Source organism: Bubalus kerabau, chromosome 1 (assembly GCF_029407905.1).
Source record: "Bubalus kerabau isolate K-KA32 ecotype Philippines breed swamp buffalo chromosome 1, PCC_UOA_SB_1v2, whole genome shotgun sequence".
In the NCBI taxonomy this organism is placed as follows: domain Eukaryota; kingdom Metazoa; phylum Chordata; class Mammalia; order Artiodactyla; family Bovidae; genus Bubalus; species Bubalus kerabau.
The window spans coordinates 57,665,729-57,805,426 of record NC_073624.1 but is presented as its reverse complement, the minus strand read 5'-3'; the positions used below and the strand labels follow the sequence as shown (position 1 = coordinate 57,805,426).

Here is a 139,698-nt window from a genome sequence, read left to right as displayed (position 1 = left end):
AGTCGTGTCCATCTCTTTACGACCCCCACGGACTGTAGCCTGCCAGGCAACTCCATCCATGGGATTTTCCAGGCAAGAATACTGGAGTGGGTTGCCATTTCCTTCTCCAGAGGATCTTCCCAACCCAGGGATCAAACGCAGGTCTCCTGAATTGCAGGCAGACTCTTTACCATCTGAGCCACCAGGGAAACTCATAACATGAATTCATACTTTTCTTATTTTTTTTAATAACAAGAGTCACAGACTATATGAGAGATTCAAATAGGTTAAAAAAAGAAGAAGAGGAAAAATGAAAAACTTAGCAAAATAGCAAAGTTCCAGGAATCTGATGGTCAGAATGGCTGAGAAGAAATAAACTAAATTTTAGGCCTTCAGGGAATTCCCTGGCATCCTGTGGTTAGGACTCTGCCATTCCACTGCAGGGGTCCCAGTTCAATCCCTGGTCAGGGAAGTAGGGTCCTACAAACTGTGTAGTGTGAGCTAAAAAATACAATTTAAACCCATCATAATGTCAAGAATGTGGTTAAATAATGTCCCAAATTACTTGTAAATCTTTAAGACATTTAGTAATTTAAGAAGTTGGTTCATGCATTGTATTAGGTAAAATTCTCTTAGAAGAGTCCTCTATTTAAAAAAAAAAATGTATGTCTTTAGCCGTTTTGGCTGGTGATACTAGGAAGCTTGATCAATTAGACAAAATTATGATTGAAGTATTCCTAATGACTTTACTCAGAATGATATTCAGAGAAACCACAATAACATAGCAGTAGTTAAACAGTGAAACACTGAACGTAAACATCTGGGACAACTAGATCCACAGTTAGTGCTGAAAAACTTATCTTTGCATAAGGCAATCACATGGATACTCTCTAAATATATTTTAAAATTTAATGATATTTGAAAACAATATTGGCATGTAAAAATGTTGCTTGAAAATAAAATTATTTTCCTTTTTATTTTTTTTGAAATTTTTAATTCTAATTTCAGAAGAAAAAGATAGTATTATAGAAAAAAATGGTAGATTTTCTTATAGTTTGTTATTGTAGGATTTTTTTTTCTAATTTCTTCCGTATATATGTATTTCTGGCCCCTAACTGTATCAGCAGAATTGTAATGTATTTTATAAAAAGAATACTTTTGGGGGGAAAATGCCTGACTATCAAATAGTATTATTTATGTCATTGGTATATCATTTATGTTATTATATGTATTTAAATCTCTTTAGTGAAACTATGTAACTTAGAACAATTCCTGGCACATAGAAAGTGCTCAATAAACATTACTTATCATCATCATTATCATCTTTTAACCTTTTTTGGGTTGAAAAGAAAGCATGCTGTTTCATTTTCACTCTTGACAGGATTTATTGTGAAAGTCGTGCGTTTTCTAAGTAAAAAAAACCCAGAAATTTATGGTAGCCAGTGTTTTCTTTTTTCCTTCTGTTAATGAAGTCAATAACTATTTTAAGAACTCATGGTAATCCTTAAGGCAATATTGCAGATTGTGACACAAAGTTGTACTTACTCCAACATTTGAAGTCAGCAGCATATGTAGAAATTTGACAAATTACTTTGATAAATCAAAGCCTTTAGGGCACCTGTCACTTGTCCTTACAGTATTTAAAAAATGGGGTCCTAAGTCATGGTGTTAAAAACTAGAAAACACATTATTTTGTTGTGATGGGTTTAGTAAAGGTTGCAATGAGCAAATAATTATATTGGAACATCAGGCAAGTGTATTGAATGGTTTGCAAGTTACTGTACGTTTTGCTGCAAATATCCATTTGTAGGCCAGTTCTTAAAGGCAAACTATGGATTCTAGCAAGAAGGGAAGGAGACCTGAGGTGCTAGATTCTTGAGACGAGAAAGTTTGACTGGTCCTTTTTAAACAATGAAAGTTTTGGAACATGAACATAACAAGAAAAATAGTAATTGTTTAAGAAATAAGGACACATTTATTATCCCTGCCTGGGTGTTAAATTCAAAGTAAAAATTGGAACTTACTATTTCTATTTCACACTGATTCCTTCTGAGCTCAACAGACCTTTTCCTCCCTCTCTGTTTCTTATCTCAGTTAATTACATCACCCTTTCACTGGAAATAAATCTTTGAGTCATCTTTGACTTTTAAGAAAGTGGCCTTTTCTCTCTTCTCTGCCAAGTCCACTTAATTTTATTTTCAATCTGGAGCTCAATGTCTTACATCACTTTTGGAAAATTTTCAGCCATTCTGTCTTACTATACTGATTTTGGCCTCTTTTTTCTGTAGGCTCTTTCTGAGAACCCAGAACGGATGCTAGTCTTCGGGTAGCACTCTGACCATCACTTCTGTATTTTCCATCCTTTTTGTCTCTATCTGTGTTATTCTGGATATTTTCTGACTTATTTTTAAGTTCTTTATTTCTCTCTCTACAAGGTTCAGTCTAGTAAAACTCCACTCATTGTGTTCTTAATTTCAGTTATTGTGTTTTCAATTTTAGAACATTTAGTGGTTCTTTTTCAATCCTGCTATATCCTTAAATAAAATATTTCCAGTTCTCTGCTGAAATTTTCAACACTGTATTTTATTTCCTGGAACTCAAGGAGCTAATTATTTTAAAGTCTGATCAGTGTCACTATCTGGAGACCATGTAATTCTGCGTCTATTTTTCTACTGGTTTTTCTGACTCTTGTTCACAGTATCTTATCTCTGCCTGTGCTTTGTTTTCTTTGATTGTATCCAAAATTATATTTGAAAATTGCTTGTAGAACTTTTTAGAAAAAATGTTTGTTTATTTTAGGCTTAAAATAATGTGTGTGTGTGTGTTTGTTTGCTTCCTTTTTCTCCAGAAAGGATTTTCATTTGCTTCTTTCAAGAGCCTGAAGGCATTAGCAATCTGGAATCTCTTTAATCCATTTGAAAGGCCTGAGATATTCTGGGCCACCCAGATGATCTGAAGTTGGGCTACAGGCAGTGTGGAGGCTCTTTTTCTTTCAATTCACTCTTGTTCCTGGAATACAGTACTTCAGGGTCCCATCCCACATACTGTGTTTTCCCCAGCATCCAACTTTTATGTCTATACCAGGTTATCAAACTACTCAGATATCAAATACTGGCTTTGTTATAATTAGCAAATGCTCCCAGGAGAAAAGTGACCCCAAATGTCAGGCTTACTTATCTGGACTTTCATCTTCGCCCAGATGGCCAGATGGTGGCCAGGTGATTTTTCACTGCCATGATGGTTCTACAATGCTTTTGAGCATACATTAAAAACATTTTTTGTTGTCTTTTCTAGTGTGGAGTTGGTCTGAACTACGTAGTCTGCCATTAATGGATGCTGAAGTCCCTTTTAATTTTATCTTTACAAGTTCTCTAGAACTAATTTATTTCCCTAGGGTTATTGTGGTATTAAATTAAACCTTAAATATCAGCAAATGTTTATTTCTCTCTTGTGTTACTAGCTGAGTGTGGGTTGGATTGAGTGGACTGGAGGCTTATTCCAGTCAGTCAGGTACCCAGGATTTATTTTTTCTCCACTTACCATTTTGTTGTTCACAATTTGGAACATATAAGCAATTTTTAAAATATACTTTTCCAGATTCTTTTCCATTATAGGTTCAGTTCAGTTCAGTTGCTCAGTCGTGTCGTACTCTTTCCAACCCCATGGACTGCAGCACACCAGGCTTCCCTGTCCATCACCAACTCCCGGAGCTTGCTCAAACTCATGTCCATCGAGTTGGTGATACCATCAACCATCTTATCCTCTGTTGTCCCTGTCTTTTCATGACTTCAACCTTTTCCAGCATCAGGCTCTTTTCTAAGGGGTTAGTTCTTCACATCAGGTGGCCAAAGTATTGGAGTTTCAGCTTCAGCATCAGTCTTTCCAATGAATAGTCAGGACTGATTTCCTTTAGGATTGACTGGTTTGATCTCCTTGCAGTCCAAGGGGCTCTCAAAAGTCTTCTCCAACACCACAGTTCAAAAGCATCAATTCTTCAGTGCTCAGCTTTAAGAAAGCTGAGAACAATTATAGGTTAAGATATTGAATACTGTTCCCTGTGCAACAATCCTTGTTGTTTATTTTATATGAGGTCATGTGTATCTCTTAACACATACTCTTAATTTATCCACCCCTCCCCCCACCCCCCTTTGGTAACTTTATTTTCTATGTCCGAGTCTATTTTTTTTGTATGTAGATTCATTTGTATAATTTTTTAGATTCTACATATAAGTGATATTATGTTTGTCTTTCTCAGTGTGACTTACTTCACTTAGTATGGGAATCTCTGATCTGTCCCTGGTGCTGCACAGGACAATATTTCATTCTTTTTTATAGTTGAGTAGTATTCCATTGTATGTATATACCACACTTGTTTATAAGATTTAATATCACTGTGAACAAAGAAGTGGGGAGGGAGAAGGAGGCACACTGGCTTTTCACTACCTTACCTGGAAATGCAGTGTTATTTCTGCTCCTAGTTTGGGTGGAGAATAAAGGAAAGCATGTGAATTACTGAGAGAGCACTAGTTGCTTCTGTTACTCAACTCTACTAGGTAGGGGTCTTGTGAACTCTCACTTGGCATATTGAAAGATTCTCCTAACCCTGAGTGCCAAAAATGCCGTGACTGTGCTACACGGTATTCTAGGAGATTGGAACTAAGTCGTAGGGAGTAAATCTTGTATGGAAAGTCTATTTGGGCCCCTTCCAGGAGAAACCACAGAGATTGATATCTTTATTAGAATCAAAAGTCATTAAAGTACAGTAGATTTTGGTCTGATTCAAACCTGGCCTTAATAGCCATGCGGACCAATCTGAAGAGCTAAGGAAGCTGAAATTTTCTTTAAATTTCATTTCTCACTGAAATTTTCTTTAAATTTCATTTCTTATGCTAGGCCCGTTCCATATGTGATCTGATTTAATTCTCATGGCCACTCAATGAGGAAATTTCAACTATTTATTCCCAAGTATTTAACTATTTATTAAAATATAAATGGTGTTTCAGAGCAGAACTTATACTCAAGAACTCTAATGGCCATATTTTAATCTTAGTTCTTTTTTAAAAGTTGAAGTATATTGATTTACAATATCATATTAATCTTAACTAAATATTAATCTTAATTCAATGTTTAATCTGTTCTCCACCTCTTCTCCTGGCTGCAGTAATTTCAGACAATGGTAATTTTTAAAGTCAGGAGAATGTCCCAGTAATTTCAGGAAGGTGTGAGCGAACTGATGGAATGAGCTCTGGTAGTTTGATCCAGATGCCAGTACAGGGCCAGGTGAAAACCCAGATGAACAGGTGAGATCCCTATTCTCACCAACTGCTGGACTGGAGTGAGATGGAAGAAAACCCCTAGGGAAAATAGGGGCCCCTCTATTTTCCCAATTTTCCCTGGTTACCCCGATAGGAAGGCTGAACCCAATGCTTACTCTGTGTGTGTGTGTGTGTGTGTGTGTGTGTGTGTGTGTGTGGTGGTGGTGGTGGTGGTGGTGGTGGTGGTGGGGAGTTTCAGAGGGTTGCCAGAAGATTGAATTTCTCTCAGACATCCAAGATATGGAAACACAAACACTGTCCAGATGCTCAGTACATGCCCTACGCAGAATAGAGGCTCAATAAACATATTCTTCAAAATCTGACGTACTTAAGGATGATTATGCTGGAGGTGATTTTCAGGTTGATTGGTCAAACATGGCAGGTTAAATGTAAGTCTACTTCCTAAGATTATAATAAAGGAATAAAAGAGCACATAAATTTTCCAGGACAAGAGAAAGGAAGAGACAACCACATTTGGGGAGTGAAATAGGGATACATCAGCCTTAACTGACTTCAGCAGAACCAAATCAGAAAAGAAGGAAGCTGTTTTGTGTTACCGAATGAGCGGAAGCTGAGACTTTGGAGGTACCAGGGACAGGTACCTCTGGAGAACAGAGTGAGTGGGTAGACTGACGTTAGAGAAAGGGAACTGAAAACACAGGGCTGGTTGAAGGTTAGAAATGCCTGATGTAGCAACCCTAGTGAAAGTGCATTTAAGGAGTAGTTATAACTGCAGAGCTCAACCACTAAACTGCCCCTCCCCACACCTAGTGCAAAATGGGAGCTTTATTTTCTGCACAGGAAATCTCTGGATTCAAGAATACTTGTCATAGCTGCATATAAATTCCAAAAGATAGAGACTTCAGTCTGTTTTGGTCACTGATGAATCTCAAGTACCTAGAACAGTGTCTGGCATTTAATAGCCACTTGGTAAATATTTTTTGAATAAATGAATGAATGAACCTCATTAAACACAGGGGTATTAATTAAAAGTTTCCATCCTAAACACTGAAAACTTTCAGCCACATTCATGCACCAAGTTTCCAAAATGCTGGTCATCAAGCTCATACCCTCTAGGCAAGAGACCTAAGGATTCACAGTGTGAGTGGTAGGAACTCACTTTCTAAGAGAAAGGCTTATAGTCATTGACAGTTGGGGGTTTCCCCATCAAAATAAGTAGACCCCTGCCCAATCCTTTCCTGTGGAGGCCACCCACCATGCCCTTCCAATGGGAATAAACATTCATTCATTCAATCTACAATTATTTATCATCTATAACCCCACTCCAGTACTCTTGCCTGGAAAATCCCATGGACAGAGGAGCCTGGTGGGCTGCAGTCCATGGGGTCGCTAAGAGTCAGACACAACTGAGCGACTTCACTTTCCCTTTTCACTTTCATGCATTGGAGAAGGAAATGGCAACCCATTCCAGTGTTCTTGCCTGGAGAATCCCAGGGACGGGGGAGTCTGGTGGGCTGCCGTCTATGGGGTTGCACAGAGTCAGACACGACTGAAGCGACTTAGCAGCAGCAGCAATGAGCATTTCAATTATTGGGCACTTATAATAGTCTGCTGCTACTGCGCTGTCACTTCAGTCGTGTCCAACTCTGTGCGACCCCATAGATGGCAACCCACCAGGCTCCCCCGTCCCTGGGATTCTCCAGGCAAGAACACTGGAGTGGGTTGCCATTTCCTTCTCCAATGCATGAAAGTGAAAAGTGAAAGTGAAGTCATTCAGTCGTGTCCGATTCTTAGCGACCCCATGGACTGCAGCCTACCAGGCTCCTCCGTCCATGGGATTTTCCAGGCAAGAGTACTGGAGTGGGGTGTCATTGCCTTCTCCAATAATGGTCTAGGCACTGCGAATAGAAGATAAGAGAACAAAATAAGTCTCTGCTCTCATAGAGCTTACATTCTAGAGGACAGACACTGCAAGTAAGCAGGTTGATAATTAAATTCAGTATATGGCATGTGAGAGGGTGATAAGTGCTAAAGACAAACATAGAACAGCGTAAGGGGACAGGGAGTGAGGGGTTGGCATATTCAGGGATGTAGTGAACTTTCAGCAGAGACCTAAAGGCAGTAAGGAAGAAGTCAGGAGCCTATTTAGGCCAAGGGTTCCAGGAATAAGAAAAAGCAAGTACGAATGCCGTGCATGAAGTGGGAATACACCTGGCATATTTAAAGAATACCAAGTCTTTTAAAGTGGTTAGGTTCCAGACATATTTCAAAGGAAGACAGAACATTTGCTGAGAAGCAGAAGACTGGGGAGGATCAGACTTGGTAGGGGGAGAAATCCAGGATCGAAAATTTTGGACATGTTTGACTTGGGAATTTTATTTGCCTATTGATGGGTCCTGGGTGTTCTTTGGAAGGAATGATGCTAAAGCTGAAACTCCAGTACTTTGGCCACCTCATGTGAAGAGTTGACTCATTGGAAAAGACTCTGATGCTGGGAGGGATTGGGGGCAGGAGGAGAAGGGGAAGACAGAGGATGAGATGGTTGGATGGCATCACCGACTCAATGGACGTGAGTTTGAGTGAACTGCGGGAGTTGGTGATGGACAGGGAGGCCTGGCGTGCTGTGATTCATGGGGTGGCAAAGTGTCGGACACGACTGAGCGACTGAACTGAACTGAACTGATTGATTGCTGAGTAGCAATACCAGTGGGCAGTAGAAGGCAGTCTGGGATTCAGGGCAGAGGTCAGAGCTGGAGCTGTACATTCATGAGTCACTGTCACATCACACGGATGGCAGTTAAAGCCACGAGACCTGGATGAGATCATCAAGACTTGCACGTGATTGAGCCCTGGGAGCAGTCCAACAGAGAGAGATGTCAGGAGATGAGGAGGAGTTAGCAGAGGATATGGAAAAGTGAGGAAGCGGGCTAGAGAAGGGGACCCAGAGAGTATGGCATCCTGCTGCTAGGTGAAGAAAGAATGGCTTGAAGGAGGGGTGATTGTTAGCATAGGGTCAGGGCACAATCAGTTGCATCAAAGCTGCTGTTAAATAAAGTAAGAGGGCTGAGAATGGGCCATTGGAATTGCGGCACGGAGGTCATTGTTTTAGTGTAGTGGTGAGGATAAAAGCCTCATAGAGTGTATTCAACAAAGGCTGGACTTTTTACTGTCTTCCTCTTACATATGAATAGACAGCCAAAGATTGCTGAGAGTTCAGGAAAGTTTCCGATACTAAAGACAGAGCTCAACCCTGATAGGGAGGAAGGTAACTGGAGGAAACCCAACATCGCAGGGAGTAGAAAAACTTTAATCTAAAAGAGAAGAAAAGTTGTGTCACTGCATGCGTGAAACAAAAATAGGTGTTTTTTTTGTTTTTGTTTTTGTTTTTGTTTAAAGGAAGAAATGTCCAGAGAAGCAGATACGGCTAGATAGAGAGAATTTTGAGTCTGGGAGGTGACTACGACTCCAGGGCTGGAAAGCTCTTCAAACACAGGAACAGGAACAGCACAAAATAACCTTTCTCTTCTTTTCCCCCCTTTCCTCCCTTCCCCTCTCTTTTCTCTCTTTCTCTCTCTGCCGTCACATGACAAAATTAAAACAATTTAGTACTGACTTTGGTGTCCTTTATTTAAGGGAAACAACCCATGGCAGAGGGGCGGTAGGGAGGGGTAGTTTAATGCTTACTAGCAGTGATGCAGTCTTCCCAGCGATTTTGGGCAAGAGAAAACTTTTACAAAATGTTAGAAGAGACAACTCAGAAACTGGGTGTGCTTGGCCAGGAGGTCGAGGATGTCTTAATAAGGCGTGCAGGTCCTATTTTCTAGAATGAGCGCTGAGTTGGAGGATTGACGGGTTAGATTTTCCCTGTCAGGTGTATCCTGCCAAGTGCAGACTGAGGTGTGATTTGCGAATGTGGGCGGCGCCATCTTGGGATCCTGACAAGTTGAGGTAACCTTCTCATGCCTAATTACAACGTCTGGATCCTGCAGTAAAGCTGAAGTCAAATAACTTAGACATACCATGGATGTGAGAGACTTTGGACACTTTCGGCCATCCTTATGATGACTTTTGTAGGATCCGGGTAAACGGGCTAGAGAGTTGCTGCCAGGTGGATCTGCTTCTCTTTTTTTCCCTCAGCTTAATCGGGTGGGGCTGGATGGAGCCACATTTCAGTCAGGCTTGTGGTCGAGCAGAACTAACCTGCCGTATGAAAACGAGGCGAAGAAGGGGAACATTTGTTGATGAAATTAACTTCGCCACAAATTTCATACAGATACAGCCTCACAGGAAAGGAGGAGTGAAGACAGATCCTGAAGCTGGTTGTGTGCTTAGTCGCTTAGTCCTGTCTGACTCTCTGCGACCGCATGGACTGCAGCCCGCCAGACTCCTCTATCCATGGGATTCTCCAGGCAAGAATACTGGAGTGGGTTGCCATGCCCTCCTCCAGGGGATCTTCCCAACCCAGGGATCGAACCCAGGTCCCCTGCATTGCAGGCGGATTCTTGACGGTCTGAGCCACCAGGGAAGCCCAAGAATACTGGAGTGGGTTGCTCTTTCCTTTTTCAGGGGAGCTTCCCAACCCAGGAATGGAACCGGGGTCTCCTGCATTGCAGGCAGATTCTTTTCTACCTGAGCTACCAGGGAAGCCCCCTGAAGTGGGTTAAAGCCACTGATGTTGTGGGTCGTGATTGTGAGGTGTAGGTACTGGAGACCTGCAGATTTCTCAACATAAGGTCTGCGAACACACAAGAAAATATGAACCAGATGGTAAGTTGTGACTTCTCTCCGAAAGTCATCTGGAGAGAAGGCTTATCTGTCATCTACAGCTGCTGTCATAGTTTCAAAGGTTTCCATGATCCAAAAGAGGTCTAAGATTGGGAATTCCCTGGCAGTCCAGTGGTCAGGACACTGGGCTTGCACTACCACGGGGCACTAGTTGGATCCCTGGCCGGGGAACTAAGATTCCGAAAGACACACAGCATGGCCAAAAAAATAAAATAAGATTTGACTAGAACTACCAGTACTAAATTGAAGGAAACCTAGTAAATTGTAGGCATTGCCTGAGATGCTCTTTGTGGAAAACTGATTCTCTAGCTTAGGCGCCTGGCGTTCTCATAGTCCCATCTTGTTTTTTCTTCATGGAACTTAATTTTCTATCATAGTTCCCATCTCCTTCCTTCATTTGGAGTCTTTGTTCTAATCCTTTTCCATACCCCCTTTCTTCTTTCTCTACTGTTTAATAGATCCACTGGGGAGCTTGGCTTGGAGTGGTGGGGCAATCAGGTAGGCAGGAACTTCTCCAATTTATTTGTCATCTTTCATACTGTTCCTAGTAGTGATTATAAAATATTGACATTAAGTAGATAAACTCATTTTGAAAGTACTTGCATGGTGTCTTTTAAAGCTACATGATGTTTGACCACGATATATACTAAAGGGTGATGAGAAACACCCCAGAAAGATGTTAACATCCTTGATTGGAATGTAACTATAAATTAATGGAAAATACTATGAAGTACTGTGAATAAATAGCCATAAAGGCTGGTTAAATATTATCACTTAAAGAACCATTAAGAAATAATGCTATTTATACAACCAAAGTGAATCCCATTTCTCTGCAGATCAAACAATTATGCACAGCAAGAGCAAGCATCTTGGCTTTCACTAATTACAGAATTTTTTTCCCACAAAATAGCTTTTTATATTTTGATAGTGCTGATTGTTTTAGAGTTGTTCCCAAGGATTCATATTCAAAGATCATCTTTCAGTCTGTCACATTTTTAAGAATGATGTAATGCTTTCTTGATTATTTCAACATAACATAAAATGGAAATTCCATGGTTTGAGGTTTGCAGATAGTTCCTTTTTAATCTTCTTTAGGAACACATTTCATAATGAGTTTTGGTCTAAAATGTGATCCTGGTTTTCATCAGAATTTCTCTCACTCTATTTTTGGCTGAAATGGGGTAAAGAGTCAAATGACTTTTGGCTCTTTTTTGTCTAGTGTTTGTGGTTTCACACAGTCTTAATATGCTTGAGGATAAGATTTCATTTTTTGTAGAGAAAGGTTTAAGGCACCAGTTGTCCAGCATATCTCTGTGAGCTGCACTCTCTCTCTGGTGAAGGATATAATATTTTATCTTTTTTAGAGAGATCAAAGACCATAGCTTTTATGGATGGATTCATTATTGTTTTAAGGATGAAACTGGTATTTAAAATATGCAGATGTTATTTTACTCCTATTTAAAACCCCAGAGATTTCTGTATTACTTGTGTATCACTTGAGAGCAAATCACCACTGATTTTATGTCTTTGAGACACAAAACTATGTACTGGCTCACACCTCTACGGGTTGGCTATTTCAGTTGGACTCAACCAGGTGGTTCTTCTACTGGTCTTCCCTGGGGTCACCCTTGTGACTGTAGTCATCTTGTGCTTGACTTGGTTTGGATGACCTAGATGGCTTTACTGGCTGTTGGTGCTAGCTGTTGCCTGTGGTGCCCTGGCTCTCTACCACATGGCCTCATATCCTCTGACTGGCTAGACCCAGCTTCATTACATGATAGACGTTATAGATATAATAGATATAATGTACTTCTTACATTATAAGAAGGAGAGAATGGAAGCAGTAGGGGCCTCTTGAGGCCAAGTCTCAGATGCCTCACAGTGTCACTTCTCCCACATTTTCTGGTTCCAGAGCCATCCCCAGTTTGAGGAGAGGGATGATAGATTTCATCCCCTGATGGAAGGAGCCTCAAAATCACATTGCAATGGGACATCCATATTGGATTGCAAGGATTATAGTGATCATCTCTGCAGGCAAACCTACCATAGCTTCTCATCTCAATTAAAATAAAAACCAAATTTTCACTATGGCTCTCAAGTCCCTACATCTTCTGACTTCCTTTTCAATTTTGTATTGTTCCACGCCTCCCTTCGTTCATTGCCCTCCTTTCTGTTACTCAAATGACGTCACCTTGTTGTTCTCCCTGTCTCAATGCTCCTTCTTCATATCTAGGCTCCTTCTTGTCATTCAGGTCTTAGTTAAATGTCACTAAAAGTATATTTTAAAAAACACTTTATTGAGGTATGACTGGCACATTAAAAAAGCTATGCTTATTTAGTGTATATAACTATAAGTTTGGGAATATATACATACCCATGAAACCATCATCAGTGTCAAGGTCATAGACACATCCATCACCACCCAAAGATTTCCTCCCATTATTATTAGTGTGTGGTGAAAACACTGGATATAAGATCTATACTTATTCAATTTTGAGTATACAGTACTGTTGGCTAGACACCATGCTGTGTAATAGATCTCCAGAATTTATCTTGCATAACTGAAATTTTGTAACATTTGACCATTACCCGCTCATATCCCTTCCTTGCTTCCTAACCCTAGTGACCACAATTCTACTCTGCTTTTGCGAGTTTGACATTTTTTTTTGGCCACATTGTGCAACACATGGGATCTTACTTCCTCAACCAGGGATTGAACCCATGCCCCTTGCAGTGGAAGAATGGATTCTTAACCACTGGCTCACCAGTGGTGGCGAGGGGAGGTCCCGAGTTTATCTGTTTTAGATTCCACATAATAGAACCCTCAGAATGTCTTAAGTTGCCTCTTCCACTTTCTTAACAACTCTTTATTATTTGTATGCTTTTATCTATTTTATTTATCACTTTCTAAATTATCTTTTTTAAAAATAAGCTTATTGCTTATTTTCCCACTGGAATTTAAGGTCTTTGGGAGTTAAGGCTTTGTCTGTCTTGTTTATTCCTATTTATTCAAGGATGAGAATGTGACTTTGTAATGGTCCTCAACCTTGGCTACACTCTAGAAGGTGTGGGGTGATGCCCAGGCTGTCCTCCAGACAACTAGAAATGCCAAAAGGATCCCATAGAGCAGCCAAAAGGAAGGACCACTGGCTAGCCTGAAAACCTCAGAGAAGAACAGGAACCAGGGCTGGGTCTTAAAGAGAAGGCAAGATTTAGAGACATGGGGCAAAGAAGAAAGCCTTCCTCTCAGAAAGGATGTAGGAGGAGCAACAGGGAAAGGAACTAGATATTGCAGAATGAGTAATGCCAGGAATCGACTTGTTAACTTGATTTGATAAGCTGTTGTTACATTGACCATTCTTCCTGAATTTTCCAGATTAGCTGATTTGAAATACTGTGTTCCATTTTCCATGTAAATCAACAACACACCTTTTAACATTTGAGCATCTAAACTCCAACTCTAAGGCAGAAGCAACACAAAATCATAGTAAAATGATGAATCATTTTTTTAGAAAAATGATGAATATTTTTTAGAAAATATTAGGTTGGTACAAAAGTAATTGTGCTCATATCTGCACAATTTTTTGCATTGTTGAAATTTGCCATTTGATATTGGAATATAGTCTAAATAAATGTGGTTATGTTATACATCATTTTAATGCACATTTCTTGCTTTTCATTTTTGCTAATGGCTTATTACTTACTGTTTATATCTATTTTAGACTAGGGAAATAATGTTAGACAAAAAGCAAATTCGAGCAGTTTTCTTGTTTGAGTTCAAAATGGGTTGTAAAGCAGCAGAGGCAATTTGCAACATCAACAGCCATTTGGCCCAGGAACTGCTAATGAACATACAATGCAGTGGTGGTTCAAGAAGTTTTGCAAAGGAGATGAGAGCCTTGAAGGTAATGAGTGCAGTGGCTGGCCGTCAGAAGTTGATGCCGACCAGCTGAGAGCCATCATCGAAGCTGATCCTCTTACAATTGAAAAGTTGCCAAAGAATCCAATGTCAGCTATTCTTCCATCATTCGACATTCGAAGCAAATTGGAAAGGTGAAAAAGCTTGATAAGTGGGTGCCTTGTGAGCTGACTGGAAATCAAAAAGTTGTCATTTTGAGGTGTCATCTTCTCTTATTCTATGCAACAATGATGAGCCATTTCTCGATTGGATTGTGACATGTAATGGAAAGTGGATTTTATACAACACAATGAGTTGGAGAAGAAGCTCCAAAGCACTTCCTAAAGCCAAACTTGCACCAAAAAAGGTCATGGTCACTGTTTGGTGGTCTGCTGCCAGTCTGATCCACTACAGTTTTCTGAATCCTAGTGAAATCATTACATCTGAGAAGTTTGCTCAGCAAATCAATCAGATGCACCGAAAACTGCAATGCCTGCAGCTGGCATTGGTCAACAGAAAGGGCCCAATTCTTCACAACAATGCAGGACCACACATCACACAATCAACTGCTTCAAAAGCTGAATGAATTGAGCTTTGAGGTTTTATTTCATCTGCCATATTCACCTGACCTCTCGCCGACTGACCACCACTTCTTCAAGCATCTTAACAACGCTTTTCAGGGAAAACGCTTCCATAACTAACAGGAGGCAGAAAATGCTTTCCAAGAGTTCACTGAATCCCAAAGCATGGATTTTTATACTACAGTAATAAACAAACTTATTTCTCACTGGCAAAAATGTGTTGATTGTAATGGTTCCTATTTTGGTTAATAATGATGTGTTTGAGCTTAGTTATAATGATTTAAAATTCACAGTCCGGTACGGGGAGGGAGGTGGGAGTGGGGTTCAGGATGGGGAACACATGTACGCCTGTGGAGGATTCATGTTGATGTGTGGCAGAACCAATACAATATTGTAAAGTAATTAGCCTCCAATTAAAATAAATACATTTAAATTTTAAAAAATAAATAAAAAAATAAAATTCACAGTCCAAAACCATAATTATGTTTGCACCAACCTAATAGCTACGAAAATATGAAAAATCTTGTCATTTAAGAAAGCAACTTTGTATCCTTAACTAGGGGCACAGGAATGATGAAAGTGATCTTTTAGGATTGTTCTGTAAGAACAGATTGGAGATTAGAGGCAAGAAAAGGAAAGAGGTAGGTACCCCAGCCATGCTGGTGTATTTATCCACATGAAGTGAATAAGGGTCATGGTGATGGGGACATAAAGTCGAGGGTGGATGTGAGAGGCATTTGGGGAAAAAAGGCAAGTCACAAGTCATGATGATGGGTCAGTAGTGTAACAGCTAGGAGGGAAGGGTGGCCTTACCCTCACGGGTTAAATTATTTTGGTGAGCATTTATATTGATCAGTTTCACAGAATTAAATTCACGTAATGCTGTGTGTTACCTGAATGACAGGGCAAAGAGCAGAGAGAAAAAGCCTGGCACCACGTTTCAAAAACCTAAATCCTTTAGTTTCTAAACTGAGATATAATTCACATACTATACATTTCACTCTTTTAAAGTGTATAATTCAGTGGCTTTTCATATATTCAAGAGGTTGTGCAATCAACATCACTGTGTAATCCAGAACATTTTTATCACCCCAGAAAGAACCCTGTACTCATTAGCAACCATTCCTCATTCCCCTCTCCCCATCTCTTGGAGACCACTAATCTCCTTTCTGTCTATGGCTTTGCCTATTGTGAACATTTCATATACATGGAATCATATAATATATGGTATTTTGTGATTGCTTTCATTTAGCATTTCTTCAAGGTTTATCCATGTTGTAGCATATGCAGGCATGCATGCTCAGTTGTTCAGTCATGTCCGACCCTCTGTGACCCCATGGACTGTAGCCCGCCAGGCTCCTGTGTTCATGGGATTATCTAGGCAAGCATACTGGAGTGGGTTGCCATTTCCTCTTCCAGGAGATTTTTCCCACTCTGGCATCAAACCTGCCTCTTCTGTGTCTCCTGCATTGGCAGGTGGATTCTTTAGCACTGAGCCACCTGGGAAGGCCGTTGTAGCAGATATCAGCACTTCATTCCTTTTTATGGCTGAATAATATTTCATTGTATGATATACCACATTTTATCTATTCATCAGTTATTTGGGTTATTTATGCTTTTGGGCTTTTATGAATAATGCCTAAACCCTGCATTTTAAGATTGCCTTTACTACATTCTACATTCATGTGCTATTTTCAGTATTTCAAGGGAACTACTGGAAACATCCCTTTGGCTCACACAGATGTTAGAATGATGCCATTAAAATGGAAGATCAGGCCACTCCTTTTCTCAAAATGCTCCAATGACTCCCTTCTCATTTGTAGTAAAAGACAATCCTGAGTACAAACTCCAAGGCTCTCTTCAGTCTGTTTTTCTAACTGTATCTCCTGGCCCCACCCTTTGTCTCCGATGCCCTGGCCTTCTAGGTGATTCTCAGCTGCACTGGGCAGGCTTTCTCTTCTGGTTCTTGCTTGCACCTCTTCTCCCAGGGATCTCAATGGATCACTGTCACCTCCTCGCTCAGACCTTTTCTGATCTCACAGTTGGAAAGAACACCCTTGGACCCCCACTGTACTTTGCATATCCCATCTCCCTTCTTGCTATATTTCCCTTAGAACTTATTCTATCTATATATTTTATTTTCTTATTTATAGTCTCTCTTCATTAAAATGCAAACTCTGTAAGAGTAAGAAATTTGATGCATTGTGTTCATCCATATATCCCCAGCACTTAGAATTCATTTGCCAGATAATAGGTGTTAAATATTTGCAGAATGAATGAGTGAATATACTAAAAATTAGGCTGCTTAGGCTATTTAAAATAACAGATTTTTTTATTGGAGGGGGGGTGGTTTGACTGGAAGGATAACCATTCAGTATGAAAGTGTGTCTAACTCCTGCTGATCGAAAGTTCTTAAGAGCATAAGTCTTTGACTATACTCATTAGTTTGATTAATGTAAAAGAAAAATACAGGCACTGTCTCTCAGATGCACCAGTTTATTTAGTAGAAAAAACTTCAGAAACCTGGGTCTCTCCTGGGGGAGGCTGTGGGGAACACAGGGAGTGCCTCATGGTGAGAAATTTGGGAACAACTACTCTAAACAACTATCTGAAAGGATGTTGGTTAATGTGGTTGGTTAATTACTGAGAAATTCCAGGAAAGAAAAACAGCTACATTTTAAACAAACGTTTATCAGCATGCACCATTTGACTGGTCTACTGTCCAAAGGTTCCTCTTGCGACTCTGTTTGGCAGCACTTGGGTAAAACGGAGGCAGCAGCAAGTGACAAAGGTTTTATTTACCTCCCGTTATTATCTGTTGACTTTTTAAAAGGCTCAGTAACGAACAGCAGCAGGGTGAAGCAATGTCATGTGAGGCCTAGGGTTCCCACCAGCCCTCTTGAGACTTTTGAGCCAGTGAGAGAGAACATCAAGGAACCTTTTTATTATATAGCTGTGTGAAATGAGGCTCCAAAAGGGGAAGTAATGTTTTTAAAGCCACACTCTAAAATAAGAGTCTGCCAAAGCAAAATGAAACTAGTACTAATTTGAGAGAATTCATCTGAGTTGTACTCTGATTACACTGGACATTTTCTGTGCACAGATTCTATACACATACTTCATCAGTAGTGTGACCTTTGAGATAGAAGTTATCTTTTCCTTTTCCTTTCAAGAGATCTGAGACTGACAGAGGCTAACTTACCCCAAACTTCAAGTAAATGGCAGAGCTAGGATTCAAATCTCCTTATTCAGATCTGTTATGAAAATCTTCGGTCTCTTTCTCTGAAGTCTTGTGTCTCCAGGTGGGAAAATCTCAGTACAGATCTCATAGTTCCTACCTCCTGACATTCACAAATAATGATGATGATGGTGATGATTTTTTTTTTTTTTTTGATGGTGATGATTATAACGCATACTTACTGTGTGTCCACGTTATTCTAGCTTCTGGGGTATGTTTTAAAAAAGCAAGAAAAATTCCTGCCCTCGTGGGGAAAGAAAGACAATCAGTATAATATAGAAACAGTTTATGTAGTTTTTCAAAGTGATCTATGTGATGGGGAAAATAAATAGAGCAAAGTAAGGGGCATGTTCAAATAGAGTGATCAGGGCAACTTCACTCAGAAGGTAATACTTAAAGGAGTTGAAGATACAGTTATCTGGAGTGAAATGTTTGATAAAGAGAGAAGAGCTACTGTAAAGGCTCTGAGGTGGGATCGTGTCCTATGGCTTTGAGAGACAGTAAGAATAGTCAGTGTGACAACCATGGTGAGAGTGGAAGCAGAGAGTGTTGGTGGGGTTGAGGTGGGTGAGGTCCGGTGGAACAGGGGCCAGATTGTGCCTCATAGGTTACAGTTAAGATATTAGTTGGCTTTTACTCTCAGTGAAATGGGGGAGTCTTGGTAGGATTTGGGAGGAGAATCAAATTTACACATTAAAAGGATCCCACTGGCTGTTGAGGAAAGTGAAAGGGGAGAAAGATGGCCACACCAGATATGTGCCTCCTTAAAAAATCTAGACAAGCGATGGTGATGGCTTAGACCAGAGTGGTAGCAAGGGAGGGAGAGAGAAATGATTGGGTTCTGGATAAGATTTGCTGAAGGATTTGAGAGAAAGAGAGGAATCAAGGATACCTGTGACCTCCCCACGAGACATCTCCCCACTGAATCTTCTAAGCATCTCTGCTGAAAGGCGGTTGAGGGTTCAAGAACCTTCACGGTATGTGTGCGTCATGTGGCAAAATATTTTTCAGTGTGAAGAGGAACCAAAATACTTAAACTATTTCATCAAAACAATCACTCTATGTAAGACACAATATTTTTAAGTCTCAAGAATCAGAAATCTAGTGCTGTTATCTCTCTATTTGATCACGGTCAGAGTTACTTCATCTTCTGAGCCTCAAGTTCTTTTTCTGTAAGATGGGGATCACTGTTCTGCTGTCTCAATTATGAGACAGTGTGAACTCTGAGCAGTGATTTGTTTGGTTAACTGCTGGACTCACACTTAGAATGGTGCTTGTGACATTGTAGGTGCTCAGCAAACTCAAATGACTAGATGGAAGAGAATGTACTCAAAGATCTTGGGGGTGGGAATTGTAAGTCTATGTTAGGTTTATTATTAAGTAAGACAACTGCCAAGACAAGCAGCTTTGGGGGAGGCCTAAATTAACAGGATAATTACTTTGCTTTGACTCAGCCTGTCACTTTTGATTGTTCATATAATGGAATGATGAGGACATCTCCTCAGAGTTTCTAGCCTCTGGTACTCATATGCCTTTTCATAAGCCAGCAGCACCTGGACAACTTATGTAAGAACAACTTTGATGAGCATCCTCTTTTTAATTAAAGACATCTGCTTTTTCTGTCCGTCTCATTAGAGAGTTTCTTTGCACCATGCATCTGATTGCGGGTGAAGCTGATAATGAAAATATACAAGGTGCATAAAGCCGAGGGGAACTGAATTCTAATCTCGTCAATGAGTTAATACATGGAAACCCTTAGAACTGTAAGAAAAAGCTCCAGAAATACTAGCCGTTCTTATTATCTGTTCGTTCATTCATTCATTCGTTCATTCATTCATTTTCCTCCTCCCTCCATCCCTCCATTTCCTCCTTCCTTCCTAACTCACTAATCCATTCATTTATGGCTGTTTTCTGACACCTATTTTGTGAAGGGTCTTGTGGTATGTGTAGGGCATATAAAGATGAATGAGATACTACCTCTACACAGTGAGATATTCACATGAAGCCAATTAGAAAACAATGCAGGAATGGCATCTGTCCAGCCCATCTTTTTCCTGACATCATATTGTTATTGTTGTTGTTCAGTCGCCCAGGAATGTCTGACTCTTTGCAACCCCGAGGACTGCAGCACGCCAGGCCTCTCTGTCCCTCATCATCTCCTGGAGTTTGCCCAAGTTCATGTCTATTGCATTGATGATGTCATCGAGCCATCTCATCCTCTGGCACCCTCTTTTCCACTGGAGGAGAGAATGGCAAACCACCCCAGTATATTTGCCATGAGAACCTCATGAACTGTATAAAAAGACTAAAATGACATTATGTTAATGTAACAAATACCTGAGTGGGTGGTCCTAAGTTCCCCAGACTTTTGAGGTCCCCCTTTCTCTTCATATAGGAATAAAATATTTCCAGCCTCCATCGCATGTGGGAAATTCAGCACCCTATGCAAAAGCTTTCTGATGATTCCTGTTTGTCAGTTCTCACTCCAGTTTCTTTCTTGCTCTTCATTTGTCATCTTGACTCCTACTTTTTTTGTGCTAGATCTGAATGGATTTACAATGAGCAACCCAAGCTGTACTACTCAAGCTTACCATGGATAAGAGATTTTTATCATGCATTTTGTGTGGATAATGGGAGATGGAGTATGTAATTTAAGCACAGAGTAGGAACCTAAGTTCATACTTGATGTCTCAATGCCCTTGAAATTATCAGCCTTTCCTGCAATTCCCCCATTAGAAATGCTCCTCTTTTCTACTTAGTTTCTTGCTCTAAATGTCACTCTGTTTTATTCCCTGTAATTTTCTCTTATAACCTCTCCTTCTGGTCCTTCTAGAGACTGGGGTAGGGGTTGGGCACAAGTATGAAAACAAGAAAACCAGAAGGAAAGTTGTGGTAGAAATCCAGGCAGCCAGTGATGATGGTGTGGACCATCAAAAGGGGGGGGGGGTGGTTAGTGAGCAAACAGATCCAGAAGCTTTTTTGAAGGTAGCGTTGTCAGGTTTGCTGATGGATTGGATATGGGGTTTTAGAGAAAAAAGGTCCAGATGGCCCCAGGATCATTGACTTGAGCAACAGGAAATGTAGAATTAGTAGAAGTAACTTATGTTTGGGCTTTCCTGGTGGCTCAAATGATAAAGAATCCACCTGCAATATGGGAGACCTGGGTTTGATCCCTGGGTTAGGAAGATCCCCTGGAGGAGGGCATGGCAACCCACTCCAGTATTCTTCCCTGGAGAATCCCCTGGACAGAGGAGCCTGGCAGACTGCAGTCCATGGGGTCACAAAGAGTCAGGCATGACTGAATGACCAAGCACACACACACAACTCATGTTTAATGCAGAATATCTGGAAAATATTTAAAATATAATTAAGAAAACAGTCATTATCCAGAGTTTCTGTTACCTAAAGATCATCATGGCTAACATTTCCCTGTATTTCCATCCAGTCAATTTTTTCTTCCTTGTTAATTGTTCTAGGTTTTTTTCCTCTGAGTGTGTATATGTTCATATATACAAAAATGTACGTGCACATATAGAGCAGTGTATATATACATACACATATATTACTTTAGCTATTCAGTTCAGTCACTCAGTTGTGTCTGACTCTTTGTGACCCCCATGGACTGCAGCACACCAGGCTTCCCTGTCCATCACCAACTCCTGGAGCTTACTCAAACTCATATCCATTGAGTCGGTGACACCATCCAACCATCTCATCCTCTGTTGTCCCCTTCTCTTCTTCTCTGTATGGAGTACATATTTATCCTGCTTTTTAAAAACTGTTCATTATATGATTGTGTCACATCTTAGTTGTGGCACACAGGATCTTCATTGTGGTGCACAGTCTCTAGCTGTGGCACACGGCTCAGTAGTTGTGGTGCATGGGCTTAGTTTCTTCATGACATGTGGGATCTTAGTTCCCCAGCGAAAGATCGTACCCATGTTCTCTGTGTTGCAAGGAAGATTCTTAACCACTGGACCACCAGGGAAGTCCCTATCCTGCTTTTAAAAAAAATCTCAACCTAATTATATCTTTGAGCTATTCACATTCAGCATTTCTCTGTCAGCAAGCAGCATAATACCACCAAACTTCTTTGTAGCATTATTTTCTGATATTCTGAATATTTTTCCCTAGGTCAATAGATGGTTTGGGAAGACATTTTTAATAGATGCATAATGTACCACAGGATAGCTGTAGCATAATGTCTTTAGCTGTTGCTCTACTGTGGATGTCATTTCCATTTTCATGCTATGAAAAATAATGCTGCAATCTTTGCATGTAAATATTTGTGTGTGACTGATGATTTCCTCACAAGAAATTGCTAAACATGGAGTCAGCAGTCAGTATTTTAAAGGTTAAAAAAAAATGACTTCTTGATAATTGATCATTTCTCAGCATTATACCTAACACATTTTGATGATAAGTTGAGAGTTTAAGGTCCCCAACGGTGAATCATTTAAACACTCACTTATTCAGTTTCTCACCAGGCTTTTAAAACTAGTGCCTACTTCTCTTCCAACTTTGATTAAACTGAAAAGGCTAACTATAATTAATCTGTGTTAATGAGCATGAAGAGCATTTGAAAGTCTTGTGGAAACTGATGATTATGAAATCTTTTCATCTACCACCGTGCCTTTTATTTCATAGGAGAAGACTTTCCTTTTCCACCAACCCTATTCCCTTCTCTGCCCCCTATTTGGCAGGGCATGGTCCTGGGCCCAGTGGTAGACATTTCTAAAACTAAGAGCCAAATCTAAAAACAACTAGCATTTTCCTAAACTTACAGCTTCTCTGGATGCTAGCCAAGAATGTCTTAGGATGATGACAAATGACTGGAACCCAGTAAAACTATTGGAGGGTTCCAGAGGTTTGGGCATGAAGCATGAGGACAAAATTAGGTCTCTGGCTAAAAGGCAGTCTTAGACTTACACAGTAAATCCTTGATGTATGGTTTGGATTCTGATTCAGCTTTGCAGGGTTGCAGCAAGTGTGGTTATATTATTCATCTGAAATACAGTTAGATTCACTTATTATTTATATTCTGTTTGGGTCTCTCCGCCCTACCCACTGCCTCCCTACTTCCATTCATACCCTTATCTTAGTTGATGTTAACTGATTATTTTTGGCATTTGAAACATTCCCATAATTCCAAGAGTCAAGGCTGTCTGAAAGGTATGTTCAGAGAAGTATCACTGCCAACCTCATCCCTGCTACCCCATTCCCCTTCCCCCATTCTTCCCATCTCATCCCACCCACTCCTCACAGAAAACAATCTCATTAGTTCCTGATTTATCTTTCCTGAATTTCTTTTGCATGGAAGCGTGTATGTTTTCTCATACACTTCTTACAGGAAAGGTAGCATACTATATACATTCTTTTGTACCTGGCTTCTTTTTCAGTTGACAGTATATCCTGGAGACCATAGTATCTGCTCATAGAAATCTTCCCCATCTTTATTTATTTATAGCAGCATAACATTTTATTGTGTGAATATGTCATAGTTTATCTGACTAATCTATATTTGAGCATTTAGATTATTCAGTATTTTGCAGTTGTAAACAATGATGCAATGGATAACTATATGAGTATTTGTATATATACTTTTTATTGTTAAGGTGTATCTTCAAGGTAGATTTGTAGAATTGGGATTGTTGGTTCAACAAATAAGTACACATGTAGTTATTGTAATGTGTTGCCAGATTTTCTCCATGAAGGGTTTTACCAGTTTGTATAGCCATCAGCATGTGTGAGGGTGCCTGCCTGTTTTTCCCACATTCTGTCAATAGAAAGTACAGTCATAATTTTTAATTTTTGTCAGTCTGATAGCTGAGGAATGGTACCTTCCCATACTCTGACTTCTGTCCCCTCAACTGAGCAAGATTGCCAAGTGAGTTCTGTTTGGCTGCATCCTCCCTGCCCTGTGGCATGGAAACTGTCTCCATGCAGAAGCTGGGCCAGTCATAAGACTCACCTCATTTCTTTCACTTTTCACAGGGATGATAATCCTGAATTCTACTATCCAATGTCTAAAAAAACCCCTTTGTTTCGTTTCGTATATTTTGTCTGCTTTTCTAGTTGTTTAAGGTAAGAGCTTAAATTCAGTCCCTGTTATCCCATCAATGGTGGTAGCATGTGAAAGTGAATAAGCTGGTCCAATATTCAACTGATAAGACTTCTAGACACAGAGAGAAAATTATCAATGATTATTGAAGCAATAGAAAAAAATATTTAGAACTGAATAGACACTTTCTCTTAACACTGAAGAAGCTGAAGAAATTATAAGCAGAGTGAATGCAACCACATCCACCCTATGAAAATTTGTAACTCTAAAAGAATAAAGGAAAAAAATGGAAAACTTCTACAAATGGAGAAAAAATAAAAGAGAAAGGGAAGCTTTCTGTATAAAAGAAAGAGAAGCCGAGTAGGAACAGGATTCTCATTGCCAGAATGCTAAAAGTTAGCAGACCAAATTTTTAGAGGATTTGAATTTGAAATCTAAAATTCTATAACCAGGCAAATTAGAATATGAGTGATAGTAAAATTTTAAGAGAATACTGTGGACAGCTTAATAGGAACAACTTTGAAAATAACGTTGATATGGATGATTTTCTTGGAAAATATAGATGAATAAAAATTGACTCAGAGAGATATAGAACAATAAAATAGACCTGTATTCATAGAAGTTGAAAATTAAATTCAGTATATACCTATTAAAAGGCACCAGGCCCAGAAGGATCTATAGGAAAGTTCCATTGAACTTCAAAGAACAGGTGAAAAAATTATAAAAAGCTTTCTCATTCATTCTAAGAGGCTACCAAATGATGTTAACAAAGCCAGACAAGCACAGAAGACCAATGAAGGTCCAGTCAGAGACAGAAATCTTGCCAATTGTTGAAAATGATGGAAAGAATTGATAACTAGTTGTAAAGTTGTTACCCAGGTAACCAAAAGGATAAAAGGAGAAGTTTAAGGTATCAGAATTGTAGCAGCTGCAGAAAGCAGTTTACATGGTAGGGTGTGAAAGAGTAAAGAAGTTAAACATATGAAAATAAAGACATATGAAGAAGGGTGTCCATGAGCTGAAACTCAGATCTCTGAAGAGAGGCTGCTGCCATACCTGTGCTGGTGTATCAGCCTTGTGGGGAGATGGAGGGATGTGGTGGTTGCTGAGGCTGCTTCTGCAAGTGTCAGAAAAACAACAAACTGGATTCAGCTGTTGCTATGAGAAGAGACTGCCCTGGCTGGGTGAAGAAGTGTTGCTAGGATACTGTACACAGGAAAAGAAAGCAGACGGCAAGATCACAGCAAGCTGTCAGGGAGCAAAAATCCCTTCTTCCTCTTCTAGCCTTGTCATCTCCTTTGTTAGTCAGAGACTAAGAAGAAGCCAGTTGGCAAAGCAGAAATGTGGTTTGTGCAGTTCCAAACCTAGCATCACAAATCAACATATAGAAGAGTGGGCTTGGAGCTGAGATTATAAAGAAAGCTGAGTGCAAAGAATTGATGCTTTTGAACTGTGGTATTGGAGAAGACTCTTGAGAGTTCTTTGGACTGCAAAGAGATCCAACCAGTCCATCCTAAAGGAGATCAGTCCTGGGTGTTCATTGGAAGGACTGATGTTGAAGCTGAAACTCCAATACTTTGGCCACCTAATGCGAAGAGCTGACTCATTTGAAAAGACCCTGATGCTGGGAAGGATTGAGGACAGGAGGAGAAGGGGAAGACAGAGGATGAGATGGTTGGATGGCATCACCAACTCAATGGACATGGGTTTGGGTGGACTCTGGGAGTTGGTGATGGACAGGGAAGCCTGGCGTGCTGCGGTTCATGGGGTTGCAAAGAGTCAGACACAACTGAGCAACTGAACTGAACTGAACTGGAGCTGAGAGAGCTCAGAGAGCACATACGCAAGGAAAATTTACACTCATCCCATATAAATGGATGAAAAAAAAACTAAAACATTAACATATTAAACCTAACAGTGTAGAAGAAAATATATCATAACAAAGTAGGACTTTTTGCAGGAATGCAAGGAAGCTCAGAAAGCTATTTATCAACAGATAGAAGTAGATAGATTCTGAAAAAGCATTTGATGAAAGTCAATGCTTGTTCCTGATAAAATTGCTTAACAAAACTAGTTAGAAAAGCATCATTGTATATAATGGTGATACATCAGAAAAATTCTTACCAAAGTCAGAAATAAGACAAGGAGGTATATTATCACTGCTCCATTTCAACATTAAATTGGAGGGCTTAAAAATACAACTTAATAAGAAAAAGAAGAAAATATTTACACTTGAGTAGAAGAAATAAAATTGTCACTTTTGGTAAAAGTCTGATGTACTATTTTTAAAAATCCAAGAAAAACATTGGAAAAGCTAGTAAGACTGATATAAAAATTCAGAAGGATACATACATGATCATATGAAAAGCTAGAAACCACGTCTTTCCTGTGTATCAGTGATGATCAATTAGAAAATATAAAACTCCTGTTTATCTTACAATAAAAGTGTAAAACACACATCAGAAACATAACAAGATTTGTAGAGAGAATAAAAACTATAAAATATATATAAATAAACCTAAAAATGTACAGAAAGTTCTATTAAAGGACACAAAAGAAGGTTTGAATAAATAGACCTAGATGGGAAGACTGAATTTCGTTAAAGTATCACTTTAATTCAGTCCCAATAGCAATTACAGATGGATGTTTTTAACAGGAAAACTAATAAACTGATATTTGAAGTTCATCTGGTTGGAAAAAATTGGGCTGGAATAAAAAATTTTTAAGAAAGAATAAGGTTCTTGCCTTGCTGCTAAGTCGCTTCAGTCGTGTCCGACTCTGTGCGACCCCATAGACAGCAGCTCACCAGGCCCTGCTGTCCCTGAGATTCTCCAGGCAAGAACACTGGAGTGGGTTGCCATTTCCTTCTCCAATGCATGAAAGTGAAAAGTGAAAGTGAAGTCATTCAGTCGTGTCCAACTCTTAGTGACCCCATGGACTGCAGCCTACCAGGCTCCTCTGTCCATGGGATTTTTCAGGCAAGAGTACTGGAGTGGGTTGCCATTGCCTTCTCCAAAGAAAACGTACTATAAGGTGATATTAATTAAAATAATTTGACACTTAATGTGAAAATAGATAATTTGATAATTGAAAGAGAAGAAAACATTTAGAAACAGAGGCATACATTTATGGAATTTATGGTAAAATTATCATTTTAATAGTATTGGAAAAGAGAGACTATTGAATATTGATTTGGAAAAGAAAAAAAGTTAGGTCATAATTAAACACCAAGTCTCAGATTAATGAAATATGTTTAACTAAGAAATTATTAGGAAAAAATATGTGACAGTGTATTTAAATCTTGAAAATTAGAACAACTTTCCTAAGCAAAATATAAACATAGGAACCATGAAGAGAATGAATGGATAGACCTGACTGCAGAAAAATGGAAATTATTTTACCCAAAGAAAGACACTGTTATTTTACCCAAAGAAATACACTGTATTTGAGAAATTTATGACTGCTTGAGAGAATGTTTTTGCAACATATTTATAAAAAAATGTACTTATAATCCAATCACTGAGTTAATTCTTTGCAGATATGATTTAGTTCTCAGAGAAAGAGGACTAACTGAAGTTGATATTATTTGTTCCCAATCTGGCAGAGAGAAAATTGAGATTTGGAAAGTATTTATAAGCATCTTGCTTAATTTCTCACAGTTTCTAAGTGGTGGGGCCAAAATTTCATACCAATTCTGTTTGACTTTCAGAGCTCTTTCCCATGACCTTTTTTCTTCCTAGTGCTAACTTAGTTTACCTTGAACATTTCTAAAATTGCACTGTTATCTCATATGAAGTATTCTCTGACCTCATCTCTTATGCTGTGATCCTATGGAGTATTAGTCCCTTAAATCATCCATAACACAATGAAAGAATAAATGGGTTATATGGATAGTGTAATGTCAATGAGTCTACAAATATTTATTCTATGCAAAGGGAGAGGGATAACCTTATCATGTCCATTCACAATTAAAACTTGGCATAAACAGGAGCTAGTAGAGAAATCTGAAGTTGGCCAGTTCTCTGATTTGTTGTGCAGCGTTGTCAGAATTATTCATCAGGCTAGCTTCATGCTGACAAGTGATAATTTCGGCAGGGCAAGTGAATTTCATGACCCAAGCCCACAGGAAACTCTTAAGCATGGAACTTGATGCTTGCTTTATCAATGAATGACTCTAAACAAATTCTAGATTGGGATAATGTGGTGAAGAAGAGAAAGAAGTTCCCAGAATTTGGGGAAAAAAAAAACCCAACCCTTTATTTAGATAAAAACCTACAACTCCCATTTTCTACCTTATCTTTGGCCAAATATTTGAACAGAGTTGCAATAACAGAGCTAAACTGATAGTTTTCAGTTACATTTCTTTTCATCTGTTTCCTTGCGGTGCTGCTAGATTATGACTCCTGTTACCTTTGTTATATGGGATTATTAACATTTCCTGAGCTAATCATTCCCATACCTCATGGCTGTTTCCACTCTCCTCTGTCTGTCCTTTTAACATTGGTATTTTTTAGACTTATACCCAAGGCCTTTTCTGCTGGTCTCATCTAACCTATAGCTCCAGTTACCAGGATGTGCAAGTGATATCTATATTATTTAGGGAGATTTTGGTGGCATCAGAGGACCCAATAATGACCTAACGATGATATCAGGTGCCTCACAGGACAAGAAATTTGGAGATAGTGTGTTCCAGGGTTGGCTCAGGAGTTCAGAGATGTCATCAGGTACCAAGGTTCTTTACATCTTTCAGCTCTGGCATTCACAGAGCCATCTTACCAGTTTCTAGATAGCAGCTGAAGCTCTAAACCTCAGTTTATCACAATACTTTTAAAGTGGGAAGGAGGGGAGTTTTGAAGGCAGAAGAGGGCTCTTTTCTCATGTTGCTCTCTGCTTTATAAGGAGGAAAATCTTTCCTCAATGGACTTCACTTGCCTTAGAAGTAAGTCATGTATCATACCAATGACAAAGAGAAATGGGGTTACCAGGATTGACTTGTGTGTGTATGTGTGTGTGTATTAGTTGCTTAGTTGTGTCCGACTCTTTGCAACCCCATGGACTGTAGCCCACCAGGCTCCTCCATCCATGGAACTTTCCAGGAAAGAGTACTGGAGTGGGTTGCCATTTCCTTCTCCAAGGATTGACTTAACCAATTTTTATTTCATTCTTTGAACTGAGTACATCACTGCATGAATAAAATTAGAGTTCTGTTAGCAAGGAAGATGGGAGGGAGTGGTCATTGGATGGTTAATTAATAATGTCAAGCATAGCACCCCAAAATCAATATCTTAAACCCTAATCTACTTCATTAAGTTTAGTCCCATTTATGCAAATACCTGCAAGACATCTATCTCACACTTCTTAGATTCCATAAACTCATCACTTTCCCTGACAGTCCTTTGCCTAAACCCCGAGGTCCTGCCCTATTGCACACATAGACCTCCTTCTGCTTTAATGAAACAAATGACAATGCCATTCATTCAGTTGCCCAAAACAAAAACCTAGGTGTAAACTTTAACATCCCTTATCCCTTAACCTTCAGTTCAGTTCAGTTCAGTTCAACCTCAGTCATGTCTGACTCTGCGACCCCATGAATCGCAGCACGCCAGGGCTCCCTGTCCATCACCAACTCCCGGAGTTCACTCAGACTCACGTCCATCGAGTCAGTGATGCCATCCAGCCATCTCATCCTCTGTCGTCCCCTTCTCCTCCTGCCCCCAATCCCTCCCAGAATCAGAGTCTTTTCCAATGAGTCAACTCGTCGCTTGAGGTGGCCAAAGTACTGGAGTTTCAGCCTTAGCATCATTCCTTCCAAAGAAATCCCAGGGCTGATCTCCTTCAGAATGGACTGGTTGGATCTCCTTGCAGTCCAAGGGACTCTCAAGAGTCTTCTCTAACACCACAGTTCAAAAGCATCAATTCTTCGGCACTCAGCTTTCTTTATAGTCCAACTCTCACATCCATACATGACCACTGGTAAAACCATAGCCTTAATCAATCACAAATTCCCAATGTGTCTTCTTAATATGGCTCAGATATTATGCCTTTCTTTATCTTCCTTTTCATAGAAATAAGAAAAATCACTAACAAAACAATTCATTATATAATATTTACAAAATTTTCAAATTGTATTTCTAAAATTTTTAAGTAAAACTGTTTATGGTTTTAAGAAAAAATTTTTTGTGTTTTAGTTATTGATGGATAGCACACGTTTTTTAATTTTTAAGCAAATTCTGTTAGTGTACGGTCCCTAGAAAAGAGAGTATGAAGCAAAATTTACACACTTACTGGGGGAAAGAATGCAATCCTGAGGACATAGGAGAGAGGGAAAAAAAGAATAAAGCAGCGATGGAGGGAAAACAATAGAAGTTGGTGTATTGCCAAGTTTAGGTATGCCTTCTCAAGAAAACATTGCTAGATACTGTGGGAAATCTCATGAGTGGTCAGTCATGTGGATTCACTGCTTTTCAGAACGGTCCTTTGTGAAAGAAGAAAAAGGACATGACATGTATCTGCAGTCTTGTTTTTATCTTTTGGCTCATTGGTGAAAACCTGCCTACAAGGCATTGAGAATCTCACACTTGCCCCTTTATTACTCAGCCCTTTTGGACAACCACTGGCTGGAAAAACTAGAGCCTTCATGGAGTTCAGCCAGGTTTGGCCTCGCACCAGACTTGCTATAGCTCCTGTGCTGCTGGCACAGTGAAGCCCAGATCTCAGCCCAGTCCTCATCCCAGGGGAGGCTGAGAAAAGTGAAGATGTTAGGATATGAGGTGATGGTGGCTGCAGCTGGAGTGTGAGCCGTCTCTGGGACGGCTGCAATCTGGGAAGAAGGGCAAGTGACCAGGGCTGCAGAGTACGTGAGGATGAGCAGATCTGGTGCAGCGCATGAACTAAACATCACACAGTGCATGAGAAATGGATGAAAGGATCCTATAAGTACTTAAAAAGTGACCAAAAGGGTAAAAAGTACATATGGCAGAATTCTTTCATCTACTGTTGATATTTTTCCAGATACTTTTGGATGTCATTTGTTTAAAAATGTGATCTTGTTTTTTTAACTTATCCCTCAAATGTCAGAAAAGCCATAATTTAGTATTTTCAGAATTATACATTTAAATTTAAGTTTACATTTATTTTTCCATAGATTAAAGACCTGTATTTGAAAAGCAAAACTTGAAAATTACTAGAATAAGATTCTGAAACATATTTTTATGATTTAAGACAGCAAAAAGATTTTTTAATCAGAAGACAAAAGCACAATTTGTAGAAAAAAGAATTGACATTAACATGTTTAAATTCTGTGTATCAAAATTAAAAGATAGCCCATAGGCTGAGAGAAGATATTTCCAATGCATATAACCAGAAAGGTTTAAGATCCCACACATATAAAAAATAGTTACAAATCAACAAAAAATCCAGGCAACCTAGTGCTAAAATGATCAAAGAATATAGAGGCATGTCACAGAATTGGAAAACTGAATGCCAAAACAATAAATAAATAAATAAATAAAAAGTTGCTCAGTCGTGTCTGACTCTTTGCAACCCCATGGACTATATAGCCTACCACGCTTCTCCATCCACGGGATTTTCTAGGCAAGAGTTCTGGAGTGGGTGCCATTTCCTTCTCCCAAATGCCAAATAAATCAGTAATCAAAGAAATCCAAAATAAATGCGTTATTATTTCATACCTCAAAGTAGAAAACCTGACCATATGATATGCTAGTGAACATATAGGGGAATAAGAGTAGAAATTGGTAGAGCAAGCTTGTAGAGCAGTTCAGGAGTCTATTAAAGTTGAAACACTACAACACTACAGTTTAATTTCTAGGTGCATATCCTAGAAAACATTTGAACCTGTATGCCTGGTGTTAGATGCAAGAATGCTTGTTGCAGGACTGATTGAAATAGTGAAAAACTGGAAAAAACCTTCATGTCCATCTATGGGAGAATGGCGACATTGCAGATAATGATGAAGTAGAATTAAAACAAATGAATTAGAGCCTAGTGTTGAAAAAGCAGGTTGCATAAAAATTTATTTCATAAATTCTACTTGTGAATAAAATTTATTTCAAGTATGAAAACACACAGAAGAGTACTATGTACTGTTTGTGACTTGGTATATAATAAAAAGGTAGTATGTGTAGGAATGGCCACATACAAAGGTCATTACAATGGCAAACTTTGGAGAAGAAGGAAAGTGGATGGCATTGGGGGTTGACAGGACCTTCAACTACATGTAAGGTTTTATTTCTTTCAAATAAGAAAATGAACCAAATATGATTTTGATGAGTTAGTGATTTCTTGGGGTTTTAAAAAAGATACTCTGTTTTTCTGTATGATTGAAGACTTCATACCAAAAACATTTATAAAAGATGAAAATCTAAAAGGAATTTAAATTATATGCTTAAGAAATTTAAATAGAAAATTTTAATTTAAGTGTAAACTAAATTTATATTCAGAAGCATTCATTGGAAATGATTAGAAAAAATCCCATCCCATATAAATGCTAAAATTTTTATTTACAGCCCCAAACAATAGAGATCTGTCAACTTGATAAGAGTCTGCAGAATGATTCTACATGAAAAAGGAAAACAAAAAGCAATAGAAAGGAAATGAGTAGGGCTTACTCTAATGGATAATCTGATTAAAATGCCTGTCACAGAATTTATTGATGCTGTTGATGTTTGCCAATATCTGTGTAAAGAGGAATATTAGGCAGGATACAGTTTTAGTGGCTGTCTCAAAGAACCAAAAAAATAGCAGCTTAAACAAGGGAAAAGTATGTTTCTCTGTCGTACATAGCCTAGGTGTAAGTAGTTCAGAACTGACGCAGCAGTTTGAAAGTGTCAGAGACCTGAACTCCTATCTTGCTGCTGTCAGTTCTCAACACACAACCTTCTCTTTTGGTCGAAGATGGCTGCCCCAGTCTTCACCATCATGCCCACATTTCATCCAACAGGAAGGAGGTGCAAAGAAAGTGGAGGGCATGCTTCTTCCTTGTAAGGACACAATTAGTAAGTTACTTTGTCAATTCTCTCATTCCATGGCTACACCTGGCAGCAAGGGAGTCTGAGAAAGATTGTCTTTATTATGGGTGTCATGAGAACCCAAGAGTTCTCATTCTTAGCACAGAAAGGGTAACAATTAGAAATCTTAGGTCAAGTGGCAAAACTTCATTCTTTAACAGCTGGTAGAAAATTCTTCGGAGAAGGCAATGGCACCCCACTCCAGTACTCTTGCCTGGAGAATCCCATGGATGGAGGAGCCTGGTAGGCTGCAGTCCATGGGGTCGCTAAGAGTCAGACATGACTGAGTGACTTCACTTTCACTTTTCACTTTCATGCATTGGAGAAGGAAATGGCAACCCACTGCAGTATTCTTGCTTGGAGAATCCCAGGGACAGAGGAGCCTGTTGGGCTTCCGTCTATGGGGTCACACAGAGTTGGACACAACTGACTTGACTTAGCAGCAGCAGCAGAAAATTCTTAGGGTGAGAAATGTCTTGCTTAGAGAAATATCTTTCAGTCATTTTGTGTGAAAATATATGCAGTGCAGAGACTAGAAAGAGAAGGTGCAGTAAAAGGAACTCGAATGTTTCTCTGGCTAGGTAAATTTGCATTTTTTTTTCCTACGAAGAGAAAAGAGGGAGCAATACTAAGTTATTTGACAGAAGTCTGGACTCCCCAAACATTTATTAAGTCTGCCACTCAAAGAAAGGCTCTTTGGGGACTTCCTTAGTGGTCCAGTGACTGAGACTCCGTGTTCCCAATGCGGGGTGCCCAGGTTCAATCCCTGGTCAGGGAACTAGATCCTGCATGCCGCAACTAAGAACCAGTGCAGCCAAATAAATAAATATATTGTTTTAAAAGACTCTGTGAAGTTGGATTTTATATATTGATGTGTAGAAATCTAGGAAGGGACTGAGTTTCAGTGTGAGCCAGTATCATGCATGACAAGAGATTTCCTTGAGAAAGTAAACAGTTCACAAATGAAAGTACTCAGAATCACCCCTCAGCTTTCCATTGGCTTGTCCTTTAACTCAGTTTTGGAGGAGTTATTTTCTAAGAACCTTCTAAATTTTCACAGTGAACGAAGCACTGGCAGGTCTCTTTCATATCTGCCAGATATGCTTGAGTTTTAAGAAGAGCACAACCCAGGCTGAAGCTACAGGCTTTGCTAATCTTAGTTTGATCTTGGGGGCATCCATTTATCCTCAGTCCAAGCTTCTCGTATCACTGAGAGACAACGTGTAACGTTGAGACTCCACACCAGAACACTGTATGAACTCATTGAGATTTGTTTGAGAATTTTGGTGGACATAGTCACAAAGATGTTCAGACTCTTAAATGCTGGCCATGGCTTGAACGATATCTAAGAATTAACTCTAGTACTTAAAAAAAAGGTCCATATATTGTGGCATAAGATTAAAACTTAGGTTTAAATTGTTAGTATTTTAAAAGCTCTTCATATCTCAAGGACTTAATGATGTTGATTCATTCATTCACTATGTGTTGTGGAAGATAAGACAGTGTATTAAATATGGTCCTTGCACTCATGGAGCTTTTCATTAATTGATTGATTCATTGAATATTTATGGAGCACCGGCTGTATACTTGCCACTGGGTTAAAAGTGAGGAATGAGATCTGCCAGCAGCCCTCAAGGAGTTTCCTATGGATGAAACAGACAAGGAGATAAACAATTACAAGACAGTGGGATGCGTGCTATGAAAGAGGAAAGCTTGAGGTGCTGTGCTTGTCGATAGCAAATATACAGCTTTTAAAGCCAGTTATTTGTGGGATCTATAATATGAAAAAAAAACAAAACTACAGATTGGGAGAGGCTTCCCAGTTTTCAAAGCATCTGTGATTTTTCTGGTGTTGTTTACAGAACAGAGCCTGAGAAAATCTTTCCTGCTAACAAGCCAGAATTTAGTTTATAATTAGACAAGAGGGCTCAACAACCAGGGGTGATGGAACATTGCCGAGAATTTTAGAGAGGACCAAGGGAAACAGTTTACAATTAATTTAAATTTTGAGGTTTTAAAAATGTCCATTTATTTTCCATGGAAACCAATGTCAACCCATCTCAGAGACTGGGAATTTAAGGGTGGAATTCTTTGTGGTATCTTTTACCTGTTTTAATCACAAGTAGCGACTATTGATGGCTCAGATGGTTAAAAAAAAAAATAAGCCTGCAGTACAGGAGACTTGAGTTCAATATAGGAGACACTGGGTCGGGAAGATCCCTGGAGAAGGGAATGGCTCCTCAATAGTCCAGTATTCTTGCCTGGAGAATGCCATGGACAGAGGAGTCTGGCAGGCTACAGTCCGTGGGGTCACAAAGAGTTGGACATGACTGAGTGACTAACACACACATAGTGACTATTGAACACTAACCATATGCCAGTCATTGCCGGTTGCTTTACATTTGCTATCTTATTTTTTCTCTAAAGAGGCTAGAGGGATAGAGGATGCAAGTGTGAGATTCAAGATTTTGCTTCAGTGAGACTTCCCTGGTGGTCCAGTGGTTCAGACTTTGCTTTCCAATGCAAGGGGCACAGGTTTAGGGATCTAAGATCCCACACGCCTTGCAGCCAAAAATCCAACACATGAAAGAGAAACAATATTGTAACAAATTCAATAAAAACTTTTAAAAATAGCCCACATTTAAAAAAATCTTAAAAATAGTTTTACCTGAATCAGTCTCTGATAACCATCTCATCAAAAGGATTTGTGTTAACTTAAATGTAGGGATTCATAGTCTCACTGAGAAATAGTGCTAATTGGCATAATTTTCATTATGTAATTAGGAATCCATTTGAACCAAACTTGCTTTCTTTTTTATTTTTTGTTGTTTTTTGTTTGTTTGCTTTTTGCTGAACCAAACTTTCTTGTTGAACATCTTTTTATGCAAAATGGAAGCAAGAGATAACTGTGAGAGAGAAATCAGCTATATAGGTATTTTTCCATCTAATCTGGGCTTTGTGAAATGTAGTCAACCAATTTTTTCAAGAAACCATTTTACTTTGCTATTCTTGCTTGTCAATCAAAAAATGGGGAAAGAGGTATAAAAAATAGAAAGTAGCTTCTGGGCTTAGAAGGAGATGAGAAAAATATTTGTAGCTTTATTAAGACTGTTGGAGCTATTTCCTCTGCCACATTGTATTTTTTTGTAAATTATCTCATTTTTCTCTCTTAGCTCATGATACTGCTGTCCATCCTTCTTTTGTTTTTAAATTCTATTTATTTAAACTAGAACTAAAAAAAAACACCCAATCCACCTATTTCTTCTACTCCCCACCCTCTGCTTCTGGCAAATACCATTATGTTCTTTGTGTCTATGAACTTGTATCCCCCTCCTAGGTATATATATGTTTTTAATTTTTTATTGAGTTATATTTGATTTATAATATTATTTTAGGTGTACAACATAGTGATTCAAATTTTTATAGGTTATACTTCTCTGAAAGTTATTATAAAATATTAACTATATTCTCTGTGCTGTACGATATCCTTGTAGCTTATTTATTTTATAGATAGTAGCTTGTACCTCCTAATCCCCTACCCATATCTTGTCTCTCCCCCAATGCCTCTCCCCACTGGTAACCACTAGTATGTTCTCTATTTCTCTGAGTCTGTTCCTTTTTGTTATAGTTACTAATTTATTTTATTTTAAAATTTCACATATAAGTGATAACAGGTACTATTTGTCTTTCTCTGTCTGACTTACTGCACTTGGCATAATGTCCTCTGTCCATGTTGTCACAAATGGAAAAATTTCATTCTTTTTTATGGCAGAGTAGTATTCCACTGTAGCTGTATAATGCCTCTGCTTAATCCATTTATCTATTGATAAACACTTAAGTTGCTTCCACATCATGGCTGTTGAAAAAATGCTACTATGAACATTGGGGTGCATATTTCTGTTTGAATTAGTATTTTCATTTTCTTCAGATATACACACATGAATGGAATTGCTGGACCATACATTTTTATATTTTTAGTGTTGGGGGAACTATTTTCTGCAGTGGTTGTACCCATTTATACTCCCAATCAATAGTGTGTGAGGGCTCCTTTTTCTCCACATCCTTGCCAACACTTGTTATTTCCAGTCTTTTTGATAATAGCTATTTTAACACATTGTGGTTTTGATTTGCATTTCCCTAGTGCTTAATGAAGGAGAAGACAATGGCACCCCACTCCAGTCGTCTTGCCTGGAAAATCCCATGGGTGCAGGAGCCTGGTAGGCTGCAGTCCATGGGGTCGCGAAGAGTTGGACACGACTGAGCGACTTCACTTTCACTTTTCACTTTCATGCACTGGAGAAGGAAATGGCAACCCAGTCCAGTGTTCTTGCCTGGAGAATCCCAGGGACGGGGGAGCCTGGTGGACTGCCGTCTATGGGGTCGCACAGAGTTGGACACAACTGAAGCGACTTAGCAGCAGCAGTAGCAGTAGTGCTTAATGATGTAGAGCATCTGTTCATGTACCTGTTGGTCATTCATATGTCTTCTTTGGAAAAATGTCTATTCACATCTTCTATCTATTTTAATCAAATTATTTCTGATTTTGCTATTGAGTCGTATGAGTTCTTTATGTATTTTGAATATTAGCCTCTTATCGGATATATGACTTGCAAATATTTTCTACCATTCAGTAGGTTATCTTTTCATTTATTGATGGTTTCCTTTTTGGTGATTTTTCATTTGATATATTTGCACTTATTTACTTTTGCTTTTGTTGCTTTTGCTTTTTGCATCAGATTCAAAAAATCATTGCCAAGACCTATGTCAAGGAGCTCACCACCTATGTTTTCTTCTAGAAGATTTATAGTTTCAGGTTTTATATTTAAGTATTTAATCCATTCTGAGTTTATTTTTGTGTGTGGTTTAAAATAATAGTCCAGTTTCAGTCTTTTGCATGTGGCTGTCCAATTTTCCCAACACCATTTATTTATTTATTTTTTAATTTTATTTTATTTTTAAACTTTACAAAATTGTATTAGTTTTGCCAAATATCAAAATGAATCCGCCACAGGTATACCTGTGTTCCCCATCCTGAACCCTCCTCCCTCCTCCCTCCCCATACCATCCCTCTGGGTCATCCCAGTGCACTAGCCCCAAGCATCCAGTATCATGCATTGAACCTGGACTGGCAACTCGTTTCATACATGATATTATACATGTTTCAATGCCATTCTCCCAAATCTTCCCACCCTCTCCGTCTCCCACAGAGTCCAAAAGACTGTTCTATACATCAGTGTCTCTTTTGCTGTCTCGTATGCAGGGTTATTGTTACCATCTTTCTAAATCCCATATATATGCATTAGTATACTATATTGGTGTTTTTCTTTCTGGCTTACTTCACTCTGTATAATAGGCTCCAGTTTCATCCACCTCATTAGAACTGATTCAAATGTATTCTTTTTAATGGCTGAGTAATACTCCATTGTGTATATGTACCACAGCTTTCTTATCCATTCATCTGCTGATGGACATCTAGGTTGCTTCCATGTCCTGGCTATTATAAACAGTGCTGCGATGAACATTGGGGTACTCGTGTCTCTTTCCCTTCTGGTTTCCTCAGTGTGTATGCCCAGCAGTGGGATTGCTGGATCATAAGGCAGTTCTATTTCCAGTTTTTTAAGGAATCTCCAAACTGTTCTCCATAGTGGCTGTACTAGTTTGCATTCCCACCAACAGTGTAAGAGGGTTCCCTTTTCTCCACACCCTCTCCAGCATTTATTGCTTGTAGACTTTTGGATCGCAGCCATTCTGACTGGCCAACACCATTTACTGAAGAGACTATCTTTCCCTATTCTGTATTCTTGCTCTTTGTCATATGTTATTGGACTATATGTGCATGGGTTTATTGCTGGACTCTTTATTCTCTTTCATTGATCTTTATGTTTATTTTTAATACTGATAATGCAGTGTTTTAATTACTGTAGCTTTGAAATATGGTTTGAAATCAGGGAGTGTAATACCTCCAGCTTTTTATTTTTCCTCAAGATTGCTTTGGCTATTCAGGATGTTCTATGATTTCACACAAATTTTAGGACTGTCTGTTCTACTTCAGTGAAAAATGCCACTGGAATTTTGATAGGCAGTTCACTGAATTTGTATATTTCCTTGAGTAGATATGCATTTTAGCAATATTAATCTTCTAACCCATGAGCAGAGAATAACCATTTATTTGTATCTTCTTTAATTTCTTTCATTACTGTCTTGTAGTTTTCAATATATAGGTCTTTTACCTCCTTGGTTAAATCTACTTGGTTAAATCTCCTCCCCCTCAATCTTTCCCAGCATCAGGGTCTTTTCCAAGGAGTCAGCTCTTCACATCAGGTGGCCAAAGTATTGGAGTTTCAGCTTCAACATCAGTCCTTCCAATGAACATTCAGGACTGATCTCCTTTAGGATGGACTGGTTGGATCTCCTTGCAGTCCAAGGGACTCTCAAGAGTCTTCTCCAACGCCACAGTTCAAAAGCATCAATTCTTTGGTGCTCAGCTTTCTTTATAGTCCAACTCTCACATCCATACAAGACTTGGAAAAACCATAGCTTTGACTAGACAGAACTTTGTTGGCAAAGTAATGTCTCTGCTTTTTAATATGCTGTCTAGGTTAGTCATAACTGTCCTTCCAAGGAGTAAGCGTCTTTTAATTTCATGGCTGCAATCAGCATCTGCAGTGATTTTTGAGCCCCCCAAGATAAAATCTTCCACTGTTTAAACTGTTTCCCCATCTATCTACCATGAAGTGATGGGACTGGATGCCATGATCTTAGTTTTCTGAATGTTGGACTTTAAGCCAACTTTTTCACTCTCCTCTTTCACTTTCATCAAGAGGCTCTTTCCAAGAAAGCATATAACCTTAGTGAAAAGTTATTTTGTAGACTTAAATAACTGGGGTAACATAACTGATGATATTGTTTACTGTAGTATTTCAGAGGCAGAAATTATCTATCTATATATATATATATATATATATATAAGCTATTTTTTGTAATGATCTTTGAAAAACAGATGATAAATCCTTATGAAGCATCTTATGAGGAGCTAAGTTAATATGCTGTAGATAGGTATCCTTCTGTTAAGCTAATGTGATGATTCTGATTCTTAGTTGGGAGGAAAAGCACTCTTCCCAAAGATGTCCCAGTACAGGCAAAGAGTGAGTTCTCAGGAGGCTGGTTAGTCTTGGTTCAAGCCCCACTGCTTGGCCATTCTAGCCTTTGACCTTAGGCAAGCCCCTTAGACAGCTTCAGCTTTCTCAGCTTCAAAAAGGAAAACAGGATCTACTTTGAAAAGTTTTTGTTAACATATTAAGAGCAACTATATGCAAAATGGCAGTTTACAACGTAACAAAAATGATGATGGTTAGCAAACTGATTCTTCTCTTTGCAGCCATCGAGGTCTAAATTAACATTTACTTCAATTCTCTTCAGTCACTTTTTGCTTTTTTATTTTTTTCCCATTTTATGTGAAGTATATTTGGAGTTTCCTACATAATGTGTTTCACAAAGATAGGAAATGTATCTGTCTTATGTACTGCCGTATGCCTAATAACTGGCCCTGAGCAGGGGCTCAATAAATATGCATTTAAATGAAAGATTGAATGAATGAATGGATTAGGGTGAATTGGGGTGAGCTGTCGCTTATACCTACAGTCTTCCTGTACAGTCATACCATACACCAAGGTTTCTGGCTTGGAAATACTAGAAAGAGTACATTGCACCTCAGGATACAATGTAATATTACATTGTAATATATTCTTCTAATATTATATTGCACTTTAGTATGAGTTTTTCTGTTTCTGAAGAGGTCAGAGGAGTCTGGACCCTCCCCATACCCTCACTGGTCTGATTGATAGTCACAGGCTCTATTTTCTGCTATTGCTAAAAACTTATTTGACTTTCATAATTTCCTTCTTCATCTTACTTTTTTTTTTATGTTTCAGGAAGAAGAAGATAAACTCCAGATACGATTACAACTTTAGATTTTATATGTTCTTGCTATAGACACATTTTCCTTATTTTATCACATAAGCAGTAGTTTTGCTTTTTCAATGTAGTTTGCTTAGCAGTTAAGCCCAGGGAAGCCCACGTTTTCAGATAGATGATTTACTATTATGCTAAATAGCAATACTTTAGCTCTCTATTAATGGAAAAGCCCACAATTAGTTGTATTTAATCATTGGCAATGGATTCACAGAGATGATACTACCAAAGTCATTCATAGAGACTAGTGTTTAGAACTTAATTTTTTAAATAAATTAAGAAGCAATGTTAGCAAAACACGTATTCAGTACTCATAGACAGAGAATAATAGAATCACAAAGAAAAGGGGAAATTTCTAAAATTTTTGTTCAGAGAGAGAATGGGAGGAGGTAGCATCAATGAAATTAAACTCAGTAATTAGATCCTAATGAGTAATGATCCAGCTTTCTCTATAAAATAATGCTTGGCCCTGTTCTGGTGATAATCTGATTCTCTTTGATAAGCATAGCAGCATAAAGGGATAATGCTTTGAAAATGGGCTTTGTTGAATAACAAAGCATTCACTCTTTTCAGCTTCATCTATGATATCTGATCCCCAAATCTGATACGAACACACACCCTTCCTTTGTCTGGAAGCAGGAAAGAGGGGGCTGGGCTGACAGCATCTTATGTCTAAGGTAATTCATCATTCTGCAGTGAGATGTGTCTTCTCAAATTGTCACCTTGTATTATATCCTCCCAATATAATGGATGATGATGAATCATTGTGGTAGTAGTATGAGTTTATTTCTGAAACATAAACTCCAGAGATTGGTATAGAGAGTCAGCTCATCTTTTACCTATTGTTTTGGTCCTGCTTGTAAGATACCAGGGCTTCCCTGGTGGCTCAGATGGTAAAAAATCTGCCTGCCATGCAGGAGACCTGGGTTCAATCCCTGAGTAAGACACCAGCCTGAGGGCTTATACCCAAGGGGTGGCATCTAATTAGTTGGGCTGGACCAGGGGTGAAATTTGCCAGACATGTTAAAATTTATGCTCTCAAAAACTATAGGCTTCTTGGTCCAGGAAGGAATATTTCAGCCACAGAAATACCACTGAGGTTTTAAATCTAGAAATGAGTAGGTTTAAATCTCAGGCCAAAACTCAAGCGTGTGAAAAATAGCTCTGTTTCCCATTTTGCCAAGTTGCCAAGAAATTAAATTTTGGTCATTATTGGCACTCGGCCTGGGGTTGTGTCAAGTTCTCACACATAAAGCTCCTGCAACCATGGGACATCACCCACAGTGTTCACTGTTGAGCTGACCCTTGTCCCAGCCTGTGGGGGCTCTGCAGCTCAGTTGCTTCTGTGCTGCACTCAGAGTACCCAATTCTTTGGCAGTGTTTGGAACTTATTCTACACAGCCCTCCCTCCAGAGGGGAAGTTGTTAGAAATGTGATTTTGAGGAACATGGCTGACAGTGAAACATTTTACAGTCAAAGCAAGTAGGATGAATAGTCTAATATTTATTCCAGAAAAGTTAGAATTTCATTATAAAACTGTGTATATAAAACTATTGATAAAGCATTTAAGATGTTTGCTTGAATCAAAGAGACCTTCAGGGACCATCCCAAGAAACTGTCTAAATCATTTAAGACCTTGTTTACTTGACACCATTTTACCATAAAGGACAAAGCTGCAATTTATTCAGAATTTACTCTGTGTTAGGCCCTGTTCTAATTTTTTACACACAGGATCTCTTAATCTTCACAGCAACTTTGTGAGGGTGATATTATTGATACCAATAGCTACCAGAACTACCAATAGCTCAGGATGAAGACTCTGGGAAGCAGAGAACATGACTGATTCAAACCCAGGTTGATTTGTGCAGCACCAGCTCAATTTAGAGGGAGAGTTACTGTATTCTCCCTCAAAATCTTTTACTAACTTTATATTTTTCTGATGGAAAGTTTTTCTCTGAATCTCATTTAAATTGCTCATGCTGCAGTCGAAGCCCTTTTTCTCTTTGTCTCCTTTGTGACTGCAGAGAACAGCTGGTCACCATCCCACTGACAATGCAATGATGCGTCGTTCAAGGAGGGGACAGTAATTGTCCTCCTTCAGAACTGACAATCTCAGCTCCTTGAACTGTTTTCCCTTGGCCCTATTTTCCCTCAAACCTTCAATTACATCTTTGTTTCTTGCCCAGTCTTTTGAGGACGGCTCCACAAATTAACTCCTCACCAGCACTGGATGTGGGACAGGGTGAGGTTCAGGCAGTTTGAGTTTATGTTCTTCTGAATATCCTTAAAATGAGCATCACTGGGCTGATTCTAATCTGCAGTCAACCTCAGGGGCCCCTTGGAGTCCCTCCTTGGATCCCTCTAAATGCAGGTCTTAGCTTCCTATGCATCTGCTCCCAACTACAGAGGGCACATAGACCTCGGGTGACCTTCACCTCATTTTGTGTTAAAATTTTTCACGTCTCCGTATCTCTGCCTCTCCCTTTAAAATGCCCTTCCTCTACTCTTCAAATATCCTCACAACTTCCTTATCTTCAAAGGCTCTGCTCAAAGACCCCAGTCCCCACTGATGACCAGGAGCATGGACTCTCACCCACCTCCAGCCAGCCACATATCTTTTCTATTTCTCTCTAAGGTCTTTTGACTTTCTACTCAGAATATCTATGTCCACATCATATCATTCATTTAAAAAATTGATTGGCAGTTTTATTTTTAAAATAGCCAGTGCATGCAAATAGTATTCAATCCAAAATGTACGAAAGGCACACACTACAAACATTTTCCCTAATACTTTGTCCCGGCAGAGGCAAGCAGTTAGTGTTATCAGTCTCATATGTATTTAATATAATTCTAGACATAGCCTATGTATCTAGTTTGCAATTTTACATATGTATTTAACAGCGAACACATTTTTCTGTACTTTCTTTTCAATTAGTAATATAGCTTGGATACTGTTCCGTTATAAGCTTCTTTATCTTCTTTGTGTCTGTGTAATACTCTCTTCTGTGGCTACACAGTAATTGACTTCACCAATCCCTGGTAAAGGACATTTGGTTTTAAGAGGAGAGGCTTTAGAATCAGATTACCTTGATAAAATTCTTCTCATTTCTTATTAGTTATATGACCTTGGGGGAATTACAATAGTGCTTTCTTCCCAGACTTCCCTCATGGCTCAAATGGTACAGAACCTGCCTGTAATGCAGGAGACTCAGGTTTGATCCCTGGGTAAGGATTACCCCCTGGAGTAGGAAATGGAAATCCACCCTAGTATTCTTGCCTGGGAAATCCCATGGACAGAGGAGCCTGGCAGGCTACAGTTCATGGGGTCGCAAAGAGTCAGACACAGCTGAGGGACTAACACTTCTTCCTAGGGTTGTTGAGGATTAAATATGTTAATCAATGGAAAGTACTTATAATAACATGTGGCACATAGTAAGCTCTTAATAAATGTTAGTTTTTGCTTGGATTATTTCCCAAATTTTGCTAGTGCATTCTATGCTGAAGTAAATGACCTTGAACAGAGGAGTGATATCCAGATATTTAGCAACACCTGTAAGTGCTGTAACACCAGCACTGACCAATCAGAATGAGGTTGGCCATAGTGCTGAGCATCATCCTGGAGCCCCTGCAGTTTCATACATTATATCTTGAGTTACTGGGTCTCGTCTCAGGTCGGTACTTACCAATGAGTAATGCAGGAGATGTGGGTTTGATTCCTGGGTCAGGGAGATCCCCTGGAGAAGGGAATGGTTACCCACTGCAGTATTCAGTCCTGGAGAATGCCATGGACAGAGGAGACTGTGGATTACAGTCCATGAGATTGCAATGATTTGGACACGATTGAGTGGCTAACACTTTACTTTCTTTTTCAAGCAACAGTTTTAACGTTTTAACAATCAGTACAGCAGTTCTGGAGCATACAGGAGAATTTAGCTGTTCCCATGCATCATTTCACCTATCTGTGCATATATCTTTTAGAATAAATTCCTGAAAGTGGAATTGCTAGGTAAAAGTTCATGTACACTTGCAATTTGTCCTTCTTAGAGGTTATGCCAGTTTACATCCCCATCAACAGTAGACGAAAGGGCTTAGCCTTACTGGCACAATATGTTAGTGAATTTCTTTTTATCTTTGCTCATCTGATGGGTGAAAAATGATATCTTAGTGTGGTTTTAATTTGCATTTCTTTTATTATGATTGATTTTGGATATCTTTTTATATGCTTATTGGTCATTTGTATCCTTTTTGTTTCATCTTTTCATGCACTTTACCTGTTTTTCTTTGGTGTTGTTGATCATTTTCTTATTGATTTGCAGGAACTCTTCACATATCATATTACATTATTCTTTTACTTAACTGTAGAGATTCATTGGTCACCTACAGCAGGCTAGGGATATTAAGACTAAAAACAACCACAGAACTTGCCTTCAAAGAGCTTACAGACTCATGAAGGACACAGATAGGGAAATAAACCATTGTAATAAAGAATAAAAAGTGCTTTGAGATGGGTGTGCCTGGGATGCTTTTGGAGCACAGGGGAGAGAGAACATTCATGTGGACTATGTCTGATTAGGAATCTGCAAAGGATGTACAAAGCCTTTGAGTAACACATGCTTAAATGCTTGTCCTTTGTGTAAAGACTGGTGTTTTAAACACCTGGTTGACTCCTCTGTTTCAGACTCATTTCTAAGAAAATCAGCATTATGATTTCATCATATCTGATTCTGCTCCATGGTCATGACTTATATCTGGCAAACACAACAGGAATAGAGTAGATACCTTACCACTACTCTAAAAGCATACTTTCCTGATAGTAAGTAGCTTTGTCTCTGTTGAAAGACAGATAGCTTACCATTGAACTATCATCTAAATTTCCCAAATGGATAGAGGCATTTACAAATAAAAAATGGGCCATATCCCCAAATGTGGTCCTTTGTTCTATCTATTAACAATCTTTTTCATCAACCTTTGGGTTTTAAATGCAGGTTGGACATATAGCACTCAGGCCCAACAGTGACCTTCATCTTTCTATTATATCTTTTATTTCCCTTATTGAGAACCTGCTGTGAATGTTTCACATCTAATTAACCCATTTAGCAGCACATGGCATTAAATGGGTCATCCTATTTTAAGACCTTTTTTTTTTTTAATGAATTGAATGCAGTTTGGACAATCCACTCCAGCTGGGGCTGGAACAATGGAACACAAGCCTTGGATAGAACAGAAGTTCTAAACAGCTTTTCTTCTGTGTTGTTCTAGTGCATAGCAGACTTTTGAATTCCTGTGTCATAAACCCTGTAAGCAGCTCGTACTTGATCCCCAGAGGTACAGAGTCACTGCTTCAGCTCTTAGCAGTGCCAAAGAAAATAATTACACTTTTTACCAGGAAGACTTCCTGTTGTCTGAAATAATACACTGGACCAGCTACATACTTTGTGGGGCTCAGTGGAAAATGGAAATAGACCCTTGTTGGAAAACTAAGAATTTCAACACAATGGCAGCACAATGTTAAATCAAACATATGGTCTTCTAATCAAACATATGGATCCTGTGTGACTGAACAGGTCACATGCTCATGAGGCAGCCCTGTGAATGGGTTGCAGAAAACTACAGTATATCAGCCTAGCACAGCTAATCCCTTCGTCAGACCCTTGGCACCACAGATGTGGAAGGAACCTTGGCTGTCCTCTTGTTGAACATCCTTATCTTCCAGTTAGGGAAACAGGTATGGAGAGATCGAGTTAAGATCCAGGCAGAGCTGGGTAGAAGCAGAGTCAAATCTATAACCAAAGATATAATGCGAGTAAAATATATGGACAAGAGAGGTTCAGATTACTTATCACACCGTTTGAAATTGATCATTTCTCCTATTCTAAAACCATGATTTAGGTTATGTGTACCTTTGAGAGTTTAGTCATATTTCTACCAATACTTTTCCAACAAAGAAAGTAAATGGGATATGTGTCCTTTCTCTCTGCCCTTGGCTTCCTACCCCACCAAATTATGTCCAGAATCCAAGTCCATGGGCACTGATTCAATGATCTTTTGACTGATCACATGCTTTTCAAACTTTCTTAACTCTGACCTTGGGACTTCCCTGAAAGTCTGGTAGTTAAGACTCTGCACTTCCTACGCAGGAGGCGCGGATTCCATCCTTGTTTGGGGAGCTAAGATCTTCTGTGCCGCAGAGACAAAACAAAATGAGAAATCAAATGTCAAAAATTATAAATGAGTACTTGTATAATATTGGGGATGAAAATGTCTTTCTAAGAATAACACCAGAAGCATTGGCATTAAGAAAAAGACTGATACATTTTACTTTGCAAAAACTAAAAAAAGAATTTCATATGTTAAAAGCATCCATGATATCAGTCCTCTGTCAGATACATGTATTAAATATTGTCTCACAATATAAAATAAATGTAAATAAATAAGCAAATAAACTTTGACCTTACAGCTGTGTTATACTGAAATCTAGGTTGCAACAACACATGCATACATAGGTGATACAGCTCCCTTGCTGCTGCTGCTGCTGCTAACCTTTCTGCTTGCAAAGGAAATATTTGCTACACTATTTAAAAGTGCTATTTCTTTGAAACAAACAAATGCTGGTCATGATCTACTAAACTGATTTTGGGAACAACAGTGGGTTATATCACACAGTTCAAAAACCTTGCTTGAATCTCCATGTTGATTCTCTACTGGGAGGGGTAGGTGAGGACTGGAGGCATCTCACAGAAATGCTCTTCTGGAAAAAAGAATCACCAAGGCCCCCATGTGCTGGCAAAAGGGCAAGAAATAGACACATTTGGATCCTACTAGAGGGATAAAAATTGGCACGACCTTTCTGAAGGCAGTTGGAAGTGTGATCACTCTGACCTAGTAATTCCGCCTCTAGAAAACAAGGCCAACGATATAATCACAGATGTAGCCAAATTTAACTACCAAGGATGATCATTGCAATATGATTTATAATGGAGGGAAATTAAAAATAATTCAAAGGTTCAGCAGTAGGGGTTTAGTCAAATGAGGGCATATGCCTGTGAATTCAATAGTATACCTCCTTTAAATTGTTTAGTATTATGTATGTAATGAAATATTTAATAATATCAAAATAGTTATGATACATTAAATGAGAAAAGCATATTCAGAACAGTATATGCCATATGACACCAGTTTTTAAGAGAAGACTTGAATGTATCTATTTTTCATTAAAGAGTTTGGGAAAAACTATATCACAGTGTATTCTATACACTATGTATGTCATAGTGTATTCTGTGACTATAGGTGAGAATATTGTTGTTCAGTTGCTAAGTCATGTCTGACTCTTTGTGACCCCATGGACTGCAGCATGCCAGGCCTCCCTGTCCGCTCACCATCCCCCAGATTTTGCCCAAGTTCATGTCCATTGAATCGGTGATGCTATCCAACCATCTTATCCTCTGCCACTCTCTTCTCCTTTTGCCTTCAATCTTTCCTAGCATCAGAGTCTTTTCCAATGATTTGGCTGTTCACATCAGGTGGCCAGAGTATTGGAGCTTCAACTTCAGCATCAGTCCTTCCAATGAGTGTACCGGGTTATTTCCCTTAGGATTGACTGGTTTGATTTCCTTGCAGTCCAAGGGATTCTCAAAGAATCTTCTCCATCCAGGTTCAGATGAAGGTTTAGCTGCATTCTTCAACATCTGCAGGAGGGTTCTCTCCCCACTGGAGACCCTGTGACTCCAATGAGTCACTTAGAATAGGTGAATGAAGAGGTGGGTGGAGTCCTTATAGAGCTTCTATCGATAATTTCTGGAAAATTTCAATTCTAATGGGGCCAGATGCATCCCTTTGCTATTTTATGGTGCACATCTTCATGTGACATTTCATATTGATCGTCACAATAAAAGATAGGCATTTTCCCTGTTATTGCTGGGAGTGGGGGAGAAAATTCAGGCCCAGAGATTGACTTGCTCAAGGTCATATGCCTAGACTAGTGAGAACTCAAATCCATGCCCCTGACACTAATATCAGTGCTCTCAGCAGTGCCTCTACCATGGTGCCCTTGGTTTTGGAAACTTCTTCTGGTTATGAAAGCACAGCTTCTTGAGAGTGGTGCCTTACTGATAGCTTACAGTGAACAATGCTGGATTCGTGATCTCTGAAGAAGATTTAGATTCAGGACCAGGGACCAGGCTTGAATATGCAGAGCTTTTGTGTAGCAGAGTTTTATTAAAGTATAAAAAGGACAGAGAAAGCGTCTAACATAGATATCATAAGGGGGAAGGAGAGTGCCCCACTTGCTAGTCTTATCAAAGCCTTATATACTTTTACCAGACTCACTCCCACAACTTACATCTTAAATTAACAAGATTAGAACTAACAGTAGAAAGGTCTTACCAGACTCACTCCCACAATATAGATTTTAAGATAACAGAATTAGTTAGAAGGTTCTTAAGAAGGAGAAACATGTCCTGGAGAAGGATACATTGTTATATAGTTTAAGATGAGTTGTTTTGTTGTATAATCATCAGTTCTTGGCTTAAAGTGAAGTCGTTCGTGTCCAACTCTTGGTGACCCCATGGACTGTAGCCTACCAGGCTCCCCTGTCCATGGGATTTTCCAGGCAAGAATACTGGAGTGGGTTGCCATTTCCTTCTCCAGGGGATCTTCCCAACCCAGGGATCGAACCCTGGGTCTTCCGCATTGCAGGCAGATGCTTTACCATCTGAGCCACTAGGGCTTAAAGAAAGTTAGTCTTAAAGATTGTCATCATAACAACTCAGAGTTTAAGAAAAAACATCTTATGTGACTAAGACAAAGCAATGTAGAATAAAACGTTTGTCCCTTTCTCCTCCTAAGGGCCCTGGACTCCTTATCAACCTATCTAACAATTAACTCTCTCATTACCAAGGAAAAGACATTATTCAAGGCTGTAAAGACCATTGCAGATGGAACTTTCTGATAGATAAAATGTTGGAGCAGAGATTAATGCTCACAGGTAAGCCTGAGTCATTAGGAAAAGAGGCCAGCATCAATGATCCAAGCTCTTCCTTCCTTTCCTTCTTCTGTGCATTTTAGTGTCCGTCTATGAAGCTGAGTGCCCTGGCTTTGTACTCTGTGGTCATCACCCAGGCCTCCTAGGCTGGGTTTCACCTTGGCTGTCCAAGTATTCAAAGTTCATCTATTCCACTTCCCATTTACCTCGGGATATCTTATAGTCCCTGATCTGGGGTCCCTCAATCATTAGAGTTGGGGGCGGGGGGTGGATTTTTCAAGAAAAAAAAAGAAGAATCCTGGAGAAGCTAAGGAAGTCAACACATGAACCAAGAAACACTATCAATGAATGGAGAGTTGTTTGTTTGTTTGTTTTTGGCAGAATGGCTTTTCTACCATATATTTCAGTTCAGTTCGGCTCAGTCACTCAGTAATGTCCGACTCTTTGTGACCCCATGAATTGCAGCACGCCAGGCCTCCCTGTCCATCACCATCTCCCAGAGTTCACTCAAACTCACGTCCATCAAGTTGGTAATGCCATCGAGCCATCTCATCCTCTGTCGTCCCCTTCTCCTCCTGCCCCCAGTCCCTCCCAGCATCAGAGTCTTTTCCAATGAGTCAACTCTTCACATGAGGTGGCCAAAGTACTGGAGTTTCAGCTTTAGCATCATTCCTTTCAAAGAACACCCAGGGCTGATCTCCTTTAGAATGGACTGGTTGGATCTCCTTGCAGTCCAAGGGACTCTCAAGAGTCTTCTCCAACACCACAGTTCAAAAGCATCAATTCTTCAGCACTCACCTTTCTTCACAGTCCAACTCTCACATCCATACATGACCACAGGAAAAACCATAGCCTTCACTAGACAGACCTTTGTTGGCAAAGTAATGTCTCTGCTTTTCAATATGCTATCTAGGTTGGTCATAACTTTCCTTCCAAGGAGTAAGCGTCTTTTAATTTCATGGCTGCAATTACCATCTGCAGTGATTTTGGAGCCCGAAAAAATACAAGTCTGACACTGTTTCCACTGTTTCCCCATCTATTTCCCATGAAGTGATGGGACCAGATGCCATGATCTTCGTTTTCTGAATGTTGAGCTTTAAGCCAACTTTTTCACTCTCCCCTTTCACTTTCATCAAGAGGCTTTTTAGTTCGTCTTCACTTTCTGCCATAAGGGTGGTGTCATCTGCATATCTGAGGTTATTGTTATTTCTCCCAGCAATCTTGATTCCAGCTTGTGCTTCTTCCAGCACAGCCTTTCTCATGATGTACTCTGCACAGAAGTTAAATAAGCAGGGTGACAATATACAGCCTTGACATACTCCTTTTCCTATTTGGAACCAGTCTGTTGTTCCATGTCCAGTTCTAACTGTTGCTTCCTGACTTGCATATAGGTTTCTCAAGAGACAGGTCAGGTGGTCTGGTATTCCTGTCTCTTTCAGAATTTTCCACAGTTTATTGTGATGCACACAGTCAAAGGCTTTGGAATAGTCAATAAAGCAGAAATAGATGTTTTTCTGGAACTCTCTTGCTTTTTCCATGATCCAGAGGATGTTGGCAATTTGATCTCTGGTTCCTCTGCCTTTTCTAAAACTGGCTTGAACATCTGGAAGTTCACGGTTCACGTATTGCTGAAGCCTGGCTTGGAGAATTTTGAGCATTACTTTACTAGCGTGTGAGATGAATGTAATTGTGCAGTAGTTTGAGCATTCTTTGGCATTGCCTTTCTTTGGGATTGGAATGAAAACTGACCTTTTCCAGTCCTGTGGCCACTGCTGAGTTTTCCAAATTTGCTTGCATATTGAGTGCAGCACTTTCACAGCATCATCTTTCAGGATTTGAAATAGCTCAACTGGAATTCCATCACCTCCACTAGCTTTGTTCATAGTGATGCTTTCTAAGGCCCACTTGACTTCACATTCCAGGATGTCTGGCTCTAGGTGAGTGATCACACCATCATGATTATCTTGGTCGTGAAGCTCTTTTTGTACAGTTCTGTGTATTCTTGCCACCTCTTCTTATATATTTAATACTTAATATATACTTAATACTATATACTTAATACTGTACAAAAATTGTTCACTATCAATTTATTTAATGACTTCCTTCATCTGTATTCTATTCAGCAACTAATTAAAATAAGCCAGTATTGAGAAGCACTTCATAGAATAAATATTTTGATTTCACTTTGCTTGGATTGATTGTAGAACAAAATATACAAGAATTGATAGCAGTTTTGGAGAAAAGAACTTAAACTTAAAGCCAAGCTTCCTTGCTTTCATGAACCATTGAATGTCTAAGTCTTACTTTCCTCATTAAAAAAAAGGAAGATAATACTTCCTAGCTCCTAAATTTTAAAGACAAGATGTAGGAAAGTCCTCATTCCCCCAATGGTGGACTGAGTCAGCTTGCCCTGGCCCATGAGAACTAGTAGTTTTCAGGTTTTTCTGAACTGGTTGTTAAGCACAGCACCTATTAAAAGTTAAATTACATTAACTTATAATTAAAGACACTTAAAAATCAAGGGTAATATGTACTTAAAACTCTTTACATTCTAACTATTTTAAAATATTTCACAATTATGTATGCTCTTCACATCTATTGTATCTGAACGGTGGAAATTCTAAGCAATCATGTGCCTCTGTACCTCTCTTTCCATCCCTGTGTTCAGTCACATCATGCTGGTAGCTGGAAATTGGCCACCGTGAAGATATTCACACCATGGAAATGAACTAAATCTACAAATCTGTACTTCTTTTACTGCTTTGGTAATTATCTAACACTGATTCTTGATGCTTTTGTGCTAAGTTGCTTCAGTTGTTTCTGCCTCTTTGTGACCCCAAGGACTGTAGCCCGCCTGGCTCCTCTGTCCATGGGATTTCCCAGGCAAGAATACTAGAGTGGGTTGCCATATCCTTCTCTAAGGGATCTTTCTGATTACACCCGCCTCTTTTACATCTCCTACATTGGCAGGTGGATTCCTTACCACTAGTGCCCCCTGGGAAGCCCCAGTGTTTCTCAACCTCAGCATTATTGACATTTGGGGCTCAACAATCTCTTGTTCCAGAAGGATCTGCTGTGTGCCATAGGGTTTTTAGCAGCATCTCTCTTCTCTACCTACTAAATGCCACTAGCACTCCCTCCAAGTTGTGACAACCACCACTGTCTCCACGTATTGCCAGATATCCCCTGGTGGGCAAGACTTTCCCCACTTCTTCCCCATTGAAAGCCGCTGGTCCAAGGGATTGGCAGACTAAGGCTGGAGGACAAAATTTGGCCTATGGATGTTTTTGTACAGCCTGCGGGCTAAGAAGAGATTTTAAATTTTTTAAAGTTTGAAAAATATGACAGAGACCAGATGTGGTCACAAAGCCTAAAATATTTACTTTTTGGCCCTTTAGAGAAAAAGTTTGCTGACCTCTGGTCTAAGTTGTGGTGATGTTAATAATGCAGATTATTTACATTGTGAAGAGCACACATGAAACATTGAATAAATGCTCTTCCAGTATTTGAAAAGTATTATTTGATTCAGCAAAAGAGCTGTTCATATCTCAGATGAACTAGTGAATTTCCAACATATGTAGTATTGAAGCCAAAAGAGCATTCACTTTAATGAATGTAATTTGTATAAGACTAAGAGTTTAACAGTACATCATGTGTGTAATATCAGAAAAATAAGTGTATTGGGAAGGAATTAATGAAATGGAATGCAGGTCCATTTGTCAAATCATGCTTGAACTGCAACCATAAATTGGCTACTGATACAAGAGTTGAGCAATATTTTCCTCTTGACATTTCACACTATCACATTCGCATGCCTAGACTAGATCTGAAGGATCGAGGATGAAAGGTACTGAGAAGAAAAAAAGGGAGCATTTCAGGGTAAGGAAAGGTTCTGAGGCACGAGAAAGTTTGGATAATCCCATTAAGTAAAGAAAACATCAGTGTCTTTCAACTAAGAGTATGGAGGAACCATGAAGAAATAGGGGTAGTATAGCTGTGGGCAGTGGTGTGCTGGGAAGTATTTAACAACCAGCTCTCAGGGCAGGGGGTACACACACACATACTCACACATATACTCCCAGGTACATATACACTCACAAGTTTATTTAAAATTTTTCTGATATAATAGATGTCTAACATGTCTTTACAAATAATAATAAAATATACAATTTATATATGTATATATAAATATATAATTGTATAAATATATATGATTGTATATATGTATATATACAGTTCCAGGTAGTCAATTGATTCTCACGGAATTCTTTCAGCCTTCACCTTCCACTGCTGATGAAGAGAATGAAGCCATGACAAAGGCTTTCATCATCCAAGAAGAATTTATCTTGGAGTCATGCAGGAGCCCTTTGGGCAGCCCAGAGCTGAAGAGCCCACTGTGTGTCATGGGAAAGACTCATAAATTGGCAGGGCTGTGTTTACCAAGGCTGGGCTTTCCCTCTTTCTGGTAATAAAGGGTAGGGGTGGTGTGCTTCAAGATAGAAGAAGCCCATGGGGGTAGGGAGTCTGAGCCTGCAGGACCTACAGATGCTATTTAATAAGAGAAATAAAATACAGCTTTCCTTATACATTTGAGTGTAGGCCTTCCACCAAGTTTTTTCCATAATTTGCTGTGATCCACACAGTCAAAGGCTTTGGTTTAGTCAACAAACCAGAAGTAGATGTTTTTCTGGAACTCAATAATCCAATGGATGTTGGCAATTTGTCCTCTGATTCCTCTGCCTTTTCTAAATCCAGCTTGAACATCTGGAAGTTCATAGTTCATGTACTATTGAAGCCTGGCTTGGAGAATTTTGAGCATTACTTTCCTAGCGTGTGCTGCTGCTGCTGCTAAGTTGCTTCAGTCGTGTTCGACTCTGTGCGACCCCATAGACTGCAGCCCACCAGGCTCCCCCATCCCTAGCGTGTGAGATGAGTGTAATTGTGCGGTAGTTTGAAGCCTTTATTTGGGATTGAAATGAAAACACCTTTTCCAGTCCTGTGGCCACTGCTGAGGTTTCCAAATTTGCTGGCATATTGAGTGCAGCACTTTCACAGCATCATCTTTTAGGATTTGAAATAGCGCCACTGGAATTCCATCACCTCCACTAGCTTTGTTCGTAGTGATGCTTCCTAAGGCCCCCTTGACTTCTCATTCCAGGATGTCTGGCTCTAGGTGAGTGATCACACCATTGTGATCACTTTATCTGGGTCATGAAGATCTTTCATCTTTTGGTTTAGTCAACAAAGCAGAAGTAGATGTTTTTCTGGAACTCGATGATCCAATGGATGTTGGCAATTTGTCCTCTGGTTCCTCTGTGTACAGTTCTTCTGTGTATTGTTGCCACCTCTTCTTAATATCTTCTGCTTCTGTTAGGTCCATACCATTTCTGTCCTTCATTGTACCCATCTTTGCATGAAACGTTCCCTTAGTATCTCTAATTTTCTTGAAGAGATCTCTAGTCTTTCCCATTCTATTGTTTTCCTCTACTTATTTGCAATGATCACTGAGGAAGGCTTTCTTATCTCTCCTTGCTGTTCTTTGAAACTCTGCATTCAGATGGGTATATCTTTCCTTTTCTCCTTTGCCTTTTGCTTCTCTTCTTTTCTCAGCTATTTATAAGGCCTCCTCAGACAACCATTTTGCCTTTTTGCATTTCTTTTTGTTGCAGATGGTCTTGATCACTGCTTCCTATACAATGTCACGATCCTCTGTCCATTGTTCTTTAGGCATTCTGTCTATCAGATCTAATCCCTTGAATCTATTTGTCACTTCCACTGTATAATCAAACTGTGGAAAATTCTAAAGAGATGGAAATACCAGACCACCTGATCTGCCTCCTGAGAAATCTGTATGCAGGTCAAGAAGCAACAGTTAGAACTGGACATGGAACAACATACTGGTTCCAAATTGGGAAAGGAGTACATCAAGGCTGTATATTGTCACCCTGCTTATCTAACTTATATGCAGAGTACATCACGTGAAATGCCAGACTGGATGAAGCAGAAGTTGGAATCAAGATTGCCAGGAGAAATATCAATAACCTCAGATATGCAGATGACACCACCCTTATGGCAGAAAGTGAAGAAGAATTAAAGAGCCTCTTGATGAAAGTGAAAGAGGAGAGAGAAAAAAGTTGGTGTAAAACTCAACATTCAGAAAATGAAGATCATGGCATGTGGTCCCATCACTTCTGGCAAATAGATGGGGAAACAATAGAAACAGTAGGGAACTTTATTTTGAGGGGGCTCCAAAATCACTGCAGATGGTGACTGCAGTCATGAAATTAAAAGATGCTTGCTCCTTGAAAGAAAAGCTATGACCAACCTAGACAGCATATTAAAAAGCAGAAACATTGCTTTGCCAACAAAGGTCTGTCTAGTCAAGGCTATGGTTTTTCCAGTGGTCATGTATGGATGTGAGAGTTGGACTATAAAGAAAGCTGAGTGCTGAAGAATTGATGCTTTTGAACTGTGGTGTTGGAGAAGAGTCTTAAAAGTCCCCTGGAGTGCACGGAGATCAAACTAGTCGGTCCTAAAGGAAATCAACCCTGAATATTCACTGGAAAGACTGATGCTGAAGCTGAAACTCCAATACTTTGGCCACCTGATGCAAAGAACCAATTCAATGGCAAAGACCCTGATGCTGAGAAAGATTGAAGGCAGGAGAAGGGGACAGCAGAGGACAAGATGGTTGGATGCCATCACCAACTCAATGATATAAGTTTGAGTAAGCTCCAGGAGATGGTGAAAGACAGGGAAACCTGGCATGCTGCAGTCCATGGGGTCACAGAGTCGGACATGACTGAGCGGCTGAATAACAACAACAAAATGTATTGGGTGCTTCCTCTCTGTCAGGCACTTTTATAAACATTTTATGTATTTTAAACTACGCATGTAATTCTCACCAGCACATATAGGACAGTTACACCATCCTCATCTTATAGACAAGGACTCAGAAACGCTGAGTGTCTTTCCTAAGGTTGTGACAGATGAGTAGGTATCTCAGCAGAGCCCCACAATTTACACTGCTGTGCAATTCAGAAACCAGAAGAGAAGAGAAGAGTTAGAGGCCAAGCAACGTTGTTCTTCAGAAGGGAAGTGGCGGTAGGCCTGAATCAGCAGAGGAGCACAGTGGGTTGGAAATAGGAGACATTACAAAGATGAAATCTGCATTAATCTGTTTCTCCTTGATACAGAAAGCCTGGGAGAGGGAGAGTCGAAAAGGTTCAGAGTTGCTAACTTCAGTCCCTTGTAGGTGGTGGAGCTATTGAAAGCAGTTAGAGAGAGAGGGAAGATGACAATTCAGTTTTAGATGATGTGTGCAGAAATTAGGGTACGTGGGACCCTTAAAACACAGCCTGCGGAGAAGCATTTTCAAAGGTGTAAGGGTGTGCCTCCGCTTTGTTACAGTCCCTATCCAGGGGCTTTGGGAGTTTGTCCTGGGAATCTCGAGCATGTCCCAAGGTTCCTTTCTCTGTTTATATCTTTTAGCAGGGAAAGGATTGTTAATGACTAATCTCTGTCCATGAGGCACAGAGCCAAGGCAGAGATGCTGCTGCTGGGCGGGAAGGCCTCCCATGACTGGCCCCGGCTCCTGCTGGAACTCCCTCCTCCTCACCCCACTGTCTCCTGGACTCGCCCCAATGCAAAATCAGATCCTGAGCATTTGTAGCAAAACCACTGCATTTTGGAGAGGAAGACTGGACTCAGAATCCTCCCAGGGCTTTGAAAGTTCACCTCCAGCCTAAGACAATCTCAGTGAGTACCTGATTCCTCTGGGAGTGGGGTATCCATCCCAAAACAGCAGAGGGGACGTTGTCATTGAAAGTTTCTCTTTAGCATCAGTAAGTTTGGTCAATGAATGAATTCTCAGTTGGTAGAATTTGATGTGAGATCATGATGGTTTCTAAAAAAGTAAAAAAAAAAAAAATTCTTCAAAACAAAGAAGCAGAAGTCAATGGGTAGTACTTTATTAAAAAGTAAATTGCTTTTCTTACTGAAAAATTATTTTGGAATATCTTTTCAACATTGTGATCACCCAAGAGAATCACTGGAGACCATAAATTTCAGAAGTGTCTCTGTTCTGATTCTGGAGGCAATCTTGTCTGTATAATGTGCTGTGATTTATCAAATACTAATGCAAGTCGGGGGATGTTACTAATGTCAGAAGACTTCAGATCTAGGACTTGAATGACATTTAAGTTATGCTTGACTAAAAGTTTTTCCTAGGAGAGTAGGTTTCAAAAGCTTTCTCTTTTGAGTCCTACTGCAAACTTTTCTATTGGTTTCTATTTCTCATATTAGTATCAGATAGAAATATTAAAATAAGATGGAAAATGTTAGGAAGAACTTTATTACTAAAATTCTCCAAGGTCTGAATCTGCAGATAAAGCATCTCCTGCTCTACATGCTGCCATAGGGAATTAGGCAACTGTGAGCGAAGCCTGGGTCATATTTCTCTCAACTGAGTTTTTGTTTAGAAGGGAGGGGCTGGGGAAAGGGATGCAAATGACTCATGCTGGATCCTTGGTCTGAGAAACTCACCTGAGCTTTAAAGAAATCTGATGATGTCACTGATGCTGCCTTAGAACCACATCAGCAGTATCAACAAGGGGAATAGAGATAGCCAATGCCAGGTTTTTAGTGTGATTTTTATAAAATGATAGACACCTTTGTCTCTGAGTCTCCCCCACCCTCCAAATTGTGGACCTGTGCCATCTGCACCGTGGACTTTTCTGTTTTGCTGAGAATGTTGCAATATGGCTGATGCAACTCGAGTTAGCTGATAAAATACTGGCCAGGGATGATGCTTTCGTCCTGAGACCCTTCATCAGGATTTGCAGCATTGTTTTCCACCACACACCTCTGCCCTCTCCCCCTCAGTTGAAGAAGCAAAGTAACGTAATCCCTGTCCTTCCTTTTATTTCCACACCTCCAAAATCTGGCCACATGGTGGTAGAACACCCAGTCATTGTATTTGGAAGTAAAAGAAAAGAACTTTGTATGCAAGAGTGTGTACCAACATGTCAGAAGCTTTGTCTAAATTGCCTGTTTCCTTCTCACAATAACTCTGAATGGAAGTTCTTATACTCATTTTACTGATGAGAAAACTGAGGTTCAAAGGGAACAAGTCACCTGTCTGCAATCACACAGTTAGGAAGTAACAGGATGGGCAAGTCTTTTTAACTCAAAAGGTCTCTTCTTGCTACCTCAGTATTGTTGGAGGTTGGGAGAATTTGAAATCTGGAATGATGGGAGGAAATCAGGTGGACCAGACCACAAATGTTTCATCTCGACAGGGGTGATTTGTTAAGACCTAGAAGGCAATGGCACCCCACTCCAATACTCTTGCCTTGAGAATCCCATGGACGGAGGAGCCTGGTAGGCTGCAGTCCATGGGGTCGCTAAGAGTTGGACACGACTGAGCGATGTCACTTTCACTTTTCACTTTCATGCATTGGAGAAGGAAATGGCAACCCACTCCAGTGTTCTTGCCTGGAGAATCCCAGGGACGGGGGACCTGTTGGGCTGCCGTCTGTGGTGTCGCACAGAGTCGGATACGACTGGAGTGACTTAGCAGCAGCAGCAGCACAATTGTGAAGACTCCTAAAACTTCTTAGGGCATTTTCCAATAACACACTCAAGCAGGGCAAGTGGAAAGTTATTAGCACTACTTGCTTTGACCCAAAGGTCAGTCTAGGAGAGCTGACTGGACACCTCAGTTATTGTCATCTTAATTAAAGATTCAGTGAACCCTCCCTGGTGTTGTGATCAGGGACTTTCAAAAGGCACTAAGAACTGCTGTGTTTCACAGAAACCTCAGGTTATGAACACCAGGAGAATATGTATCACCTTGTGATAGGTTTTCAGAGACTTGCATTGTCATTAGGTGGGTGGATAAAGAAAAGAATGAAGGTTCATATTCTTTTCTTGATAGGAAGTGTTTCCTTCATTTTGCTCAGTCTCATTTTTCTCTTAAATCTTAGCAACATGCATCATGAAGGGGCTAAAAGAAATGGGAACAGTGTTTTTCTTCCCAGGTATTTCTTGTTGCTGTTATGTTTTCTGCCAGTGGAAATGTACGAGGCATCACTCTATGTATCCTCGGTCACCCAGCTGCAGGGGAGGCAAAAGTCATCAGTACCTAAAAATATCCACCCTCATCTCTTCTCCTACCTCCCTGTTCTTTCATCCCAATCTGCAATCCCCTAGACCCCTTGCCCTCCACAGTGAGTTATTTTCTCCTTTAGTTTGCCCTTTTCCAATTTGGGCAATAAAGGAATATCTGCTCTTCTTTTTCTCTTCTTTGTAAACTTGTTTCAGTTCAATGCCAACATAATGCAGCTTGATTGCCAAGGGAAGTATTGTATAAGAAAGAAAGTATTGCACAGGAAAAATATGCTTTTTCTTTGTTAGGTCTAAGAATGACAACAGAGTTCTGGTGACCAAAATTAATAGGTGTGAATATAAAATAAATTTTTATAAATTTTTATTTTTTCTGGATAAAAGTCCAAATAAAGCTTTGATATTTCAGTTCCTATTTTAAATAGAAGCAGTGCTAGAGTGAACATTCTTGTGTACCTGTACAAAGCTTTATCCAGGGAAGATACCTAAGAATTGTACTTTTATTTTTCAGAATATACTGCTAAAGAGTCCTCCAAAAAGATATAACTATGCCCCCACTAGCAGTGTGTGAGAATGCGTATTTCCACACATCTTCTTCAACTTTTAATATTATCAGGCAAAAAAGCATTGATAATTCAATGGTGGAAATAGTATCTAGTTGTATTAGTTTGCATTTTTCTAATTAATAACTAGCTTCAGATGTTTTTGTATGTTCATCAACTACTTGTATTTCCCTTTTGGTGAATTTCCTCTTTGTATCCTTTGCCAGTTTCTTCCTTGAGTTGTTTATCTTTTCTGTTTTTATTTACAGGAGTTATTAATATGTTGTTTATACTAATTTTTGGCTGTTATTTATGTGGTAAACATTTTCTCCCAGTTTATTTCATATATTTAGCTTTGTTTATGGTGTCTTCATTTCTGTCTTCTTGATTTTAATGTAGTCAAATGGATTCTTTTCCTATTTGTTTCTTGTTTAATAAGTCTTTTTTTTCAATGCCCTAAATTCATAAAGATCACAAATGTGTTTTTCTATATTTTCTCCCAATAATGTTTATCATTTTAAAAGTCTTTAATCCACCTGAGACTTAAAATGATACAAGATAGGACGTTTTAATTTTTTACCCCAAAGGAATCATCATTTTTCTGGCTATTGGGTCTTGAATAGGCCACCTTTCTCCACTGGTTTGAGCTGAGTCCACTCACTACAGCATGAGGACAATGTATGTCTGCTTAGAAGACAGCCTGCTGTTTTCCTCCTGTGGCCATCCCCTCTGCATGCCTTCTGCTTAGTTTAGTGCCTACTTCTTAGAGATTAAATTCACGAACCAGCCCCCCACCCTCAAAAAGACTTCATTTCTCTCCTAGTCACATCCATGCTTAACACGCATCAGGCAGACTCCCATTTAGAATAAATTTGAGCTCCTTATCATAGTCAACAGGCCATAGAGAGGTGCTTACTCTCAGACCCCATCTCCTGCCCTGCCCCTTTGCTTACTCATCTCCAACCTCAATGGGCTTTTGCTGTTCCAACAGCACCCCAAGCCAAGGTCCTTAGCACTTGCTGACCACTCTGCCTGGACTTATTTCCCCCTTTTTCGGCTTACTACTTCTTCTCCTCCACACCTCAGTTCAAATGTCCACTCTCTAGAGAGCTCTTCTAGGATCACCCTCTCTAAAATAGTGCCCAGTTCCCAGATGGCGCTAGTGGTAAAGAGCCCGCCTGCCAGTGCAGGAGATCTGAGAGATTCGGGTTCAGTCCCTGAGATGTGGAAGATCCCCTGGAGGAGGGCATGACAACCACTCCAGTATTCTTGCCTGGAGAATCCCTGGCGGCCTACAGTCCGTGGGGTCACAAAGAGTCAGACATGACTTAGTGACTTAGCATGCATGCATGCACACCACTTTATCCTTTATCTCCTTTATTTTCTTGTTATCATCATTGGAAACCTTACTACTTGTTTACTTGCAAATTATCAGGATTTATTTTTTTATTCTGTCTCATCCATCATTCTATTTCCAAGACCCAGATCAAAACTGGTACGTGGTGAACAATTAATGAATGCTGAATGAGTGAAGCCTTTGCTTGTGCTCCTGAAGGGACTTGTGCTTACCTCTATTATAGCAATCCCCATGCCATTTTGATTGGGTTGTTGTCCTTATCTGACTTTTCCACTAAGCCTCATGAAGGATCATGATTTTTTTTTTTTTTTTTTGCCTGTGTCTGTTCAATGCCTGACACAGAGTCAATAAATGTATATTGAATGAATAAATATGTGAGTGAATGAATTCTCTTGGCATTGATATTGGAAATGGACATTGAAATGCCACTTTAAGAGAGAAAATGTAGTATTTTTAAGCAAGGGGTCTCTTTTTTAGACCCAGTAAAACAAAAGACAACATGCCATACTGTTCATTTTGGGAGATTGTAAAGGAAATGGCAACCCACTCCAGTGTTCTTGCCTTGAGAATCCCAGGGACGGGGGAGCCTGGTGGGCTGCCGTCTATGGGGTCGCACAGAGTTGGACATGACTGAAGCAACTTAGCAGCAGCAACATCAGTTATCTAGTACTATGCAACAAGCTACTGCACAACTTAATGGCGTAAAAAGATAATAACTTATTATGTCTTATAATTTTGTGAGCTGACTAGGTGGCTGTTTGCTGGTTTTTCCTGAGCTCAATCAGGTAACATATCAACTGGAGGGTCAATTAGGTCTCATTCTCATGACTGGGGCCTTGATGAAGGCTGTTGACTGGGATAATTGAAATGACCCAGTGTCTTTGTCCTGGAGTATTTCATTCCTGGCTTCTTCATGGCATGGGGTCTCAGGACAACATCCCAAGAGGATGAAAGTGGAAGTAACAAGGTTCTCTTGAGGTTTACCTTCAGAAGTACAACAATTCTGTCGGTCAAAGCAAGTCATCAAAACAGCTCATTCATGGGTGGGGCTTTACTTTTTTCTAAGAAGAATTGCAGAGTTAGCTTTTGGTTTAAGATGGCATTGCTCTCATTAAACCTATTTGCTAAAGCACTTTGTGGATTTCTTATTAGTCTTTTGGGGACCTTCTCCATGCCTGAAAACTTACCTCCATAATTTTTTGAGACAAACTTCTTTCTACTTTGGACACATCAAGCTACTATGAAATAATGTTGTGGGATAATGCCCTGGAATTCTTAGAAGCTCTTTTACCTGGATGTGAGAGTCTCCTAGGCACCTCCTTATATTTTTTGAGCTCTCAGCAAAGGATCTTATAGCCACATCCATGATTTGATATTTACTGTGGAATCATTTATTTTGAGACTCTTATGTCGTATGGAAGAGCAAACGTGTACAATAGTCTTGTTTATCAATCCAGCACATCCTGGACCTCACATGTGCTAAGTTGCTTCAGTCGTGTTTGACTCTGTGCGACCCTATGGACTATAGCCTGCTAGGCTCCTCTGTCCATAGGATTCTCCAGGCCAGAATACTGGCATGGATAGCCATGCCCGCCTTCAGGGGATCTTCCTGACCTAAGGATCGAACCTGGGTCACCTACATTGGCAGGCAGATTCTTCACCACTGAGCCACCAGAGAAGCCCAAATGCTGTACTGTGCTGTGGCTTCCAATCCTGCTTAAAACGAATAGCTCCTTCCTAATTCATCTCTGTCTTCATGTACCTATCATTCACAGATAAAAACACCGCTTGACACATTCACCTTACTCTTTGGAGTTCTCCTTAATCCCAAAGGGATCCACAGAGGTACTTGGAGGTCAGTGGGGAAAAGGCTCTGCCTCTCCTGAAACCAAACCCGAGAGAAACAAACAAAAACCCACAGGTTCATTAGGAAACTGTGTATCTTCCAAGTTGAACAGTTTTGCCCCTGTGTGTGTGTGTGTGTGTGTGTGTGAGAGAGAGAGAGAAAGAGAGAGAGAGAGAAAGACTGCAAAATATGACCTGTTCATTTTTCAGCTTCCTATAGTAAGTTCCTCCCCACTCTTCCAATTTCTACCAGTGTCCCCACTGCCCTTTCAGGCTCTGTCCACCTCCCAATCCCAAAGCCAAAGCCATTTGTTTAGCCTCTTTAAAAAAAAAAAATCATCCCCCTTCTAAGTACCAGCTCTGTAGCAGTTATTTATTTCTTTGTAACAGCTACCCCAAAGCTTAGTGACTTAATTCCCATATTTCTGTGAGTCAGAGGAGCAGTTCCTCTGATAGTTTTGCTTGGGCTCACTCAAGTGATTCTTTCTGATAGACAATCAGATGAAACAGAAGGTCCAAGATGGCCTTACACAGGTCTGGTGTCCTGGTGTGACTGTCAAATGTGACAGTTTGGATAACTGAGTTCTGTCTCCGTTAGGTTTCGTATCTGGGGCATCTACAAATAATGTGACAGTTTCCCGGCAGCATTCTTAGACTGAGGGAACAGAAGCCTCAGTGCCTTTTAAGGGCAAGCTCAGAAGTCTCACAACATCACTTCCACCATTCTACTGATCAAGGAAGTTACCAGACCAGTTCAGGTTCAAGGGCTGAGGAAATAGCCTTCACTAAAGGATAGAAATGGTATGGACCTAACAGAAGCAGAAGATATTAAGAAGAAATGGCAAGAATACACAGAAGAACTGTACAAAAAAGATCTTCATGACCCAGATGATCACGATGGTGTAATCACTGACCTAGAGCCAGACATCCTGGAATGTGAAGTCAAGTGGGCCTTAGAAAGCATCACTACAAACAAAGCTAGTGGAGCTGATAGAATTCCAGTTGAGCTATTCCAAATCTTGAAAGATGATGCTGTGAAAGTGCTGCACTCAATATGCCAGCAAATTTGGAAAACTCAGCAGTGGCCACAGGACTGGAAAAGGTCAGTTTTCATTCCAATCCCAAAGAAAGACAATGCCAAAGAATGCTCAAACTACCACACAGTTGCACTCATCTCACACGCTAGTAAAGTCATGCTCAAAATTCTCCAAGCCAGGTTTCAGCAATATGTGAACTGTGAACTTTCTGATGTTAAAGCTGGTTTTAGAAAAGGCAGAGGAACCAGAGATCAAATTGCCAACATCCTCTGGATCATGGAAAAAGCAAGAGAGTTCCAGAAAAGCATCTATTTCTGCTTTATTGACTATGCCAAAGTCTTTGACTGTGTAGATCACAATAAACTGTGGAAAATTCTGAAAGAGATGGGAATACCAGACCACCTGATCTGCCTCTTGAGAAATTTGTATGCAGGTCAGGAAGCAACAGTTAGAACTGGACATGGAACAACAGACTGGTTCCAAATAGGAAAAGGAGTACATCAAGGCTGTATATTGTCACCCTGCTTATTTAACTTCTATGCAGAGTACATCATGAGAAACGCTGGACTGGAAGAAACACAAGCTGGAATCAAGATTGCCGGGAGAAATATCAATAACCTCAGATATGCAGATGACACCAGCCTTATGGCAGAAAGTGAAGAGGAACTCAAAAGCCTCTTGATGAAAGTGAAAGAGGAGAGTGAAAAAGTTGGCTTAAAGCTCAACGTTCAGAAAATGAAGATCATGGCATCCGGTCCCATCACTTCATGGGAAATAGATGGGGAAACAGTGGAAACAGTGTCAGACTTTATTTTTCTGGGCTCCAAAATCACTGCAGATGGTGACTGCAGCCATGAAATTAAAAGACACTTACTCCTTGGAAGGAAAGTTATGACCAACCTAGACAGCATATTCAAAAGCAGAGACATTACTTTGCCAACAAAGGTCCGTCTAGTCAAGGCTATGGTTTTTCCTGTGGTCATGTATGGATGTGAGAGTTGGACTGTGAAGAAGGCTGAGCGCCGAAGAATTGATGCTTTTGAACTGTGGTGTTAGAGAAGACTCATGAGAGTCCCTTGGACTGCAAGGAGATCCAACCAGTCCATTCTAAAGGAGATCAGCCCTGGGATTTCTTTGGAGGGAATGATGCTAGAGCTGAAACTCCAGTACTTTGGCCACCTCATGCGAAGAGTTGACTCATTGGAAAAGACTCTGATGGGGAGGGATTGGGGGCAGGAGGAGAAGGGGACGACAGAGGATGAGATGGCTGGATGGCATCACTGACTTGATGGACATGAGTCTGAGTGAACTCTGGGAGTTGGTGATGGACAGGGAGGTGTGGCGTGCTGCGATTCATGGGGTCGCAAAGAGTTGGACACGACTGAGCTACTCATCTGATCTGATCTGATCTGATTGATGGGTAGTGGCAAACCCTCATTGCAAAAGGGCATATGGAATGGGAGAGGCCCTGGTGGCCACTTTTGCAAATAACAAATGATTATATAAATAATAGGTGGGATGAAGTGGGAAGTGGGAGGGAGTTTCAAAAGAGAGGGGCCATACGTATACCTGTGGCTGATTCATGTTGATATATGGCAGGCAGAAACCAACATAGTGTTATAAAGCAATTATCCTCTAATTACAAATAAACTGATTTAAAAAGTAATAGTCTGGATGCTTGGGGCTGGTGCACTGGGACGACCCAGAGGGATGGAATGGGGAGGGAGGAGGGAGGAGGGTTCAGGATGGGGAACACATGTATACCTGTGGCGGATTCATTTTGATATTTGGCAAAACTAATACAGTTATGTAAAGTTTAAAAATAAAATAAAAATAAAAAGTAATAGTCATAAAATTTCAGAAGATCTAATGAATTATTTGAAAAGAACATGACAAGTCAGTCATGGAGAAAGCATAACTTTCTCCATCATCTTGACCATTTTGACTATAGCAGATAATGGGGAGAAACTTCCCTGACTCTTAAGAATGAATGTTAAGTAGATCAAAAACTATTCCTGGTAGCTCTCAAGGAAGAGAAATTAACAAAGTGAGCTTTGGGAGGATGATTAAAATTATTTCCTGGGGTGGTCAGTCCATGTATAAAATGTAGGGGATCACTGCTTAAGAAATTTCCAACAAGAGTGGATTTCACTTCACTAATTAGGACTACATTGTGGGGAAGCAGCCTTAGTTGTCAGGTTTTTTGTGTGACTAAAAAAAAAAGTCCTTCTTCAGCTCTTGCATGTGTTGTTTTATGTTTCGGAGAAGGCAATGGCACCCCACTCCAGTACTCTTGCCTGGAAAATCTCATGGTGGAGAAGCCTGCTAGGCTGCAGTCCATGGGGTCACGAAGAGTCGGACACGACTGAGCGACTTCACTTTCACTTTTCACTTTCCTGCATTGGAGAGGGAAATGGCAACCCACTCCAGTGTTCTTGCCTGGAGAATCCCAGGGATGGGGGAGCCTGGTGGCTGCCGTCTATGGGGTCACACAGAGTCGGACACAACTGAAGTGACTTAGCAGCAGCATTGTTTATGTTTAGTTCACTTATTCATTTATTCATCAGTCAACAAATAATTGATTGTGTATCTAATGTGTACTTGGCCACAGGCTGGGGACTGGAGATCCAGGGTAAGCACTCCTAGAGCTGATGATGGTCCAGTAGGGATGTGTGCGTGCATGCGTGCTAAGTTGCTTCAGTCGTGTCTGACTCTTTGCAACTCTATGGACAGTAGCCCGCCAGGCTCCTCTGTCCATGGGATTCCCTAGGCAAGAATACTGGAGTGGATTGTCATGCCCTCCTCCAGGAAGAGGATCTTCCCTACCCAGGGATCAAACCCAAATCTCTTCCGGCTCCTGCATTGGTAGGCAGGTTCTTTACCACTAGTACCACCTGGGAACCCCCCAGTGGGGTGACCAACAGCCAAACAACCACAAAAACAAAGGGAGAATTACAAGTGGACGCATGCTCCAAGAGGTGTCCAGTGCTATGATAGTTTGCTGGAGATCAGCCCTGGTGAAGGTTAACAAGGAGGCCTAGAACTAGAATAAGACAAATGAGATGCTTAGGGTGCAAAATTTAAAAAGTCCTAACTCTCAAGTTTATGGCCCTGGGAGCCTTTATTCCAGGTGCTTCTTTTACACTTAGTTGAAAATAAAGGTCAGCCACTCTTTGAGCCCTATTGTATAACCTCCAAAGCACAGAAGCTCAGAAGTAGAGGTCTGGTTGACTCAAAAATATTTTTATTGTATAACACCTGAAGGAAGTGTAACTTTACATGGTGACTTTATTTTTTATTATTTAAAAAAGTATTTATTTTTTGTTTATTTATCTGTTTAACTGTGTTGAGTCTTAGTTGTGGCATGCAGGATCTTTATTTGTGACGTGCAACTCTTTGTTGCACCATGTGGGATCTTGTTCCTTGATCAGGGATTGAACCCAGGCCCTCTGCATTGGGAGCTCAGAGTCTTAGCCACTGGATCACCAGGAAGTCCCTAAATGAAGACTTTATTTATTTTTTTATTTTTTTATTTTTAAACTTTACATAACTGTATTAGTTTTGCCAAATATCAAAATGAATCCGCCACAGGTATACATGTGTTCCCCATCCCGAACCCCCCTCCCTCCTCCCTCCCCATTCCATCCCTCTGGGTCGTCCCAGTGCACCAGCCCCAAGACTTTAGAAACAGCAAAGAAGTTTGAAAAGAAGCAAAATAATATGATAGGCAAACTTTGTAGAGGCTTACTTAATTGTGCATATAAACAGCTAATGTTGAAATGCTTTAGGCAGAACTGACCTTGCAGAAATGCCAGTTCACCCTCACTAAGCACTGGTGAGTAGTTAATGACAGTCTCAGTGGGAGAGTTGCCTGAGAAAACATGAATTTAGAGTTAGATGGTGAGTTTATATCCCCACTCTGGTTCTTACTAGCGGCGTGACCTTGGAAAGTTTGCTTAATCTCTTTGAGCCTCAGTTTTCTCATTTATGAAGTGTATATATCATTACCTACTTGGTTTATTACAGATCAAATGAGATAACATAGCATGAAAGCTGCTGCATAGTAAGTACTCATAAAATAGATATTATTTTAATCTATTTTCACAAAAGATGTAAAGGTTACTGTGATAGCAATAAAGGTCGTCCAGTTCTTACAGGGCACTACTCTCAGAATAATGTGATCACAATGGCCACACATTGTCCTTTAAATCTCAACTTCGGAAAGGATCTATTCTCTTTTCCCTTTTTTTTCCCCATGAGAACTGTTTAGTTGTTTGTTTGTTTTTTCTTAAAAACTTTTTATTTTGTATTGGAGCATAGTCAGTTAACAATGTTGTGATCATTTCAGTTGAACAGTAAAAGGACTCAAACCATACATCTACAAGTATCCATTCTACCCCAAATGGAAAGGATTTGTTTTTCTAAATCTGTATTTTGGCCCTGGAAAGAATTACTTTGGTTTGATTACTTGTGGGAAAACCAAATCCCCTGTGAGATAAAACCTTTTCTTCTAGAACTCCTTTCTCTTTTCTCTTAGGAACATTCTTCCAGCCTTGGGCTGAATCCAGGACTTCTGCTGAGCATGAAATGATGATGGCTAGAAAAAGTTTATTTTTTATTGCCCTTTATGAATGAACTACATAGATATCCCACAAAGTGTATGCTTTACCACCAGCAACTGGGTTTATCTGAGAAAAATGTCACTGAGAAGGGTGACTTTGGGTGTAGAGAGTTCATGGGGAACCAGCACAAGAAACTGTTTTTTTATCTTCATATTCTGAGAGCTGAGATTCTTCTAAATCAGAGTCAAGGCCGTTTAATTGGAGCAGGGTCTTTCCAAGGTCTCTTCCAAATGGTTTGTGCTAAATCAGAGAAGCTCCATCCACCATGAACTCCCTGTGACTCACACTATCTAAACAAGTACAAACTGATAACCAGAAAGTAGGAGTCCACGCTACCAGTCACTCTGTGTCTTATCACTTTAAAAACAAATAGTGCTTACCACTTCTGAAATGATTCCTGGGCCCTTAAGTTAAGGTTTACATTACATCATAGTACAAATAAACATAAAGTAAAATAAACATTTTGTCCCTGCTTCCACCAGTACCAAAGTTTTAAACTTTGTATCATCAGCCTGCTTTCTCTTCTTCCTCCTCCTCTTTGTAAACTGTGCGCAAGTCACTTCCTTTCCATCTTTACAGAAACCACCCTCCTTTGCACCTAATCATCTCACTTCCGGAATGCGAATTTCCTGAATTTTCCTTCTCTTTTCACTGCTTACTCCCTTGTCCCGCCCTCTCATAAGAGTAATCTTCTTGAACATAGATTTTATTGTGCCATCAAAATTTCCAATAGCACCTCGTTGACTACAGTTAAAAGTCCCCAACATTTTATAGTTAGGAAATACTTCCTCCTCAAAGCCTCAAGAATCTGTGTGTGTGTGTGTGTTTGTATGTTTAAGAGTGTGTAAGAGAGAATCTCTGTATGAGTTTGCATATCTTTATAGATGAGGAAATTCTTCACGTATATAATTTCATTCATTATTTTTAATTATGAAATATTTCCAACATGGAGAACATTGAATAATATCATCAGCTTTCTTGTATTTAACCCCTAGCTTAAGGGGAGAATTAAAGATGCTTTGAAATTCCCTCTGTATCCACCCAGTCATTCTGACCACATCCTGAATGTGCATTCAACACTTCCAGGCTTGTCTTTACAGGTTAGACAGGGATCGGGAGCTTTTTCTATAAAGACCAGAGAGTGAATATTTCAGGCTTTGCAGACCACGTGCAATTGTGTCGCAACTACTTAAACTCTGTCACTGTGGTGTGAAAACAGCCATAGGCAATATGTAAACAAAAAGGCATGTTTGGTTCTGGGCAAGCTAGGTTCGGCCTGGGGATCATATTTGCTGACCCTCGCATTAGGATATCAGGATTAATATGTAGCATTGTTTCACATATCTTTAAACTTACATACACTATATCAAACCACATGTATTACTGGGCAACCTGATTCTTTTCCTCAACATGAAGTTACTCAGTTTATCCGTATGAATACTTAGTCCATTCCTTTAAATGCTGTATAGCACTTACAAATATACTTGCAGCACTGCTGCTGAGTCGCTTCAGTCGTGTCCGACTCCGTGCGACCCCATAGACGGCAGCCCACCAGGCTCCCCCGTCCCTGGGACTCTCCAGGCAAGAACACTGGAGTGGGTTGCCATTTCCTTCTCCAATGCATGAAAGTGGAAAAAGTGAAGTCTCTCAGTCGTGTCCGACTCGTAGCAACCTCATGGACTGCAGCCTACTAGGCTCCTCTGCCCATAGGATTTTCCAGGCAACAGTACTGGAGTGGGTTGCCATTGCCTTCTCCAACTTACAGCACTATGCATATACTATCTCTTTATTGTACTCATTCTCTCGTTAATGGACATTTATGAATGTTTCCAGTTTTATTTATTTATTTATTTTACTGTTGGAAACAATGCAGTCAAATTTGTGCCTGTCACTTTATGGACATTTATGAAAGATTGCCTTATAATCTTTATATCATTTCTATTATTTAGGTGTTTAAACATTCAGCTGAGGGTGTATAATGGGGCAGAGTGCTAAGTGAATAGTTGCAGGTTATGGATGAAGCTATGAAAGGTCAGCACGGGTTCTCCATGCTAGTCTCCTTTTTCTTTTTTTGATCCCTGGGTCAGGAAGATCCCCTGGTGGAGGAAATGGCAACCCACTCCAACATTCTTGCCTGAAGAATCCCATGAACAGAGGAGCCTGGTAGGCTACAGGCCACAGGGTCACAAGGAGTCAGACATGACTGGATGAGCACACACGCACATAGTTGACTCAGTTATACACACATACATATACACACGTTCAATATATTCTTTTTCATATTCTTTTCCATTATGGTTTGTCACAGGATATTGAATACAGTTCACTGTGTTATACAATGAAATTAAAGTCGCTCAGTCACGTCCAACTATACAGTCCACGGAATTCTCCAGGCCAGAATACTGGAGTGGGTAGCCTTTCCCTTCTCCAGGGGATCTTCCCAACGCAGGGATTGAACCCGGGTCTCCTGCATTGCAGGCGAATTCTTTACCAGCTGAGCCACAAGGAAAGCCTATGTTATACAGTAGGACCTGTTATTTTTCCCTCCTGTATATGCTAATTTCTCTCTGCTAATTCGAAACTCCCATTCCTTCCCTCTTCATTCTAATCTTCTCATGTTTCATCCCTCTTGACATCTGTCTTGGACCACAGATATTATTTCTCTGTATGCATAACTCTGCTAGCTGTGAGAGGGGATACAAAAGGAGCATAGCTATGGTTCCTACCTGCTAGGAGTTTGCAATATAATGGAGAAGACGACAGATGAAGTTAAATCATTAATGACCACATGAGGAGCAGGGAAGATAAATGATAGGGGATGCATTCCTGGAGAAGTTGGGACATACAGGAAAGAAAATCTACAAATTTGAGAGTTATAAAAGCATGTTTGAATAAATGAAGCCACAACTTCCCCCTGAAAGACAAAACTGAATATTGTAAAGATATAAATCTTCCTACCTAAATATATAGGTTTGGTACCATATCAAACTCTCAAAGAAACTTTTCTTAAAGAATGTGATACAAGATGTGATAATTTATCATAGAGAGTAAGAAGGTAAGAATATCTTAGAAAAGGTTGAAAACAAATGAGCAATAATCAGATCAGATCAGTTGCTCAGTCGTGTCCGACTCTTTGCGACCCCATGAATCGAAGGATGATCTTGATGCAGATGTAACTATATGATCTATGGGAAACTAAATTCAGTCTCAATAAAAGAAAAATTATAAATCAATGGGAAAGGAAAAAAGTATTCAGCAAGCAATTCTCAGAAAAATCACCCTGTACCAGAAACTAAAACTAAAAAGCTTTAAAAAAATCTAATATATTTAACTACATACAGTGCAAATCTTTTCAAGTAAAGATAATTAAAAGACAAATGGAAATGTTTGTAATAATATACCAGAATGCTGGCACACTCAATATACAAAGAACTCCTCTAAGTCAATAAAAAAAGCAAACTTCCATAGAAAGGTGCAAAGGACATAAAAAATATCTACCACATACAGACAATAAAGATGTAAAATAAATTTCTTTTCAATTTCCTCATATTCAAAGAAATATAATTCAATACAGTGAGATAGGATTAGTCACTGGCAAATTAGAAAAGAATGTTTGAAGTGGGAGCAAGTAATGCCAATGAAGGTGTGATGAGATAGGTACCCAGATCCACTGTTGGTATGAGTGTAAATTGGAGCAAAATTATAGAATGTCACTTAGCATTTTGTAAATACCTTTCTCTATTGTCTGAATTTTCGGCAATGACCTCTTTATTTTAAAAATGCTTTCATTTGAAAAATAAATTGTAACAGCTTTTCGGGAAAATAGTGCATGAAGGTAGAGAAGGTATTTTTCTTTATCAGCTGCAATTCCAAACATAAAGTTTTGTGTGTTGATACATACATGAATTCACCTGAATAGAAAAGATGGCTTTCTGTTAGCAGGGATTTTATTACTAACTTCAGAGATGCTTAGGTGCTCTCTCTGCAGTTGTTCAAAGTTCATTATTTAACCAGAACCTTTACCTGTATTTCTGAGACAGTGTTCTTCCCCTGATGTGTGTGCTCTGCCAGTGCTGGCTCTGGCTATTACCCAACAGTGGCGTCTTCCTTTCTCACCTGCATGCTCTTTCCTCCACACCAGATGGGTGTCTCCATTGTGCTCTGGAACACAGAGGGTGAGCCACCCTATTTGTAGAGAAAGTCTACTAAGCACCAATATTAATAGCTAGTAATAAACTTAATCTGGAAAAATAATTTGTCTAAACATTTAAAATATTGAATCCATTAGAAATTTTTAAAATCCAAATTTGTATACAAAACTTAGTTATAGAAAATATGATAGAATATTCAGTAATAGACATTCAACTATACGTTAGGATAAAATTCTGCAATGTAGTGGAATGCAATGGGAACTCAAAAAAGGACAAGGATGATTAAACTTTTTTCCCAAAATTTAAAGAACATTTCCTTATATTTCTTAGAACGATGAAGAAGATTATTAAGTTGCTGTGGTATTTAGATTTAATTGAAGAGATTTGAGTGATGTAATAACATGTAAAAATGTAAATTTTTGCAATATATCAGCAATTACAGTTTTTGAACTAGTTTATTTTTTATTTATTTTTTTTTTTTGGATTTTATTGTTTTTTTTAATTTTATTTTATTTTTAAACTTGACATAACTGTATTAGTTTTGCCAAATATCAAAATGAATCTGCCACAGGTATACATGTGTTCCCCATCCTGAACCCTCCTCCCTCCTCCCTCCCCATTCCATCCCTCTGGGTCGTCCCAGTGCACCAGCCCCAAGCATCCAGTATCGTGCATCGAACCTGGACTGGCAACTCATTTCATACATGATATTTTATATGTTTCAATGCCATTCTCCCAAATCTTCCCACCCTCTCCCTCTCCCACAGAGTCCATAAGACTGTTCTATACATCAGTGTCTCTTTTGCTGTCTCGTACACAGGGTTACTGTTACCATCTTTCTAAATTCCATATATATGCGTTAGTATACTGTATTGGTGTTTTTCTTTCTGGCTTACTTCACTCTGTATAATAGGCTCCAGTTTCATCCACCTCATTAGAACTGATTCAAATGTATTCTTTTTAATGGCTGAGTAATACTCCATTGTGTATATGTACCACAGCTTTCTTATCCATTCATCTGCTGATGGACATCTAGGTTGCTTCCATGTCCTGGCTATTATAAACAGTGCTGCGATGAACATTGGGTTACTCGTGTCTCTTTCCCTTCTGGTTTCCTCAGTGTGTATGCCCAGCAGTGGGATTGCTGGATCATAAGGCAGGTCTATTTCCAGTTTTTTAAGGAATCTCCACACTGTTCTCCATAGTGGCTATACTTGAACTAGTTTATTTTTTAGTAAAAAACTTTAGATGCCAACCCAAAAATGTGTTGAGGGAACTTTTTTTTTTAAACTTCATTTTTGGGGGTAAACAAGCAAAATTCAAAGGTCACTAAGGTAGAGAATATTCATTTTCTTATTCTCAACCTATAAAATGATTCCTTGTATGGAAGGGAGAAATCAAGGAGGAAAAAAGACTCCAGAGCTACGATCTTTCTTAGATCTTCCAGGGAGTTATTCTCCTACTGTGAAGCAATTCACCCAAAGAAAGGGAAAAGTATTAGAGAAAGGAAGACACTGATGTAACCCTCATTAAAGAAATAACATATGTGGAAATATTTGCCAAATGCTTCAGACGTAGTTTTTGTTGTTCAGTCTCTCAGTTGTGTCTGGCTCTTTGTGACCCCATGGACTGCAGCACACCAGGCTTCCCTGTCCTTCACTATCTCCCAGAGTTTGCTCAAACTCATGTCCTATTTAGTTGATGACTCCATCGAACCATCTTATCCTCTGTCGTCCCCTCTCCTCCTGCCCTCAATCTTTCCCAGCATCAGGGTCTTTTCAAATGAGTCAGCTCTTTGCATAAGTGGCTGAAGTATTGGAGCTTCAACTGCAGGATCAGTCCTTCCAATAAATATTCAGGGTTAATTTTCTTTAGGATTGGCTGGTTTGATCTTGCTGTCCAAGGAACTCTCAAGAGCCTTCTCCAGCACCACAGTTTGAAAGTATCATTTCTTTGGCACTCAGTCTTCTTTATAGTCCAGCTCTCACATCCATACATGACTACTGGAAAAACCATAGCTTTGACAATATGGACCTTTGTTGTACATAGAAGGTGCTCATTAAATCACAGGGTAATTAAGACTAAAGCTGCCAAACCCAGGAAGGATCTGTCAAGAGGCAAAGAAGAGTCTACTATCGTGATATGTATAAAATTAGATGGGGTCACATCCCCAAGGTACTCATTATAGTTATTCATAGTTTACTATGATATTACTTTGATTTTTAAATTTTTCTTCTAGTCTTTATATAAGGCAGGAGGAAAGAATCTTTTCCTACAAAGGGGCTAGATAGTAAATTTTGGTTTTGTTGGTCATACAGTGTGTGTTGCAACTATTCAACTCTGCCATTGCAGGGGAAAAAAAGCCATAGATTGTCCAGAAACAAATGAATGTGTCTGTGAGCCAATAAAACTTTGTTTATGAACATTTAAATGTGAATTTTATATAATTTTCATGTCATGAAATTTCTTTCTTCTGATATTTTCCCAACTGTCTGAAAATGTAAAAACCATTCTTAGTTCACAGGCTTTACAAAAACAGGTGGTAGACCAGCTCTGGCCTACAGGCAGTAGTTTGCCAGACTCCAGTTTAAGGTATGGGGCCCTTTATGCTAAGAGTGGGTACAGTATGAGAAGGATACACAAGAAACCAGCTCTGGTGGCTGGTAAGGGAAAAGGGGGACAGAACTCAAGGAAGACTTATTTTTCACTGTAGTGTTGAATTGCTTGCCCTGTGCTTGTGTTACCATTTCAAAAGTTAAAGAGTTTCCTTCGTATTAACTCCCTTCAGAAATCATAACCAACAGACCTGATTTGAGCAGACTTGGTCAACTGTCTGGATTCTGGGAGACTTTTGTTGTTAGCTATTCAGGGGCTTCCCAGGTGGCTCAGTGATAAAGAATCAGCCTACCAAGGATGAGATTCAAAGTTCAATTCCCCTGGAGAAGGGAAAGGCTATGCACTCCAGTATTCTTGCCTGAGAAATCCCGTGGACAGTGGAGCCTGGCAGGCTATAGTCCATGGGGTCACAAAGAGACAGACACAACTGAGCACGCACACACGCAGCTAGCTTATGAGTATGAATGTGGTCCCATCGATAGTGACAACTGAACTTTTACTGGTTTATTCCTCAGGACTTCTAGTTCCTTATCAAAGCCCTCCTCTCCCTGCAGATGTTTTAGGAATGCCCTGGGTCTCTTTATGTTTGTTCATAATCGAGTCTACTCTGGCCACTTCTTCCATCACTTTATGTGTTCATGGGGGAAAGCAGTGCCCAACCAGTGGTCACAATTCCTCTGTTGGGCACGTTTCCATGGGTCATGGTGATACCTAGATGGTGCCACTGTTTCACAGATGCCCCAGAAAGGCCCAGAGTCCCCTTGGAGTCAAAGCTCCTGTGACTATGATATGTTGCAGAGTTGTTTGAAGGTGGGGATGGAAGTGAAATGAGCTCTCTCCTCCTTGTTTCATTCTTTTGGAAGTTCTATCTTACAGTTCAGTATTTCTAGACTCATTTTTATTTATAACCCTCTCCCTTCTTACCTCAGAGTGTCAAGACCTCTTGAATCTGATACAGGTTGGTCAAACGTGCCACATTGAGGATTACACATTCCTCTAAGGACTGAGGTGAAGATCATGGTTCCTGGTTCCCTCTGACTGTAGGATGAGTTTTCTCCCAACAAGCCCTTTGGCTTATTGGAAAGTAGACTTTGGTAGGGCCAGGCCAGTGGTTCAGCAGATGGACTCAGGTATGTCTGCATTCTCACAGTGGACACAGCTAGTATCATTTCTCAGGAGCTGCTCTTTCTTGTTTCCTCAACCTCTCTGGTGTATTCTAGATGTGACCTAGTATTGCTTGTCTTTAAAAATTGCCCTCAAAACCACACATTTGCCTCCAACTACTTCCCTATCTTGACTCCTTTTCACACCCCTTTCCCTCCTGACTTCAGGGTGGTGAGAAGGCCTCTTGAATCTAATACAGGTGGGCCCCCACTAGAGCATCCTCATCTTTGCCTTCATCAGCAGCTTTCAAGACAACATGTAATCATTTAGTTCAGAATAACTCCTCAATAAATATTTGTTGAAAACATGAATAAATGACTGCGTACAACAAATGTAGTCTGGTGGACTATCTTCAGTTCGGTTCAGTTCAGTCGCTCAGTCGTGTCCAACTCTTTGCAGCCAAATGTCTGCTTGAACTGTCACTTCTGCTTGATCTGGAACATTTTGCTGAGTGAGGAAGAAACAGAGAGCTATGAATAGTAAGGAAGTTCTAATGAAATAAATATTTGCCCAACAAACCCCCTGTATTCTCTTTCTGAGTTGTAAATATAAGTAGTTATCTGTAAATGAAACGATTTCTTAGTAAAAACAGGATTTAAAGCTTAAAAATCACCCTCAGAAAATGGCCTTGGAAAAAGTGTTCTGATAACATACTTTTCATTATTCAACTTTTTTCATTACTTTTTCAGGGGGGAAGACATATTAGAAGGAAGGAAGGAAAAACTAGAAATATAGTAAAAGTGAACACCGCATCTCTAGGGTTCTTGGATATACTCTGGACATCTTCTCAGGATGAAACTTCAGACATTTGGGTGAGATTTACCACTTTTTTTCTTCTTGCCATAGCTTCTTTTACCCTAGATTAAATACATGACAAGGTAGACCATGAGAATGAAAATGTAAGCCCCTTAAATTTTCTCTAAAAGGCAAAAATAAAGATCTTGGATGAACATCTTCTGAATTTTTTATCTGCTAATATGATGCCTACTCAACTTAAGAAAATTCCAAGGAATTTCCTGGTGGTCCAGTTGATTAGACTCTATGCTTTCACTGTTGAGGGTGTGGGTTCAATCCCTGGTTGGTGAACTAAGATCCTATAGGCTGCACAGTACAGCCAAAAAAAGAAAATCAAAAATTCTGGTAGGAAGTAATCTGAAATCATTTTTGTGTCTTGCAAAGACCTGTTTCTCTTTAGTGTAAAATTTAAGATAAATCATTGATTCATCCCATTTTTTAATCAAGGCTTTTATATTTGTTTCTGTTTTTTTCTATACATAAAATAAACATATCCAAAATATCATATCTTGCCCAAATCTACCAAGTGCTGGAACAAATAAAAACATATGGTGTTTTCCCAGATAAATTAGAGACTATGTAGTCTGAAAGCATATATCTGAGACATTTGTAAGTCCAAATGAGTATAAAAAATGGTAATTATCGAGGAAAGACATGTAAGAAAAGCTATGATAAAATGTCTACAAAGGGAATCTTTTGTGCTTGTTAAAATTAGCTTTCTCTGTCTCCCCCCCTCTTTCTTAATCATCTCCCCACCCTCCCAACACTCTATGTATTTATTTACCTTTCAGGGGATTTTTTTGAAGACCACCATAACGAAGGTAATACATTCTCAAATAGAAAAGTTTGGATGGGATCAAAAATGAATCTCATTGAACACTCCCACTTACCTGCCACAGATGAATTTTCTCTTTCTGACAATTTATTTGGTAAGTTGTCAAGTTCATTCGAATATTAGTAAAAAACAAACTGCAATTTGGACATAACAAAAGGAAAAAAACATAACTGATAAGTCCAGAGAGAGTCCAGAAAATTTTTTTGTTCCGAGTACTCCATAGACATTAGCTACTCTGCAAGGTTAGAGATAGATCAGACCTTGGATTCGCTGAACCTAATAGTCTTCTTTTTTATAGATGAGAACTGCAAGAGTCAGAGAGTTTTGTGACTTGTCCAAGGCCATGAGGCTAGATAATTAACAGAGCTGGGAGTAGAAATACATTCCTGTCTAGGGCTAATTCTAATATTATTATAGCATGTACTAAAGTATGAAATCATGATTCTTATGGTTTAATATTGTACCTATTAAAGGCTGAGGTTACTTAGATTATAGCTCTGTGCACATTTCCTTTCCACCCTTCTTCCGGTGCTGGGGGAGATATGGCACAGTGTCAGGATTAGTCATTTAAAATGGATTGAGCACAAATTGTACTAAGTTGTTTTCAGTAGATCTGTAACTAGATGATACCATAAAATGATCTATTGCTCCACTTTATGCATTTATTAAAAAAACACCTCATTATAAAGAGTTTGAATTGAGAACATCAGCAAAATGTTGGCAGGGGCAGTATTTTGGGTGGGATAGAGCAGCTTTCTGCCACTCTTAAAATAGTTCCCTTCTGCTTTGTATCTCAGCTGGGAGGCTTGGATGCTCCCAGGTTTTTACACTATATTAAAATATGAACCATGATCGATGATGATAGTGAGACTGCAAACACTTGAAATTACACATAATTCAATGTGTTAAGGCACCATCCCCTATTTGGTTGCAGAAATCCCTGAAAGATATTAATCAATAGCTTATACCATTAACTACTAGTCATTAGCATTAGTGTGCAGTGGTTTATCAGGTCATTTCCAAGGAGGGGTTATTATTATCTCTTTACATGTCTACCTGCCCCCATTCAGTTTAAGAGCATCTAAGGGCAGCAACTATATTTTATTAATCCTAGTATCTACTTAATAAATAAGAATCAAACAATAAATAATAGTAGGGAAGGAGAAAAGAGGTTTAAGGGGAAAAGATGTTTATCAGTAACTCGCACAGAACTAAAGGCAGCAGTAATTATTTATGAAATGCCAGTTCTCAGACATACTTGCTACATCTTATTCCTTCCAGTTGGCTTTTCTTCATCCTGTGGTTGAAGTCAAGGGCAGTGGGACATAGACCTCCATGTTCCAGCCTACCCTTGTATGGTCCTTAAAAATATAATGTATAGATATCTTTATAGTATTTTATCTACTCATCAGAACGCATAGGATGATTAGGACTGTAGGTGTAGATCATAGACTAAGGAAAGTTGCACTTGAGATGATTTTTTTTTCACATATAGACTCCATTTCCTGCTCTGAAATTTTATGACTGCATGTTAAGATCTCCAAGTCTAAACTCTGATGTCATCATTATTAAACAAATCCATCCAGCTTTAATTTGTATAGACATCAAGAGGAAACTGTTAAGATTTTTCTTACAAACTAGTCCACTTTAAGCAAGCTCATCAGATTGAAAGCTGACCTCAGTGGTGGTGAGGTGAAAAAGAGGTAAGTAGATAGAGAAAAAGTTGTGAAGGAGCTGTCAGGTTAGAAACATCTGAAAAGGATTTCTACGAAAGCATTGTGGTTCATGCTTTCTTTCAGTGGTTCTCTGTCCTCATCTCTCCTTTGCAGGACCACATCCTTATCCAGTTTCCTAACACTTTTTGTAGTATTTCTTAGAATACATAGCACAAAATGCATAAGCTGCAATGCATGGCTGTTATTCTGAGTTGGAGAAGTTTCCTTCAATCTTCTCTATTAAGTTCTAGAGCCGGGTCTAAGGTTTTTTTGTTTTTCTCCCACATACCTTTCCCTTGGGGCCTCTGTCTCATTTTGTTCAACATACCTAACCAAAGTCTGCCAAAGGGGAGGATGAAGAGCATTTTGTTATAATTCCTGCCCTCCTTTCATGTCTTGATGACACTGATGGATTCTCTGGACCTCCCACTCTGAGCCTAGGGTACAGAGCACCAGGGAAAAGACTGGCTCATGGATGAGTAGCCCACAATACCTGAGTCACCACTTGTAGATCTTGAGATGTGCCCAAAATTCAGAAGTTTAACTCATAGGCTCAACTAACTGGAGAGCTGGACTCTTTTGCTATGGTCTAACTGTGTACTGAAAACCGGCCATCGTGTTGTTATAACAAGAGCAACTGAAGTTTATGGTATTGCATATGGATGGCTATAATTTCTTCCATCTAGACACTGAACACCAACCATATGCTAGATGTTGGAACAAAGCAGGAAATAAGACAGGCAAGATCCTAGTGGAGAGTAAACTCTCAAGAAACCTGCAAAGGAATAAATAAATGAAATAATATCAGGTAGTGGTGAGTGCTATGGAAACAACAAAAGAGGGTGATGTCATAGCAACTGGAAGAATGAGGCAGCTCTAACTTGTGTGGTCAGGGGAGGCCTCTGAGGAGTTGACAACTGAGCTAAAAAGGACAGTCTTAATCTGAAGACGTATCCTGGATAAAGGAAATGCAAATGCAAAGGTATAAAGTCTAGAATGACTTGGAAGGGCTTTGTCTTCTCATTTTTATTGAGGAAAGTTGAAAGAGTCTAGAGAACTGGCTCTGTACCCCATATTTCCATTAATCAACATTGGTAAAGGAGATTATTAGGCTGGGAATTCTAGGACACCTAGAACTAGCATTCAAGTCCACATCTCTACAGTCGTTGTGTCAGGAAGTGGCAACTTGGGCTCAGTGGTACTCACCTGACATATGATGTGACCTTTAAGGTGGTCCTGGGCATGGTCCCCCTTCCTGCAGGTCACCCAAAAGGCTATCATTAAATCCCAAGACATTGACATTTAATTTAAGACATTGAGAAAGTGACATAAATGTTACTCAACAAGTACTGATGAGCACTCACTAATGGACTGTGGATACACTAATGACCTCATGAATGAGGCCTTTCAGCTGCTTCCAGAGAGGACTGTGGGCCCCTCTAGAAGGCTTTGCCTAAGGAGAAGGGGAAGCCTTTCCATCCATATAATGGTTACCCTGAAAAGCAGAGCCTGAAGCAAGGATTGTGTGCAGACTTTATGTGAGAGATGGTCCTAGGGAGCAGGAGCCAAGGACTGGGGTGATAAGACAGGGAAGGAGGAAAAACCAAGATGAGGTGAATTATAGAGATCACTGCTGTGGGCAAGGGGAGCTTGACTGCACTGGGAGAAGCCAAGAGAATTGTCCACCGAGGCACCAGGCACTGGAGAAGTTATTAACTGGCCTCTGGCTCCCCTTGGTTGAGGGTCACTCTGGGGGCATTAATGTCCCTGCACTTCTGGGCCGTGCTTTTGCTACTCCCAGTGGAATCAAGCCGTGTGGTCTCCTGTGGCCTTGGAGAAGCTCTGGGCAAAAAGCAGAGATGTGCAGCCTGCTCTTGAAATGACAAGTTGCAAGTGTGAAGTGAGTCTGAGCTTGTACATGATCCCCTGCTACAGCTACAGCTGAAATGAGAGGTGGGCCAAGGACTGCACCATCACCAGAGGGGCTGCCACACAGTGCTAATGGGATCCCCCCCACTACCAATCAATCAGAATATGCAAAGGAAAGCTAAGATGGGGTGGGGAAGTGGTATACATTTGTTCTATACAGTTCTCTTTTCTTAGGTTTGACCTTGTAGAAAAGAAGGAAAGAAACAGAATTACAGAGATGGGTCTGGAATCACCTTGTAAGATCCTTCAACTCATTCTGTGGCCAGGCCTGCCTCACAAATCCACATGGAGATCTAGCTCATTGGTCACTCAATCCATACATAGGACTCAGGATGGAAGGACATGGTGACCTAAAAAAGACAAGTTTCCTTTCCTTTGGGAGATCCCGAAAGCCAGGAAACTTGGTCAAAGATTAATTTGAGTGGGTTAAGAAAGACTTCTTTGATGAATGAAGAAGGCAGAGTCTTATGCAATTAGTACATAATAAAAGGTAATAATGACAAAGTCCACAGCTTCCCATGGTGTGACATAATGAATAGGGTAGAATGTGACATGTCAATTAAAATCTGTCTTCTTTTTAGCAAATTGTGGTTTAAGAACTAAAGAAAAAAAAATAACAGAATTTGAAAGACTCAGAAAACCATTCTTATAATAGCATAGAATAAGCAAGAAAAGGTACAATCTTTTTTTATTGGAGTGTAATTGCTTTACAATGTTGTGTTAATTTCTGCAGTACAACAAAGTGAGTCAGCTATATGCATACATATATCCCCTCCTTCTAACCCACTCCCCACCCCACCCCCTCTAGATCATCACAGAGAACTGAGCTGAGCTCTCAGTGTTATATATAGTGCAGATTCCAAAATAGCTAGCTATTTTGCACATGGTAGTATCTATATGTCAGTGCTGCTCTCCCAGTTCATCCCACCCTCTCCTTCCCCAATCTGTGTCCACGTGTCCGTTTTGTATATCTGCCTCTCTATTCCTGCCCTGCAAATAGATTAATCAGTACAGTTATCCTAGAATTCCATGTCTATGTGCTAATATACAAGATTTGTTTTTCTCTTTCTGACTTACTTCCCTGTGTATGGCAGACTCTAAATTCATCCACATCACTGCAAATCTTATGTCCTCATACCAACTATTTCAAGTACGGTGAATCCACTTCCTTTAGCTCGGTGTTACTGGGAAAAGTTCAGTGAATGTGAGTGGAAATAAGTGATGAAATTGAAAGAAATAAAGTCTCAGAGGCAGTTGAGACTCTGAACTTCAGTTTTCTCCCCTGTAAATTGGGGTTAATAATAACACTTCACTGCTTGTTGGAGGATTGAATGACTGTGTGGGAAAGTGTCCTGTAAATCTGAAGGCATCATAAAGCAGTATAGCTCCTCCAGGGTTTGAAATGTAGTTGTTATTATTTAAACTGTTTGAATGATAAGCACCACTCTACTTATTAAATGGAGGAAATTCTGTTGATCTTAACATTGTTGCGTGCTAAGAATTTTCAAGGAGCCAACAGAAACCAACAGTATCAAGCTAAATTTCTGGGTGTTCTAAGGAAAAAAAACATGTTCTATCTCACATTGGCATTACAGCTATGGAATCTACATTTTTGTGTTACATTTTTGTGTTACCTTTATTATTGTTCCTGATAGTGTTTCCAAAGCCCCATTATGAATGAGGTCCAGCAAGTCACAGGAGGTCAGATCCTAAATAATCCTATCCACTTACACTTCATTTTCTTTAGCTACTTCTCATTACATTATGCTTTTCTCAGCTGTTGATGTTCATTTTCTCTGTATAGCTTTATTTTTATTGAAATCTGGTTCTTGCCTATGTCTTTTGCTTAAATTAAAAGAAACTTTCAGATGTTGCAGATCCAGCCAGATGGTTTTGAAATACAATTAAAGATCTTGAGATGCAATGTTGTATAATATTTCTGACATTTGATTTCAAGTCTTTTTCCATCTCACTGAGTTTAACACGAGTCAATGTAGTTCTGACCTGGTGGGTGAATCAAAGCTGAAAGTTTCCAGAAGATGGAAAGATACCATTGCCTCAGACAAAATGGAGCTTTGCTTTAGCCTTATTTAAATATTTTGTTACTACCTTTTATTACCTATATCTCTTCCACAGATTGAAGCAGTCTCTAGGATTTTTATTAATTCACTGTGGTTTTGGTTCTTGCTCTCCCAGGATTCTCAGATCTGGTACTGTTGTTATAAGGTTAAGAAATGGGAGACGGAAAATAAATATCAGTAGAACCTTTCCCTATTACAAAATAAATTACTGCTTCTTTTAGATAGGGCATGCATCGTTTGGAAGAGGTATGCAGTGAGGTACTGGCTGACCAGCTAGTTGGTGAATCCACTACCATCCAGGGCCTGGCTCTCAACCTTGCAGGCTAAGAAACAGGTCTCAGGGACTCTCAGGATAACCAAACTGAGAAAGGTTGACTATGAAATCAGGCTGAAAATTTATACATTTACAGTGGTTAAAAAAGAAAAATGTGATCATAACCACTGCCGTTTCTTGAGCCCTTTCTACATGTCAGGCATCATGCGAAGTGCATTTTAGATTGGTTAGTGAATTCTGCATTCAGTCTCATCTATGCCAGTCCCATATCACTGGTATGAAGTCATAGGCAGATTACTTAACTTTGTGCGAGTTACTTATCTCATTTAAAGAATTCTCAGAGGAATGCCTGACACATTGTAAATACTCTATTTGCCATTAATGTTAATTCTCATAACACTTTTATAGGGTAGATACCATTACTATTCCCCTTTTGATGATGAGAAAATAGAGATCTAAGGATGTTAAATAATCTGCTAAGATTCCATAGATAGTGAGTAGACAACCAAAATATAGTCCAGACCAGGAAATCAGAATTGGATGAGTAAGGATTCAGGCTAAGAGAACGTTCCTGTTCACCTTCTCAGTGGAGAAGGTCTTTCCGGTGAGACTGTATCACTCAAATCTGTTGGTCAAGTCTCTTCTCAAGGACAGTTCTCAGAAAATCGTTGATAGAGTTTGCTCTGGAACTTCCCTTTTTTATGGCATCATAGCTTATGCCCCCATTTGGCACAACTGGCATATCATTCACATTGCTCCCAAGTACCATCTGCAGCAGTGCTATCCAGTGGAACTTTCTGTGGTGATAAAAAATGTTGTAGGTTTACTTTGTCTAATGCAGCAACCACTAACTACCTGTGGCTACCGATCACTTAAAATGGGACTAGTGTAACTGAGGAATTCTAATTTAATTTTATTTAAATTAATTTAAACTCCGGGAGTTGGTGATGGACAGGGAGGCCTGGCGTGCTGCAGTCCATGGGGTCGCAAAAAGTCAGACACGACTGAGCAATTGAACTGAATTTAAATTTAAGTAGCCATATATGGGCAGTGACTACTGTTTCAAACAGCACAGACCTTCAGGGGAAAAATGTATTTTGAGAATTGAAAACAGCTTTGCAAATGGTGATTCTTGCTTGAGCAATCCAAACTGAAATACACTCAGGAAGCATAGCTCTTTCCTGGCAATGAGGGCAGGTGTGCTTTAGCTTTTCTACCACAAGGGTTAGAGCCTTAGCTTCATCCCTTAATAGCTGGCTAACTTAAGACAAATCACATAACTTCACTGAATTGCCTTTCCAACTCTGCAAAACAAGGTAAAAGATAGTGGGCATCAGAAATAATACCTTCCTCAAGGTGTGCAAGTAAGAATCAGGTGAGATTGTGTGTGTGTGTGTCTGTGTGTGTGTGTGTGTGCTTAGTCACTCAGTCATGTTGGACTCTTTGCGACCCCATGAACTGTAGCCTGCCAGTCACCTCTGTCTATGGGGATTCTCCAGGCAAGAATACTGGAGTGGGTTGCCATGCCCTCCTCCAAGGGATCTTCCCGACCCAGAGATTGAACCCGGGTCTCCTGCATTGCAGGCAGATTCTTTACCATCTAAGCCATCAGTGAAGCCCAACGCATAGAGAGCCACTTTGTAAACCTGTAAAGGTTGTAGAAATGGCTTAGCAGGGATTATTATGTTTATATAGATCATATTTGCCTTTTAAAACTACTTTCATATTTATTATGTCATTTTATCTTCACAACAGGTCCATGAGGGAAGTAGGGCAGGAATTATTATCTATGTTTTTACCATCTGTTGATATGTCTGCTTGCATTATCCCTGAGCTGAACCTATGAACTACGGAGTCCTATTCTAAAGCCCTCCCTTCCAAAAAATAATCCGCAGTCACAAGCTTGGTATCCACAGGCTATGCCACAGAAATTATTCTTACTCAGGAAGCAAACCACCCTAAAATGTGAGTTCAAGGCTGAATAATTAAAATATCAATATAATGACGATGGGTAGCCACCCAGTGTTCTAAGCATTTAATAAATATTATTTTATTTAATCCTCATAATAACTCTCTGAGGTTGTGTGATTATCAGTCCCATTCTGCAGATGAGGAAATTGAGGCAGTAGTTTGTCTGTGATCCATAGAGCTAGTGAGTGCCAAGGAAGCCTGCATGTATTAGTTTGCTAAGGCTGGTGTAATAAAATACCACATATTGGGTGACTGAAATGACAGATGTATTTTTGTACCAGTTTGGAGGCTAGACCTTCATAATCAAGGCTGAGTTGGCTCTTTCTGAAGGCTGAAATGGACGGATCTGTTTCTGGCCTCTCTTCTTAGCTTGTAGATGATGTTTCCTTGTGTCTTTTGCACTGCCTTTTCTTTGAGCTTCTGTGTCTGAAATACAGATTTCCCATTTGCATAAGAGCACCAGTCATACAGGATTAGGAACCAATCTAATGACCTCATTTTAACTTGGTTACCTCTGTAAAGACCCTGTCTCCAAACAGTGTGGCATGCTGAGGAGCTGGGAGTTAGAACTTCCATATACTAACTGTGGGGAGGGGACACAGTTCTATCCATAACACTGGGTACAAACACAGATTAACTGGCCTCACACAGTTCAGTATTATGCTTTCATGTTTCCTGACATTACAAAATTATACCATTCTGTACCCTTTTGAGAGGAACAAATGCCAAAACATAGAACATGGCTCTAGACACTCAAATCCACTTTTAGAGCCTCTGAACTGAAATCTGTCCTCTGAAAATTCCTAAATTGGAACGTGCTCCCCCAAAATGTTTATCCAAGAGGCTGGTTTCCAGCTTACTAGGCAATTTGGCATGGAGGACTTTTCTCATAAACATTTACAAATATTCTGCTCAGTAATGAAGTTAATCAGTAAACCACACAACCTCTGGCCTCTGTTACTCCTCACCTAGTCTCATTTTCAGTTGCTGTGAGTAAGCTAAGAATGGTAATGCAGTTTCAGGAGTTAGAAAATCCAGTTCAAATCAGTCCTTGTCACAGCCACACATCTTCAGGATTCGCCATGGAAGTGATGAGCATGAAGCCCGCTAAAGGTAAGAGAGTGTTCACAGCTGCTTGTGGTGGAGCTTCTGCCAATGGACTGAGGAAACGTGGGGGACTTTTGCTTGAGATTTCAGCAGCAGATCTCCATCAAAGATGGCTCAGTCAGAACCAGAAGACAGGGGTGAAAAGCTGGCTGGGGTGATTTTTGTAGGGTTTGAGGTAGGTGAGTATCTCATAGAGATTAAATCTAAGTGTGTTTTCCCTACAATTCTTCACTGGATATTGTCTCAAAGTAGCACATTTCTTCCAAGTTAAACACTAGGCAGCTAAAGTATTAATGCCCTCAGACACTTGAAAAAACATTTTAAAGTACATTGTTTAATGCAATGTTTTTTAAATGGCAAGTCTTATATCCTAGTGGATCATGACATCTATTTTGTGACTTGTGACCAGCATTAACAATTTAGAATTGAATAAGTACAGTTGAAATATCAGAGTGTAGTCAGGGGTAAGGATACGTGTTATTTCATGGAAATTTTGTTTCAGATTATTTATACATATGTATAAGTACGTATAGGGATCATGATATAAGATTTATTTCAAACTGTGGGTTGTGGTGAGAAAAATAAAAAGAGATCCAAAAAATTTATTGAAATAGTTTCACAACAGTTTTTTCCCAATAGTCAATGGAAAATCAGATGAGTAAAGAGTTCAGCATTAAGCCAAGTATGTTTGTTTTCTCTGAACTAAAATACAGATTATAATTAAAATATAGATAGTATAAAAAATATTGTCTGTTTTCATATTTTTTCAAAATAGAAGCTTACCTTTTGAATTTCCAGCTAGAGAAACTCGTCATTTTTACAATAATTGTAATTTTGAACACATTTCTGATTGTAGACTTCACAGCATGTTATTTTGGTTAAATGTGTTGTTTAAAAATGACTGAGACTGCATTTAGAAATGGAAAGTAGATAGAAAGCTGGAGAAGCAAATTCCCCATCATTTCAATTTAATAAATATTTATTAAAGATTTAAACTGTGTCAGGCACTGTGTAAGGTGCCACAAATGAAGGAAAAAAGGGAATATAATATATAGTAATTGCAAGGAGATCCAACCAGTCCATCCTAAAGGAGGCCAGTCCTTGATGTTCATTGGAAGGACTGATGCTGAGGCTGAAACTCCAATACTTTGGCCACCTCATGTGAAGAGTTGACTCATTGGAAAAGACTCTGATGCTGGGAGGGATAGGGGTCAGAAGAAGAAGGGGACAACAGAGGATGAGATGACTGGATGGCATCACCGACTCGATGCACATGAGTTTGGGTGGACTCCAGGAGTTGGTGATGGACAGGGAGGCCTGGCGTGCTGCAGTTCATGGGGTCGCAAAGAGTTGGACACGACTGAGCAACTGAACTGAACTGAATCTAATGTATTCCCCTAAAGTCCACAGACTAACCACACAATAGCAAAAATGTATTGAATGTTTATGCTTAGTCAGGGCAGTTTACATTCTTTTTTTTAGGTTATCTTTAACCTTTCACCTAGGTACTATATTTTGTTTCAATTACTATATTGTCCTATCCTTTTTAAAATCAATTTTTATTGGCATATAGTTGTTTTACAGTGCTGTATTTGTTTCTGCTGTATAGCAAAGTGAATCAGCTATACGTATACATATTTCTCTCTTCTTTTTTGGATTTCCTTCCCATTTAGGTCACCACAGAGCATTGAGCAGAGTTCCCTGTGCTATACATAGGTTCTCACTAGTTAATCTATTTTATACATAATATTGTATTATATTACCCCAGCTTTATAAGAAAGGAACAGAAGCTTAAAGAAATTCAGTGTGTTTCCCAAGTTCATACTTCTAGCATGTTGCAGGTAAACTGAATCCAGATTTGTCTGCATGGCAGGATGCTTGTAATGCACATGTCCTACCACCTTAAATGATACAGCATGAAACATGAGCCTGTAAACCAACAGAAGCCATGGTACATGCTTCTGAGTGTGCAGTACCAGTGTGTGCAGAGGGGAGGAGAGATTAATTCTACCTAGGGAAACTGGCTCAGGCTTCACAGAGCAGGCGATGGGTTGACAAACTTGGAGGGAAGAGGCACCAACATCACAAAGGCCTGGCACCAGGAATGGCAAACGATTTCACAAACCAAGTCGTATCATCTACTTGAGGAACCATGGGTTAGGAAATAAAGAAAGGACAAGAAGGCAGTTTTTCCACTCATGAAACGTTTCAACAAACATTCATGAAACATTTACCAGAGTCAGCATTGTGCCAGGGAGAAAAACTGGATATAATCTGAACCCTTTATTGGGCTCATCAGCAATTAACTACAGGTTCAAGAAAAAGCGCCATCCTTCTCACATGAACCTGATTCTCCCATCTGGGTACCCAGTGGTTCTGGTCACACACTCCTTAGAGCTGTGCTGTCGGATATGGCCATCATTAGCTACACGTGGCTATAAATTTTAATTATTTAAAATTACAGAAAATGAAAAATTCATTTCCTCATTTTCACTAGCCATGTTTCAAATGTTCACTGTTCCACATGGTTAGCAGCTAACATGTTGAAAGCTATAGAGGGCTTCCGTCTCAGAAATTTCCCTTTGGTCTACTCCTTTAGAGAAACTATTAAATGCTACTAAATGACTCTCTACCCAGAAAATTTTTCTTCCTTTTACAGGGGGTCTCAGACTATCCTGGAGTCCATTCAAGTGTTCCCATTTAAGAACTCTTCCCTGAATTCCCACAGAAAATTTCCTATTATAAAGAAATCCAAATTCTCCTATTTCTTGATAAACTGATTCTTAAGAAATCATTCATAAATTGTATTAAAGCAGAAATAAATTTACCTTTTCAGAAAGTACCCTCTAAAGTTGACCTACCTTTGCCCTCTCCACATCTTATGCTCTGTCAGAAAATTCTGTATTCATTTACTTGGTTTTATCCCAGCCCTTGACATACCTTCACCCTTCCCCCACCCCAAGCCCACAAACAAGAGAAAGTCTGGGGCCTCTTCTATCTCTTTTCTGTCTTGTTCACTGTTTTATTCTCAGAACCCAGTTCTGTGTTTAGCAAATTGTAAGATATATATATACCTTATTTAAAAGATGGATAATATATCAAAATAGATTAGTGTGTATTAATATTTACTAATTAACTATCAATTAACTGTCATTAGAATCAAGATTTTGCTGGGTTCTTTAGGAAACAAACATGCCTTTTTATGGTGTTTAACTTATCAAAACTTTTTCTCAGAAACTGTCTTATACTCAAAACTACCTTATGAGATAGGAAGGCTGGTTGTTAGTAGCCTCGTTTTACAAAAGAAAACAGAAAAATGTGAGGCAGTTGTTTAAGATCTTATAGTCAGTTCATGGAAGCTCTTCTTGTTCCACTATTTTGGAGCATGGTGTTCATGCTGGATTTTTTAAAATTGTAAGTGGCCTGCATATTTATTGTCTCTACTCTGCAGGATTTGGTGGGAACACTATGAAATACTAGAAGTGGATGTGCTTTGGGAATAAAGGCGTTACTTAATAATACTCTGTGTACACTCATAATCTCACCCTGTTTATTAATTTCATATAGTAGAACTGATGTCTTTGTGAAAGCTTTCCATTTCAATTTGAAATGATTTCAGAGGTTGATATGATACTAATAACATGATTTGACTCGAGTTGGAACTCCATGGTGTCTCTTGATTTGTAAAAGTTTTATTGAAAGAATGCTCAGAGATCTTGGAATTTTGAAGAGAAAATGACTATACATTTCTTTATATTCTAGAGAATCAACATTCTGTCTTTAATTGGTTATGTGACTTCAGGCAAGTTGCTTAACCTTACTGGACCTGTAGATGGAGAGAATCTGGGGCTGGGGGTGGGAATGGGGAGTTGAGTAGGGGTGAGATGGGTTGGAGGATAAATCTAGGTGAAACTAATGATTTTAATGCTTTTAACTATTTTCAGTTGTATTCACTCCAGGAATTTTAATCATATTTAGCTACTAAATAGATCCAAATTTTGCTTATATTTTATCTTTTTTCTGTAATAATTCCATGTTTTTATATTCTTCCATTTTGTGGTCATGAGACAAAGCACCATTGCCAAAACTGTTTGACTGTCAGATATACTGACTCAGTGCTGATTTTATATAGATAAGTTGGGCATGAAAGAAACAAAGTTGATTTCACACAGATACTGAATACTTTGTGTTCCATTAATCATTTCCTGGATCAATGCAGAAAGCTTTTTTTTTCAACTAATATTTAACATACATATTTTCCATTTTGTCATCGTAGAAAGGCTGTTAATTGTAATGCCCATAAACTGTTGGTCATAAACTTATAAGGTTTTTGATATAAAGAAGAACTATAATATCATGAAGCGTGGAGTCTTCTTTTTACAGATAAGGGAGGCCTAGGCAGTGTAGGTAAGTACCCTATAACTAGGTTCAGAACCAAGGCTCCCAGAACCCAGGGTCAAGGAATACTTCCCAAGAGAAGCTATACTTAATGGGAAATTTAAAGATAAGTGGAGAATAGTGAGATGATGTTCTTGGAGGCGGGTAGCTGTGTGGAGGAAGGTTCCAGTCTCCGGAAGCAGCATGTGGGAGAGGTTTTGAGTCTGGGAGTAGCAAGGCACATTCAAGGAATACGGAAGTCAGAACATGGGAAATGGCTGGGAAAGAAAGAAACAGTAGGATCATGCAGAGTCTTGCAGGCCTAGTTATAGGTTACCTGCAAATGGAGGCACTGAAGGGACTAATAAACTCAAGTACAAAAGAAGGAAGAGAAAATCTTTACCATCATTCTTTAAAGCATCACACACTTGAAGTCATCCCTGAGAGGAACAATTCAGCACATGGGCTTTGAAGTCCGACTCAAAGTTTAAATCTCAGCTACTTAGGTGTGTAGGAGTAAAGTTGCCTAACTACTCTCAACCTTGGAATACTCAATTGTAAGTGAGGATAATACCGTTACCCGCTTCATAGGATTTCATGAGACAGAAATGACAAAAGACAGCATTTGTATGTTTACCTGTTACCTTTTTTACTATGAATTGTTGAATGTTTTCCAACTTTCCTTTTTGTTTTTCTTTTAAGCATCCTTGTATGTTTTCCTTTTCTCCGTGTTGAATATTTTCTTATTCTTATGCTCTTTACGTATTAGTGATATGAGTGTTTTGTCTGTCCTCTAAGTTGCAAATATCTTTCTGAGCTTTTAATTTTGTCATTTAATCTTTTAACAGTTTTTTTTTAATGTAAAAAGTTAATTTTTATGTTAAAATTTTAATGTAAATATTTATATATTTCAGTCTTTCTTAGAGCCTGTACTCCTAACCATATGCTAAACTGCCTCTTATTTATAGAATGATGATATCAATTCCAGTTTTGTTGTCACTTTTTTTCAGGTGTACTAACAGAACAAGTGGCAGGTCCTCTGGGACAGAATCTAGAAGTGGAACCATACTCACAATACAACAACGTTCAGTTTCCCCAAGTTCAACCACAGATTTCCTCTTCTTCCTATTATTCCAATGTGGGTTTCTATCCCCAGCAGCCTGAAGAGTGGTACTCTCCTGGAATATATGAACTCAGGCGAATGCCTGCTGAGACTCTCTATCAGGGAGAGACTGAGGTAGTGGAGATTCCCATAACCAAGAAGGCCCGACTGGGAGCATCAGCAGGGAGAATCAAAGGGGATGAGCTATGTGTTGTCTGTGGAGACAGAGCATCTGGATATCACTATAACGCCCTGACCTGTGAGGGATGCAAAGGTAAACGTCTTTTGGTTGGCAGTTTTCTCCTTATTAAGGTTTTTCTATATTTGTTGTTGAAATCCCTCAGACTGGATTCTTTCCTTTCCCCAAATAACTTCCCATTTCTCTTCTTCTGCTTCTCCCTCTTCTTATCTCCTCACCTTCATTGGGATGTCATAGGTTTCTAGGAAGATCTTATTAGAGTATTTAGCTTGGATACAACTAACATTTTCCCTATTCACAACCTCACATATAGTTAGAAGGGATTTATGATTATGGGTTTTGTTTGTTTTTATTGTCTTTTTAAGAAAGAGACTTTGCTGAACTCCTCTGTCTTAAAATTAAGGTCAAGGAGAATAAGACTTTATTCAGTAAATATTAAAAAATACATTTTCATGTACTCTAGTTAATTGAGAAAGAGACAGAGGAAGGCAAACAGAAGGAAACAAAAAGGAATAGCTGATATTCAACAAATAGTTCACTTAGCAGGGACATAGAAGTGTTGTAGGGAAATCAATAAAATTACAGTCCATATAGGATGGATAAAATACAACATATGAAATATGAAAATGACTCAGTATGAATCCCTATGTGATCATTCTCCTAATGAGGGCACAAATGATAAGTTTGTAAAATTTCAGAGGAAGAACATAGTGGACTAGTAGGTTCACCTATTTATTTTTTAATTTGTTCATTCAACAAGTATTTATGGGATGCTCCCATGTTAGCTTCTAGGTCATCGAAAGCTGATTAAGAACTATCCCTTGAGGAGAATCTGTTGAATGGTATGCCAATTTAGCGTTTCTAGATGGCAGTGATTGCCACAAAAATAAACAGAAGACCCAGCTACAGAAGAATGGTTCAGGACATTTCAAACTTTTGAAAGTTCAGATGATCAGGCTGTCTAAAACTTGGTGTGCCTTCATGAGATTTTTTTCCCCAAAAGCAGTATTTATACCCCAAATTAAAAAATTAAGACAGGTATATAAAGAAAATTTTAAAGATTCTTACATGGCCTTCAAAATACTTTTATCCTTTTTGTGGAGAGTCAAGTCCATATGGAGAAAAAGAACATGTAAATTCTTTGAAAACATAGATTATGTTTTCATCAGCTTTGCCACACCTCATAGCATCTAACACAATGTCTGGTATGTAGTAAATGTGGAGTAAGTGGTTTTTTGGAATGACATAATGAAAATCCATACTCATCACTTCCTAGATAAGAAGGGACATAGCCTCAAGTCTCCTGCTTCTAAAGCTGACTCCAGAGCCTTTATTACTGCTCTTTGAGCTATTTGTTCAAGCCAACATTGACTAACTTGGTGGCCAAAGAAAGAGAATCAAGTGCTCCATTTAGGCACTGAGATATTGGTATTATCCAAGCCAAGGGAACAAAACCCTGAGGTCAGTAACCTGGGCCAGATCGCCCCCTTGCAGGTGAAGGCTGGCGTGAAATCTGGTTCTCCTCAGAAGAATTCTCAGCTGTGGTGGAGTGAGTAGAGGAAGACCAGAGTGCTGTGGACAACCATAAGACACAGCGGCTCCAAAAGCAGACGGGATGAGACGCCCACAAAGGATACAGAAGAAAAGTTAGAGCTGGGAGGCTGGGAGGCAAGGGCAGGGTCAGGAAACAAGGGCACAGAAGTCTGGTCTAAGGAGGACTGATTCTCAGGGCAGTTCAGGGAGGAAAAACTGGATCTGAACCTGGGTGCATTTGTAAGAGCAGAGAAAGGCAGAGCTTTTCCATTGGTTTTGATATGAGACTTTGCCCCCATGGTGGCAGCAAAAGGACAAGACTGCAAGACAGGAAATGAGACAGAGCCAGGCAGGCCCATGTTCTATACCAGGGGTTGGCAATTTTTCTTCTGTAAAGAGATGGATAGCAAATACTGTAGGCTTTGCACTGTAGCAGTCTTTGTTGCAATTACACAACTCGGCAAACTCAGCCACCAAAGAGTGGCTTTACTTAGCCTACAAAAATAGGCAGGAAAATACAAAATAGGTAGTGGGCCGAATGTGGCTCATGGGCCTAGCTGTAATTTGCTGACCCCTGTTCTAGAGCAGTAATTTTAGACCTTAATTTTAAAAGAGTTGAGTCCAGCATCAGAATTAACTGGGAGTTGTGCAGTGAGAGAGCCCAGCACTCAGGATATGCATGCAAGAAAAATATTTCTTCTTTTATGTAACTGGGTTTAATCCAAATTCAAGGCCTGGTGGAAACCTCGTTTCATTAACTCAGGGTGATTCTACTGAATTCTTCTGAGATGTCCTCTGAATTCCAGAATTACATAGCATTGTGGAGGGATTGGGCTTCCAGGTGGTGCTAGTGGTAAAGAACCTGCCTGCCAACACAGGAGGTGTAAGAGACATGGGTTCAATCCCTGGGTCAGGCAACCCATTCCAGTACTCTTTCCTGGAGAATCACATGGACAGAAGAGCCCGGCAGGCTACAGTCCATAGGGTCACACAGAGTCGGACACAACTGAAGCTACTTAGCACACATGCATGCACATGGAGGGATTGGGCGCAGGGGTGGGACTCAGTCCAGCTTTCTGGCCTTCAGTCATTAGTGGGAAAGGTCTCTGAGGCACTGTCCTGGTGTCCTGACCACACTCCTCCTTCCTGTCCAGCCCCACAGTGTCACCTGGAATGCCTGGTTCTCCAGGGAAACCACGTGGCCATATCATTTGCTTCTGTGCCTCATTGGGTGCAGGGAACATCTGGGGCCTCCCCGTACTCTCCCCTGTAAAAAGCACAAGAATCCCTCTATTCCAGGATTCCCCAATGATGTGGAGTTCCTATAAGCTTTCAGTAAACCTAATCCCCAGGACTCGATCTGAGAATTAGGGGGTGGGAGGGACAGAGTTCAGGACCTTCTCAGATATTCCGTGTGTCATTACTCTTTGATTATCTGCCTCTTCCAATTTGAGGAAATTTTATTAGTGTCTGGGATCTTGGGACTTAGACTTTACTGACTGAAAAGTTAATAATTGGCTCCTTCATGCTTTCTTGATGAAAAATCTGTCTGCAATTCAGGAGACCAGAGTTCGATTTCTGAGTCAGGAAGATCCCCTGAAGAAGGGAATGGCTACCCCCTCCGGTATTCCTGCCTAGAGGATTCCATAGACAGAGGAGTCTGGTGGGTTATATAGTCCATGGGGTTGCAAAGACTAGACACAAAGAGTCAGACACAACTGAGCAACTAACACACTTGAGGAAACAAATGAAAAGTGTTCTAGCTTAGTGAATGGGGAGGAGGTGCACAGAATAGGGTAGAGTACAAGCCAAAGAACCAACACCTGCGAGCCTTACAGCTTGGCCAACTTGGTGTCCCCACCCCACCCCACTTGGGTATCTGCATTTACCACACGCAAAAGGAATCTCACTCCATAATGTTCCATCAAAGGGAGTGTGAACTCTGGGATTTGACAGGCATGCATTGAATCTGTACTTCTTGGCTGATTAAGCAAGTTACTTACCATATTAATTAGTCAGTGTTCAACAAAGTAAAGCAGAAACGGAATTTCAAGCAGAGAAGAATCCATACAGGATAAGTTGGAAGGGCAGAGGAGCAGCGTCTATGCTGTGTTCCAGGAGGATAGTCTAAGTCACAGGCAGATCTGGAATGCCAGGGCAGTTGTCCAAGAAGATGGGGAGTCAGGAAGCTAAAGAACTGTTGACTTCAGGAACACAGCACCATATCTGCCCTTTGGGGATCAGAGATCTGCCTTTCTGCAATTACTGGCTCCAGAGCCATGGCGTGCCTGCTAAATCTGTACATACAAAAGACGAAGGCCTTGTGACAACTCTCTTAGTGCCCTGGAAGCTAGCAACTGGAAACCAAGATGCTGTTATAGCAGAACTTTGTGATCCTGCTTGCCAGCACAAACAGCAGAAGCACAGCTCTTGAACTTCCACTTTTCAAATATCTTACAAGAGGATCTGTTTGGCAGAGGTTAAGTCACATCCACATTTAGCAGCAAGAGAATCTGGGAAAGACTGTGTTCAACTATCCTGCCCTCACAGTAGAGGGTGCACGCATCCAGTTAGCCAGTCCTTAGCTGACAGAATATGTAACTTTGAACCTCCAGTCTGCAAACTGGGGATAATATCTATTTCACAGAGTTTGTGAAGATTAAGTTAGATTTTTATGTGCAAAGATCCTGGTAGCTCTCTTGCCTTAGGACGTCACTCAGATCAGTCATGCATGTAATACACACACACATACACACTCATACGTACCCACGAGAAAATTTTTTAAAGCTTAAAAACAAAGGAAAGATTTTAAACTTTGTTAAACTTCCTGATTTCACTGGTCTCTATATCTGTTTCTGTTAGAAATATTTGAATTTTTTCTTAAGGTTTTATTTGATATAAGCACTTAACAGCATCAATAAGATAAATTCTGATTTTTTTTTAAATGTAATAATTGCACAACACAAGCATAAGGCTGAGTGACAGTGACTGTCATTTGCTTGGCGATAGATTAAATCGAGACCTGTCCCTCCCTTCAGTTATCAGTGGAGCATATGGAAATATGCTAAGGTCTGGATGAATTTTGATTCAAACCTCAAGCCTCAGCTAACAAAACTGATCTGCATCTGACTGGATATTTCAAATGGCTGCATTCACAAATAGGTCAATGTCACTCACAGCCCATCTCCATGCCAGGGAAGTCTAGCCTATCAGTGAGAAAATAGTAGAACTTTTAAAAGGCATTTTATGAGTAAATGAGGGGCCTTTTATTAATTTGAACATATTTTTATATAAGGTAGTGAAACCACATTAGACTTAGTTCTGAAGTTTAAGAGAAGATTCCAGAATTATTGAAACAATTGTGGTATTTTGGGCAAATATAGTGTTTCCAATAGATCTTTTGCTTATGGTTCAGAGTTGATATACCCTGACTTACTTATAGGGCTTCCCTGGTGGCTCAGAGAGTCTGCCTGCGGTACGGGGGACCAGGGTTCAATCCCTGGGTGGGGAGGAGTCCCTGGAGAAGGAAATGGCAATCCACTCCAGGGTTCTTGCCTGGAAAATCCCATGGGTGGAGGAGCCCAGCAGGCTACAGTCCATGGGGTCGCAAACTTATAAGCTTACTGAAATCCTATTTGATTTTGAGTCTGATTTTATAAAATGCAATAAGGATCTCAAAGAACTCTATAGGTCAAATTATCTTAGAGTGTGATTCAAGGGGTGGGGTTTAAAGAATTTCACTGCATGGTATGCCTTTTGTAATAAGTGTTACAAAATCTTGGGAAGAGTAGGACTCGGAAGGCAGACAACCTGGATTCCAACCAGCTGATTCTCTTGCAAGTTACTTAATGTCTCTGGGCTTCAGAGTCCTTACCTGTAAAATGAGGATAATAATAAAGATGAGGAGGAGGAGGGTGAGATGATGATGATGGTAATGTGAGGATGAGAGACAGATAAATAACATATATTGAGTGATGATTTTGTGCAGGCTTTATTTAGAGACTTTACGTATACTAACACCTTTCATTTTCAAGAAAGCTTTGACATAGATTTAAATAAGGTAATGTGTATAAAGCAGTTCAGTTCAGTTGCTCAGTCGTGTCCGACTCTTTGTGACCCCATGAATCACAGCACGCCAGGCCTCCCTGTCCATCACCAACTCCCGGAGTTCACTCAGACTCAGGTCCATCGAGTCAGTGATGCCATCCAGCCATCTCATCCTCTGTCGTCCCTGCCCCCAATCCCTCCCAGCATCAGAGTCTTTTCCAATGAGTCAACTCTTCGCATGAGGTGGCCAAAGTACTGGAGTTTCAGCTCTAGCATCATTCCTTCCAAGGAAATCCCAGGGCTGATCTCCTTCAGAATGGACTGGTTGGATCTCCTTGCAGTCCAAGGGACTCTCATGAGTCTTCTCCAACACCACAATTCAAAAGCATCAATTCTTCAGTGCTCAGCCTTCTTCACAGTCCAACTCTCACATCCATACATGACCACAGGAAAAACCATAGCCTTGACTAGATGGACCTTTGTTGGCAAAGTAATGTCTCTGCTTTTCCATATGCTATCTAGGTTGGTCATAACTTTTCTTCCAAGGAGTAAACATCTTTTAATTTCATGGCTGCAGTCACCATCTGCAGTGATTTTGGAGCCCCCCAAAATAAAGTCTGTCGCTGTTTCCACTGTTTCCCCATTTCCCATGAAGTGATGGGACCAGATGCCATGATCTTTGTTTTCTGAATGTTGAGTTTTAAGCCAACTTTTTCACTCTCCTCTTTCACCTTCATCAAGAGACTTTTTAGTTCCTCTTCACTTTCTGCCATAAGGGTGGTGTCATCTGCATATCTGAGGTTGTGGATATTTCTCCTGGCAATCTTGATTCCAGCTTGTGCTTCTTCCAGCCCAGCATTTCTCATGATAAAGCAGTTAACATAGTATAAATGTCCATCCACTATTATTATTGTTATCACTGGATTGCCATGAAGAATAATATGAGACGTTGATTTTAAAACATCTAGCTTTGTACCTTGCCTGGAAAATCCCATGGGCAGAGGAGCCTGGTAGGCTGCAGTCCATGGGGTCTCGAAGAATCAGACACGACTGAGAGATTTCACTTTCACTTTTCACTTTCATGCATTGGAGAAGGAAATGGCAACCTACTCCAGTGTTCTTGCCTGGAGAATCCCAGGGACAGGGGAGCCTGCTGGACTGCTGTCTATGGGGTCTCCCAGGATTGGACATGACTGAAGTGACTTAGCAGCAGCAGCAGCAGCAGCAACTTTGTACCTGGCATATTTGAGTGTTCAAAAAGCAAACGTTATTGTTTTATTGATGAATTCCTGCTATTTTATCATTGTTATTCTTGTCTTCATCCCGCCTCACTAATTTGGATCATTTGTTGTTGTTGTTCAGTTGCTAAGTTGTGTTCTAATCTTTGTGAGCCCATGGACTGCAGCACACCAGGCTTCCCTGGCTTTCACTGTCTCCCAAAATTTGCTCAGATTCATGTCCATTGAGTTGGTGATGCTATCTAACTATCTCATCCTCTCTTGCCCTCTTCTCCTTTTGCCTTCAGTCTTTCCTAGCATCAGGGTCTTTTTCAGTGAGTTGGCTCTTCACACCAGGTGGCCAAAGAATTGGAGCTTCTGCTTCAGCATCAGTCCTTCCAGTGAATACACAGAGTTAATTTCCTTTAGGATTCACTGGCTTGATCTCCCTGCAGTCCAAGGGACTCTCAAGAGTCTTCTCCAGCATCACAATTTGAAGGCATCAATTCTTCAGCACTCAGCCTTCTTTATGGTCCAACTCTCACATGTGTATATGACTACTAGAAAAACCACAGCTTTGACTAGATGGACTTTTATCGGCAAAATAATGTCTTTGCTTTGATTTTTAATATGCTGTCTAGATTTTCATAGCTTCCTTCCAAGAAGCAAGCGTCTTTTAATTTTGAGGCTGCAGTCACTGTCTGCAGTGATTTCGGAGCCCAAGAAAATAGAATCTGTCACTGCTTCCACTTTCTCCTCATCAATTTGCCATGAAGTAATGGGACCAGATACCATGATCTTGGTTCTCTCCTCCCATTATTAACTAATTAAGCCTCTAGCTGCTGGGAATTTGAATTAATTCAGTTTTTTTTCGGGAAATATTATTAAATACCAGCTATATTCCAGGCATTATTCTAAGCATAGGAAATGCAATGGTGAACAAAAGAAACTTCTTGCACTCAGTGTCACCATTTAAAGCAAAGTAGGAAAACCATTCACACAGCTGAGCTAAAATAAATAAAAGGGAGAAATCAGGAAAACAAACAAAAAGGGTTAAAAATACAAAAGTAGTAAAATAGTATCTAAAAGAACATGCAGAAAAATGAAATGGTAGGAGGGTGATTTCCAATGGATAAAAATTGATATTTTAAATAAATATAGAGCAGTGATATAAGAGAAACTGAAGACAATAAAAATTAGATTTAAACAAGAAAAAAAGTTTCAATATATAAGCAGCATGTAGATATGAAAGTTGTGACTAAAGGGAACAGCCTTTAGTCACCGGGAATTTGCCTGCCTGGGAGTTTAAATGGCTGTTAAAGACCTGTAGGCAAACTCCTGCAGAGTGACATTACACTTACCCTCATTCTCCCAGAGATACCCAGTAGGGGTGAGGGTGTCAGTGATGTTTGCTTTCAATTCCTTTAGGCACTGAGACATTTGTGCAAAGAAATGAGCACACGTTTTTTCAAAAGTCAAATGGTGGAAAAGCCCCTGCCCAACCATTTCCACCTCAACTCCTGCTTCCCAGAGGCAAACACTGATAACCACTTGTGGTTTCATTTTGTGTGTGTGTTTTGCATTTTGTTTTTTTTGTCATTTGGATAGTCTCTACTTCCACAGAACTATCTTCCCTCCTTACAAACACAGAATTAGAGATATAGAGAAGGCGCATATAATTTTTAAGGTAATATTTCTTTATTATGCTCTTAATATCCATGGGATTAGCAGTAATGTTCCTCTATTTTTTTTTTTCTGATAGTAGTAATTTATGTCTTCTCTCTATCTTGATTTACTCAAGAGAGAGGAAGCACACATTTGTATCAAACACTGATGGTGGTTCAGTCAAGATGAGCACTGAGAACTGAATCAGGTGGAGGATCCTTTTCAGTGGTGGTGGGGTAAAGTCTGATTGGCATGGTTTAAGAGAAAAGGGAGGAGATCAAGTAGAGACAGCCACTGTGGACTACTCGTTAAAGAAGTCTTGTCATAAGAGGAGCAGAGAAGCAGGGCAATGAATGGAAGGATGGGGGCTAAGGGAGGCTTTTATTTTAGGGTGGGTTTGGTTTAGAAGAGGACCAGTCCATCTTTAGTAAAAGGAAGGAAGGCAGATTATGTAGTACAGATACAGACAGGTTGATGGATCTCATGGTGGTACATGTGGAAATTCTCTTCTGAAAGGTTCAATTTTGTCAGTCAAATGAGAAGCTCAGTCATTCGCTGAGAGTCAGAAGTATGGACATGGTATTGAGAGACTGAAAAGGAAAGGTTGTAACAAAGTCTAGGAGAGGAAAGGATGCTGACTAGCGACACGACAGCATTGCCTGCAGGATGGAGGACCCCACTCCAGATGTGTCGTCAGGAATAAATAAAACTATTAAGATGGTTGTGTTTCTTCCTGGCACATTGAGGCTACATGAAACTATTAGGATGGCCCTCTTTTTTTCTGCTAATAATAATTTATGTCCTCTGTCTCTCTTCATTGACTCAAGAGAGAGGAAGCACTTAATTTTGCAAAGACAATTCCCAAATGACTAGAAACAAGAGTAATCTCATTGAGTAGACGAGGAGATTTCTTGCCCACCTCTCAAAGGATGCTCTTTGTGTTTCTGTGTCCTGCTTTTCCCTGTCAGGAGGGAGGACAAGATTTGCTGTTAGATGGAATGTTCTGGTCCTTGTGATCTGGGCATAAGGATTCCCTGTTCCTCCTTGCCCTCCCTCACTGACCCGGATTCATTGCTTGAGACTGCATGCAAGTACTTCTGCTATCCCTGGCTTAGCATGGGGGCTGGCAAACTTTTTCTGTATGTAAAAAGGCAGAAAGTTAGTATTTTAGGCTTTGCAGGTATTAAGATCTCTGTCACAACTCTTTGACTCTGCCATTGTAGTGCAGAAGTAGATATGTAAATGAATGATTATGGTTTTGTTCCAATAAAACTTTATTTATGGATGCTGACATTTAAATGTCATGTAATTTTTACATACTACAAATATTCTTCTTTTGATTTCTTTCAACCATTAAAATGTGTAAAAATCATTCTCAGGTTGTGGGCCATACAGAAATAGGGAACTAAACTGATCCTTTAAGCTATAGTTAGCCAACCCCTGGCTTAATCCAGTGCTCCTCACCAATGCTTCAGGGCCCTCTCTGCATCTACTTGTATCTGAACTTGGAACTTCCCCATTGCTACTACTCCCGACTCTTCTGCACCATGGCCATGTTTCTTCATAAATTTACTCTGATTTCTGTCTTTCTGAGGTTCGTCAACATTTTTGATACACTAATGAAGTTGTATTCAAACATTTTTATAGACTATGATATTTTATTGAATTTTTCTCTTATTTTATGGTATTTTTTTCCCCCTAGAGGGAGTATAGAAGTATGATGAATGCCCTTTGACTACTTAGTTGTCTGCAGATTTGTCTACTTTGGAGTGACATTAGACAACTTCCAAAGATAATTCAAAGTCAGATCTTTTTAAACTTATTTAAGGAACATGTGTACACCCGTGGCGGATTCATGTTGCTGTATGGCAAAACCAATACAATATGGTAAAGTAATTAGCCTCTAATTAAAATAAATAAATTTAAATTTAAAAAAAGAAAAAAAAAGATTATTACAAATTGTAGCGGACTTCCCTGGTGGTTAAGAATCTGCCTGCCAGTGCTGGGGACATGAGTTTGATCCCTGGTCAAGGAAGATTCCACATGCAGCTGGGCAACTAAGCCCATGCGTCACAACTACCGAGCTCATGTATGGCAGTTACTGAAAGCCCACGTGCTCTGGAGCCCATCCTCTGCAACAGGAGAAGCCATGGCAAGGAGAAGTCTGTACACCGCAACTAGAGCCCCTGCTTGCAGCAATGAAGACCCAGTGAGCCAATAAATAGATTTATTAATTAATTAAAAAGAGAAATGGTAGTGATAAAAATAAGTGTTGAAAAACCAGGTCGACATATTTTTGTGCCTCCCTAAGAGGTAAGGGGGAGGGGGGACTTAAAAAAACGTTGTTGTTTAGTCACCAAGTCATGTCCGTCTCTTGCCACCCCATGGACTGTAGCCCACCAAGCTCCTCTGTCCATGGGATTTCCCACGCAAGAATACTGGAGTGGGTTGCCATTTCCTTCTCCTGCACTGGCAGGTGGATTTTTTAGCACTGACCCACCAGAGAAGCCATTAGCATAAACTAAATAGTTAAGACTATTTTCATCAACTGTAATTCAAGAGTGTGAGAGTTTGCTTTTTCAAAAACAGTGATCTAAAACAGTCACCTGCCAGGTGATCAGGAGTCTGTTGTTGAGTTCTAAAATTTTCACCAAGCAACTCAAAGAGAAGAACTGAGATCCTGAAGTCTAAAAAATTATGTGATGGAGACCAAGTTTACCTAGTTTAGTACTGGCATCAATTCTCTCTAGCCTGTACTCTGTTGCAGCTGTGGAAAAGACAGCTGAGATGGGAGAGTAAGAATAGGATGTTTCTGAAGAAGTTTCGTTTTTTTGTTTTAAATACCTATTTATTTATTTAGCTCTGCTGGGTCTTAGTTGCAGCATGCAGGATCTTTAGTTGTGGCATGTGAACTCTTAGTTGCAGCATGTGGGAACTAGCTCCCTGACCAGGGATCAAATCCAGGTCCCCTGTATTAGGAGTGGGGAGTATTAGCCACTGGACCACCAGGGAAATGTGTGCGAAAAAGTTTGGGGAATAGGGATGAAACTGTGCACCATTTCACAGGAATTAGGGATTTGGGGACATTAATGACAAAAGATAATTTTTAGGAATGCAATCTTACCAGAAGGAAAGCATGATATAGTGGTTATGTGCATAGAGTTTGGAACTGAGCCTCAGTCAGTTCAGTTCAGTCGCTCAGTCGTGTCCGACTCTTTGCGACCCCATGAATCACAGCACGCCAGGCCTCCCTGTCCATCACCAACTCCCGCAGTTCACCCAAACTCATGTCCTTCGAGTCGGTGATGCCATCCAACCATCTCATCCTCTGTCGTCCCCTTCTCTGCCTGCCCCTAATCCCTCTCAGCATCAGGGTCCTTTCCAATGAGTCAACTTTTCGCATGAGGTAGCCAAAGTATTGGAGTTTCAGCTTCAGCATCAGTCCTTCCAAAGAACACCCAGGACTGACCTCCTTTAGGATGGACTGGTTGGATCTCCTTGCAGTCCAAGGGACTCTCATGAGTCTTCTCCAACACCACAGTTCAAAAGCATCAATTCTTCAGCCCTCAGCTTTTATAACAGTCCAACTCTCACATCCATACATGACCACTGGAAAAATCATAGCCTTGACTAGATGGACTTTGTTGGCAAAGTAATATCTCTGCTTTTTAATATGCTATCCAGGTTGGCCATAACTTTCCTTCCAAGGAGTAAGTGTCTTTTAATTTCATGGCTGCAATCGCCATCAGTAGTGATTTGGAGCCCAAAAAATAAAGTCTGACACTGTTTCCCCATCTATTTCCCATGAAGTGATGGGACCAGATGCCATGATCTTCGTTTTCTGAATGTTGAGCTTTAAGCCAACTTTTTCACTCTCCTCTTTCACTTTCATCAAGAGGCTTTTTAGTTCTTCTTCACTTTCTGCCATAAGGGTGGTGTCATCTGCATATCTGAGGTTATTGATATTTCTCCTGGCAATCTTGATTCCAGCTTGTGCTTCTTCCAGCCCAGTGTTTCTCATAATGTACTCTGCATATAAGTTAAATAAGCAGGGTGACAATATACAGGCTTGACGTACTCCTTTTCCTATTTGGAACCAGTCTGTTGTTCCATGTCCAGTTCTAACTGTTGCTTCCTGACCTGCATACAGATTTCTCAAGAGGCAGGTCAGGTCATCTGATATTCCCATCTCTTTCAGAATCTTCCACAGTTTATTATGATCCACACAGTCAAAGGCTTTGGCATAGTCAATAAAGCAGAAATAGATGTTTTTCTGGAACTCTCTTGCTTTTTTGATGATCCAGCAGATGTTGGCAGTTTGATCTCTGGTTCCTCTGCCTTTTCTAAAACCAGCTTGAACATCTGAAAGTTCACGGTTCATGTATTGCTGAAGCCTGGCTTGGAGAATTTTGAGTATTACTTTACTAGCGTGTGAGATGAGTGCAATTGTGTGGTAGTTTGAGCATTCTTTGGCATTGCCTTTCTTTGGGATTGGAATGAAAACTGACCTTTTTCAGTCCTGTGGCCACTGCTGAGTTTTCCAAATGTGCTGACATATTGAGTGCAGCACTTTGACAGCATCATCTTTCAGGATTTGAAATTGCTCAACTGGAATTCCATCACCTCCACTAGCTTTGTTCATAGTGATGCTTTCTAAGGCCCACTTGACTTCACATTCCAGGATGTCTGGCTCTAGGTGAGTGATCACACCATCATGATTATCTGGGTCATGAAGCTCTTTTTTGTACAGTTCTTCTGTGTATTCTTGCCACCTCTTCTTAATATCTTTTGCTTCTGTTAGGTCCATACCATTTCTGTCCTTTATTGAGCCCATCTTTACATGAAATGAGCCTATCAGGGTTCAAATCTGAGCTCTACTATTTACTATCTGTGGGACCTTGAGCAAATTACTTAATTTCTGTGTAACTCAGTGCCCTTATCTGTAAAAGGGAGATAAGAATAAGTCTACCTCATAGGATTGTTATGAATGTTAAGTGAAACACCATATGCAAAATGTTTTAAAGTGTCTGATACAAAATAAGTCATGTATAAGTGAGTGTTAGTCTCTCAGTCATGTCTGACTCTTTGCGACCCTATGGTCTGTTCATAGAATTCTCCAGGCAAGAATACTGCAGTGGGTTGCCATTCCCTTCTCCAGTGGATCTTCCCAACCCAGGAATCAAACCCAGGTCTCCTGCATTGCAGGCAGATTCCTTACTGTCTGAACTACCAGGGAAGCCCCTATAACGTGGGTGGTAGAGTCCTTTTTATGCTACAGTCTGCTGAGGCAGAACTAAACGCTGACTCTATTTAGGCCATATTGGAAGTTAGATAACTAATTGCTTAGTCCTATGTGTTTGTTGCTGTTAAAAATCCCCTACAATTATAAGTCAAAGTGACAAATAGATTCCAGGGATTAGATCTGATAGACACAGTGCCTGAAGAACTATGGATGGAGGTTCGAGACACTGCACAGGAGGCAGTGATCAAGACCATCCCCAAGAAAAAGAAATGCAAAAATGCAAAATGGTTGTCTGAGGAAGCCTTACAAATAGCTGAGAAAAGAAGAGAAGCAAAAGGCAAAGGAGAAAAGGAAAGATATACCCATTTGAATGCAGAGCTCCAAAGAATAGCAAGGAAAGATAAGAAAGCCTTCCTCAGTGATCAATGCAAAGAAATAGAGGAAAACAATAGAATGGGAAAGACTGGAGATCTCTTCAAGAAAAATAGAGATACCAAGGGAACATTTAATGCAAAGATGGGCACAATAAAAGACAGACATGGTATGGACCTAACAGAAGCAGAAGATAGTAAGAAGAGGTGGCAACAATACACAGAAGAACTGTACAAATAAGATCTTCATGACCCAGATAAGCATAATGGTATGATCACTCACCTAGAGCCAGACATCCTGGAATGAGAAGTCAAGTCTTCCTAGGTCAAGGGCCTTAGGAAGCATCACTATGAACAAAGCTAGTGGAGGTGATGGAATTCCAGTTGAGCAATTTCAAATCCTAAAAGATGATGCTGTGAAAGTGCTGCACTCAGTATGCAAATTTGGAAAACTCAGCAGTGCTCATAGGACAAGACAAGGTCGGTTTTCATTCCAATCCCAAAGAAAGGCACTGCCATAGAATGTTCAAACTACCGCACAATTGCACTCAACTCACATGCTAGCAAAGTAATGCTCAAAATTCTCCAAGCCAAGATTCAATAGTACGTGAACTATGAACTTCCCCCAGATGTTCAAGCTGGATTTAGAGAAGGCAGAGGAACCAGAGATCAAATTGCCAACATCCATTGGATCATCAAAAAAGCAAGAGAGTTCCAGAAAATCATCTACTTCTGCTTTATTGACTATGCCATATTGACTATGCTTTAGACTGTGTGGATCACAAAAACTGTGGAAAATTCTTAAAGAGGTGGGAATACCAGACCACCTGATCTGCCTTCTGAGAAATCTGTATACAGGACAAGAAGCAACAGAACTGGACATGGAACAACAAACTGGTTCCAAATTGGGAAAAGAGTACATCAAGGCATATTGTCACCCTGCATATTTAACTTATATGCAGAGTACATCCTGTGAAATGTTGGGCTGGAAGAAGCACAAGCTGGAATCAAGATTGCCAGGAGAAATATCAGTAACCTCAGATATGCAGATGACACCACACTTATGGCAGAAATAGAAGAACTAAAGAGCCTCTTGATGAAAGTGAAAGAGGAGAGTGAAAAAGTTGGCTTAAAACTCAACATTCAGAAAACTAAGATCATGGCATCCAGTCCTTTCACCTCATGCCAAATAAATTGGAGAACAGTGGAAACAGTGAGAGACTTTAGTTTTTTGGGCTCCAAAATCACTGCAGATGTTGACTACAGCCATGAAATTATAAGATGCTTGCTCCTTAGAAGAAAAGCTATGACCAACCTAGACAGCATATTGAAAAGCAGAGACATTGCTTTGCAAAGGTCCGTCTAGTCAAAGCTATGTTTTTTCCAGTAGTCATGTATGGATGTGAGAGTTGGACTATAAGGAAAGCTGAGTGCCGAAGAATTAATGCTTTTGAGCTGTGGTGTTGGTGAAGACTCTTGAGAGTCCCTTGGACTGCAAGGAGATCCAACCAGTCAATCCTAAAAATCATCTCTGAATATTCATTGGAAGGACTGATGTTGAACCTGAAACTGCAATACTTTGGCCACCTGATACCAAGAACTGACTCACTGGGAAAGACCCTGATGCTGGGAAAGATTGAGGCGGGAGGAGAAGGCAATGACAGAGGATGAGATGGTTGGATGGCATCACCGACTCGATGAACACGAGTTTGATTAAGCTCCGGGATTTGGTGATGGACAGGGAAGCCTGGTGTGCTGCAGTCCATGGGGTTGCAAAGAGTCCGACATGACTGAACTGAACTGAAAGAGCCAGGGGAGGACTTACCTGGTGGTCTAGTGGTTAAGAGTCCTTGCTTCTACTGCAGGGGTCATGAGTTTGAGCTGTGGTCAAGGAAATAGGATTCAGGGCCTTGGTCAAAAAAAAAAAAAAAGAAAAAAAAAGCCTTAAAGGTTTAAGCATCAACCAACATTTTATTGATTTCAAATTAACGGGTGGCCTACTGTCAGTCCCTGGAGTCCAGTATGTGCATGTGTGCTTGTAGAGGCACGCATGTGTGTATGAGTTGGCAGTATATGGGTTCTGTGTGTATGTGAAAATGAAAGTATTAATTGCTCAGTTGTGTCTGACTCTTTGCAACCCCGTGGTCTCTAGCTGGCCAGGCTCCTCTGTCCATGGAATTCTCCAGGCAAGAATACTTGAACGATTGCCATTCCCTTCTCCAAGGGGTCTTCCCAACCAGGGATCGAGCCCAGATCTCCTGCATTGCAGACAGATGCCCAGGGAAGCCCCAAACAAAAAAGCAGGATGTTCAGTGTTCTGCATAACTGAGGGGTCCATTTTACCATAGCTATTCACCTGCCCCCCCAGGAACCCTCCTAGTGCAACATACTCCTCAGGTGGCAATGCCAGCCCTGTCTACTCATCTTTGATTACCAGGGAGCCTCTGTTCCTCAGAGAATATTTCTTTCTATTCATTTTCAAATGACTTCTTTGATATGGGCATTGTTGAATATGCACTGGATAGAAGCAGAGGTATGTGTATGGATGGATTTGCATAAGTATAAATACTGTATATGTAGCCTTATTTAAGTGATACAATGAGAGTATTGTGTTGCCACCTCAGAGTGAAAGCTAATTAATTCAGCTATTGAGATGATAATGATTTCCTTCTCAGTATTAATACAATATTAACAGAATAAAAACAAATAAAAAACCCTGCAGAATTATCCTTTGACTCATCTTGGAATAAGAAATTTTATTTCTGTTAATTATTGAACTATCAGTATTGATCATGATTTTAGAATGAATCATCCTTGGGAGGGGCTGAAAATAAGTGGAAATATTAACTCAGGTAGGCTAAAGTGGTCATTGAGTTCAATCATTTGGTACCAGGAAAAAAAATTCTTTTGTCTATAGTTTCTTTTGAAATGCATGATCTGGTATTTGCACTCCCAATATCAACAGACTATTTTTAGACTTCATGTGGTTAGATTTGACATTTAGGAAAACGGTAGTATCTTTCCTACTGAGAGTTACACTAGCTGACAAATTTACAAGCAAATTTATGACTTTTTTAACCTTGACATCTCTAACCTTTTCTTCAGCCTGTTTTCATATCGAGTTAGTTATCCAGGCCTGAATGTTCCTGTTTCCTCCGCCCTGTTTTCCCTGCCTCTAAGTCAGGCATCCATCACCCTCTGGCCATAACAGCCTCTTGTCTCCAGTCTCCAGTCTCCCTGTCCCACCTTGATCTTGCTCCAAGGCATCTGCCCAACATACAGATTAGGTTAGACCCTCCCATGCCAAAACCCTTTAAAGGTATTTCAGCTTCTTTGCTTGGAATTCAAGTTCATTTAACCATATTCTGTCCCACCACATGCCCTCATCCAGTTCCCACTAATTCTCCCCACACTCTACCCTCCCATCAAGATGGATTATCAACCCTTCTTTGGAGTTTCCATAACTCCATGCCTTTGCTCATTTACCAGTCTTTCCTTCCTCCTTCAAAATCCATGTTTCAAAATTCTACTTATTCTCTGATGTCCAGCTCAAATTCTAATTCCATCATGAGTTCTGTGACTCCCCCTGTGCTTAGTTGCTGAGTCGTGTCTGACTCTTTGTGACCCAGTGGACTGTAGCCTGCCAGGCTCCTCTGTCCATGGGGATTCTCCAGGCAAGAATATTGGAGTAGGTTGCTATGACCTTCTCCAGGGGATCTTCCCAACCCCTGCAGGGATTGAACCCAGGTCAAGTCTAGTGTCTTGAGGAAAAGACATATGGGCTCAGAATAGCCCTGAATCATTCCAAGTGACTTTCCCTACTTGGAATTAATCAGAGTCCCATGGACAGAGGAGCCTGGTAGGCTACAGTCCACAGGGTCACAAAGAGTTGGACATGGCTGAGCAACTTCACTTCCACTTTCTTTCATTCCTAGCCCAGATAATGCCTTTTCCTTAAGACACTAGACTTCTCAGTGATGGGAACGTGTCATATACTTATCTTACTAAAACAATTTTTATTGCCTTCTGCTTGGGAAATTGTAATAACAAATGTGCAAGTCTCTAAGTCTATGATGGAACTGCTGTCTCCCCTTTAATGTGGCATATCCTTCACAAGAATTTAGTATGGCCATGGAATGATCACTTTTTCATCTACATTACAATAATTTATTACTTAATTAGCTCTCCTATTATTCTCTACTGCATTATACTGTGATTTTATTTCTTTGTCTTGCCACTAAGTTGGAAGCTCTGAGGACAGGAATGTTTTCTTCATCTTGGTATAGCTCTTGCATTCTTTGATGAAGCTTGCAAGGGAGTTAATATTAAGTGATTCTCTTCTGATGTGAGAGAGGCAATTATAGCCTCGTGGTTAAGAGTGTGGGGTTTGGTGCATGACTGCCTGGATTTGAACTTTCTAGTACACCTTTTAACAATGTGCTTATGACCAAAGTACTTAGCCTCTATGTACCTTTCTTCTTCATCTGTAATATGGGGACACATAATATTATCTTCATAATAAAATTGATATAAAGACTAAATAAATAATGCAAGTGAAGTGGTTAGAACAAAAGCCAGTCGGTGTTTGGTAAATGTCAGCTATTATTCCAATAGGCTGTTAAAATAGAAGGACACAGCTGTCTCAGTTTTGACAGAGGCAAGAAGACAATAGATGCTATAATTCTAAGCAAGCCCATCTTGTGGTGGGTAGTTAAAGACTAGTTAAATATCGTGCCCACTTTGAAGGTTTGAAGTGAGGAGGAATTTACAGAGGGAGCTTTAAAGGTTTAGGAAATGTGACCAGTGTGCTGGGAATCCCATATCCCCATTTCAAAGGGGTGGGGTGCAGCTGTCTGCCCCTGGGGGCACCAGTGGAAGTTCAGTTCAGTTCAATTCAGTCACTCAGTCGGGTCTGACTCTTTGCAACCCTGTAGACTGCAGCACACCAGGCTTGCCTGTCCATCACCAAATCCTGGAGCTTAATCAAACTCATGTCCATCTAATCAGTGATGCCATCCAACCATCTCATCCTCTGTCATCCCCTTCTCCTCCCACCTTCAATCTTTCCCAGCATCAGGGTCTTTCCCAGTGAGTCAACTGTTTGCATGAGCTGGCCAAAGTATTGGAGTTTTAGCTTCAGCATCAGTCCTTCCAATGAACACCCAGGACTGATCTCCTTTAGGATGGACTGGTTGGATCTTCTTGCAGTCCAAGAGACTCTCAAGAGTCTTCTCCAACACCGCAGTTCAAAAGCATCAATTCTTTGGCACTCAGCTTTCTTCACAGTCCAACTCTCACATCCATACATGACCACTGGAAAAACCATAGCCTTGACTAGATGGACATTTATTGGCAAAGTAATGTCTCTGCTTTTGAATATGCTATGTAGGTTGGTCATAAGGAGAAAAGGAAGGATATACCCATTTTGTGCAGAGTTCCAAAGAATAGCAAGGAGAAATAAGAAAGACTTCCCCAGTGATCAATGCAAAGAAATAGAGGAAAACAACAGAATGGGAAAGACTAGAGATCTCTTCAAGAAAAACAGAGATACTAAGGGAACATTTCATGTAAAAATGGGCACAATAAAGGACAGAAATTGTATGGACCTAATAGAAGCAGAAGATAGTAAGAAGAGGTGGCAAAAATATACAGAAAAACTATACAAAAAAGATGTTAATGAGCCAGATAATCACAGTGGTGTGATCACTCACCTAGAGCCAGACATCCTGGAATGCGAAGTCAAGGGGGCCTTAGGAAGTATCACTACAAACAAAGCTAGTGGAGGTGATGGAATTCCAGTTGAGCTATTTCAAATCCTGAAAGATGATTCTGTGAAAGTGCTGCACTCAATATGCCAGCAAATTTGGAATACTCAGCAGTGGCCACAGGACTGGAAAAGTTCAGTTTTCATTCCAATCCCAAAGAAAGGCAATGCCAAAGAATGCTCAAACTACCACACACTTGCACTCATCTCACACGCTAGTAAAGTAATACTCAAAATTCTCCAAGCCAGGCTTCAATAATACGTGAACTGTGAACTTCCAGATGTTAAAGCTCATTTTAGAAAAGGCAGAGGAACCAGTGATCATATTGCCAACATCCGCTGGATCATCAAAAAAGCAAAAGAGTTCCAGAAAATCATCTATTTCTGCTTTATTGACTATGCCAAAGTGTTTGACTGTGTGTATCACCTCAAACTGTGGAAAATTCTGAAAGAGATGGGAATACCAGATGACCTGACCTGCCTCTTGAGAAATCTGTATGCGGTTCAGGAAGCAACAGTTAGAACTGGACAGAGAACAACAGACTAGTTCCAAATAGGAAAAGGAGTATGTCAAGGCTGTGTGTTGTCATCCAGCTTATTTAACTTATATGCAAAGTACATCAAGAGAAACACTGGGCTGGATGAAGCACAGGCTGGAATCAAGATTGCCGGGTGAAATATCAGTAACCTCAGATATGCAGATGACACCACCCTTATGGCAGAAAGTGAAGAAGAACTGAAGAGCCTCTTAATGAAAGTAAAAGAGGAGAATGAAAAAGTTGGCTTAAAACTCAACATTCAGAAAACTAAGATCATGGCATCTGGTCCCATTACTTCCTGGCAAATAGATGAGGAAACAGTGGCGCACTTTATTTTTTGGGCTCCAAAATCACTGCAGATGCTGACTGCAACCATGAAATTAAAAGACACTCCTTGAAAGAAAAGTTATGACCAACCTAGACAGTATATTAAAAATCAAAGACACTACTTTGCCAACAAAGGTCTGTCTGGTCAAAGCTGTGGTTTTTCCAGTCATCATATATGGATGTGAGAGCTGGACTGTAAAGAAAGCTGAGCATCGAAGAATTGATGCTGTTGAACTGTGGTATTGGAGAAGACTCTTGAGAGTCCCTTGGACTGCAAGGAGATCCAACCAGTCCATCCCAGGGGAAATCTGTCCTTAATATTCATTGGAAGGACTGATGCTGAAGCTGAAACTCCAATACTTTGGCCATCTGATGCGAAGAACTAACTGATTTGATAAAACCCTGATGCTGGGAAAGATTGAAGGTGGCAGGAGAAGGGGACAACAGAGGATGAGATGGTTGGATAGCATCACCAACTCAATGGACATGAGTTTGAGTAAGCTCCAGGAGTTGGTGAAGGACAGGGAAGCCTGGCATGCTGCAGTCAGCGGGGTCGCAAAGAGTTGGACTCAAGTGAGCAACTGAATTGAACTGAATGAAGATAATAGCAACCTCTTTCAAAAGTTCTCATGCACACACTGCTGCACTCAGTGCCCCCAACCTGCAGCATGCCACTGCTGACCCATGCCTCTGCCAGACTCCTGGACACTCATGGGCAAGTCTGGGTCAGTGTCTTGTGGGGTCACAGCTCTTTTCTCCTGGGTCCTGATATGCACAAGGTTTTATTTGTGCCCTCAAAGAATCTGTTTCCCCAGTCCTGTGTAAGTTTTGGTTGCTCTGTGGTGGAGTTAATGGCAATCTCCTCCAAGAGGGCTTATGCCATACCCAGGTCTCCTGCACCCAGAGTCCCTGCCCTAGTGGCAGGCCACTGCTGACAAATACCTCCACAGTAGACATTCAAACACTCAACACCAGTGGAAAAAGTATGGAGCTTTTATGGGGATTAGGAAAAGATATCCCTCTTCCCCAGATAAGGTCTGTGCACTAAGGAGGCCCTGCTGCCCTGCGCCCAATGGAAGGGTTGTCAACAAGATCACTTGAGGAGACTGAAAAATATTCCCCACAGCTGAGGGACACCAGAGATTGATGTCTGACTTTCACCTGAGAAGTTGAAAGGTCAAGAGGGCAGGTAGCTGACTGCTCATAATAGGTGGGAGATAGGTCTGAGTTTGTTGGAGCAGAGAAAACAGCATGGGGTTAAGTCCATGCTAAAAGCACCACATGGAGGGACGTCAGAAGAAAGCGAATGGAGGTGAATTGCCAAATTCCTGGAAGCAGAGGGAGATACAAGCCATGGGCTAGAAGAGATACATATTTGCCCTCATCAAGGAGAGGGCAGGAGTTCTCAAAATAACATGACCCATGGGATAAAGAGTCGATTTCAGAAACTCGCTAGGTAGAAACCAGCTTCTGACAACACCAGCCAAGGAAGCACTTCCTGTCACTTCCTCCCCTGTCTCCCACAATTCTTTCTTGATTTGCCATGGAAGAGCCAGAAACTATGGTCATCCAGGTCCATGGGTGGAGGAGGAACAGGAGAAGCAGAGAGGGAGTCAGTCAATCCCTTGCCCTACTCCAGACAACTGAACTGAAGCAGCAGTGGGTATGGCTACATCTTCTTCAGGGAGATGCTTATTTTTAAAGCAAGGTTTGCATGTTTATTATTATACCAAGCGGGTATATTAAGTACTGAAATGAAACCTCAAATGTGACCTCTCCCTGTCTGCCTGGTAAACAGTCCCTTGTTTTTTAAGACAGCTCATTTTTCGCTTCTGATTCTGACCTCTGCATCCAGAACTGACCATTCAGCCAGCTTCTTTGCCCCAGCACAGCCCAGGAACATGGAATTTCACTGATTTGGTTGTTTGCATCTCTTTGTTCTCAGCCCGTAAACTGTAAGAGGGCAGGGATGACTTATTCAACTCTTTACCACTAGCACCTAGAGCTCATTAGCGGGTAATTGTCTCCCTGTAAAGATACACTAATGAAAGTAATCTATCTTTTAAAACCAAGAGTTTTTCTAAGAGAGGCTATCATTCAAGCATGTCTTTATTTTTGAGAGATAAATCATTAAAATAGCAGCCAATCTGGACCATGCAGTGCAACCAAAAGGCCATTTGTCACAGGTATGGTCGAGGATGGCCTGGGTGCCCTGCAGGGGTTCATGAGAAGATGCTCTGCCATCTCTGAAATCGAGTGTGTTGTTAGTAGCCTCTTACTCCTTTCTGTGTTTCTTCCCCAGGTTTCTTCAGAAGAAGCATTACCAAAAACGCTGTGTACAAGTGTAAAAACGGGGGCAACTGTGTGATGGACATGTACATGCGAAGGAAGTGCCAAGAGTGTCGACTAAGGAAATGCAAAGAAATGGGAATGTTGGCTGAATGTATGTATACAGGTATTTGCATCAAGCAATTAAATTCCACTAAAAATCTCTTAAGGAGGCAGATGTCAGGTAATTCATATGATTAGAATGGTAGGTCACAAATTGAGGAAGGGACTTAGTAAACCATCTAAGTTCTTGAAAAGAATAATGAACCACTGAAATTGTCCAAACTGTCAGCTGCAGAGCACTTCATACACCTGAAAGAAACAGCTGTATTTTAGTGTCCATTCTTGCAATGAATTATATGTGAAGTGAAGTGGCTTTAACATATAGCCAAAATAGCACATTTTAATTAGCTACAAAGAATAAAAGTCTAAAAGTTTCCTCCAAATATAATTCAATATCCTGCTTACTTATTAATTAGCATAAAAATTCACAGCTGTGGGGAAAATTAAAAATGTTTTATAAGATATAACTGCCTCTGAATTGTCTAGATAGAGTTTTAAACCAAGTCATTTTATTAAGACTCCTTCTTTGTGCAGCTTTGAACCAATTTGTATAGGTTTACACAGGAAATTAACTACTCCGAGTTTTAATATAATTTGGTCTTTCGATCAGATAAAGAAACACTGTATTAACTGCTGGCTTTGTGAGAAACCGTAATCTTCATCAGAATTTGGAATGCACGCTAGTATGTAACATATTAATTTTTCATTCTGAAAATTCTGCAGACCCCTCAGATTCTGAGATACGTCCTCTTCCTTCTCAAAACACAAATAGACAAACAAACATCACCAAGGAGATGATAACATTCAGAGAAGGAATGCCACATGAAATAAAATCCTTTGGAAGATGACTCCAGTTCTATTGTTCGCCAACCATAGGCAACTGGGATGGACCCAAAGAAATAATGCGTGCAGGAAGGAGAAAAAAATAGGGCAGTGTAAATAATCCAGCTCTGGATGGATGAAAGTTTTATAGTGGCCGATCACAATCTTTTCTTAGCATGTATGAAACAAGAGACTGCGGCAGGGGCTGCGGCTGGAATCCAATCTTACAGTGGAAACACTCACTCCCATTCTAGGTGGTTCATGTTCCTCATCACTTAAATATGAACCTGTTCCAACTAAGTCCTGAGGACATTTTTCATGACCCTACCTACAAGAGTCTATAATATTATTTATGAAAACACAGACTCATCCAGCAACAGATACAGGAACTTTTGTATGATCCTATAAAATACATGCCCTGGACAAAGAAATTCTTGGAGGTTTGTTTCATTAACATTGAGAGAATGAGGAAGTTAAATGGGAACATGGGAGATTGCTCTCCACTATTTTAGATTGTTCTGTTTAAGTGAAAATTCATGATGATATTGTATGATTATTCAAAGTGTGAAAGTGTTAGTTGCTCAGTCATGTCCAACTCTGCAACCCCGTGGACTGTAGCCTGCCAGGCTTCTCTGTCCATGGAATTCTCCAGGCAAGAATTTTGGAGTGGGTAGCTAGTATCTTCTCCAGCGGATCTTCCCTACCCTGAAATCAAACCTGGGTCTCCTGCATTGTAGGCAGATTCTTTAACTTTTGAGCCATCAGGGAAGCCCCATGATTATTAAAAAAAAAAAATTTCAAAGTCCCCTGGAGTTATTTTCATCTATAACTATATTCTCAATAATTTATACAATTCTGAAAATTAACAGAACTTTAAGATTTTTCCCTAAAGGATGTTGACATCATTTTACCCAACACATTTACTTCTGTGTTTAATGAGAAATTGAATATACTTCTTACAGTACATTATGTAAACATCAATGAAAAATAATAATATGTTTTGAAACACTAGCTTCCGAGGCCCCCTAGGCCAGGAAGAGGGTGAGTGTCACTCACCTTCTTTTACTGACTACCTTACATTTGTACAATGCTTTGTTATTACAGATTCTTTGTTTACTCATTTTAAAAAGTGACCTAGTCATATTTAATCTACAAAAAACTCTATAGGGTAAATTATCATTTCCATTTTATCAAGGAAGAAACTGAGACTCACAGGAGATATATTTCTTGTTCAAGGTCAAGTCTTACAGTGTCAGCAGGGCTAGAATCAGCTCAGTGCCAGATGGCAAAGGAGACCTTTAGAGCTGACTATAGCTCAGCTGCCTTGTGACCACACACATCCAATAGGACTTTCCTTGGATGGTGAAGACTCTGCTTATTTTTTCAGGCTTGTTAACTGAAATTCAGTGTAAATCTAAACGACTGAGAAAAAACGTGAAGCAGCATGCAGATCAGGCCATCCATGAAGACAGTGAAGGACGTGACCTGCGACAAGTGACCTCGACAACTAAGTCATGCAGGGTAATGATGGGCCACGGTGTTGGTCAGAACCAGTGGCTGCTGAGCGTCCAGGATGTCGTGACATGGGTGGGGGGCTTTCAGATGAGGGCCACAGCCACCACCAGGATTTCATTTCAAGTGTGTGTCAAGTGGATTTCTTCTTTGCTTTTTATTTATTTATTTTAAATATTTATATATGTATTTGGCTGTGCCAAGTCTTAGTTGTGGCAAACAAGATCTTTAGTTGCACCACATGGGATCTAGTTCCCTTGCTAGGAATTGAACCCGGGGGTTCAATTCAATGCCTGTGTTGGGGGCATGGAGTCTTAGCCACTGGCCCACCAGGGAAGTCCCTCTTCTTTGCTTTTTAATCAAAACAGTAATATATGATTCCATGTAAAAATTCAAAAGATAACAAAAGCCATTCCCTTCTCCAGGGGATCTTCCCAACCCAGGGATCAAACCTGGGTCTCCTGCTTTGCAGGCAGACTCTTGACCATCTGAGCCACCAGGGAAGCCTATGTAAACATGGATGAAGCAAAATAAGTGCAAGTTCCCCATCTCCTTGACTCCATTCCTCTCCTGCTTCCCCGAGTTTGCCAGTGGGAATGGCTTGGGATATAAAGAGGATTTTTTAAAGCCACATTTTGATGACATTTTTTCCTTGTCATTGAGAAGGGAGGCTCAGACCAGAAAGGATATGGATTCAATAGAGGCTTGTGGATTAGTCCTCATGGGGTAAGACAGGATGAATACACATCTGTGGATCAATAGGGAAAGGCCATTCCCTCCGAGGTCACAAATTACTCAAGAAATCCTTTCAGGATTTCAGACAAAACAGAGGAACAGCGTGTTGGATGCTTGGCCAAACATATGATGATGGTGCACAGGACTTTTGGAAAAATTTCAACTTTCCATTAGTTGCAAAACCAGTAATCTATGATCAGTCAAGTCATACCTTTCTCAATATTACACCGCTGATGAAAATGTCATCCATGTTTAGTTTTGCAACTATGTTCTGTTGTATTCATTTCAGAAAAAATAATTTTATGTTAAAAGTACAGATGACCCTTAAACAACATGAGGGTGATTAGGGGTACCCACTCTCAGGCAGTTGAAAATCCACATGTCATTTCACATGCTAGCCCTCCAGTAACCTCAGTTCTGCATCCGTGAATTCAAAAACCAACCACAGATTCTGTAGTACAGCAGAACATGTTTAACAAAAGAAATTCATGCATAAGTGGACCCACATAGTTCAAACCCTGTGTTGTTCAAGGGTCGGCTATATTGCTTTGCCACAGTGCTTTGTCAATAATACTTTGGTAAAGGAAGCAACGAGTTGACACAATTAGTCTCATCTCACAAAAGATGCTAATCAGAGGGAAAGAGGTGTTTGGGGTCTGAATTGTCCCGACTGATGACTCACTACTTAAGGGGTTGGTAACATTTCTATCAAGGACCAGATATTTTAGGCCTTGGCCACACGGTCTCTGTGAGAACCATTCAACTCTGCCATGGTAGTACGAAAGCAGTATAGACAATACACTGAAAAGCGAGTGTAGTTCTGTTGAAATAAATTTATAAAACCAGGTGGATTTAGTCCATGGGCTACAGTTGGTTGATCCCTGTTCCACATAACTACACTTAGGTGAAGTCTCCATTTTATATGTGGGAAGCTGTTCTTAGTTATGATTAAACTGAATTTTCAGTAATTTTGTGAATTGTCTTGATAGGCTTCATATCCAGATTATTATTTCTTCATAAGAAATACATGAAAGGAATATTTTGCTATCCATGTTTTGTAGATAGGAAAATTAGCCACTTGGGACAAATTTAGTGAAATGTGATATAGCTTGTCCAACGGCCCAGAGAAAGCAAGTACACGTTATAACAGAGTGCATGCACAGTTTCTGCCGTATTTAGGGTTTTTTTCAACAGTTTCTGCTAGTGGTTTACTATAGATGAATGCATATATGAGAAACATGCCTTATAACCACCTTCCCTAACACCTTTTATTTTTTTGCCAGTGTAGGAGAAAACTGAACTCACCCCAGATCAACAGAATCTTCTTCATTATATTATGGATTCATATAGCAAGCAGAGGATGCCTCAGGAAATAACAAATAAATTTGTATGTACAATATCTGAAAATTATGTGTTTGAAGTTAATATTTTGTCGAGCTTTGACTACCTTGGAGGTCAAATTTATATATGAATATGTTACTTTAAAATGATTAGGGCTTAGAATTAAAGTTATACTTTTTGCTACATTAAACAAAGAATAAGTCTCATATTTAGCTTGGTAATAGCATTTGTTCTCCAAAAATCTGAAAATATGAGTTGGGTCTTAAATTTTATTATATAAATATGATTCTGTAGTCTAATAATTTTATGTTGATTTCTCTGATCTGCTTATTGTTTGCTTTTTTTTCTTAAAATTTAGTTAAAAGAAGAATTCAGCGCAGAAGAAAATTTTCTCATTTTAACTGAAATGGCTACCAGTCATGTACAGGTTCTTGTAGAATTCACAAAAAAACTTCCAGGTATCTTTGCACATACTTACTTCTCTACTATACTGTACAGTATTCTTGTGACATTGAAAGGCACGTGTCTGTTTATCATCGAATGGGAGTCATCTCACATCTGCTCTAAATTCATGTGTCTACTACAGACATGAAATATTAGGGCCAGATCATGTTCCATTCATCAGCAAGTCATTTATAATAGTTCACCAAATGATAGATTAAAAATTGAAACTTTGCAGAATTGTTATTCATCCATTTATTCATCCAATAAGCATTTCTGATACCTGCTCTATACTAAGTGAAAGTTGCTCAGTCATGTCTGACTCTGTGTCTTAATTGCTGTCTCAGATGGTAAAGAATCTGGTTGCAATTCGGGAGACACAGGTATGATCCTTGGGTTGGGAAGATTCCCTGGAAAAGGGAATGGCTACCCACTCCAGTTTTCTTGCCTAGAGAATTCCATGGATAAAGGAGCCCCGCGGGCTACAGTCCATGGGGTCACAAAGAGTCAGACACAACTGAGCAGCTAAGACGTTCCCTTTCACTATAATAAGTACCTAACAATTACCTTCAAGTAGAGTAACTAAAGGCTAAAAAAATTTTTTAATGTATATAAAGCGCTGTTTGAACAGAGAGAAAGTGGTTCCTAATTGTACCTGAGAAAGACCGGGAGGCTTCAGAAAGAATCTTATTGATTTGGGTATAAAACAAAAAAGGAGTTTTCCTGGTGATAGGAAAGAAGGGGCATTCCAAGTTGAGAGATCTGCTTGTGAAAATGTAATGAAGCATGAACAAGAATAGAATTATTAGAGATGGGAGAGAAGATTCAGTGTATCTATGGTGGGCTCCTTGGTTTGACATAAGGCAGATTGGTACCAGACTGATGAGGACATAACTAAAGGATTTAATTCTTATCCCCTGGATGGTAAGGGGTTTTGGTGGCTTTATTTATTTATTTTTGAAGTACAACATGATGAAGTTTATGTTACAGAGATATGACTTTATTGGGTTTGTACAAGATGGATTTGAAAACGGAAGCATTGCAGGTAGTCAGAATCAGTTAGTATGCCTACTGCACCAATCTAGGTAAAAGGCTTGAAATAAAGCAATGCAGAGGAAATGAAGAGAGACTCAAAAATTGATAGGGCTTGATGAACAGTTGTATGTGGAGGATGAGGGAGAGGGACTTATCCATAATCATTTAGATTGTGTGTGCATGCTCAATCATGTCTGACTCTTTGTGATCCCATGGACTGTAGCCCACCAGGCTCCACAGTCCATGGGATTTTCCAGGGAAGAAGTGGATTGCCATTCCCTTCTCCAGCTGATTTTCCCAACCCAGGGATTTAACCTTCGTCTCCTGAGTCTCCTGCATTGGCAGGCAGCCACCTTGGAAGCCCCATTTAGATGGTGCCAGTGCATTAACTGGAATTCAAGATTCTTATCTCCCAAAGTTACACCCCTCCCCAGCCCCCATTTTCCAGCTGCATTATCAATGCTAAGTCAATAGGTTTAAGTTGTTTCAGTGTTTTTAAAATATGTTAGTGCATTAGATGGAGAAGGCAATGGCACCCCACTCCAGGACTCTTGCCTGGAAAATCCCATTGGCGGAGCAGCCTAGTAGGCTGCAGTCCATGGGGTCGCTAAGAGTCAGACACAACTGGGCGACTTCACTTTCACTTTTCACTTCCATGCATTGGAGAAGGAAATGGCAACCCACTCCAGTGTTCTTGCCTGGAGAATCCCAGGGATGGGGGAGCCTGGTGGGCTGCTGTCTATGGGGTCTCACAGAGTCGGACACGACTGAAGTGACTTAGCAGCAGCAGAAGCAGTACATTAGAAACCCATGGTCTAGTAGTGTATATACCTTGTATAGTAGCACAACACTGTAATATTGTTATAGAAGGTAACTTCTGATGTAGGATTTTAATTAGATATTTAATTTGCTTTCTTTTGTAGCATTATGCTATTATTTTATTAAATGTGTCATAGATAGACATAAACTTATGTAAAAGTCATAAAACATTGGGAGAAAGTTCTTGTTATCATTGAAACATTAATATATCTCATTCCTTTATTAACAATGAAAGAGAAACTTAATTTGTTGTATGCTAATTTAGCTAAAGCAATCTTGATCAAAACCAAGATTGTACAAGAGTGGAAACTGGGTTGGGGGTAGAACTGGGAAAGGGAGAATGTAATGTTCTTGGTTGCTTATGGGAAAAGGTTTTTCAGTTCAAATGGTCAGTTGGTATTGAACCAAGGAATAACTGAAGAAAAGAAAGAATCTTATTTACAAGAAGGTGGCTTATCTGAAAGCAGTGGCAAGAATCTTATACACCTCTTCATTTCCAGTGCCTAATATAGTTCCCGAGGGAGAGAAACAATTAATGCATGTTTAAATAATTAATGCATGTTTTATGAATAAAGTAGAAGAAAAAAAATTTAAATACAGCAGGAAATTAAAGGCAAGAAAATCTTGAGACACTAAGAATATTGATTAACAATAACTTTAGAAATGACAACATTATTATGTATAATAATAATAGTGATATAATACCAGTATGAAAGGCTGTTTTGTGAAAGACGCAGCAAGAGTCTTTCAGCACTTTGAGCATAACCTGTGCCAGGCACTATCCAGGGTGCTGGAGACTCAGCAAGGCTCCTGCCCTCAGAGGAGCTCTTAGAGTCTTTAAGGTAGTGACTTTTGTTTTTTTTAAGAGACAGAAAAGCCAAATTCTTAGAACAGGGGAAGGTTATTCATTACCAGTAGGAAAAGAGATGGTTACAGCAGAGCTGCTACTTACAGATGTTCTGAGACTTGGCCTGATCAGGCATTTGTGACAGTGAGATGGAAATGAGACTTCAGGCCTGATTTAAGTTTCTGGGTTATATTTTAGGAAGAGAAACAAAGGGGCATAGCTTCTAAAAGTGTGATTCATAATCTTGGGTAGGAGGTAGACAGGGAATATAATCTGAAAAAGCTTATTCTTTACTCTCACAATCTGATTTTATACTTGGTTAAAATACAAATTATGGAAAAGGACTTAAATGTTTGCTTATCAATGGGGGGATGAATTTAAAAGATTAATGGATTTTGATAAAAAAAAAATTCCTACCTTTCCAAACCTCCTTAAAAATCATACCTTGTAGATCTGGGCCATCTCAGAAGGCAGGCTCAGCAGGCAGGCAAAGAAGGAATCTTTCACTCCATTTTTTAAAGTTTTAGATGGAAAAACTCTGAATAAATTGGTGTCCATTGTAAGTAATTAAATCACCTGACTCAAACAACGCAGAAATATATGGAGCAGAAAGTTAGGGTTAGAAAGTCCCCTCTTCACCCTCCTGCATCATCTTTATTCTAGTCCACCATTAATAGAAGTCTGGTTTGATTTCTTTCACATATTTTTATCTCTACAAACGTACACATATGTAGGATTTTTAACGTTTATGAGATCATAAAATATATATTTCTTTGGGAGTATTTTTTTTAAGCATCTGTGATTTTCCCATGTCCATATGTGTAAATCAGTCTCATGCTTTTAAGAACTGCATAGTATTCTATTGTAATAATAATAGTTAACATTATTTAAGTACTTACTGTATGTCAAAAACTGTACTAAGCATTTAATGCAACTGTTTCATTAATACTTCTGCCAATCCTAAGGAGCAGGTACTTTTATAATCCCCATTTTGGAGATGAAGAAAGTGAGGCATTAAGATTATGTTTTCTAATACCACAAAGATAGCAAGTGTCAGAGACAGAATTTTATTCCAGACAACCTGATTTTAGAGACCTTATTTTATACTGTCCTCCATACTGTCATATTTTATACTGATTTACCATAATTTATTTAGGTAATGACCATTAACGGACTCTTGCTATGTTTTCAGTTCTTCAATTCATTCATTTATTCATTAAGCAAGTATTTTTGAATGCTTGATCTACGAGGTATGATTTTTAAGGAGGTTTGGAAAGGTAGGAATTTTTTTTTATCAAAGTCCATCAATGTAGTGACTTTTAATTCTTGGCATTACTCTCTTCTCTGAATTTTGTTGCTCTTTAATGCTTTTCCAGGGCATTTAGACTCTGATGGCATTAGTTTATTTCTATCTGTGTTCTGTGTTATGTGTGTCTGTGTATTAATACATATATGCACATGAGTTTGTGTTTGTTTCCCATTCATTCATTTAGTCATTATAAAATTATTTAGCAAATAATTCTTAGATACAAGTTATATGTCAGGCACTTGGAACAAAAATGAATGAAACAGGCAAAGTTTCTGTCTTCAAAGTTTATACTCTAGGAGAGTGACAGACAATTAACAAATAATCCAGTAATCCTATAGTATCATGTCAGACAGTGTTAAATTCTATGAATGAAAATAAAGAAGGTAGGGACTACTGAGTGCTGGGAAGTACTATTTTAGGTAGGGTCACCTTGAAGCAGAGACCTGCCTACAGTGAGGGAGTGAGGCATGGGGATAGTCAGAGAAAGGCAAACACCCTGAAGCAAAATTAGACTTGTGGGCTCACAGCAGAGCCAGGAGTCAGTGTGGCTGGAACAATGACTGAAGAGGAGGTGATGAAGGAGAAAAGGAGGTCAAAGAGGCTGCTGGGGACTGTAGCCTATAAGTCTGCATAAGGAGTTTGGATTTTCCGGGCAGCATTATATTTCTTCAGGTCATCAGTTCTTTCCCATATTTCTCTTATTTTCCCTACCCTGCATGTGCAGTGCTGAGCTCAGAGCAGACACCTCAACATGGCCCTGATTGTGTTTTTGGCAAGGAGGGTAGAATGCCGCTTCTTCACATAGATTAAAGACTCATGAGTTGGTCAAATATTCACTTAAACCTCTGAGTACATGTAAAATGTTTTCTGGCTTGTGGATACTTCAATTCTACAGAGTCAACCCTCTCTGAGCCTTTCTGATGGGACTAAAATAATGGTTCAAAGACAATATGCTTTGTTTCCAGTATTTCATCTGAATCAGCCTGTGTCTTCCATAGTATACAAGTATATATATTTGGTGTAGACATGATATCCTTTTTTGCCCAACTCATTGACCAAATCCTGCTCAATGAATATAAAAGTCAGCTTCTATTCGGGGGAATACAACAGATACTTATTAACTCGATTTGGCTACTCAGTCTTAAAACAATTACAAAGTCACTTTATGGAAATGTTCTATCAGTGGGGATGGTGAAATATTGTTATAAAACATTCAACTTTTTGATACTGATTTGATTACCATCTTCATTCAGGATTTCAGACATTGGACCATGAAGATCAGATTGCTTTGCTGAAAGGGTCTGCAGTTGAAGCGATGTTTCTCCGTTCAGCTGAGATTTTCAGTAAGAAACTTCCAGCTGGACATACTGACCTACTGGAAGAAAGAATTCGAAAGAGTGGTAAGTAACTTGGTTAATGGTAAGAAGCGTTTGTTCCTGCAAGTAAGAATTTGAATATGCAATGAAGGCAGGCCTCTTGCCTGTCTTATGTAATTTATGCCCATTGTGACTAGCATGGAAAATGACTCAAAAAAGAAAAGATGCAATTTAAATAGATGCAAATTTTGTGACTTGGTTCAAAAATTCTTGTTGTAATAGCAAAATACCAAAAATACCCTTTTCACTGTATTAAGATGAAGGACCAAAGGAGAACATTTTTTAAATATTGGAAAATTAGTCTGATTTTTAAAATAACATAAAGGAGTGGGGATTATTCAGTCTAGAAAAAGATCCATTTATTCAGAAACTTCAGCTATGAATGGCTATGTATCAAGCTATTTATCTCAGTTCAAAGCCAAATAAGAAATAATACCAATAGCAACATTTATACATCACTTATTGGGTTTCAGGCACTGTTCTAAATACTTTATATACTGGTTCTCAAATCCTCACAAAAATCCTTTAAGTACTATTATTCTTCCCATTTTATAGATGAAAAAACTAAGACAGAGAGTGGTTAAATAATTTTTTCAGAGATAGACAGGAAGCCTGACTTCAGAAGCCACGTGTCCTAGCCACTATACTTCACTGCCTCTCAGATAAAATGAAATAATGAATGAATAACACAGTTTAACTTACTGTGGAGGAATACTGTGATGAAGAGGGTATGGAAATGAGGGTATGTCCTTCGGGAACTCACAGACTAGTGGAAAAGTAAGGTGTCCAAGCCAGTGATTCCAAAGGAGTGTAAGAGAGACTGTAAGGAATATGTATGTAAAATGAAGGTGAAGCCTAAAGATGTGCCTCCCTTCTGCCAAATCTTCCCGGTGAGTCAGAAAAGGCATGTAAAATTACAGTTGAACCATGGAGGATGCTTATGAACTTGTCAAGCCACAAAAGTCTGAAAAAGGCATTCCAAGAGATATAGCCTTTACAATATAATAATATAGAAATTGCAGGTACAAAGATGTGGAGAAATGAGAGAGCATCCATGTATAGGACTGACATATACCTTGATATTGCTGCAAGACAATATTTGTGGAGCTGAAAATGCAGTGAATGCTAGATTATTAAGGATGTTGAATGCCACAAAAGTAGCTTTAGTTCTTATGTAATTGGGATTCTTGGTAATATTCTGAACAGATAAGATATGACCATAAAAGTACTACGCAAAGATCTTTATTGTGAAGGAAGGTTTGGAGGAATTAAGACAAGTAGCTGGTCTCTATAAAGAGACCAATGCAATAACTAGGTGAGAAAACATGAGGGTCTTACAGACTAAAAATATGTAGTGATCAAAAAGAAAAAACCTTACTTGATAACATAAGTTACAGAACTTGTAATACTGCAAATTTCAGAAAAGTTCAAGAATGAAGTTTTCTAGAACAGTCTGTACAAAGAAACATGCATGCCTCTGGCTCATAAGATACTTTACCCAAACATCAGCCACATATTGTGACAATGAAAACCACCCAAATTCATGTGCTGCTTCATATTCTTAATCTATAGTGATGCTTCCATTTATTAATATTTATGAATTTGCTTCCCCCAGTGGATTTTCAGAACATTGCCTTTTCCCCACACCATATAAAAACCTGATCTTGCAAGATGACCTTTCAGAATAACTTTATTTTTATGCAAATATAACACATTCTTATTTCTATTGTATGTTTAATTCCAGAATAACATAACATTTCAAAGTTACCCTGTTTAAGCCTACAGAGCTCTTTAAAGAATATAATGTAAAATTTATTTTCCTGTTCTTCAAATTCATACTCTTTTGTTTGCTATTATTAAATCCCATTACATCCACCAAGATACTGTCTCCCGAGATACATTTACTTAGTGAGGATTACAGTGTTTATTTACGTTAACTGAGGCTTCAGAATATATTTCTGACACAACCTGTGGCTGAGTTGTTTTTTTCATAATTCTAGTGCATCAGTTTTTTATTCCTAATGTGGTATTATGCAAAATTCATTTGTAACCTGGAATTTTTAATAAAAATAGGAATAATCATATGATACCATAAAATATGATAGAACTGAAAAGGGCTTGCCGACACTAATTAGTTTACATTTTTACATTAAGGAAATTAGCAATAACTTCTCACAGACTTAACAACTTGTTCTGTTATGTTCACTTCAAATTGAAATAACCTCTGAAAACTAAAGTGTTTTTTGGCCTTTTTTGATTACCCACAACAGACATAAGTGAAATACTCAATTCAGTAAGTGTTAATTAAGATGACAATATACTTTGTGATTTTGCAATGGTCTGCTTTTACAAGCATCATCTTCTTAGTATTTCCAATGGCCTCTAAAGGTGAGGGCTATGTTCCTATTTTATTATTGGGGAAAGGCTTACATGGGCTGGGCTGGGTGACCTGCCCAGGGTCATACAGCTAATCAGCAGACTATCAGGAGGTGAACACAGGTGGTCTACTCAAAGCCCAGCACTATTTCTGTACATTGTACCTGTCACTTGCTAAGATCTAGTATTTGCCCAGCTACTAGCTGGTAGGGAATATAAAGACCCAGTAAGACATGGTTCTTCCCCTTTGGTTGACTGAAGAAGGCACAAGCAGCAGCTATCAATCTGAAATTGCATTTAAGCAAATAATAGAATGAAGAGAGACAATGAGGTCAGAGGAAAGAGAGATGCTTATTAGAGTGATGAAGTTGTAGCATAGTAAAGCATACCGTATATAGTATATTTTTTCTGCTTTTTAAATATATATGATTTTGCTGCTTTAACTTTGGCAACTTACACAAAATGAAAATTGTTATAAAAGCTAAATTCTCTAATGAAGCAGATTTAAACTGTCAGTTCATAGACTGTCTTTGAAAGAAAGGTTGGAAATGTACAGAGACAAATGACAGAATATTTATAAGAAAGTTTTAATTCTTAAATTTTAGAAATCTTACAACTTCTCATGTTGCTTTTCAAAGTGGTCACATGATAATTTTGGCATGGGACAAATTTGGGGGTCAAATTATAGGAAGAAACCCCTTCAAAATAACAGTATTAAAAGTAACACAAGTGTCAATATTTCCATTGCCCCTCAGCAGTATTCCCCAAGCCTGTTTTACTTGTCCAGTTTGGGACATTATGTATTTATTTATTCGTTTGTCTCCTCCATCAATCTGTGAACTGCTTGAGGACTGTTCCCAGCACTAACACAGTGCCTGGCACAGACAAGGTGCACAAAAATTGGTGAATTTGGTTGAGATGAATCCGAAATTTGACAGTCCAAACCCTGGCAACTCCTAAGCACCATTATCCTAAGATAAATTTTAGCCATTCAGACTACTGGAAAGTATTAAATATCTTAAATATTTTAATCAAGGCAACAGTATGGCAAAAATGACTCAGTGAGTGGAGGTTAGCAATTGAAACAGAGGCCAAGGTCCAATCTCTTAGCACCGCAAGAATATTTCCATTGTCTGAATGGCATCCTTGCTCCTAGTACATCTCACGGCTATGTAACCTTCATTGCTAGGAACAAACAAAACATAATATTGCATAATTTAACAAGCATTTATTAATCTCCTACTGTGTCTCCAGTAGGATGCTAGTTACTAAGGACACAGATATGAATAAGAAACATCTTTATTGGTCAGGCAGTGTGCCAAGCACTGGGGATAGAGCAGTTGACTCCTGTTCTTATAAAATGTAGATAGTATTTCACACTCTAATGGGAGGGAGAGATTTGAATTGTGAGAGGTGCAATAGAATTGAACATAGAGGAGGAAACAACTAATTCTGCTTCAACATGACAGGAAAAGCTCCACTGAAAAAGCAAAATTTGAACTTGGCCTTGAAATATGAGTAGGGTGTCCTAGCCAAATGAGGATGCCTTGTATATGCGCATTTGTGTTTGGTACACACGCACATACCTCTGCTTTATTTTTGCCCCCAATTAAAACTAGGAAGTTAATTAGGAAATAAAGACATTTACATTTAAAGTAACTTTAAAGAGCATAGTGTTAATTCTAGCACATGGTTATTTATCATTGGAAAAATAATTTATCAATCACAGACTTTTTTAAGGAAAACAAAAAACAGAGAAGCAGAAACAGTGATTTTTTTTTTTTACAACTAACATTTTCATGGTAGGCTTTGTGATTAAATTAGAAAATAGCCCCCTCTTGTGACCAAAAATCAACTAATTGGACTTAGAACAAGTTTCTGGAGGAGGAGGAAGCAGGAAAACCTGAAAAGACTGCCCCTTCAGGATGATGCTGTTGTTACATTGCTTATGTTAGAAATTGCTGGCTCAGAAATACTTAAAGCATCTCTTTGTTTACACTGGCATGATTAATTCTGATTATCCACTCTAATTCCAAAAGCAACTTTATATTTATCTATCCTGTAGGAAAATAATTTTTTAAACTCTTCTATTATTTATTTTATACATTTTCTCTATGTTCACTGTTGGTCTTTACAATGAACATTTACAAGATGAACATTTTTAATAAACATTTTAACCTGTTCCCCCCCCCCCCAAATTACCAGTTGCAATTAGATAGCTAATGGTATCATCTTTGGAAGGTGAAAGGGATTTGGGAAAACAAAACAAGAAATTAGGTAGTCAAAGATGATTTCATAAGTATTTTCAAATCAGTTGCCTGCTTCCCTGGTAGCTCAGTTCGTAAAGAATCTGCCTGCAATGCAGGAGATGGGGGTTCAGTCCCTGGGTTGGGAAGATCCCCTGGAGAAGGAAATGGCAATCCACTCCAGTATTCTTGCCTGGAGAATCCCATGGCCCGAGGAGCCTGGCAGGCTATAGTCCAAGGGATCACAAGAGTCGGACACAACTTAGCAACTAAACCACCACCAACCTTATCTCCAAACCTTTATGTATTTTTTAAAATAATGACAGTCGTGAGTTATTTTAGGTAACTGCAGCTGATGAGTATAGTACTCAAATATAGAAGACTGCCATTTCTCAAAAGTGAAAAAGAGTGGCCTTATTAACAAATACAGATCTTAGCTTAGCTTTAATACCTAGAAAAACACTGAGGCGAATCACTGATCAGCCAGTTTGTATTCATCTCTAGCAAACTGCAGAATGCAAAAACAAAACAAAAAGCAAAAATACAGCTTTGTAAATACAGCAGTACATGAGCTAATCAAAGATTAAGATGGAATGAATGTATTGACCCAATTTCCTGAATAATGACAATAATAGTTCTTATTATGATTCATTTGCTCTAACATTTATGAGGGTTTAACATTTACTGAGAGTTTACCATGAGCCAGGCAGGATGCTGCATCTGAGCTGGTGGCTCAGATGGTGAAGAATTTGCCTGCAATGCAGGAGATCTGGATTCTATCCCTAGGTCAGGAAGATTCCCTGGAGGAAGTAATGGCAATCCACTCCAGTGTTCTTGCCTGGAGAATTCCATGGACAGAGGAGCCCGGAGGGCTACAGTCTGTGGGGTTGCAAAGAGTCGGACACTACTGAACGACTAACATTTTCACTTTCACTATACTAAGCACCTAACAATTACCTTCAAGTAGAGTGACTAAAGGCTAGGCATGGTGCTAAGAACTCTACATATTTTATCTCATTTAATACTATTGTTACAATTCACATTTCACAGATGAGGAAACTGAGGCTTAAAGAGTTTAAGTAGTGTGCCCAAGATCAAGTCATAGGTCAGCTTTTAGACTCAGACTTACTACCTCTTTAACTACTATGCCTGTTGGCAACCAGGACTAGTAGTCCCAGCCTACATACTCCAGCCGTCTGAATTTTAAGTTGTATCTAGCTTGATCATGTGGAGAAGGCAATGGCACCCCACTCCAGTACTCTTGCCAGGAAAATCCCATGGATGGAGGAACCTGGTAGGCTGCAGTCCATGGGGTCGCTAAGAGTCGGACACGACTGAGCGACTTCACTTTCACTTTCATGCATTGGAGAAGGAAATGGCAACCCACTCCAGTGTTCTTGCCTGGAGAATCCCAGGGATGGGGCAGCCTGGTGGGCTGCTGTCTATGGGGTCGCACAGAGACGGACACGATTGAAGTGACTTAGCAGCAGCAGCAGCAGCTTGATCATGGGCATTCACTTCAATCTGTAATAGCTGGATAGAGGAAAGTCTTCCACACGATGTCATCCCCAAGTTGTTCAACAAAGACACTATTGTTAAGAGAGCCCACTGGGGTCAATTAAGCATTGAAGGGGAGAAAAGTGCTATTTTGATTAAAAGAGAGAAAGGCCAGGGATTCTGTTTGAGAAGATTTCTTCAGATTCATCTAAAGATGAGGATTCAGACTTTCTGAGCCTGTGAATTGTACTATTAGATGATAATTATACTCTTTTTAGCATTTGGAATCCAATTTTACTTGGTATGTTTCAACCTAAGCTGTAAGGTTTTAGGTCTAGTTTGGGATGAAATAGAGTTGTTTATTGTGAACCAATTCTGGGAAACTCAGTCTCATCTTAATTCATCCATAAGTCACAACACAACCTTTCTTTTTTTTACTTTCTGTACAATTCCCTAATCAAAGCTTTTCTGAAGTGGGGCCAAGCACAGAACAGGCACCAAACTAATTGCTCTTGAATGACTGGAGGAAATGGCACAAAGGAATCTTAAATTATGAAGAGGAGTAAGTTATAAAGGAGGAGGAGGGTATTGCAAGCAGAGAAAATAACATGTATAAAACTGAGCAATAAGAATTGTTTAGGGAACTCCAAGTGCCTGAACACGGCTGGAGTAAAGGTTGTGTGATAGAACGACGGTACCCCTTAGTCACAACTAAGAGCCAGGACTCTGGGGCCTACTAGCTTTGGTTTGAACCCTGGTTCCACTTTTCACCAGCTATGTGTCTTTGGTCAAGTTATGTAACCTCTCTGTGCCCATGGGCACAGGTGTGAGAAAGATTAAATGAGTCCCAGTGCAAGAAGTGCTTAGAACAGCACCTAATACATAGTGAGTACTCAAATGTTAACTCCTATTGCTATCATGTGGGTGAGTAGTCGGTGGTGGGAAAGGCTGGGGATAGGGCCTAGAGTTTCCTATGTAAAAAGGAAGGCATTTATGCCAAAACCATGGAGAGTTTTTGGAGGTTTGAAAGAATTGGGGAGACATGGTGTGGTTTGAATTTTAGAAGGGTGATTCTGGGATGGATTGAAAGGGACCACACTGAAAACAGGAAGACCAGTGAGGAGGCAGGTGGAATAATCCAGATGAAAACAATTAAAAACTTAAACTAAGTCAACCAGGTGCCAAGTGAGAGTTAGCTGGTCAAATCCAGAGGACTCAGCACCGGACTGAGTTAGAGGGAGGCTGAATTTTGGTTACCAGGTGGAGACAATTGGGGGGTGAGAATACCAATCACTAAGGATGGGAACATCAGGAAAGAAGTGGATTTGGAGGAAGATGAGGAATTTAGTTCTGTACATGGTGTCTTTGCTTTTGGACATGCTGAGTTTGAAGAGAAAAGCCAAGTACCATTGCCTGGTAGGCAGTGGATAAACAGTTTGATACTTCAGAGAGAGATCGGAACTCTGTTAAGAACTCTGCTGCTGCTGCTGCTAAGTCGATTCAGTCGTGTCCGACTCTGTACGACCCCATAGATGGCAGCCCACCAGGCTCCCCTGTCCCTGGGATTCTCCAGGCAAGAACACTGGAGTGGGTTGCCATTTCCTTCTCCAATACATGAAAGGGAAAACGGAAAGTGAAGTCACTCAGTTGTGTCTGACTCCTAGCGACCCCATGGACTGCAGCCTACCAGGCTCCTCCATCCATGGGATTCTCCAAGCAAGAACACTGGAGTGGGGTGCCATTGCCTTCTCCGGTAAAGAACTCTAGCTACTGTATTAAGTAGAGTTTATACTTCCGGACTAAAGAACAATAATTTTTAGTTGGTTAATATGCTGTCTATGTCTTGATTATTAGATAGTGATATTTAAAAGATTAACTAAGCCCCATCTAGAACATGGTGAAGTTCAGAGATTCTTTTGGTAATTCAAGAATATTATTTATTGTCACATATTGTGACTAAAACAAAGGCACAGTTAAGATCAAAGATAAATCATTGATTAGTTTATATTTTAAGGATTTCGTTAACTGATCTTTTTTGCAGTGCCTCACCTTTAACTGGGATATTTATATATAATCATTATTTAAATGCATATATATGGGTATAAATATTGTCTGTGTGTGTATAATGTGTTTGTAGTTTTACACTTTTCAGTCATTCAAAAATTTTGTTATGCCTCTGCAATTTTTCAACTTTCCCACATAGGTATCTCTGATGAATATATAACACCTATGTTTAGCTTTTATAAAAGTGTTGCTGAATTGAAAATGACTCAAGAAGAGTATGCTCTGCTTACAGCAATTGTTATCCTCTCTCCAGGTAATTTCAATGTTATATCTTTATTTTTATTCCATTTTTCAGTTTTCCTCTCAAGGTTAGTAGGAATATTAAGGAAAATCTTGGATAAAAAACATAAAGAGAAAGTAAAATGGCCTATAATTCCATCACTCAGATTGAACCATTGTTAACATTTCAGTGTAGTTCTTCTTAGCCTTTTTCTGAACATCATGCTCATTCATTTAATAATTGCATTTTGAACACCTTTATACACTAAACATGTTTCCAGATATTGCGGGATATAGCAGCAAAGAAACAGGAAGGATGTAGTTTACATCCTAGCAGAGTGAGAAAGACAATGAATAAAGAAACAAACAAAAAGAAGTTTCAGGATGTGGTAATACTACAAAAAAATTAAGATGTCATATAAGGAAAGAAAGTGGCAGAAAAATGCTGTTATAATCAGTAGTCAGGGAAGGCTCATCTAAAGGGTTGAAATTTGAGCAGGACATAAATGAAACTATATACTTTTTTAACATAATAAAGAATATACTGTCTTTATACTTTTTCCATGTCATTAAAAATCATACTGGTAGAATTTTGTTGCAATATGTACATCATGTTGTATGATGTATAATCATTTACTTAGTTGTTACCATGTTTGGATATTCAAGATGTTTCCAGATTTGTCATTACTGTTTTTTTAAACAATGTTGAAATGAATCTCTGTACATACAATTTGTCTATATTTTTTGATTAATTATTTGGGAATAAGTAATGTCATGTTCCTGATTTGTAAAGCTTAATTACAGTGTTAGCCTTAAACCATTTTAATATATGATACTCTGGCAGATGCTATTAATAGTTGTTACTTTGTTTTACCATGAGAAATTATAATTTTAGAAAGAATGACCCAGAAATTCCACTCCTCAGAATATACTCACCACAAATGACACTTATGTCTATTCTTGGGGTTACCTTTTGGGTGCATTTGTCACCAAGTCCAAGCTCGTACTGCTCCCCACATGGTGGTCCGAAAAATCAAGAGATGAGTTGTTAGGATAAGGAATAGCAACTTTATCTGGAAAGCCAGCAGACTAGGATGGTGGACTAGTGTTCCAAAGAACCATCTCACCCAAGTTAGAATTCAGGCTTCTTTTATAATAAAATTGGAGGGGGTGTTGTTGGTTGCTGCAAACTTCTTGGTGCTAGAATCCTTTGTTCTTGCAGCTGTCCAGGTAGGTCTGGTTATAATCTTCCTATAAACCTCCAACAAGACAAATGTTATTCTCTGTTCTGCAACATTTTATCTCTAAATGAATGGAAAAGTGTCTTACCTTTAAAGGTCAGAGCCTTGAGAATGGGTTATTCTGTGTATTTCAGGCTCCAGGCAACATTCTATTACAAAGTGCAGAGTTAAAATGACTAAGCACAGGTAACAGAGCACACAGTTTAAAACCAAAGGAGTAGTGTGCAGTCTTTCCTGAACACATTGATTGGAAGGAGAATTTAGGCAGGCCTCTGGGGGCAGTTGGAGAAGGAAATGGCAACCCACTCCAGTGTTCTTGCCTGGAGAATCCCAGGGATGGGGTTGCACAGAGTCGGACACGACTGAAGCGACTTAGCAGCAGCAGCAGCAGCTGGGGGGCAGTAAAGGTTTTATAGCTTGATCTAATTGTGATTACAGGAGTATATATACATGTGTGTAAAAATTCATCAATGTGAATACTTTGCCCACTTTAAGTGTACAGTATTTGTAAGTTACAGTTCAAAAAAAGTTAACCTTGCTGTAATTATGCCAAATTTTTACTTTTCCACTTTTTTTGTCATTTTATTTTGAACTTGAAAAACAGACAGACAATACATAAAGGACAGAGAGGCAGTAGAGAAGCTTCAGGAACCACTGCTTGATGTGCTACAAAAGTTATGTAAGATTCATCAGCCTGAGAATCCTCAACATTTTGCCTGTCTTCTGGGTCGCCTGACTGAGTTGAGGACATTCAACCATCACCACGCAGACATGCTTATGTCATGGAGAGTGAATGACCACAAGTTTACCCCACTTCTCTGTGAAATCTGGGATGTGCAGTGATGAGCACTGCAGAGACAGGGTCCAGCTCTTCATTTTCCTGATATAAATCTGATACATAACTTTCTTTTTATTGCATTTGTACCTGGCTTCATGCCAGAATTTTCCTCTATATTTATGTGGTAGTTATATAACCCTAACTGTAAATATGGGGCTAGGTTGAAATACTCTCTCTATATTGTATTTTACAAAGCTTCAGGGAATTTTTCATTCAAATTGGCATGCCCTGTTTGCCAAATTAAATTAATCATTACTGTAAGTCTGTTGAAATAGGGGAAACTCTCATTTTGCTCTTCATCTTACCTTATTGCATATATTTTATTAAAGAGTTGTGTTCAATTTGGGTAATAAACCGAACATAATGGCAACAGGCTTTTCTTTGGGAACAAAATTTGAAAAATATGCAAACTTATTTCTTTAAATGATGAATGGCATCCTATTGAGTCTGAGGGGGTAATTTCCACAAAGATAAACTCTTACAACATAGATAGCGTTTTTCTCATCCCCGCAGGTCCTGGTGAATATTCATTCATTTGTGATAGCCCTTTGATAATTTCTTATTCTTCAAAGTTCACAGAGCATAGCATATAGAAGAGTTAATGATTCTCACATAAAATATTCCCTCAAGCAATTTCTTTCCCTACTTAGGGTCCTGAGGTGGCATTTACAAATTCAGAGTATGCAGATAACTCCAGTGATGGGACATTCCCTTTTCTCTCATAAAAGTGCTCTCTATTGGCTTTATGCATGTAATTACTCATTTTTCATTTATTTGTTTGTTTTGCTTTTGGAAAACACTCCTTCAGCTGGGTGCACAGCTGTGTATACTTCCCCTAAAGCAGGAATTAGTTCATTTCCTTCCTTTATTGTTATATTGTTGCATTCTTCTCCCCACCATCCTTCAGTAAATATAATAAAACACCTTCTGTAAGAAATGGGTTTACATGTCCCTTACTCCTGAAATCAGCCAAATTGGAGCATGCTTAGCAGCAAAGAGTTTTTCATTTTAAAATATTAAGGCAATCCTGAAGTTCTAACAAAGGCTAGTCAGTATAAAAGGGAGTGAGTTGGAGCTAACATTAGTTGAATTCCATTTTTTTCAACAAGAAAAAAGACTTGAGTCCCCACTAAGTAAAATCTTTATGCTAATCTCCATGGGAGATATAAAGATGATTAAGACCCAGTAACTGCCTGGAGGGGCTTAAAAGAAAAGCAGAGGAAAGTGCTGTGGGCTTACCTGGGAAAATCTTATGGAGGAGGTGACATTTGCTCTGGGCTTGGAAGAATAGTCAGGACTTCATGGGTCAGGGTAAGAAAGGAGAGGATTCAAGGTGAACACAGTGGCAGGAGCCAAAGAAGGGGAGGTGGGGGAGTTGTACAGATGTTTAAGGACCAGAAGTAATGTGGGCCAGAGCGGGAGGGTGCACAGTGCCTTTGTAAGCCTCAGTTTCACCTCTGCAAAATAAAGCTCTCAGTACCCACCATCAAAAGGGATTGAGCTGATGAATGAAGAGTAAATGGGAAGTTGCAGACTCACCAGGGAAGTGGGTGATGAGGAAAGAACATTTAAGACAGAGAAGTAAATTTCTGGATGCCTGAAGGAGAAGGGTCAGTTTGGGGAACTGAGTGGTTTGGTGTTTCCAGATCCTAAGGCATCTGGGGGAAAGCAAGTGGTGGGAACTGAGCTGGAGCTGAGGGTGTTCTATAGATATAGAAGTTAATCTCTTAGGTCTGGATTTATTCAGGTGGTTAAGACCTTACAATAGCAAGTATTATAACTTGTCCCCCGTTCCTGACATGGAGATTCTAAAACTCTTGGCATTTCCTGAGTGATAGGAGGATCTTTATTATTCATAACAAGATCCTTTCATCCATACCTGATTTAATGCTAATAAGGTGACTCTTGGTGGGCCTCTAGATGCTTTAGGGTGGAGGATGATTACCAGAGGAACCAACCACGTGATTAGAGGGTTAGAATTCAGTCCCATTCCTCAAACTCTGGGGAAGGGAGAGGAACATTGAGATCGATGTCAGTTGCCAATAGCCAATGATTTAATCATTCATGCCTATGTAATGGAAATTCCAATTAAAAAAACCACTAAATGATAGTATTTGGAGAGCTTCTGGGCTGGTGAACACATCGAGGTGCCAGGAGGGTGATGTGCCAGAGAGTGTGGAAGCTCCACACCCTCCTCCATTTACCCTTTGTCTCTTTCACTTGACTGTTCCTGAGATGTAGCCTT

At 39.7% G+C, this 139,698-nt stretch overlaps 1 protein-coding gene across 2 annotated transcripts; it reads left to right on the top strand.

Annotated features, from left to right (window-relative positions):
- Nucleotides 1-78,862: 78,862 nt before the first annotated feature.
- NR1H4 (nuclear receptor subfamily 1 group H member 4) lies at nt 78,863-138,379 on the top strand. Of its 2 annotated transcripts, none has more exons than XM_055576125.1 (9): nt 78,863-78,978; nt 93,349-93,714; nt 116,647-116,787; nt 118,945-119,078; nt 121,093-121,191; nt 121,504-121,603; nt 126,850-126,996; nt 135,295-135,408; nt 137,220-138,379. In XM_055576125.1, the coding sequence occupies exons 1-9, from the start codon at nt 78,900-78,902 to the stop codon at nt 137,456-137,458; spliced, it is 1,419 nt and encodes a 472-aa protein (XP_055432100.1). In that variant the 5' UTR covers nt 78,863-78,899; the 3' UTR covers nt 137,459-138,379. The 2 variants fall into 2 exon arrangements, with proteins under 2 accessions (XP_055432100.1, XP_055432091.1); XM_055576116.1 differs by having other exon boundaries at nt 116,647-116,799.
- Nucleotides 138,380-139,698: the final 1,319 nt, after the last annotated feature.

What these genes read in the sequence shown, in the direction of transcription:
- NR1H4 (XM_055576116.1), top strand. Translation starts at nt 78,900, where the DNA reads ATGGGATCAAAAATGAATCTCATTGAACACTCCCACTTACCTGCCACA. An exon ending in GGCTGAATGTATGTATACAG is followed by an intron (nt 116,800 to 118,944) that starts GTATTTGCATCA and finishes TTATTTTTTCAG; the next exon opens with GCTTGTTAACTGAAATTCAG. An exon ending in CGACAACTAAGTCATGCAGG is followed by an intron (nt 119,079 to 121,092) that starts GTAATGATGGGC and finishes TTGCCAGTGTAG; the next exon opens with GAGAAAACTGAACTCACCCC.